General features: G+C 40.0%; 3 protein-coding genes across 6 annotated transcripts in view; 1 reads left to right on the top strand and 2 right to left on the bottom strand.

Moving 5' to 3' along the window:
• The window catches only part of LPIN2 (lipin 2), a 43,857-nt gene extending 35,608 nt beyond the window's left edge, over positions 1 to 8,249 (bottom strand). Inside the window, exon 1 of one of the 2 annotated variants that reach the window (XM_035317179.1) lies at positions 8,169 to 8,249. The gene's annotated coding sequence lies outside the window, so the exon portion shown is untranslated. Of the gene's footprint in view, positions 1 to 7,716; positions 7,822 to 8,168 lie in introns of those variants that run through there. The other variant, XM_035317180.1, reaches the window with a different exon arrangement.
• A 9,888-nt stretch (positions 8,250 to 18,137) lies between these two features.
• On the bottom strand, positions 18,138 to 90,412 carry MYOM1 (myomesin 1). Of its 2 annotated transcripts, XM_035318810.1 has the most exons (38): positions 90,254 to 90,412; positions 86,377 to 86,886; positions 78,022 to 78,159; positions 72,862 to 73,072; positions 71,058 to 71,215; positions 67,483 to 67,575; positions 66,512 to 66,600; positions 66,295 to 66,357; positions 64,591 to 64,755; positions 63,873 to 64,034; positions 60,264 to 60,405; positions 57,441 to 57,640; positions 55,984 to 56,040; positions 55,507 to 55,631; positions 53,820 to 54,003; positions 52,613 to 52,787; positions 50,696 to 50,817; positions 49,488 to 49,754; positions 47,588 to 47,784; positions 46,256 to 46,382; positions 45,344 to 45,528; positions 44,221 to 44,335; positions 38,250 to 38,406; positions 37,093 to 37,199; positions 36,930 to 36,974; positions 33,391 to 33,527; positions 32,239 to 32,383; positions 31,564 to 31,623; positions 31,236 to 31,303; positions 29,973 to 30,086; positions 29,222 to 29,309; positions 28,450 to 28,488; positions 28,251 to 28,356; positions 26,474 to 26,637; positions 25,241 to 25,277; positions 24,904 to 24,926; positions 23,235 to 23,290; positions 18,138 to 19,127 (listed from the first exon to the last, which is right to left on the bottom strand). In XM_035318810.1, exons 2-38 carry the CDS (start codon positions 86,802 to 86,804, stop codon positions 18,846 to 18,848), a joined length of 5,031 nt encoding a protein of 1,676 aa, XP_035174701.1. In that variant the 5' UTR covers positions 86,805 to 86,886; positions 90,254 to 90,412; the 3' UTR covers positions 18,138 to 18,845. The 2 variants fall into 2 exon arrangements, with proteins under 2 accessions (XP_035174701.1, XP_035174702.1); XM_035318811.1 differs by lacking the exon at positions 49,488 to 49,754.
• An 18,117-nt stretch (positions 90,413 to 108,529) lies between these two features.
• Positions 108,530 to 113,520, top strand: part of LOC118162289 (myosin regulatory light chain 2, smooth muscle minor isoform) — a 9,699-nt gene continuing 4,708 nt past the window's right edge. The window contains exons 1-3 of one of the 2 annotated variants that reach the window (XM_035318369.1): positions 108,530 to 108,688; positions 112,647 to 112,844; positions 113,083 to 113,244. In XM_035318369.1, coding sequence (XP_035174260.1) covers positions 108,544 to 108,688; positions 112,647 to 112,844; positions 113,083 to 113,244 — 505 coding nt within the window. In that variant the 5' untranslated portion in view covers positions 108,530 to 108,543. Of the gene's footprint in view, positions 108,689 to 110,939; positions 111,064 to 112,646; positions 112,845 to 113,082; positions 113,245 to 113,520 lie in introns of those variants that run through there. The other variant, XM_035318371.1, reaches the window with a different exon arrangement.

Consider the following 113,520-nt stretch of genomic DNA (forward strand, 5'->3'; position numbering starts at 1 on the left):
GGAAACATTCCTACTTTATTAAAACAGAATTGTTAAAGCAGTGTAACTTGGATGTGTGGACAACACATACAAGCTTGCTGTATACTCCATGACTAAGAAAAAGATTTTATTTTTGTTCTGAGGAATTCTGAAGTGTCATTACTTCTCTAAATCATACCCTGGCTAGGTGATGTAACTAAGGAAGAGAAGGACAAGGAAAAAATTCTGTCCCTGTGACGGGAGACACATTGCTGGGCACTATTAATGTTCCCCCAACATCAACATGTTCTTTCCTGACCTTAAACACTTAAATCTTCTCCCACCCCTCAACCCCCATGTTGTTACCTTGTCTCTGCTACAGAAAACTGTGTAGGACTACTTGAATTACAAGCTCAAAGACCATCTCAGATGCTACTACCATCTGCACTCTCTCCTCTATGTTTTTTTAAATTGAAGTGTTAAACTCTGATGCAGGGACAATGAATAACTATATTGCATGCAACCAAATTGCTTCTGCATTTCTAAAAGAATTCAAGAACTACACCCAAGGGCAAAATTAAATCAGACTTGATGATATACTCGTGCATTGATTGGTAGGATCGCTGCATCTGCAGTAAGGTTGCAATAAGCTGCTCCCTTCTCTGGGACCTTTTCTACATACTGAACAAGCTCACATTTAATGGGGCTTCAGAGGAAAGATTACTGGTTTTGTTAGCAGATCTGACGAGGGTTCTCACAGGATATTAGGAATTACTAGGATACACTCAATTTTCATCTGCTTGTTCATCACTCCTTTAACACGTGTTCCATTAAAATAAATTAAGAAACACGTTTATGAGCAGAACAAAAGCCAGCTTTCTAAGACAGTGCTTCTCTTCAAGCACTTTTGACTTTGGACACACAAAAACCAAAGCTATTTTGTTATATCTGTTTTATTTTAGAACTGTTCAGTATTTCAAATTAGCATTAATTTTCTTCAAAGCTTTTAGAAGTGTTTTAGAAAACAGCTTTTCCAGAATGTAGATCACACTGCAGTCACAGGTAGTAAGGTAAGGCTTAGGTAATAAGCTCTGCGTGTTTAGGAAGCCTCCCTGTCTTTTATTTCACAATATTAATAAGTTAAATTAAATGTAATTCCCTCTGAGTAAGTTTGTTTTTAACTACAATGTCATTTACTTACAACTCATACCAGCAAATTAGCTTCGGTTTTGAAAAGCAAATAGAGAAAATTTGGAAAGCATTAGAAGCAGTATTTGTCATGCAGCCATAAACCAGCTCTTTGCTATGGGGTAGATTTTGCTGTGTTTTAGCCTCAGAAAGCACATGAGTTTTTTAATGAGACTCAAGCCAGTGAATATTGCTGACAAAGATCAGTCAGCACACTATATTCTTTTTCTTCCCTTCTCTTTGTGGATCTCCACATCTTACCCCCATTGCTCATTTGTGCTGATGCAGGCTTTTTTTTCCACCTATGCAATGGAAAACTAAATCCAGGAGATTAAGAGTTAAAACCACAGATTTTAATTAATTTTTTTTTTTTTTGAAAGTTAAAACTTCATCGTGTAGTTTCCCAACATTATTATTTACCTCAAAGAGGTATATTCAAAACATTTCTTCCATATGCTACATTGACTTATCCCAGGTGATCATTCCAAAACAAACAAGAAGTCTGATTGCCAGTGAAAGTTACATCTCAGTGATTTCACTGCACTGTACAGGAACTGTAGAAGCAGCAAGGCCAGAACACAGCTCCAGGACTTTTCCCCAGCTCTCCTCAGTACATGTTGTTCTAAGGTCTAGAGAGAAGGAAGCAAGCAGAAATCCTGCTGGCAGGAGCTTCTGAGAACACAATCACAAGTCACTCACAGATCTGGGGAAATTTGCTGAGACAAGCGATTGAGACAAATGTATCCTTCTCTGAGAAATCATTATACATACAGCAAGTACAGGACAACCTGTCTTTGCCCATGTTCCATGTCTCCATCCTGTCCCCAAATCCTTCTACTTACCACTAGCCAAGTCTTAAGCACCACAGCTCTTATCCTCACACCTCATCCTGAAATTGAAAAAGGTCCTTTCTTCCTAAGGCCCAACTCCGAATCCTAAATTCCAGCCCACTTTATTTTAATGCACTGGTAGTGCTTTGGCTATAGGGTGCAAATGAAGTGGAAGAGTTCCCAATTCTCTTGTAGATACTACAAAAATCAGACTGTGACTGAGAACGCTTTCCTGAGCCTGAGATCTCGACTACAGCACTGCACTGAAGAATGCTTACCAAACCTGGATATTAAGCTCTGCTCATTCCTGCTTAAGGTAAAATACGTTCAGTGCACCATCGTTGTTACTTTTAACTGCAAAAGTCTATCCATTCTCATTATGGACTTTTAAACCTAATATAAAGACTAATAACTGTGCCAAATGAAAATATATTTGCACATGAATTACAAAAGACATACTGAATGAAGACCATCTGCCTTTGGCCCCTTCTGAAAGAGATTTTTTCCTAGAGAAAACAGCTAGAGATTTTCCTCTAGGGGAAAGATATTACCTAGTTTCAATTCTAGTAAAAAATTAAAATACCTGCTACAGTTTTCCATATGAAGGCTAAATGTGCCTAGCATATAGTGAGAATGATATTTTCCACTTTGGTGATTTTTATTGTGAATAAAAGTCAAGTTCTGGTAAAAATGCCAGAAAAATAAAAGGCAATGTTACCTGATTTACCCAAAATTCCCAGCTGTCCAAAAAATAAATATTAAAATAATGAAAAAAAAAACCACTTATCACAATAATAGGATGGAACAAGAATCCAAGGAGTTAACAGATTGCAAAGAAATACCAGTGATACAAAAGCAATAAGCAATGCACTGTCCCCTAACCCAGTGATTAAAAATGAATAAAATCAAAATGTCTAGTTTTCCATCTGGAATGCAAGATAGCAAACTCAGTTTCTGCAGGATCTCCTGGCAGTTAGGCATTCAAAGGAGATGATTCGTCAGTGCAGTTTATATATTTTTTTGATCTCAGGAAAAAAAAAAAAAGCAGCAAGAAAGAAAATCCACTTTGCATAGGCATGTCCCTTTTGTAATGTGTCACCACTTATATCTGAATGACTTACTATGAATCATCTGATTCCAGTATTATGGCATCTTTCCTTCGTTAACCTGAGCCCTGTCTTCAATTTTCTTAAATTAACTTTTTTTTTTTTTTTTCTGTTTACAGAGGAACTTCAGAGGAAGAACAAAAAATACTTCAAGAGCCCACAAAGCAAGTTTTATTGATGAAATGATCAGTTCAACCAAGAACTTGTTACATTCACAAAAAAAGCGATGTATGTGAAGACATAAGCTTCTTTCAATGTACTGAAAATAAATAAATGGCTAATGCAGACTGCACCTTTTCAAAATCTGCACGGGCATATCGCACCCAAGCGTCTGCCTTGCTTGGCAATTTATTTCCAGCAGTGCAGACCGTTCCACCGCCGCATCATCCTTGGTCACACTTATCTCTAGATACATGCCACAGTAACCAAAATGTCTGAATCTCATTTTGCATGACACAAGAGAAGCAGCCAGATGAAGCTTTTCCTAAGTGTTTCTAGAAAGCACTAGGCATTTTCCCTATGAGCAACCCCTTACCTGTCTACTTTTTCCACCGCCCAAGAAGTCTCTCCATACACTGATCTGCCTCAGGTGTATTTACACTTCCCTCCAACCTTCCCTATCTCAAAATCAAAGCATGTGTATTTAAGCAAGAAAAACATCCTATCTATTAATGGTAAATTATTTAGTTACCTTTAGGATGGATACATGAGTGTAAGATCTGAGACTAGCACATATCTTTTGGTTGACAAGAGCAAACAGAAATATACTTATTCTGAGAAACAAATACATGAAATACCCAAGAAGTTAGAAACATAGTATATATAAACAAGAAGCCTTTTTTTATTTGCTAAGCTCTCCATAGCCTTGCTTGAATAGATACACTCATATCAAAATACATGCAATCTGCATACAAGACTTTGCTATTTTATTAGAAAAAATAGGTTAAAATCCCCCCCACGGCACAGCATGAGATGTTGGGAAGGGGAAAATTCAATATAGCTGAGCAAAGCAGCATATGCTTACTCGTTCACCAAACACAACCTACCAGCATTATTAAATTTTAATGAACAGAGATCACACACCTGTCTGAAGGATACTTCTCTTCACCCTTAGCATATAACAGCAAGCTTGTACCATATATACAAGGTATGACAAGCCTGTAAAGCAGCCCTCCAGATTCCTTGTTTCTGTTAACATGCATGCTTCATTTGAGGAATAAATAGCTTCAAGACTTTTTTCAAAAAATCACTATATTTAGTGTTCTGTGAACTAAAATTCTATAGTTAACCAAGTGAGAGAGAATTTCTTCCATCTGTAATGGCATCTCAGCTACAGTTTATTATTCAAAGCTCTTTCTTGCAAGAACTTTACAAAGAGTCCTCTACATGCATCCTTTAAAAGGCCTGTCATAGTTACATCAAGTCAAAAAACCTGTATTTCCTGAGGAGACAGTTACGCAGTTGAAGAGGACTAGTAAGTCTAAAGACATGGCCTACGACTGGTTTAGCACGTGTTCACTTCAGCCACAGTGACCAACACAGAAATGCCACATGGTACAGTGGAGACTTTTCTATTATCAATGTATTTGGATTTCTGGTATTGAACTTCAGCATTTTGGATAAAGAAATGGACTAATTGCTCTGTTAAAATTCTTATCTGTTCATTCAATGAACAGATTCATTACTGCAAAGCCAAAAGACACTGATAACAACAAGATACTTAACAAGGGCAAGCTAGCATACTTTACTTTGAAATTCCCTTGAAACATAAACACAAGAAAACATTAAATTCCTATTTAAAAAAAAAAAAAAAGTTAAACCTCCAAAAGCATGGGTAATCTCTGTCCTCCAATGTCTTTACATTCAGGCCTAACTTGGCACGACAGCTGTGTCTCAAACTAGCCTGGTAACACCAACAGAAACGCAAGCCCTGAAGTTACGATATACCTGAATGCTTGTGACAAAGGAGAGAGGGCAGCTAGGCAGCGTAAAAGCTCGTTTTAAAGGAAAACATTCTTTGCAGCAGCAGCGTTTTTCTATGCTTGAAGTAGATAATCTTATTTATAATTCTTTAAACTCTGCTTACCTACAGAGGTATTTACAGAAATAACACTTCTGTGTTACTGCAGAGCTTTAAGATATACATTTAGTGACTTGTTAGATAGAGTAGTTCAGTTGGAAGGGACCTGCAGAGATCACAGGGCAGCTTGTGTTGGAAGGGGCTTTAAAGATCACCTGGTTCCAGCCCCCTTGCCATGGGCAGGGATGCTGCTCACTAGATCAGGTTCATCCAGCCCTGCCTTGAACACCTCCAGGGATGGGGGCCATCAGCCAGTCCAACTGCCTGACCTCTCAGGGCCAACCAAAAGTTGAAAAGCATATTGATGAAAGCATGGTCCAAATGCCTCTCTAACACTAACAGGCATGGGGCACCAACCACCTCACTAGGAAGCCTGTTCCAGTGTCTGACCGCCCCTATGGTAACTAAATGTTACCAGTCTGAACCTCCCTGGGCACAGCTCTGTGCTGTTCCTGTGCATCCTGACATCGGTTACCAGGAGCAGAGACCCTCCTATGCATTTCCCCTCCGGGGGAAGTTGCAGAAAGCAGTGAGACCAAAAGTCCATGGATGTACTTCTGATCAGCACTGCAAGATCTAAAAGTCATTGGACACAGCATGCGACTTTGTTCCATTCTTACAATTTGACTGGTATTGCAGGAACACATCTAAAGCATGTATTTTAGAGTGACATATGATCACAAACGTACCACTCACTGGTTTGTAGTGAAAGCTTTTTCACTGTGGATATATTTAACTTGCAGCACCAGATCTCACACCAGAAGCTATCCTTTCATCTCTTTCAGACAGTTACACATCAGGTGTTTCCAATTCATGATATAAACAGTGATTAGAAGTTATTCCATGCAGAAGCCACATCTATTTTACTAAAAGCAGAAATAGCAGTGTTCTAATTCAGCTCAGATACTCGATGCTCATGCAGAGAGACGTTGAAGAACTGACTCCCTGGTCTCCTACATGTTGCAACCTTGCACTTAACTTTTAAAAAAATGAAAAAGAAGAGAATTCTGGAGTCTTAGATATGTAAGCATCAACGAGGGGAAAAAACAATACCAAATGCAACTAATTTAATCTTTAGCTTTTATCAAAGTTCCCAGTGTGACCTGTAACAAAAATAAAGCTTTTCAGCTTTATCTGAGCTAGATGGCAATTTCTCAGAGACGGAGACATAAAAAAGCATGTAGCACAAAGAATGGCTCCTGTGTGCAGCCTCTGGGCTTCAGGTACATAAGGAGGTGTCAAGTGCAAAAAGCACAGCTTACATTTCCCCATAACTGATCATGGCCTTACACAAGTGGAAAGAAATGCTGCAGGTAGGGAAAAGGGCAAAGTTCTCTGCACTGCAATACAAGAACACTTCAGACGTATGTTTGCCTAGTACAGAATAACAAACAAGTAACTTAATTTTCTATCAATCCAAAACATTAAGTTCTGAGAATAAGACAAGTTCAAACACGTTTTTTTTTATAGGTAATTGAAAAAAAAATCAAATATTTTGATAACTGAAAAGTTAGGCTATGAGCTTAACGATTAATACTGTAATTGCTTACTACAGCCTTTCAGCACTACCTATTCTTACTGTAGTATGAATATTGCCACATAATGGAGCATTTCAAGCTCCCCAACATCCTGAGTTTATTTAGAAACTTCTTAACATTAGCTTCTCAGTTCTGTTATTCTACGATATAACAGTGATGTTTTTAAAGGACATCTCACCAAACATTTGCTTAGTCCAATACAACACTATTTCCTTGGTTTTTTTTTTGCTTGTTTGTTTGTTTGTTTTTTCTTTCTAAGAGATAGTAGAATTGTTTACATTCCTGTATGTTCTGGGATGCAAAAAGCCTAGAGCAGGGGCTAGGAGAGAACTGACAGCTGTGGCTGGAGCTAGCTGCCTAGCATGCATACAGGCCATGGTCATGTACATACATACATGTGTGTGGGATTGCCATGTCCACACTTCCAGTGACACAAAGTGAAGTCATACAGGGACTTAGGATTTTTTTTCATTTTAACTAATGAATACTTGTACATCCTTGAAACACATATAAACCCACTCATTTTCCCTCTTAGAACCATAGAATCATCAAGGTAGGAAAAGACCTACAAGACCATCTGGTCCAACCACCCCCCTACCACCAATGTCACCACTAAACCATGTCCCCAAGCACCACGTCCAACCTTTCCTTGAACACCCCCAGGGATGGTGACTCCACCACCTCCCTGGGCAACCCGTCCCAGTGCCTGACTGCTCCTTCTGAGAAGAAATGTCTCCTCATTTCCAACCTGAACCTCCCGTGGCACAACTTGAGGTCATTCCCTCTAGTCCTATCACTGGTCATCTGTGAGAAGAGGCTGACCCCCAGCTCCCCACAACTCCCTTTCCAACCTATTTTTCAAACATTAAGTGCTCAGCATTCAAAATTGGAGAGAGATTGGTGGGAGGGGGACGGTTGGACCAGGTATCTTGGAGGTCTTCTCCAGCCTCACTGATTCTATGACCTGTAGGACTGCCTGTCATCTTCCTCCGCTCTGACATGATCCTAAATAATGCTGTTACGGGCTAACAAATCCTTTCTCACGGCAGATTTGGAAAACCGTTCCCGAAAGATTAGACACCGATACATCAGAGACCTACATCCATCGCATCGGGCGTTCGGATGACAACGCACTACGCTTAGGCAGCGCATCGCCTCGCTCAGCGACAAGCCGCCGCTGCCTCCAGCACGTACCCAGCCGCCCCTTCACGAGAGGAAGGAGCTCGGCCCCCACACAATAACCGCGAGGGGCACCGGGCTGAAACTCGAGCGCGCACACAAAGCCGGCAGCCTACTTCCAGCCGTTAAAACTTCACCCGCCCCTCCGCCAGAAGCGACGGACGGGAAAATTAAATTTAAAATAAATAAATAAATAAAAGGGGTGGGGGACGGGGACGGGGGACAGAACGCCCCCCACCTCCCCCCGCGTCCCCTCAGCGCCTCACGTTCCCCCTCCCTCAACGCTTACCTCAACGGGGCCGGCGGCGGACGGCACCGGAGGAGGAGGAGGAGGAAGGACAAGGGGATGGAAGCGGCGCCGGGCGGCGGTTGAGGCGGTTGGCGCAGCGCGTGCACGCTCGCGCGCGTGCTCGCTCGCTCGCTCTGCTGTGGCGAAGCGGGCGGGCTTGCCGGGGGGGGGGGGGGGGGGTAGCGAGCGCGCGCGCCACCTCAGCGGCGCGGCCCCGCCTCACCGCGGGGTCACGTGACCGCACGGGGGTGGGAGGGGCCGGCGGCGGTTGAGCGGTGGCAGTTGCCCCAGCGCTGGGCGGAGGGGCTGCGCCGCCATGTTGCGTGCCCTGACGGGCGGGCGTTGTAACGGGCAGAGTCCTTAACTCGGCGTGCCCCAGAGCCTCTCGTCCCTCACACCCGTTCCTCAGGCTGTTTTACCGCCGTGTCCCGCTGCTGGCCCCTCGTGACGGGGGTTTCACGAGAAACACGGCTTTTGAGGGGGGTGCTGGTAGCTTCGCGCATTTCCCGCAGCATCCCTCTGTGGAAAGGCGGCGTGGTACCCGGGGTGGGCTGCAGGTGGCTTGTGTAGTTACTCAGGGCAGCACAAGATTGCCAAACCCGAACGTGTCCAGCAGGCCAGGTGTGTATTTCAGGTCCGCAGCTGCTTGGCCCATTTATTTTGTCATTTGCGCTGCCATTCAGTGAAGTTGCCTTGATTAGGTATTACTGATTCCAAGTATTGCCCCAGGGCCCGGTTGGTACTGATACATGTACTAAAACAGGATGATCTCACCCCAAACTGTACTAAAACAGGATAATCTCACCCCAAACAATCTGCAGTACAAGAGAAGAGAGAAGTAGCAGGGTTAGAAATAAAGCTCAGGTCTTCCAAATATGATTTTAGTGTTACCACTATCCATCGCTGCCTCTTTATTTTGGTGTACTTTTTTTTTGTTTACCAGTGACTTTTTCATCTGTCGGTTTGTTGATAAGATTTTTGCTTTGCTCCCACTGTGGTGTTGGAGCCATTCCGTGCTCTCACCTATGTTCTGTATGGCCGTCACATAAGAAAACAGGCTGATTAACAAACCGTTCAGTGCAGCTGACAGAGCCTCCTCAAAAATCTTTTGTACCAGTCCTACAAACAGATAAGAAGGTCCTCTTATTCATCTGGGCCTCCTGGTGCAAGCTGTGTATAAAATTACAGAGAGTTTGCTTATTTGCAAATAATATGTTTAAATCCCGTTGAGCATGGAACTGAAATGTCTATGCCCGCAATACATGCGGTGTGTTGGAAGAGGACACAAACACTGAATTACAGGGATAGAGTGACAATATATTATATATAGATATGTAAAAAGAACAAAAGGTCGGATTTCACACCTGTCCATTTTGATTATGTTGTAAATTCAGAGTCAGCTTTGGAACGCTTTCTAGGGCGCTGGGTATGAGGCCGCAACACAGATTAATGGAGCAATTTTCCACCCTTCAGTGCAAGCATGTTTCAGCTGCAGCAGTTTTCTAAAGATGCCTCCCATTTTATAATGGAGTCATAATAACCTAGCCATTGTAGCATAACATCTGCCACAAACACATAGTCTGTGCTTCAGCTAAAAAGGCAAAGCATTCATAATAGGGCATTTCCCTTCTTTACTGTGTTCCTTATTTGGCACGCTAGTTCCTCAGTTTCTGAGGGTAACTGCATCAGAAGTTGCTCAAACAACATAATCATTTGTGTTTCCATGATCTTATCTTTGCTGGTTATAACAGCAAGTGATTTCTCAGTTGAGGGGGGTTCTCCTTTCCAGCACCAGCCAGGACAGTTTGCAGGGAGATAAGGGGCTAAATTTATCATACGTCCTCAAATATCAAATTTAAGCTAGATCCTATTATAAAATTAAGCCTAATCCAAAAGCAGGCTCGCTTCTTAGCTGACAGAAAAATCTTAACTTGAAAAGGGGTAACAAATTGGTAAGTCATGCTTTTGTATTTCAGACCTGGATAAGGAGCTTCTGATTAAAGGGGTATTCATTCGAAAACACAATGTTTTCCCCTTAGGTAATCTCTTCCATTCCAGAATCATCTCCAGACAACCAGAAGTTCTAAAGTAGACAGCCTATTTTCCTTTTCTGTTCTCTACTCTTTTGCACTTAAACACAGAAAATTAAAATCAAGCTGTAAAGGTGGCTTTCATTTTCTGCAGCTGTATTAAGTGAGTTTTGTTTCTGTTCTGGGTGCATGGGGCTACACACGTACTGGTGTAGACAGGATCTCTCTGTATCTGTGTGTGATTTGCAATCCTCGTTGAACCATAACTCACCGGTAGTTAAACCAGGGCCTCCAGGCCATGACAGACACGCCACCTCATTTATGCTTATTTTGCCATTTCACCACAAACGTTGCTGTTATTTTTCCCCATCAGGGCTCTACCAGCCACCTGAGCCACCAGAATATTTAATCACACCACTAGTCCCACCGTAGCTGATGGGATTGTTTGCTGGTTTGGCATATTTGGCTCAGTCAGCACACTCAGATCAGGTCTCACGTGAGCAACATTTCTCCATTCTTTGCCAATCATTGGCAGGTGTTTCATAAACCATCTTCTGATACGGACATGATGGAAATCCTTATCTGTGCTAAAATCACAGCCTGATTAAGTAGGAGTTTGTATTCTACTACTGTTAGTGTGAGTGATGGAGTAGTAAATGGAACTGACTGTAGCAGATAGGATGGGTGGTAGGAGATGAAGGTTGGGGAAAGAGAAGTGGAAATATGTTGCATTTGAAAATGTGCAGAAGGAGAAAGATTACAGGAAAGACATCCTGCAAAATGAAATAGGAAGTGAGATGAGGAGAAAAGTCAGCAGAATGCAGTTGCAGATGAATCTGGTGTTTTCCTTCCTCTCCTTGCTATCAGTCTCTTCCCCTCACTGTCTCTCTCACCTTCATCTCCAGAAGCCCTTGTGGAACAGAGCTGCTCTAATATTTTTTCCTTTACAGCTTTTGTTGCCCTTTTCCCTGGCCAACGTTTTGCTTCAGTTCTTAAAACTTACTGTCCTTTTAGCAACACTGAAAAACTTGCTGCGTGGAAAGATTGGTTTCAGGTGTCCAGTCTGTGCAAGTGCAGTTTAAATGAAATATTGCTCATGCATTCCCTTTATTTCCAAAGATACAGAGCGGAGGTCCACCCTAGACTACTAAGTTTAAGGATGATCTCACTTGGCAGTTAGCTGCCTCAAATATTACTGCTTTATATATTAACAAAATATGGTTTATCAGTCTCAGGCCCCTGACAGATCTTCCGCAATAACTGGCAACAAATCCAGAAATAATTCTCAGAAGAACTCAGGGACACATGGAATCACAATGCCTTCACTCCAGTGCTACACAAAGCCTGTTTTTCACATCTTCTTTAATCTTTAAAATACATACTTTATAATTTTGGAAGGCGATTAGATAATACAGCTTATATACAACACTACCACACTTAAATACAGTTGTTATAATGCAGAAATATGAATTTATTATATAATTCTCAATTGGTATATAAAGGGTATTGCAGTATATTCCAGTATTCCAGTGTGTTCCAGAGTGCTGGAATGGAATACACAGGTGACAATACTTGATCCAGAAGTGGGACTTCAGTTAAATATTGCAGCCAGTGTCTGATTTTAAATAAAGTCAAATGGTTCTGTGTGTTTGATAGGCAATTCTGTTGCTTAAGAAATAATTTGCATTCTATTGGTGTGTAAGGGACAGAGATTATGAAAGAGTATGATAATTATGAAACAATTTTCATAATTATCAAGCAGAGTAGAATGAAAATTTTACACTTAGGTTGCAAGAAAAAATCATCAAGTATATATTCAACAATTCTGTTAATATTTAATACTAATATTTAATTAATACTAATATTAATACCAATGTTTTGTTTACATTTGTGAACATCTACAGCTTAAATAATAAACATGAAGATTTTAATGTGTTTTTGTTTGTTTGTTTGTTTTTAACCTTTGCAATGTTTATTTATGCATTTCAATTACCACACATAACAACACTATCTTTCTGGCTAGAAAATAGTTTCCAATAGGACAATATTGCTGCATTTCCAGCTTTTTGAAGAACCATCCAAATTAAAAAAAAAATCAAACCACGCTCATCCATTTTTATTTAGAGTAAAAAAAATAAAATTAAATTAATTGAAATATCAGGAGAATTCTGATTTTTTATTTCAACAAAAATCTAAGATCTTATTCTGCTAAAATGATAGCAAATCTCCACCATTGGCTTCACAGGGTGTAAAGTGGGCTTCAATATCTGAGGTTTGGGACTCTTGAGTGTTCTTCCAAGTTCTGGCTTGTTTTCCATTAAAACACATGAAAAAAGCCCTGGCATTTTGCAGGAATTGGATCAGGCTCTGAGTGGTAGAATCTGTTCTATTTATAACTTACACACTGCCATTGAGAGAGAGACAGACTTTCAACCCAAAAGAACTGTAAGACGTGATGGATTTTTAGCAAGGTAAATCAGGTTGAAATAATAACCACGGCAAAGAGAGTTAAGAGTCGTGTGAAACAACCTGCAGCTGTGAAACATTTTGAAAGGCCAGACTGTAACTCTCTGGCAGAGTAATGCAATCACACATCTGTAGATATTTATTAATTTCTGTAACAATTGCATGAGCACCTACATGCACTAAGGTTCTCATTTAAAACATCTCCTAGGCTGGAAATGCTCCTTCCTGTATGAGACCTACACTTGGGTAGTTTCCTGCTGTGCTCCAGTTTTCTGCTAATTTAAACTATGATATACAGATAAAGAACAAGATGCAATGTAATACCGAGTCAAGCTCTGTGTCAAACAGTAGCTAAGTCTAGTAGGATGATTTTAATTGTACTGTATATTAAGTTTCTACTACTTTTTCGGGGGGGTTGGGGGTAGCAGTCAATATTTAAGCCAATGTAAGATTCTCTGTTTTTTTCACACTAACAATTCTATGAAGGTGGATTAGAAATTGATATTTCTCATGCTTTCAGCATATTCACTTTTGTCATAGATCTAACACCCCAGAAGTATCACCAGGGTTTAGTAACCTTTCATCAGTAATACATCTGGAGAAAGCCAATATAATATGACGGAGCCTTCCAAGAACTGGAATCAATAAGAATATTTTCCTAGTAATTAAAATATTTTTATTTCTTGTGCTTAATAATTTCTGGTTACTTACAAGTTGAATTCAGCTTGTATATTACGAAAGGAAATTCTGACTTTTGCTTTATTGGTCTGTCTTTCAGCTTGAACTCTGCTTCCACAAACAGGTTGCATTTTCTTACCTCCTTACTATATAAATACATGAATGAATGCAGTAATGACTTAAAGCAGAGATTCTTGGCTTATATGTACCCATGCACAAAGGCCGCATGGGCTATATATACGTAGGCTTAAATGTAGCTGAACTCCTGTGGTTCTTAGGAAGCCAAGTGGGCCTGATCCCAGTGAGGGGAAGAAGAGGTAGTTAACTGGTTTGGTGTTGGGCTGAGTCGCTGAGGGGAAGGAGGACGGTGGGTCCAGCAGGCTTTGGAAGCAGAAATATGATTGCAGTAGCAAAAATGGTGTAGAGAAATGAGCATTTGGGGCAGTTGATGCTTTATGGGTTAGTGCTATATCCACAGTACCTCACCGAGGCTGGGAGGGAATTAAGGAAGTAGAAAGGATGGGAAAGCAGTCACGTGAATCTCGGTGGTAAGAAATACCAAACATCATCCATCTGATGAAAGACGTGTGGATGAGAGAAACCTGCACTGAATGAAAACCTACCTGTGGTCTCCCTGTGGCCGTAGGAGATGGTTCTGCCTCTGGAGATCTTCCCCTGTGGCTTCAGTGGTCACGGTGAAAAGTGCAGCCCACGTGGCATTAAAAGAACCATACATACAGTTTCTTTGAGAAAGTAAATGGGGCCTGCCTCAAGCTATGTTGGCCTAGGAGTATTAACAGATGCACAAAACTGATATTGACATTCTTTTACAGGGTAGCATAGTCAGTTATTTACTGGACAGGATTCATTCTAACAACCTCTGTTTATCACGGACATTTTCTAGCAATTAGAATCACCTTGCCAGTACATGGGTCATTATCAAGGTACTTTGAAAGGTCTGCAAACAACTGCTCTGATACTGAGACCTAAGTGCATGCCTACTGTGCATTTAAAGTTATGAGGTATCACAAATCATATAAAAATAAACCCACAAACTTTGGTGTTAAAGTACTATGGCTAGCCAACCACCCATGAAATCTCAGCTAAAACGTATTAGTACATAGTAAGATCACAGCAAGATCATACTCTTCATTCAAGAACATTGGATTTAACTCGAGGCTTTTTTTTTTTTTTTTTTTTTTTTTTCCCAGTGGTTTCTTTCCATGTTTCCAGGCTTTCTGGGGGCTAAGGAACCGTTTCTGCTGCTGCAGCCTTTTCTTCAGTCTTCTTTGCTGTGTGCTGGTTGCTCTTTGTATCCTTTTTTTTTTCCACTGTGGGGATTCCTTTTGGGTCAGGTGTCTCTTCTGTGGCAGTAATTTCATCTACATGTGGCTTAATAAAATCTGATTTAGGAGAAGTAATAAAATTTCCTTTGTATTTACTACAGTTGGCAACATGGAGGAATGCAGAGTTAGATTTTCGTTTAGCAATGGTTATGACCTTACTACGTTCTTTTCCTCTTCTTATACCCATTTAAAGAGATTCAGTATCACAAACGCTACTACTTTTCACAGAGACAAAAACAAGCCCAAATATTTATGATCTCTAATTAAATAAATTAAGGGATAGAACCTGCAAAACATTTACACGCACTAATAATTGTTTCTTACTTAAGTCATCTCATTTACACAACTGCTCAGAAATGTCCAAGTTACCCCTAGCAGCACGGCAAGAGAGGAAAGAAACACAGTTAATTCCTTCTTCTTGCCTTAGGAACCAAAACAGGAGAAATAAGATTATGAAATGGTCTGTCAGCAATGAGATAACATTTTTACAAACATTTTGTTTGTACAAATGTATACAAAAAATACTTGGGCAAAAGCATATAAAATATATGTTCTGATAATGTTGGAATTTAAGCCTAATTTGGAGCTAAAATGCCCTACATGGGGGAAATGCAGTTGCGAAGAATAAATTAATGTCCAACTAGCAATTATATAAAAAAGAGTCTAAACAGAAAAAATCTGTAATATACAAAAATGCTGAATCACCAGAGAGCCTTTCATTTTCCACCATTTCTCTAGACTGGATGGAAATATGGTTGCTTATAATTCCAACTTTAACATTCAATATGGACATAAAACGAAGAGAGAATAGTTCATTGATCTCAAATAGCTATACGGTCAGAGTTTTCTAAAACACTTTGGCATTTACCTGGCTTATTTTTTTTCAAGTGTCAAATGTCTAGCTGACAAAAATAACTCCATCTGTATATGTATATATGCTTAGGAAGTACTTCCTCTGCATTCAGCAATTGGGCAGTAATATTATGGCTTAAAAAACTCTTATCAGTCAGGTGAGCCAAGGTGAGAACGGGTAGCTCAGTGGGATGGGGACTTAAATCTCACTGAGGTTTAACCTGGCAATTCGTACTTTGCATTTCTTGCCAGCTGAGAGCATACATACAGTAAGCTTGTTTCTTTGGAACCTCTGGGGTGATGATCTGTAGAGACAATTATCTGCATAATGTTCAAATTTTTTTTCCATTGGAGCAGCTGTCATAAAGGTGAAAGCACTCTTACCTTTCTTCTCCCCTTCCTTATGCTGTTTGCTTGCTGTAGTTGCTTTTTTCTTTTCAGATAGAGTTACGTTATTTTGACTTTGTCCTTGGACGCTAGCAGCATGCTTAGCCATGTCAGTCTGGCCTGACACAGAAATCACAATCACCTGAAGCAAAGCAAGAACAAAAAATGCACCAGCGAGAAATGGGGACTGAGTCCCCAGCAGCAATATGTTGAGAAACAACTGCTCCTTGAATTTTCAGGGCACATACATCTTCTGAACCAAAGAGAACCAGAATCCTGGTTATTATCTGGGAGATCACCCACTGCTTGTATTCTCTTGCAGTTCTGCCAAATGGATGGAGGCAGGGGGACAGATTTTTGAAGATGCAATAGTAGAAATAAGCTGCTGCCAAAATGCAATTATTATTTAAATTATGCTAAGTAATAAACATCAGTTATCAGGACTTGCAAGGAAGCAAGTTAGATTCTTGTTTGCACTTGAGAAGATGGACAAGACATGTAATGTTGTTGCTTTTACATAGCGTGATGTTCTGGGACCAGGATGGAATGGCCTGCTTATCATCCCTGGACTGTCTTCATATTATACTAAGAGAAATTATCAAATAATTTGACATTTCTTCTCTGAACTCAGAAAGCTTGCAGTATCTCAAATTACAGATATTCTGATGATATTTTGATGATATCTATTCAAATTACAGATATCCTGATGATATTTTGAAATATAATAATTAAGTCATTTTACTTTGTCTGAAACAGCGGTGTAACTAAATAGTCAGTTGTTTTTGTTTTGGTTTGGTTTGGTTTTAACTGAAATTGTGATTAATTGCTGTCCATAATTACACACTTAAAATTGCAATAATCCCATTAAATATTTGAGTTTGAAATATTTTAGTAGGTAAGGCTGTGTGATGACTGAACACATTTACCGTTTATGTGAGATGCTGAAAACACGGTAGCTTTATGTAATTTCATGTTAAAAATAACTGATGTGAAAACCATTCTGGAAGAAAAAAGATGTATACCAGATAAACCTAACATGTCCCAGTGGTACTTTTCATGGATAACATTAAGCACATGCTAAAATGCTTTGATATGTTATAAATCTGAATTAAATCTGGATATATTTTTTTGAATTATTAAGATTGTTATTAGTTTCTATACTCTAATTTTTTTGAAGTAGACAAAGACCTTTAAACACAATGCCAGCAAACCAGCACTTAATTCTCCGTGTACTAGACATTAAGAATTCCCTCATGCACCCACTTGGCCTTTAACATTAGCTGTAGCTGACAGTAAGCCTCAGATGGCAAGGATTTAAGTCAGCATTAGCTGCACAGCACTTACTAACGTATTCCTCACAGAAATACCAGTACTGCAGCAAAATGAGTGCCTGGGAAACAGCACTACTTCTGCAGTCACCATAGTTAAAAATGATGAGGAAGTATGTAAAGGATTCACGCAGATCATCCTTACAAAGAACACTGAAAATATATACAGTTGTTCTTTAGATTTTGATGTGAACAGTGCTGTTGTGAGATCAGTTCTGAAAAGAATTATTAATATGGCATAATATCATATCATTTATATGTCCAACAGGATGGAAATATATATGCATTCTGTTGCTATCCCTCAGCTAATAATCAGTGACATTGTTGTAAAATGGCTGACAAGGAGTTTTTAATCTATAGACGTGTGTTCAGGATCTGGACAAATGGTTCTGAAATATTTTTGGATCTGGATGAAAGGTTCTTAAATATTTTTGTCTGAAAAAAAAAAAAAAAAAATTTTTTTTTTTTTTTTTCTCAGTTCCAGTAAAGATTATTTCTGTACCCACAAAGGATCTTGAAGAAATATGTTATTTCTGATCTCCAGTGTTAAACGTGGATGAAATTAACTAAGGTCTCAGTTTAACAATGTACTTACCTACCACCCTTCAATCAAAATTCATGATCAGGCCCTTTGAACTGCATGAGACTAGTCCTGTGCCTGACCTGGCAAAAATACCTCTTTGAGTTGAGATGTGATGCAGCGAAGGTCTGAGCAGAAAAACGTGAACTGATACCATCAGGGATTTTGTAGTGACAAGTAAAGTGAAGATTAACATGGATCTAAAGGAAAGCTAGAGGTAAATAAAGTGGTGAAAAGGTTAAAATATGTGAACAACCAGGAGAGCTGTGATCAGTAAAACATGACACAGTGAAACAAACTCGTGACAGAATGAAAGAAGTGAATCCCATTTATTTGTGAACATAGAGGAGAGTTCATTCATATTTTAGGACACATGCAGACAGCAGTAGTATTCTAGCCTCCGAAGTCTTAATTTTCATTTATATTACAGTACTTTTACCCCAACTGGGCAGATTAAACAATATTTATGGATGTAAATTACACCCATATTAAGGCCTCTCTAAAGTAACACAGCAATACAAAGGGGCCTTAATGTAGACGAAAACCAGCACTAACTTCTCCAAGGTTTGAATTCTCTAACACATTCCATCTATGCTACTTTACCAAAGTTGGAACAAATCTAAACTGCAGCTGAGAAATGCCTTGATCTTTTTTTATCTTTCCATCTGCCTCATCAGTTGCCTCCACTCAAATCCTTTTTCACCCTCCTCATTTGTGTTGTATGGTCAAGTGCCCCAGGAAGAGGGTCAAATTGCAGACCGGTGCTTACAGCCAGCATGCATTTGGCCTGGGTGAGAGGACGGCACAACTAGGTTCTGTGAAGTTAGCAGTGAGAAACACTTAGGAGATGCACTATTTTCCCAGGCACAATTAAGGGCATTAGAAACACAAGTGAAGTGAATGGAAAAATTCAAGGCTACCTGCTAAAACAGAAAGCCATTTACACACACACATTATGTCAGCATTGTCATCCAAAATCTCCCCCATATTTCTGTTTCCTAGTCTGAAATTCACACTTTGCTTTTCTTATCTTCTTTCTTATTTTCTTGCTCTTCCTCTGGTATGAACACACTTACAGTGACATCACTGGTCTCTGTGCCGTACTTGTTCTTCACCACGAGGCTGTACTTCCCAGAGTCGAGTGTGGACACAGCAGAAATGGTGAAGCTGACGTTCTTTCCAGATTCAAATTTCAGGATGCAGTTAGCATCTGATACAAATGATTTTTCATTCTTCAGCCACGAGACCTCTGGGGTAGGATCTCCCCAGACAGTGCAAGACAGATTGAGTGCCTACAGAAAAAGAATGAAATGATTATATGTAAGAGTCAATAAATACTTGCTGTGTTTTCTGATGCGCAATTCTCCAAATGTTCCACCTCCTCCCATTTAGCTTCCTGCTTTTAGGAAATGGATACATATCATCATCAGTGATCAATAGTTTTTGTCACAGTTTTCTGTATCATAAAGAAAAAGAAGTAACTCAGTTAATTCAAAAGCTCCATTACGAACTTTTCAATATTTTATAGACCTTCTTCTCTGCTCTAATAATGATTACTGGGATTTTCTCCATGCATAATGTTTAATATAAAACCAGATATCACCTGCATTTTTGTGGTAGACCCGAAATATGAATTTGAGGACCTGTCCTCAAATGGATTTTTTCAGGTTGAGCTCACTATGTATTTGCCACAGAAGTAAAGAAAGCCTGTCTTCCTTTTGGAAATAATGACTGAGGGCAAACTGTCCCTGGAATATTTTGTTTAATTTAGGATCTTTTTAAACCATGCCCTGACAGCTCTTTCAACAACCTTAATTTGTTTTATGCACTCCTATAAAGCTATTTTTAACTGAAATCAAAACAGACTTTGCTGTTTCTTTGGTGCTCATGAAAGTATTTCCCTTTGATGTTGGTGAGCTTCCTAAGTCCCAACAGACTGAAGGAAGCATCTTCATTATCAGAGAGTCAGTTGTTGGAGAGATCCCTAGCCATTGAATAGGCTCTGCAGGCTGCAAGTCCAAGGTGCATACAATGTTCAGGTCTCTTTTTGTCGTTGTTGTCAACTGAGACATATGTGTTACATATGGACTCACGGGATGCTGTTATCCCTTCCAAAGGAATTGATTTATGTCTAAGTACTAAACAGTACATTGCTCCAAACTGAAAATGTTACTCAGAGGAGAATCTAACTTTTTCTCTAGCAAAATTTGAAAAATGTACTACAGAGAAAATGGTCTTCAGTGGTACATAAGGAATGGGCAAGGTTCTACTTGACTGAAATCAAGTTTCTCTTCCATTTTTTAAAGGCTTTTGATAAAAATACATCAAAAATAGAGACAACTGAGGAGGATCACATTTTGACCCTACATGTTGTTATAACAAAAAAGCACTGTGAGAAATCAGTTTTAACAAGCTACCTTCCCTTCACTGCTCTGCTTTTTATATGGATGGTGGAAGATGGGACAGAATAGACACCCAGACAGCTATTGAAATGAGCAGACAGAAAAGAAAAAAAATACCTCTATTAAAACAATATTTTTGTACCTCTGAGAACAAAATCACATAAATCCCAAATCCTAAAAAACAAAATGAAAACAAAAGGGAGGGTGAAGTTTCTCCCCCCCACCACTAACGCATATATCTTGGTACTGAAGGAAAGACACATACACATGGGTGTGGGGTGGTGAAAGCCTGGTGGAAATGGCCTCTATCTGATTTCCTGCAGCACCTACAGTTGATGACAACTTGGGGATTATGAATGCCTTCTCCTGTAGCCCACTGGTAAGAATGTGGTTTTGACCATATCAGTTCGTCTTTTCAAAAAGATGGGGAAAACAACTGGTTTTACATTTCCCCCTTTTCCTTAACACTCTCAGTGCAAACATGTCCTCAGCCTCTGCTTGACTTTTCTGCCTTTCACTGCAGATTTTCATGAGTTTTTATTATTATAAGTGGGAGAGAAAAATGTGTCATTGTATTTCAAGTATTGCCATTCCACCTGCACATACTCACATTTATGGGTAGTTTGGACTAAGATGCCAGGGTGTGAATTAAAGCATCTAAGTTATGGAACATGTTTCCTTCTTCCAGCATGCCTATGAGGGCAACAATCCCTGGCAGAAGGGGAGAACAGGGAGCTGGTGGGCAGGAGGATGTAACATGTTGCTTCTAGGTCTGAAAATGCCTGTCTGTCAGGATCCAAAGTCTCCTTTTAAAAATAACCCCCCTTACTTTTGTTAAAACAGCTACTTAGGTTAAATTGGCCATCTGTACACAAAACTTATGCTAGTTTTGTCTGCTAATTCCTCCCTAATATGAATTGACACTTAGCCTTTTCCAATTATAACCCAATGCTGAAGAGCTTTTATGTCTGTCAGTGGAAGCCTCTTAGGCCATCTGTGGCACTGTTTGATTAACACTGGGTAAGCGCTGGCTCACGTATTCCCACACATAGCCCTCAGCTCCTGTAAAAAGCCAGTAAATAGCATCCCAATTGCAGTGTTAAGTTTAAATTTGAGATAGGCATATGCTTGGACGTTCAATCTCAGGATACCAATCTGATCATATAACTCTCCAATTATGGCTGCACTTGTATTCAGAACCCAGACTTGCAATTGCCAGTCCTCTACGACCTCATTTACTCTGTCTCAAAACCCTTGCTGATTGTGCAATTTGCATGGATTACACACCAGGTACAGAAAACTGCCTTCCCCCTCTCTCCAGCATATATGTGAGCAGTAGGCAGATGAGCCAACAACACCCAAACACGCAGTGCTTTCCCTGAACACTCTCTGCCCTACTCTGTTTCTCAAAAAGATCATCTACAGAGTCCAGAAACGTAAGGTCAACAATTTTTGTCTCGAGTTCTGGGAGTTTTCCAGTCGCTTATTCAAACACCATGAATGTCCTTGCTGTCAAGGACAATGCGTGTCTGGGTAAGATTTTGCAACTCATTTTTTTTACAAACTGCTTTTGTTGTAAACTACACAATTTGCTTTAGTGAGCTTATACTCAACTTCAACTCTCTTTTGTCAGAAAGCATAAAACTGATAATAATCACCCAAATTTATCCCCTGCCAAAGCTATACGAGAATCTCATCTTCAAGCACAAAAGATATTCTCTGAAATTCTGCAAATTCATTCTATTTCTTTCTGTCCTCTGCCTACAGTTTCAATACTTGTATGAATGCTGCTTATTTTTACATCGTTCCATGAGCCGCTAAATCCTCTAATGAAAAGTTTAATCAAATGTTATTCTGTTTTATAATGTCAAGATGCTTAATTTTCCCTGAACTGCTGCAGCCCACTATCTGGTGGCTATGCTATGTCTTGCACTGTTAAGCAATTCAAGCTTTTAGATTTTTAACGCTTCTGCTCAGCTTATAATCAAGTACCTCTAACCCAGCTGACCCACTACCAGAAAAAAATGGAAATATCCAGAAGCTGTCTTACTGTAGTTATCATGTTACAGGTTTTCAACTACATTCATATGCCTCATTTCAGTGTTCGCCCACACTTTGAAAAGGAAGTGGCTTGTGGCCGACCAGAGGGTGGTGAAGAGCAGATGATTTTGGTCTCAGTGCTACTTTGCTGCAACTTGGAGAAGCAGAGTGCCAGGACAAGGTTACAAGATTATGAACTGACTTCCTGGGATGTCTGTCCCGTGCTTGAGCAGCGACATAGCTGTGTTCCCCTGTGACTGCCTTACAATAATCTTTTAGCCATACTCTGCTAATATAATCCGATGTAATACCAGTGACTTCCTCTGACTTCCTTCCTGCTTACCCCAATGAAATACAGAAAATTTTCTCCTTTGGTCTGAAAGAGAATTGAGTTAGAAAGGTTTACTACTCTCAGCCTGTTTAAAAGGCAGCTTTGACAGATCTGACTATCAGTTAACTCCAAAAGATACAGAGAATGGATAGCTATCCTAAAAAAAAAAAAATAAAAAATAAAAAAAAAAAGGAATCAAAATCTTCCTTGGTGCTGTGTTACAATAAATAAATAAATAAATAGAAAGTTAGATTGATAGGTTGATAAATGTAACAGTGAAACCTGTGCATGAATTTTTAAAGAGCTGGTTACATAAGGAAGTTTAGCCTCAGCTCACATTGATTGTCATCTCACTTTTATCTAATGCTTAAGAAAAGACAGTGCCCTAAATAAATAAACCCATCTGTGCAAGACCACTGCATTATGTACAGAAGACAGGGAATGAATAAATAATGTGGCAGATTTTAAAGTTGGAATCTTTTTTTTAAAAAAAAAAAACTTTTTTTTTTTTTTAAAAAAAAACTTTTTTTTTTTTTTTTTAAAAAAAAGAGGTGAATATTTTGCTATCATTGAAAGGCATTCAAGCTGTTCAGCTGTGGTGTAAAGCTTTGGTGAATTCACTGTACCTTGCCTTCCTGGATGGTGACAACATCGGGCAAACCTCCAAGCACCCGTGCACGGTCTGAAAAGAAATTAACATAATTTTCTTTAGTCTCTCAAAATCAACTGTGTCCCAGATTCTGTTTCCCCTCTAGTTCTTTCCTCTTATCTTATTTATGTACAACTTGTCTCTGATATCTGCGCTAGGACAGAATTACTCAGCATTCTTAGCAGAGCATTTGGACTTTAGAAACGTTTGATTCACAGCAAAAGAAGTGTTAACAGCTGGCATCAGTCACTTACTGGAGGGAATTGAAGTCCATGTGCTGTGTCCTGCAGATTTAGCCACTGATTCGGTGTTGCTTGTGTTTGCACACACAAAATATTTGAATTTTTGAGATCTGGTGCTCTAAATTTTTAGTGTCATAAACTAGAAACATGCTTCTGATAAGAAATGAATGGCAGCTAAGAAAGTGCTGGAGATTTGGTTTTGATCTAAAAACAATGACAGGCTTCGGTCTTGGCGACAGCAGTGAAATGCCATCATCCCTTTCTGTGCATCTGGACGGAAACAAGGTCAGTGTCTGCGCTACAGGTAAAGCTCAAAGTCCCATAGGAATCTTACATAAAAACAAATAAGCTGATCACATGCGGGCTTTGAGGCACTTATTCTGGAACATGGATTTTGTTAGTTTTAAGTCTTGGAGGATCCTGGCAGAGGAAGTGATTATTGAGCATGTTGTCCTCTAATATACCCTGTAAAATATATACTCTGGAGTAAATGGCAACTCGATGAGGTCAGGAGCATGACTACATTGTCTGTGCCAGCCCTCTATGAATCATGCAGAGTCAGAAATGAATTGCCCAGGGCAGGGCTGTTCCTGGTCCTTTCCTGCCATCTCAGCTGGAACTAGCAGGGATTGCTGTACATAGCCCAAACCCTTTCCATTAGGAGTCTGTGTCCAGTGAGGAGGTAGCTCAGATTCCTCTACACATTTTTCTCCACCAACTTTTCACACTCTGGTTATGCCCTAGTTTCTATGCAGGTATGAAAGTCATCTGCACTGGGAGAATTTTTGTGCTACATTTCTCCATGGATTTTTCTGTAAATAGGATGAACATTGAGTTTAATAATCCAAGTTGAATTCTGATGATTTATTCCTTAAGTAATTGTTACATACTTTGTTTTAATCATTCTGTTGACATTGATACAAATGCAAAAGTATCAGGAAATTCAGGGATCTGTCATAAAGTTATGCAAAAGTTTCTGCTGCTTCTTACCCACCTCTGTTTGTAATTCAGACCCACTTAACATTTTAGATAGTTCAAAACTAGCTGAGTTATTTCCTCCATCTTAGAAAACAGAGTGACTTTTGGGTAGAAAACATGCATGAGAGATCTCAACAAAGAAGATCTCAACGTTGAATTTCAGAGAAAGCTACCTAGTGGTGGGAACAGGAGCTTATTCTGGAAAAGTCCACGTAACCCCTTCTTAAATTGTCATTAGCAGCAATGTGCAAAATGTTAAATCATGCTCCTTGCTTCCCTTGGTGTAAGGTCAACTAGTTTTAGGGTGCGCACAGGTATGTACACATGCATACATGCCCTCTCTCTCCCAACACACAACTTTCCTGTATAGGAAGAGAACCTTCATAAACAGCTTATTGCAATTACTGTCAAAGAAGGCCCACTTACTTTTCTCTGCAATCGCAGCTTGCCTGGAGTTGAAAGAAACAAAAAGAAAGTCCAATTTTATTTAAGGTTTACTTAGAGTGATGGAAAAATAGCTTGTCTTTTAAATTGCCTTAATCAGTTAAAGAAAATGCCTCTTGTCATTTGGCAATACTGCTTTTTCTTCATTACCTAACTGTTACATAAGAGTTATACCAAAGCAGTCACATGCAAAACTCCTACAGGCTTCTGCAGGACTAGGATTTGTTTCATAGGATATTTTTAGCTCTAGCACAAAACAAACAAATACCATTATTATTTTATGGGTGCCATTGGTGTATTTGGCTTGCATAATACTTACTTTAGTCTCTGGAACTCAGCAAAGGCTTCATCAAATGCTTTGTAAAGAGAAAAGTTGATTTTAAAGGTAGATTCAAAGATAGGCCACCACAAGTGTTTTTTTAAAATGCAGAACTTATTTAAAATGTAGACATCATTAAAGAAATACTCATGTATGGATACATGATGTGGTGCTGTATAAGCCCTAAAATGCTGAATGGTTCAACTAATAAAGGCAGTCTTGTACATGGTAAGTATTATATGTACGTATGCATGCATAAACACAATTCTTTTTTCTACTAAAGGTCAAAAATTCACACAGAGTGATAGGAGAATGATTGGCTGAAATTACCTCACAAAACAGAGGAGGAAACCCAAAATATACCACATTAAAGTCATCCAAACTTTTTTTGATCACAACCCCCTATTAGTAATACAATGTTGAGTACCCTCCATATGTGTATATGCAATTCTTTATAAATTATACACACGTGCTACTGAAGTTCTTGTGTTTGTTTTTTCCTGCACCCCAGCGGATTGTCCTGTGTACCCCAATTTGCAGACCACTCGCTTATGATACAAGAGAGTTATTTTTCCTAAGTGCTTTTCACACTTTTTCTCAAAAAATGAGGATAGAGTAAAGAAGGAGCAACCCAGAGATGATTGTAAGGTTATCATCCTTACACAGATCTTACAGGCCCAAAGCAAAGCTTTAGGGATGAGAAATGCTCGGGATGGAAAGCAGAAACTCAGAAGTAGTTGATCTGCTCCCTAGGTTCTGAAAGCTCTCTCAGAGTAAGAGCTTCCATCAGTCAATTGAATTAATTTTAGCTGTTCCTGTAACATTCCTTCAGTGTGCTGATGAAAGGGACCAGTCTTGACATCTCTGAAAAATAAGGAGCCCTATTATATCCATCAAAGAAATACAGTAGGAAAGTAACAGAACAAACTTGTCCCTCACTTCCTCCTCTGAATATTATTACTTGGAAGGGAGAGATACAGAAGGCATTCAGTGCTACATCTTGTGTCTAAAATTGCCAATCAATGCCAGCCACCCAAGGGTTTTGTAAGATAACTCAGAAACTGGGCTGACATCTCCATAGGCAACTCCAGGGCAAACTGCAAGCTGACATTTGGAATGGGAAAAATTAACCTGATACCCAAATAGTATCAGATTGATCCTGCTAGAGATGCTCCTTCCCTACCACAGTGTCATACCCATGTGCAGGTGACATTAACAGCATGAATGACCTACCTTGTCCAGAAAGATCCACTGTCTTTTTGTGTGCAGTTTTACCATCAAAGAGTTCCATGGTGTATTTGCCTTTGTCTTGAGGAGTTGGCTCATTGATCTGCAGCCAGATCTGCTCCCCGGTGACACCAGTCTTCACTCTGTCTGTAAACCTAATCTGGGTGTCACTGAAAAATACAAAGCAATGTCACCCTTTCATTTTTACTGGAATATAAACAGGATTTGTTCCTGTTGCATCACTCAGAACACCTGCAGTTACTAAATGACTTCCAAGGTCCTATGGTATGCCATCACATTTTGAAGCTTTTGAAGTCAAATCATTGCTAAACTGTAGTCCAAAGGGACAGACTTGTTACGACAGTCTTCTTCTGTTCAATTTCTAGCTCTCCTCAAAGCTTGCACGAAGATTATGAACTTGAGTCATAGAACTGTTATACAGATTTAAGACCCAGATGTCTGATGGGTAATACCTCAAATGTTCCTGTTCTCTCTTTAGCTCCAGTTTATTTTTGCTTGAGCAAATCAAAACTATATAGGGCTGTACCTGCAGAAGAACACTTTTGTTACAAATGTTTTTTGCCTAGTTTGAAAGTTTTCTCATGTTATGTTATGCTTTTGCTTTTACAGCTAAATCTATTTTGACACAAATACACCTCCCACAAAAAGTAGAAATTTTCAGCTTCTTAGCTAAGCAGTTAATTGCTCTGGAAGAGGCAGAAGATATTTGTCAAATAAGATGCTCATTTTCTTTTTATCTTTCAACTGATAGCTTTGAATATGCTAGAGGGTCAAAGAGCAATTTGATGTGCTTGATGAATTTTCACTACTCAAAATTAAATAGAGAAAAGAGAGAGACAAGAAAGAAGGGTAGAAAAAGAGAGAAAATGAAGGGAGAGAGAAAAAATCCAGGACAATTCATATTCACTTCTAGTTTTGTAATGCTTGGGACTCCTGGTTTTACCAGATCAAAATGTATGCCAGGAAAGAGGAAGACCTCAAACTGCTACCGTATACACAGGAAGTGAAACAGCAAGAACATTAATAATAGATTCAAAATAAACTAAGTTGTTTACTTTTCTGAGTTTTACAGTACAGTCTGTTTATGCTGACTGAAAATTCAAAGCTGTCTCATGGACTTGGATACACAACTCTCATTAATTTTATAGGGAGCTGGGTATTCAAGTTCTTTGTAAGAGTCTCAGTTCTCCTGTCTGTCCCTGTTAGGCTCTTAGTGCTCACAGGAGGGCCTGTCTGGATTTTACTGCTTCAGGCACATGTTGAATCAATCTTGCTTTGCCTCCAAAACATGAACCCATGCATGAAGAGGATGTGCCCGTTTGCTCCAGTTTCTGTGAATTATGGCTCCTAGACAAGCAGGCCTCCAGGCTAGGTATCTCCTAACCAGATATGCTGGCCTCTAACATAGCTTGTCAGTGCCATAGATCATACTCGTGTTGCTCCTCAAAACCAGTTCAGAGGAAGATGCCGATCCCATTCGGGAGGTGGGAAGCCCTCTGAAGCAACACAGCCCTGACAACAGCACATGGCATGGGACTATCAGTCTCACAGGAAAACAGCAGGAAGGACCCGCACCACCAAGACCTAACTCTCCTACTGGTTCCTCGTTGGTGCAATTCACTGAAACTAACTCACGTGAGAGAAGGACTCATGAGAGATGATGAAAAGACAGCTGTGCCCAGTCTGTCTCATATATCCAGGTTCTTTCTGAGTCTACAAAAAACAAACCACACTAACATTTGCAAAGCTTTTGCATACTTACTTGTGCACCCAGCCTACTCTCAGATCCTCCACATAATAGGTGACGAAGGAGTACAGTCTGATACCCTCAGCTGTGCTCTGGATTTTCAGGTCTGTTGCAGATAAAGCTGCAAGAAGACCACATGTTTTTGTGCAGCCATGCAAGCATTCATTGAGTGTCACAATGAGTCATTCATCTCAGAAGAGAATTAAAAGCTTACCAATCCTTCTGCATACTTCATTCATCAGATCTGCAAAAGCTGTGGAAACAAAATCCATAGACTAAACTCAGTGTCTGCATCTCAAGCACAGACAATCAAAGGCCAAGAACTGATTCTGAAATATTCTCCCCAGTAGGGTCCAAAAATAAATCAGACCTCCCTTTAAAAGTGTATTAGAAAGCTAATGCCAAAATGTAGCCTGTTATTCCACAGTTTCCAGGCTTTAACCTTGATGAATACTGCTGCAGCTGAACTGAACTATATTCTCTTTCTTACCCTGTAAATGACCATATTCAGTTGGAATGCTAACCCATCCACGTACATCGCAATGGATATGATTTTTTCCTCACTTGCTTGGAAACTTAACTGTAACTGAAATTTTAAAAACACAGTGGTCTTAAGGAATGGAAAAGCCTCTAAATATAGTAAGGACAAAACATTTTAAAAAGTGAGATCTTTTAAAATTATCTAGCTCTGTAATTTCTTTCTATAATTGCAGACTTAAACTACCACTGAGCCCCTGAGGAAATGTGTTATCATTTTGCTCAGCATCAATCATCACATTCTCGCAAAATTATACAAGATCCTCATGCAGTGAGGCATATTCAAATACAGCTTGTGCTAAACAATCTCTGCTTTTCTAATGAGATTATCTTATATGCAGGAGGAACAAAACCACAGGAAGGAGATGTATGCAGATGTCTTTATTGCCTCGATCTTGCTTGCAGGATGTAGGCTGCATGGCTTAGAGCATGCAGAAAGGGGCTCTGACCTGTGTCCGTAAGCTTTAGCTCACTGGTGTCCTTTCCTCTGTCGTCCTTCAGTATGACTTCATAAGTGCCAGTGTCTTTCTTAGAAAACTGTAAAACCAGTATTCAGTACAGTTACTGTAGAAAAATCCAGATTTTGTGTCCCAGCCCGGCCTCATCCTGTCCCCATCCCTGTCCCCCAGGAGGTGCCCAATGCCCAGGGCTGGAGCTGCCCTGGTGCCCCCCGTGACCAGCTCCTGGCTGGGATGGTGGGTCAGGGCCTGGCTGGGAGGTCCTGCCCTGACGGCCCCCACAGGACCTGACATTTCTGCCCTTTCTCAGCCAGAGGAATGGAAAGCAAAGAGATTTAGTGGTTAATGCAGGTCACACCCTGTGTCTGCAGCAGAGCTGGGTAGGAACTGCAGGTCTCAAGTGCGTCTCTTGGGTGACTTTGAGAGGGCAGTCCTCTGGAAGCCCAAGTGACAAGCACTTCCCAAGTGCAAGTCACAACAGAGATGTGGTCTCACTTTGTTGGTAACTGACATGCAAAGGAAGTGACACGCTTACTATCTCTACTGTGATCACTTCCTGAAAATTTGAGTGAGCAGTTATAGATAGAACTTTATTTCAGCTAAAACACAGACGCCTCATGAGTTTTTCCATTTTTAAAACCCACTTCCTATTTTGATTGTTCTGTTGAAATATCAGATCATATCTTTCACCTGAATTCATAACACTGACTTCAGATTATGGCTAGCAAAGACAGTCACTCACCTCTGATATCAGCAGAGTGCACACACCATCTTTAAAGTCGTGTTCTTCATCTACCATTATCTCCCTGTCATCTTTGTACCATACAATGTGTGTTTCCTTCTTAATATTAGCCACCTAAAATGGATGGAAACCAGATTGCAATTATTCTCTACGTTTGGCCAGATGAACCTAGCATTGCATGGATTAGCCTGCTTATATGCCTAGGTTGGCATACAAGGACAGCAAGCTTTACAACATGTTTACAGTGAATTACAAGGATGCTGTTGGAGGCCTCCTTGTTAAAATGAAGGATGCAAGAGAGAAAATGGAAGGGATGAAGCGAGAAAGAAAAGTACTATCAACAGCTTTGGGCAGCCCAGGGATCTAGTGAATCCTGCTCAGAGGATTTCTACACACAGAAACAGGCCCAAAATCAGACAGTCACTGAGCTCACAAAGATCCATCATTCCTATTAAGGTCCATTTTTCTGAATGGGTGGGTGGAGGGCAGACCTGAAGAAAAATGTTTAAGCTATTTTCCAAGGTGTTTTGTCTGAAAACAAAAACAAAAAAACCACCACCACCAAAAAAAAACAAACAAACAAACAAAACCAGCAAGAGCACAGGATGATTTGTTTTACCTCTGCTTGTGATAATGGGGACACACAGAGGACTGAACAATAGCCCCAGCTCATTGCAGAGAGGTGACTGACCAGAGAGCTGTCAGGGGATAACAACTTTATGGCCCAGAGGCAGACACTCTTTATCCCTTCAGAACAAATGTTACCTTCCTCCTACCCTACTCCTGTGCCAGTCTCTATCTTAAATGCCTGAATTAGGAAGCTGTACAGGCACATCTAACAAGTCCCTGAATACCAGTGGCGATACACAAGCAGCATGTAACAAAGAGTCCCCTTCTTGACAGATTTTTTGCAGAAGGCCTCTCTTTCTATTTCCAGCACAGTAACCAACACATTGCTGTTTGTTCAGATACTGCAAAGAAAGCAGAGTTTATTAATCATACTGCATGAGGGAAATCCATTTGTTTTTCACCATCATCTTTTCCTTCATCGATTTTTGAGCTGCTTTTTGCTGGACAGGAAGGAGTTTTGCCTAAGTCTCCAACTATCTACAATCACGCCAGCATGATTAGCCTTTGCTTTGAATCTCATTATGCAGTTGGGAATACAAAACCATAGACTGCCTTTAGTCCTTTTCCTCTCTCAGCATCTAAGCAGCAGTAGGACAAAGTGCTTCTTTGAAAATTGCACTCCTTGCCCCTTACCTTACATTTCAACATCACGTTACAGTCATCGGTAACTTCCCATCCCAGCTTATCCACAAAATGAGGACCTGTTTGAAATTACAGATATTCTTCTTTAAAAAATGACATAAGTGGTATTCATGATGCAAAAACAAAGGCAAATGTGTTTTTCTTGTCAATAATACTGTTATATTTTAAAGTGTTTATTTTGCCCTTTTCTCCTTCAAAAGGCAAGCAGCTACACAACAGAATAAAAACATCTATTTTAATTTAGCATACATTAATATAAACTAATTCTCATACTTAACAGACTAACACGTGTGATTCTTATGAATATTCTTATTATCACCTTGTTTTCTGTGCCACTCTTTCCTCTGGAATTCTGCTTCATCCTGCAGCTTCTTGAATACTAGAAATTAAAACAGCAACATATATGAGGTTAAACGATGTGCTATTTGTGCAGTACTGTAACAGGCACAGCGCTGTCCCTTGGAGGCCAATAAGAACCCTGTGATATGGTCAAATTTTCTCTCAGCAACTTAATACTGAACATTTCCAAGGGTCAGAAGCTGATTACAGCTAACCCAACTTCCCAAGCTGCTTGCAGCCACCAGGGGTTTAACACATCACTCTGAAGAAGCATAATTCCCCATCATGCAACCGCTTTCCACTCCCAGGAGGAAGGCAAACAGGAGCAGCAGCAGAACTGGCAAGCAGTGGCAATGCAAAGAGGTGCAGATGTGTGTTCCTGGCTGAACAAGCATTTTACAAGGGGAATTTTCATTGCATCTGTAGAAAAGCAAACCGTGATAGCCTCCAATATTTTACATTTCTATAGCATTTCCCTTTCCTCTGGGCACTTAAAAATTATCAGTTCACACACGTGGTCTGTTTTATCTGAGGCAGGCAAGTGCTGTGACATGAACATTTATTAGAACTACATTGGGAAAACAGTAGAAAGTGAAGATGACAACCAACCCCAATGTAATTTTTCTAGCCTTCTGCACAGTATAGATTAGCTTACCATCACCAATGAGCACCAGACTGGACTGATTGGTTGCTTTTCCATCCTGCAGCTGGAAAGTGTAAGTCCCTTCATCCTTGTCCTCAAGTTTATCCATAATCATTTCAACAAGGCCAGTCTTCTGATCCACCTTCATTTTATATTTCTTCAGGAATGGAAAGTAAAGCAACAATTAACAGATATCAGAATCAGAGAATATTTGGCAAACATTGCTTCATATCTTTAGGTGAAATTCTGTTTCCTTTGGTCAGAATCCCACTATTTCTAGCTCCTGCTCTAAACATGTAACCAAATAAATAAATCTGACAAGGATGAAAGCATGTGAAAATCCTGTTCTATGGCAAGTGTTGTGTTCTTTTTCATTATTAAGGTTTAGATTCGCACATCTTCAGAACATTATCACCTTTGAGACAATATTTATATAAATTTTTGTGTAGAATGAGTCATCATAGAATAGCCTGAGTTGGAAGGGACCAACAAGGATCATCGAGTCCAACTCCTGGGTCCCCAAAGGACCACTCAAAAATCAGACCACACTTCTGAGAGCATTGTCCAAACCCTCTTGAACTCCAGCAGGCTCAGTGCCATGACCACTTCCCTGGGGAGTCTAGAGAAGCTCTATCCCTGCCTTCTAACTGCTATCAGTATTGCAACAAAAGCATGATGCATCCTGTCTTCATAAGTAACAAGCTCTGCTACTGGAAACAACCACTTGGGAATTTTCCCTTGGTGTACTAAATTCCTCCAAACAGCATAGTGGTGTGTGAAGTGACCACAAGGGCCATAGATAAGCCATAGATAAAAGACATGGGATGAATCAGGGCAACTGCAGTGACTCCTTGAAGACCACAGGAGTTACTTACCTGTGACTACCTCACTGCAGGAACTCTTATGGTCTCTATTAGTTAGCAGACCATGTGGTACTCACCAAGGTGGCAGGAAGTCATTTAATTCCACTGTATAAACTGCATCCACTAGAATTCAACTGGAGCTGAAAACTATGCACAAAGTCTTCCTAGTGATGTTTTCGATGACATATGTTATTTCTGACAAAATTGCACTAGCACGGAACACTAGTTGGAAGCATATTGGAGACATTAATACTCATTGGTTATAAACATGCAAACATCTGTAAGCAATGAAAAGCCTTACCTCTCCATTAAAAATCTCCTTATCATTAAATACAAAGTTGGCCTTTGCATTGCCAGACAGTTTTTCTGCTTGCAACCAGAACCTCACTTCTCCTTTTTCCAAAATTTCCACTGCCAGCTCAGAGACAAGTGGAACAGCTACAAATAAGAAAGACAAGAATGAAGCATATACTTTGCCTGTGCCCCAACAACTATTTTGTTCTGTAAAAGCCACGTCTTTCTTTCAGGTAATGTATGCAAGGTGACTAGCTTATGACAGCTCTTCATATAGTTGGAGTACTTCTCCACCCACATATACACAGGGTGACAAGCAAGATTGAATCATTTGATCTTTCTATCACTAGGTCTGAACAGAGCAGAAACGCTGATGATTTGAGTTATGCTGGGGCTCCTCCATTCTCATACAAGGCTAAAGGTAAACTGTAAGCATCTCTGCAGCATGATGTGAGCCTGTATAGGACAGACACATCTTTAATGAGTCGCTTAACAATGTTATTGTAAGGCAGGGAATTGACTCAGTGGAAAAAAAACAACAACAACCAAGCACAAAGGCAGATCAGAAAGTCAGCTGGTGAATTGCAGGTTGGGAGACTTTTATGAGTACTTTGATCTTTGCTGAGTGGAATCTTTATCTCCAGAATACACAAAGTAACACAACATACCCTAAATCTCCCCAGTACATTTTGTTTACATAAGAATAATGGAAACCCCCACATATAGAACAATTCCTTGTCTAAGCAGGAAAAAAAATCCTGTAAAGAGTACTCTACTGTTGCTAACTGTAGGGTTTTTTAACTTTTCCTTGTTCTTTTTAGTAAAAGTCCTCAGTGTGCCTTCACTTTAACTTCTTGTTAAGAGATTTTAATCAGCAATGTTAAATACAGGCATTAAGACTCTGATATTTGGGCTCTTTTTTTTTTTTTTTTTTTTTTTTTCATTTCCATCATTTCAGTTGTCTTAGTGTATGCTCAAGTTTCCAAAACCTCATGCTCTTAGCAGCATGTATGCTATATATGAACTCTGCCCCAACCTCCACTTTCACAGCCATGTAAAGTCTGCATTGCAAGGGTGTAACTGAGGAGAGCATACAAACACATTGCAAAATGCTTGATTATGTGGTGTGGTGATGGGTGTCAACCTACACCTTCTCCCAGACAAATCACAGGACAGGGTTGTTTATTTAACTTCATGTGTGAAAAGCCTAGCTGCAGCAGGAGAAGACTGGGGCTGGGGTAGTTTTCTGGCATCTCACATCTTCCTGTTTTCACCACCCTAAACAAACAGGGTGCCTTCTGGAGCAGAGCTGCCATTCCACCCTGCTGTCAAGCCCAGGAAGTGGCCACATGTGAGGTCTCCCTGTGTCTTCCTTTCATATGGGAACCCCTTCTGTGCACCTATACTTTTCCATACTCATGTACATTTTCGTGGTACAGAACATATCTTTGGTGAAAATAAAGCTTCTGGGAAGTGAGGCAACAGTCCCAGGGAAAAAAAAAAAAAAAAAGGAGAGAGAGAAAAAGAGAGTGAGAGAGAATTATGAAAAAGACATGCTTAACCTGGGAGAGAAAATAAATGGTTAAAAAGGAGTTGTGGGGGAAAGCGGTACCAAAAGGGACCAGGTTACGAGTGTGCCCCAGCAGTGGAAATGGTACTTGTGAAGCTTCCTTCCCTCCTGCATTGCTTGTGAGAAACAAAAGGAATCTTGGATGCTGCATGATTTCTCAGAACAAAACCCCTGAAATGTTACAGGAGTCTCAGAAGCAACAGGATGAGGGTGAGAATAGATATCAGGCTGCACTGCTTTTGTTTCACTGTCAGCTCCATGGCAATGTTAAACTCCCAGTTGATTTGCATGTAATTAACTATTAATATCTTAGTCTAAAATGGGAGAGAGGAAAATATCTCAGAAACAGTTCAAGAAGAGGCTGAAAGGATGTAAAAGATTTATGTTTTGGGAAAAGGCCATTCACTCCGCAGTCCAAAGGAATCAGAGAGATCCATGTAACAGTATTCCAGAAGCAAAAGACTTATTAAAAAAAAATCCATTTTACTAAACACCAACTGACAGTGACTTCAGGGATTTTCCAGCCATCATGCTTCCAAGGTTTTAGATCTTATTTGATTTGTATAGCATCACAAATTACCATGTGCAACTAGACTGAAGTTAGACAATCTGTGGGGTATTTTTGTTTGTTTTGTTTTGAGAGTCTACAGGGCCTAGGATGGCCAAAGCAAGAAAAGCAGGTTTCTCCTTGAAACATTACAATACATTCTGCAGTGATATCTTTTTTTTTATTATTATTATTTTTTGTCTGTTTTTCCATGAAGTTCATGCATAGCTGGGAGCAAACTGACACCCAAGTACATGTTAAAAACCCAACCCCCCAGTCTGTGTCCTGAGGAACTTATTTTGTGACATTAGCTGTTAACACAGAGTGTGGAAGAGCACTCAGTGGAGAAGGGCTGGGGCGAGTGACAGCAGTAAGGGGTTGTGATGACTAACGCTCGCTGTGAAGACCTGATTAAGAGGAAACGTCTGGGAGGAGCAGGAGTAAAGAAGGGGGTGCTTGGGCTGTCATTAGGCTGTCAAAAGGTGGTACGATATGTTGGGAAGAGCAGAGCTGATATGGAAAAGGCAGAGAGGGAAACGAGAAAGAGAGATGATGTGGGCAGAAAGACAGGCAATGTCTGCAGCCGAGCTTTGACTGTCCTGGGAGGCACAATGTGGGCTGAGCTGGCAGAGGTGCCAGCAGCACACGCACAAAGCTGAAGATATTAAAACACAGGCAAGAAGAGTAGTGTCTGGAAGAAAGCACAAGAGATGGTAGTGGCAGAAGATAAGACAAGGCTTAGATCTCGTCACCTTGTGTGTAATAGGATTCTTTCTACAATTCAATTTATTATGTTCTTCAATTATTCAAGTCACATTCCACTGAAAATAACAGGGCTGTACTACTGCCAGGATATCGTAATGGTATAAGAGCTCTGTGGACTTAACAAAAATATCCTTCCAAGCAAAAAGAAAGCTCTTGTTATAAAGTATTACAAAAAGAAGAGGGAGGGAATGAACTTCATCTGAAAAATTCTGTGTATACATATATATATGTCATTACAGCTGAATTTACTACAGTTGCTTGTTCTCTTAGCCTTACTTTTAACTTCTGCTAACTTCAGCTGGGGTAAAGTTAGAGGGGCAGAGAATTTTCAAATCAGCTTAGGCATTATGAGTAAGTAAAGAAAACTGCATGGCAGAAGAAATAAAGCCATTGGGATACTTATTTTCAATCTAATATAGAGACTTAGTATATGCTTAGACCAGCAGCCTGCAAAAGAAGAGGAAGAACAAGAGCAATACACAAACGTACTGAGAGGGAAGAAAAAAAAAAAAAAAAAAAAAAAAAGAATCTTAGATTTTCAGTTCAAAACCACTTTCACTTGAAATTACTGTAGCAGTTTCACAATCTGATGCTGTCAGGAGCTTTGTGATACATACCCGTGAGCATGCAAATCTCTCCCTACAGACATGCTTGATTCACTTACTTGGGAATTTGTGTTCATGGCTCAGAGCAAGTAGACGTTTCATTTCTGCAAAAGACATGAAACAAGATAGGCGTGCATACCTTATGGATATGAGAGACACAGCAGCAGGAAAAAACAGAAGTGAAAGCAAAACAGACATGCTTAATAGACAGTGTGTGTCTACCTTCTTCATCAATTGTGTAGCTTGATGAAACTCCATCAGTGTCTGTAACAACACAAGAGTAAATTCCCAAGTCATCTTCTCCAAGATCCTTAAAGGTTGCTTTTGACCTTTAGAAAAAAAGAAACATTTTGATAAAAAGGTGAGATCAATCTGAACCAAGCTCCCTCTTATAACACCAGATAAAAATAAACTTATTTAAGCTTTTGCTCTGACTAAGAGGCAAATACAGGGGTCCTGACCAAAATAAACCAGGGTGAGCCCTACCACGTGTGGTACAAATGGAGATGGCACAGCCAGTACAAGTGGACTAAGAGGATTCAGTTACTAAAACAAAGAGTGAAGGGACATCCAGGAGCATCCATGAGACCGTAAAAGTTGACCAATGGCCTCTGCTGCACGACCTCTGCACAACCTGCATAACCTCTCCAGGAAGCTGCCTAAGCTCTCAGGTAGTGCCACCAGTACTGGAGCTAGCCAAAGCTAGCTCACACGTGCTTTAAAGCATTTGTCAGGTCTTGGGTGAGTGTGGAAGGATACTGTAAGTGCAGGCTGATTCAATTTTCATATGCAATACCAAGAGTGGTATGAGCCACCCTTTCTTCCCATATGGTTTCTATAGCTGTAAGAGCATATGGCTTCATAGGCTCCACCTGTGCATTTGCTATTTCTTCCTTTCTGAAAAATGCCTGAAGAAACATATTAGGCTTGTGGAACATTGTGGAAGTTATCAAACCAGGCTATGGTGAGGTGATCAAAACAGAGGCCTCCTCAGAAGATTGTGAGAGTGCTACATGGTAAAAGCATCTTGCAAGCAGACAAATAATTTTAGCTTTTGGACTTTTACAGTGACAGCAATAGGAATAATAATCACCTGTCCTGATTGGCAGGTTATAAGAGGACAGAGCACCAATTTTCTCACCCTATGCCTAAATGTAACTTAATTGCTTAATCAGGAGGCCTGACTCATTCTGTGCAAACTACAATTGCCCAATGGTCTGCACAGGGACTTGCTGGAGAACAACATACTCATCCAGAGCCTTTTAGGAATAAAGGCAGATACAATTCTTACTGAGGCCATACATCTAGAAAGGATCAATTTCTGTGACTAGCCTAGGTTTATCAAACATGGGATGACTGTTACTGCTGAGGGCTCTTACTTTCCGCCTTTGGTATCAATGTCCAGTCGAGAGTCATCCTCAATTGGTTCATAATTCTTGGACCAAACAAACTTAGAGTTTGGAGACATCTGATCACATTCAAAGTTCAAGGAAATTACTCCATTGTCATCCACATCGACCACCACTTCCTTAGTTCCTGAAAGATCAGAACAAGGCAATTCCACTTTCTTAAGAGATACCAGCAAACAAATGTATATAGATATAATTCATAGTGTGGATTAGGAATATCCTTGCCATTTTCTTGAGTGGCACATAAATTGCTGAAAACATTGGCATCCTCAGTCCTTGATTCATGATTAGAATTTCGTTCTAGGCCATAAAATTAACGAACAGATTAAAGAGTATCATAAATCAATTGATTCATTTGAACATGTCTAAGCACACATGAGATTTATGGTATTTGCTCTGGAAAAACCTAAAGGGGGAAAAGAGGGGGAGGAAGCAAGTCTCTAAATCCACTAAATGCTTGAAATATTAAATAGCAATATTTTTCCAGCTAAGGGGTAGTCAGTGCTTTCATTATGTAGTATGAATTTCTCATTCCTTAGTCAAATAAGAGCTCTAAAGGGAATACCGGGTACAAGTGCAGATGTTTGAAAAGATGCAGGAGGCAAAAGAGGAAACAACCGAGCCGCCCAAGCAGCGCTCATTTGTGCAACCGAGGCACATTTTCAGAGACTCTGGGTTCACTCCAGGAGGTTGGTTTAATTGCTATGCTTGGCATCTGGCCCTGCCACCGTCTGCAGCGTTAATCCTGGGCCCACAAAGGGAGTGAATATTGGCAATTAGCGGCTAAGTCGCCCACCCTGTTTTGCCAGTACCTGCAGTTCTTGAGCTGGATAAGGTGACCCAGTTTGTCTTTACCAGGCCCTGAGAGCAAGGCCCAGGTCAGGAACATGAATGTACCTCCTGCCTGCTCCCTTGCACACTGGTGAAGCCAAGGGAATTTCATCTGGGCATCTTGTCATCTGTGGCGTTAATTTTCTTTTCAACAGCTTGTCTGAGAATACCACAGAGAACTGAGATGTGCTGGAGGACATCCAGCTTCCTCCTCTGAACAGCTCTGAGCTTGGTCGTACATCTGAATGGGGCACTCGTGGTATATTACTCAGCCTAAGACAATTTCAGGCTGCCCAGAATGCTAATGACATACTTTCTCCACAACATATTGTATCTTAAAGACAAGAACCCTACTCCTGACATTGAAATTAAGAGCTTTGTTTTCAGCATAATTCTTAATGAGCCTCAAGCATGCAAGGAGACTTCTGCATTTCGTCACCCTAGTATTATACATGTCCTGTCCAGCACTGTGAGTAGCTCCTGTAATGACAATTGGTGTACGTGCAGCCTTCTTATTCTTTATAATTTGCCATAACTGTTTAATGAAAGATTAGATTAATATTCCTGACTTGGTCCTATTATTTACCAGCCCTCACAGGAATGAAGCACAATGAGTACCAAGAGGTGATTTGGTCTACAAATATTTTTCTAGGCAGCTGCACATTTTTCAAATATGTTATAATGTAATTTATTATATGTAAATTCATCACTTTATATTTCATTAGTACTTAGTTTCCTGTAGATCATTAGCACATGAATCTTTGGATGGCAGCTTATGCAATGTGCAAAGAATCACAGCCAGAAGGTCCCTACAAAGGGCAACCTCTTTTATATTTGTTTTGAAGCATTGACTTTATGATAACAATGCATAGCATATATCTCCAGAAGTGATGATGTTTTTTTCTTCTCATATTTATGTGGAAGTAAGAAAAAAAAAATATTTTTGAACTACTGAGCAGAGGGCTCCACCTGTCCTACAATGTGAAACCAAAGAGGCTGCTCCAAAAATAGCAGTCTAATTTCCCTTCTCTGGATAGCTTGGTGGTTTCTACAGAGCATCCAAAGTCACTCTTAAAGTTATCATAAGAAATAAAATACTTAAATGGCAGAACAAATACTGATTATCTCCATTGATCTGAGGGTTTCATTGCACTGAAAGAAAAGAAATAACATTAAGATAAAGCAGACAGCTTCAAAACGCTAGTGTTACTGGCATCATCTTGTCTACAAAAAAAAAAAAAAAAAAAGTTGAATGCCACATTGTTTCATTAATTTGGCCTTAAAACTTTCAAAACACTGCCCAAAGCCTCTCTTCTCAAGGTGGACATTGCCTATTGGGTAGCTGAAGGGATTTTGATGGATAAATGGGTGTGTGATTAAAGAGAAACAGTTGATGTGGGCTGTGGCAGCCATAGGCTTAAATTTTTAGGTCTGCTACGGCTTCAGTCATAGCAGCACCTAAGGTAGTGTCAGAAAAAACAGCTAACCTATTTTACACTTAGTGTGTTCCTGATTCTGTTGTGAGAGGCCAGCTGAGCCTTGCAGATGTAACTAAGAGCAGGTTGCTCTGGCAGAAACAGCCCTCAAGTGCATGGTCTTATAGCAAGGATTCACAGAAATGTGCAGGAGCCCTCCTGTAAAAAGGCTCCTTTCACAAAATCCCACAGTGAAGCTCTTCAGGTGAGGGTGAAGGTCAGATCCCATAGTCTGACCCCCAGTGCAGATCATAATCCTGTGGCAAGCCCTCCTGAAGTGACTGATGCAGGATCAGAAGCTAACTTCACTTTGCACCAAACTGCACAAGGACTAAGGGCAAACCCAGAAATTAATGGGGAAGAGTTGCAGTCCGCTCTTGAACTTCCCCTGCCTCCTGTGAGATCCAAACGCACCAAAGTGATTTTGTCTAAAGACAAAGTTACAGCTCAAAACCAGCCTGGTGTTATATGTATTTATTTATTTTAATGTGTATGGGCTTTTCATTTAGTTTAAAGAGATAACTGTAAAAATTGAATATGGTTTTCAAACAGAAGATGGATGCAAAAGTATTGCACCATTATATTAACGTATGTTACTGGATAAAGAAAATTGCTACCACTCGTATTAAAACAAATATTTTCATTCAGGATGTTATTTACTTACATTCTTTGGTTAGACAGCTCAGTCTCCTGGTGATTTTAGACATTTGCCAAAAGCAACATTCCAGCCACATTCCAGCAGGAATTGTCTACAGAGACCTGACAATATTTTGTCTCCATCTAAGATGTTAATAAAAGCAGCATTCATTGGGCAACACCAAATGATTTGTGGCAGTTTTTTAGAACGGTGTGATTGTTCTTGGGATTTGTGTGGTTTGAGTGAGAAAGCTGAAAGCCTACCCAAGTGACTGCTTTCTGAAATATTTTTTAATAAGCCTTTTGTTCCTTCTTAACACTTTTAAGAAGCTTAGTTTGGTGAATACTGTATCTGCAGACCTCAGCTCAAAATATGGGTCAACCAGATTTGTATAAGCAAATCATTTTCAGCTTCCCTGAGATTTCACTGGCCAAACTCTGACTTTCTTGTGATCCCTCTGAACACCAGCCTGGCTTGCAAAAGGGCCACAGTCCTCACAGTCCTGAGATGCATCTCCTTCTCTAATGGTGAGGTCTGCAAACCAAATGATCTGCTCACATTGCTTACATTTATATTCCCAGGTTGGGCATGGTTCTCATTGGAAGGAACGTCAAAATTGCTGTGCTGCTTATTTTTATTATTATTATTATTATTATTATTCATGCTTATCATCTTTGCAAGAGTTTACATTCCTGCATTTTTTGAATTCATGACCAATCCTTTACTTTACTTAGTACACTTGAAGGCTATTATCATAAGAAGTATTTCTCAGAAGTCTGACACATAGGTATTAACTTTAAAGGAAAATGGATTAGTAAAACCAAAAGTTTAACACTAATATTAGCCTGACGTTTGTTTTAAGAGTGGTTGTTGTTGCAGTATCTAAGCTGTTTTCAAGAACAAGCTCCTTAGTCCTGCCTTGCTCCATTTGCAGGTGATGGAAATCAGCCTAGTGCTTCACTGGTTTGTAGATCTAAAATTAGTGTTACTGTATTTTTGAAAGAAAAAAGAAGATGCAGCGGCTGTGAGAGATGAAGCTGAGGGATGGACAGCAGATGAGCAGAGGGACTAGCCATCCTGCATGCCCTGTTATTTGGATATTGCTGTCGATATGGTAGGAGTTACTCTGTGGTGCCCTCTTTCATCTCATCTGGTACAGCAGAGCACCACAGAGTTCCCAGACTCCTGATTTTGCCGTTATTCCTCCCAGACATCTCACGGCCTGTTTCCCAAGCCTCCAGTCTTTAGGCCTCCCAGCTCCGTACTCCTCCTGCTTCAATCTGTGACCATTCTCAGGCTGCTGATCTTCTCATCAGAGAGCAATCCACATCTCCACTTCCACCACACCTTCCTCCTAGTCTGGCCCAAACCTATTCTCAGCTAAGTGTTCTTAGACCTTCCACAGTTCATGCCTTGCTCTCCTGCCCCAAGCCCTTTTTGCCCACATGGTTTATCCTCTTGTCTCCGTACCACAATCTTGCCCCCTCTCAATCTGCCATCCACTACTTCCAGCCTCTTCTTCCCATCCCACCTTCACTAAGTCACTCCAGTCTTCCCATTCCAAGTTTTTCAGTTCTTTTATACCCCCAGCTTCAAACCTCCTTTTTCAGGCTTTCTTGGCTCACTGGGAGCTAATTCAAGGCTTCGTAGTGTTTTTGATTTCCTGGGCAGAAGAACCAGGCATTTATGAGAGCTGGTTCAGTGCTACTGCAGGGATGGGAGTGGTAAAAATGGACCTGGGAGGCAGAGCCAGGGGAAGGATGCTGGGAAAATGCTTTTGAGGGAGCCAGGGTGGGAATGGGAACTGGTTCTCACCAGAGGCACCTGCTCAGCCCCTTCAAGTTGACACCATTCCACATAAACCCCAACTATTTCTCCAGGCTATCAACTCAATAGCCAGGGCTCAGGTGTAGGCAGCCGCCTGCCCAGGTCATCACCTCCTTGGCTTGTGCCAGCTGTCATGGTCCCTGCATTGCTGCTTGTGCTCCCTGCTCCCCTGCCTCCTTTCCTGTGCCCTTAGGGCTCTGAGAAACCTTCCCAGGTGGGATGAGGCACGGGAGTCTGCCAGCAGAGGAAAGGAACTTGTCTGAGGAAAAACAGAGGTATGGTGGGTCCAGCCCCTCCACTTCTAACATAGTCTATGGATGAGTAGGCCACAGAGCTTTAAAATTGCCTTGTTCTAGGGTTTGTTTATTTTTAATTTTGCATCTGAAGTTCCATCTCTTATGAAGAGACAAAAATCTGTTACTCGGTAACCTTCTGACCACAAACGAGGACAAAGAAAGGAAGGCTCTCAGAGACACATGCCCATGCTTGTGTTTCCTGTTAGGGAACTGGTGACAAAAAGCTGGTCACCCAACTCACCCATGATACCTATCTGTTGTAATAAAGCTCAGGGGGTTTCTGAAGTTCCAGGTACAGAGATTCTGTCACTGTACCAGTTCCTGTTTTTCTTCTGGCATTATAGATGTGCTAGTGCAGTAACAAGGATGACTCCAGCGAACAGTTGCACTTGAATTCTTCCTAAAGATGGTCTCCAAAATGACTTGACTAAGTTTTTAAAACCTTTACGTTAAATGCCAAGGGAAAATAGTAATTTCTTTTAACCTTTCCTCAGGCACATTGCATAAATTAAAGAAAAGAGAGAGATAAACAACTGATTTACTATAGGAAGGGCAAAACCTACACCTGCACATTTTTTTTGGTTGGGCTGATTTTAGTGCATCTTTTCTTGCTATATACAAATATTACAACTTTATTGTACTTTTATATTCCTGAACAGGTAGTTGCGGTAAGAAAATATGTTCTGACCTTAAAATACATCTGGAAAAAAAAAAAAAAAAAAAAGGAAGATATGACCCTCAACTTGTTTCCTGCATAGTAAAAATGTTTGACTTGAGGGGGGTCAAATTGTTCGCATACAGCCTGTGTGCAAACATATCACACAAACAGGAACCTCTCTAAATGCAACGAAGAAGAGGAAGCATTTCTAGCAAACCTGGTCGTGTCTCAGCTACGACAGGATCAGTGGTATCCGATGGTTTCCCAACACCAGCCTGGTTTGTTGCCCGCACACGGAACACATAGCTCACACCTTCTGTTAGGCCACCAATCTGCAGGAAGCAAACACACGTGCATGGTTTATTACAAAACACTGATTTCCATTTCACATTTCTTACAGTTCTAGTCTGAATGCTTGACAATTTTATTTCCTTTCTTTTTTGTTTTGCTCTTTTTCTAGTTGACAGGTATTTCTTCCTCATTTTTTTTCTCAGATTGAGTGGCATGACTAATCTGTTTGTTTTGCTCTTTCCTTGTATGCATAGCTAACATTTAGCCAGTGTCATAACTGTCATTGATTTATTTATAAAAGGAGCATTGTTGTATTATTATTGGAACAGGATGTTTTTAACTCATGTCCGCTGACCTCTGGAACAGGACAGTCTTACTGCAGGTAAATTCTGGCTCTTAAAAACAAAATTATCAGGGTAAAATGTCCCAGTCACGCCCATCTAGAATCAGAAAGGCACTTAACCCTATGCTTCTACACTTTGTAGTGACTTGAGCAATCTTAATAATATTCTAACACCTGCAAATGCTCCTTTAAAACATGTAATGTCTTCTAAATGTTCTGAAAAGCACAAAAGTAGTGAAGCCACTTCAGATACATCTCTGGAATTGAGATACAGCTGATCCCTTATTTAGAAGTCATTCCACAAAATGATATAGTGGAAAAAGCTTGGGCTTTACTTGCCATGAAATGTGTAGAGAGAGTACTTTGTGTTAGACAGAATCACTTGCCACTTTATCACAAAATCTCTTTTCATGTCATATGTTCTGTGTAGTGATGCCTACCTTACCCTTTAGGCAAGCAAATGCTAGGGATGTCTCCTGTATTATAAGAGTGATAAGTAGTTTTAGGAGTGTTTCCTTTTGCTTTTAGGCTTCTCATACCATATCCTCTTGTAAGTCACCACCATGTCTGACTACACATTCATTATACATGTGTATCCTAGTGTTTCATTAAATGGAACCATGATCAATGTAAGATGATGCTATTTATGACTGAATTCCTCAAGACTCTACTGTTATACTTGTATTTGAATCTTAAACTATTTTACCTTCAAGAATTTCTTTTGAAGTGGCTTCTCATTGACACTTCTCCAATGTTCCTCCTTTGCTTCAGTTTCCTTCATGTCAATGTAATAACCAGCTATAGGACTACGACCAGTATAAACTGGTTCCTTCCACAGTAACACTAAAGAGTCCTTCCTGACTTCTGTGTATGTGACATCATGAGGTGGCCCTGAAAGGTAAGAGTGAAAATTGGAGTTGTGTTATCAAAAGAAAGCCCAAAGGGACTAATGCGTAAGTCTTCAAAAACCAAAACCAGACTCCGCATTGCACACCCATACCTGACACAACAGGTGCAGTTCCATTGTCAGATCTGGACCAGATATGAATATGACCTATACCTAATAAAAAGACTAGCCCCAAAAACAATCCAAATTTTTGAGATTTGGTATCTTGATCAAATATCCATGAACAAACAGAAATGACAAATAATCTCTAAAGTCGGGGAAATAAGTTAATTATTAAGCTGACATGCTGCTTCAAGGACTGTTCTAAAGTCCACTGAAGTCAATGGAGATTGTTTTCATTAATTTCAATGAGTGTTAAAAGGTTAGAGATCTGGCCTTGAAGCAATATGTTTACACACAGGTTACAGGACTTCATTCTTCTCTGCCTTGTCCCTTAGACAGGTGTTTATGTCTACCATTTAAACTAGGAAGACACAGTACAGAACCCAAGCAGGAAATGTAAAGAAAATACAAGCTGCTTGTAAATTGCTCCTGGTTACATGGGGATTATTTAATGCCTAAGTGCAAGTGCATTAAAAAAAAGTGATGGAGATTTAGGCCCGGGTATGAACTTCAGAGCCCATTGACTCCCATGGAACTGAAGAGATTGAGAATTTGTCCAAGAGCACCTTGTGGCTGGCAGTAACCTCAACACCCCACTCAGGATCCTACCAGGTACAGCAATGGTCCATTCTTCACATTTGAAGGGCTGACTGGGTAGGGAGGGTGTCCCAACCCCAGCCAGGTTTGCTGCAGCCACCTGGAACTGGTACACCATGTTTTCCTTCAGGTTTTGTATCTGCAGAACCAATAAAATGGTACTTATTAACTTTGGTTTTAGGAGAAAGTCACAATGACGATTATTCAGCATATGAGCATGCTTTTAATTGCCTGAAGAGATGAAAGCTTTATTGACATCGTACATAAGGGGATAACTCTCCTGCCTTTCCTTTTTTGTTGGTAGAATGTCCATGAGTGTTCTTAGCATGCTCAAACTCTAAAACCCTGTTCCTATTGAAGACATTTTGGTTGTCAGGGAGGGAGCAGGGTATTGCTCAACAGGTATACTAATGTCTTGTGATACAGAGCAAGTTCACTTCAGGCAAGGGTTGTCCTTGCAGCAGGGTGAAACCCAGTCCTGGCATTACTTTACAATTGTAAAGCAGCTCAGCTAGGTTGTAGCTAGCAATGTACCTCTAAATTGGGTCAAGAACTAATCACGAAAGCCAGCTGGCACAGAGCTGGTTCCACCCCCACTAAGCACTGGGGTAGGTCCACCAAGCCCAGTAGGAATGCCACTTGTTGTGAGGGCCTGACTTACAAAAATTTAGGCTATGTCCAGAGGAATGAATTCATAGATGACAGTTGGTGCCAGAATAACAGATAAGTTTGCAAACAATTTTGCTGAGAAGTTTAACAAAATTATTTAAATTTTATCATCCATATGCTTCTCTATTCTTTACTGAGTTACTTGTTAAACAAGAGGATTCATGCAATAAGGTTAACAATGTGGACATTGCACTAAACGTATACATAGAATTTCTGTGAACAGACAATTTTTATCACCTTGAACAAACACTAACAAGAAAGCTAGTAGAACGATAAGAGTATTTCACTGCACTATGGAATTTCTGTAGTACAAGAAGCTACAGCTTCCATAACACATTAACTATCCTACATAAAACCCCTGCTTTAATACCATCTGTTAGTTTTCTGAGGTCACTATTACTAGTGTAATAATGTCCATTATTTGTGTACCACGTTTCAAGCAAAGACTCTTAAAAACCTTAGAGTAAATAAAACAAATAGTTTAATATGATTCTTAATATACTTAAGGTATGTTTACATGAGAAGACACAACAGAAATATGTACCATGTAAAAGTACATATGTAAAAGCCTCTGAACAGTAATCTGCGCATTGAATCATAATTCATCTTAATCTTTGAGATCTCTTTTGGAAATGTTGTTCACATCCCCAGCCACAGCAGAAGTTGACCTCTTACCCTGTATGCCCTCTCACTGATGGCCTTAATGTTGGCCTCCATCCATTTCCCAGGGACGCCACCAATCACTTCACGATAGTTCACGTAGTAGCCGGTAATTTCAGTTCCACCGGTGACTTTGGGTTGTTTCCATCCTAGTGCCATCGAGTCACGAACACTCTCAAGTACCGTGATGTCATAAGGTGGAGATGGAGCAGCTGTTTCAACATAAACAATGCATAAGTAGAAAGTAATGTTTCAACAGGCAGACAGGTATTTGGTTACCATATTCAGGTGGCCCCCATCGTGCATTTCCAGGTTAGGAGAATATTTGCATGGTTGGGGGAAGTTTCGCTGAAATGAGAAATGCAGAATAAAAGCTTCCATAAACCAAATGTAAAAACCCAAAATGCATGGAAATTAATTTTCAAAATCATTTTTTTTTTTTTTTTGAGAAGCAAGCTGATACATAGTGAAAGAATGTGTTGCAATTGCAGCTCTGATGTAAGTGATGAGGAATTGCTTTAAAACCGTGAAAAATGAGGAACTAAAACTAACATTACAAGAAAAGTTAAAAGTTGGAGATGCAATGATTTGTTTTCTTTTGCTGAAAGTGAACCTTTTTTCACATACATAATATTTATTGTAGCTCATTTGTTTAATAGGCTCACATTCTTCACTTCACAGAATGTAGCTTATCTGTTTTATTTTCGTCATTAAATTTACACACTGTGCAAATTTTATCATTGCACCCTTCATGTCATCTTACCTTAATGAAAGGAAGCATGATCACAGGCACTGTAGACTGACCAGAAATGGAACATGTCTGTTACTGGAACTTACTTTCGAAAATTTGCAGCATTATCCTCTTTTTTTTTTCTTTCTTTTTATTTATTTATTTATTTATTTATTTATTTTAATACTTTTTAAAAATACAGAAATCATTAACTTCATCCCAACCCATTTTCTTATAATGCTTTCTCTATATCTATTGGGGTAATATTTGCCCACACTCAGTGTATCACATACCAGTTAAGAGCACTGTTTGTGACATTCAGGTTCTAATTTTGATGGAAATCCTTCATCACATATGTTTCCCTTTGTCTTTGGTGTTTTATCATAGAGTCAGCTAGCCCCAGGTGCCCGTAGTTTGTTGGCTACAAGCTTTTTGGATCTCACTTCATAAATCTCCCATGGCATGGGAGGTGAACTAAATTAGTTCACTGGCCAGGTACCAGGACTTAAATGAAACTCAAGCTCCATATTTCTTAGGCATGATGGGTGTTTAGGCGTTGACAACATAAAATGTGATTTTGTCCATGTGTCTTCGACTTAATAGGTATACCTCATTATGTATTTCCATCAGTCAGAAATACAACACAACGATCATTAGCACTGCATCTCAGAGGCTAAGCTGTAGCTTAGGTATAAATCCCCAAAGGATCTTCATGTACCTTAGCACAACATAGATTTTCATGCTTACCATCATAACCAGATTTTGTTTCCTTCATACACACATAACCCAGAGACTAGTTAAGAAGACTCCTAACAGAGAACAAATTATGGATGTGATATAGAAATCATACAGTATTGGATACATTAATATGTACTCAGACAAGCTATTAAATTAGTAAATGGGTATATATGTTTCACTTTCAATAGCTACTAAGTTTGTGAAGCGGTCTCTGATAACATTACATGCATAATGACCTTAATGGAGAGTCGAGAACATAATTAATAGGTCTGCTGGAAGATGCATCACTGGAGAGAATGTTCATTTGCGGCGTGGATGAGCACAAGTTGCAACCATTCAAAGTGGATATACCAGACCTGTGAAAGCTATTTATTTATTAACTCTCACCTACATCTTTCTTCTTTGTCACTTTTTCCAGTGTCAAAGGATCCCCGGGTCGAGACTTACTTGCCTGCTTAGCAGCAACCTTTTGTGGTGCAGATGTGACAGCGTCCTTAACCATTTCTCTCATGTTATTTTCTCCTGTACTGCCCAGTTTGTCAGAGCTACTGGGTAGCGGGTCTCTATTAAATTTAGCATTGCATTTTAGCAAAGCATCTGTGTCAAATATAGGCTGGGAGGACTCATGCATGCCTTCCCAGCTGGTAGTGCAGTCTGTTAGTCCGCCAGCTTTACCACTCAGTTCAGGACACACACCATGAAGCAGTCCTCCCCCTATAATTGCCAGAAAACAGCAAAGACATTTTTAATAAGAATACATTATTTTTTCTTCATTTACTCAACAGAGTGAAGAAATGCAAACAGTGAACAATACAGCCAATATGACAAATCATGGTTTTTATGGACAAAAAGCTAAGCACAGACTCACAGAAATTTGAAATGCATAGCTCTCAAACTCCTCACAAATTATGTTCTTCTAATAATGTCTAATTTTAAGAGCAGAAGAAAAATGAAAAGTTAATGGTAGTCTTCACTTGCTATAATTATTTTAGTATTAGATCTTCCAAGTCATATTTTGATCCTTTTAACATGATCTCACAAAATTGCCTGGGGCCATATCTCTCTGCTCTATGGCTGAGAATTATGCAATTTCAATACAAATGAGAGTGAGAATGTTGCAGACACACAATTTGTTCTAGTCCAATGATCTCATTAATCCTTATGGATTAGTTCAGGCAGTGGCAAACAGAAATAACTCATTAACAAAGGGAGAACACACAGGGTTATAGAAGGTTTGCAAAAAGCATACTACATTTTTTATTAGGTTTAGGTGTGGAAAAGCACGTTTCTCAGGAGTTGCCTGTATATGGGATGGTGTGCGTTAGAGGTGATAAATACCGCATTATAGGATCAGAATGACATTCCTTTTTCCAGGATGACTATGAAGTGAACTTCGCAGTGATCTGCAGTGGTTCACAAGAAACACCTGGAGAGGACTGAATGGTGAAGGTGAATTGTCTACTAGAGTGCAGTAACAGTGAAAGTGTGACTGTGAGGCAGTAGATAGACTCTATAGAGAAAGCATTATTTGTGGACAGCATTGTAAACCAAAACAATCAATTACAAATAAACGCTGAGAACATCTTTACTTTTAAGATGTATATTATATATATATATATATTTACCATTGAACAGAGTAATGGGAAATAACTTACCAATGGCTGCTTGCACCTCTATAGGCTCTGAATCCTGGGAAAATTCACTGAGTCCAGCTGCATTAACAGCTCTGACTCTGAAAATGTACTTCTCGCCATTGGTGAGCCCATGGCAAATGAATCTAAAGCAAACCAATGAAGAAATACTTAGAGAGTATTATGAAGAAAATAAAAATTTTATGGGGAATGGAGAAGTATTTCTGCTGTAAAACTTATTGTGCTTTCTGAAAACTGAGGATAAAAAATGAACCTGGCAACTTATGTGAAGGTCAGAGAATGCAGAATGTATCTAAGCACCTCATTCACACAAATAGGATAATGTTTAAATTCATGTCTCTTTAGATACATCCCTTTTTACCAATACTCTTGCCTGCCTAAGACTATACAAGTTCTTCTGTTACCAAAGGGCCTACCTATCTTACCTATCTTACTTTTGCTGATGTATAAAATCCATACTTCTTAATGGAAACAATACAAAAATCTTCAGAGACAAGATAATTTATATTTGCATGTGGGATAGCTTCATGACGTAAGTAAAAGACAGCTGTAGCACAAGTTTCCATCCTATCATTCACTTCCAATCAGAAGGGAAAAACTTTAGCATTCACAGATATTACAGGGCATTCTATAAGAGCTAAAAAAAAGTATCCAAATATTTATTGCACTTCTTGGTTCTACAATCTAAGTCAGACAAACTCTTGTACTATAATATTTTTTTCTGTTGTCTTACATAATGATAGCATAAAAAAACATGTTTTTGTTTTGTTTTTCTGGCACCCACCATGAAAAAAAAAAAAAAAAAAACACATAATGTCCCAAGACAGAAAATGTTTAGTTTGGAAAAAAATGTGTTTTGGAAGTTTCAAGTTTTTACTCTAAAAATACATTTATTTTTTCAATATTTATTTTAAGTGTATTTTACTTCACATTCTTTTATTTCACCCTTCTTCATAATTTTATATTCTGCACTTACAGTGCTGGCATCTTGCAATGATGACCAGCAGCAAAAATAGTGTGGGACATAAAATATATTCCAAAAATCAAAATTTTACTAGGGGGGAAAATTAAAACCTGAATCAAAATTTTCAGAACAGAATTTTCACTACCCATTCTACCAGACTTTTCCAAAGCATTTGCTTTCATCTGGATTTGTGAAGAAAACAATGCAGAACATCAAAATGTACTGTAGCAAGTAATCTTTGAGCTGCTACATCTAATGCTTTGAGACTGACTCAGCCAGAAAACCAACAGTTAACAGACAGCCCGTTCTTGTCTGTATCTTATATTATATTGTATAGAATATAAACGCAGTGGTAGGAACCTAAACAGTGCAGTTACATAGCAAGATACAGTAATTCAAAACAATATTTTTATTTCCAAGGTGAATAAAGACCACGTTTTATATTCTGGAATAAGCACATAGAATAAAACTTCACCAACACTTACATGAAACACTATATGAAAGTAAATAATATTCATAGAATCATAGACTCAATTAAGTTGGAGGAGACCTCTAAGATCCTACCACCACATGCAGCTTAAGAGCGTTCATTAATATCTTGATAATTGCAAATGAAAGAGTAGTTAGAAAGTAATATTGCTAGCATGCTATAATCCACATTGCCTCCTGACATGCTAGATATACAGTCCCATAAATGTTTACAGCAGTCTTCCAAATGAAGGACTTTGCTTCCAAACATTATGCAGTTTAGTTTTCCATATTTGTAAGTTCACTCATTCCTCACTGTACTGTTTTTCATCAAGCTGATAGATTGTACAATAGCTAGAACTAGTGAGTTGTTTCTCTGGGTGGTTGGAAATCACATAAATCCAAGCAATCAATCAATCAAAAACAAACAAGCAAACAAAACCCCCCAAAAACAGTGATGACAGTCTCCATGCTTTCAAATCCATTACCTTGTGCCTTTCACTGGATTGTTGTTGCATGGTTCCCAATGACCAGATCCAACCACACTTGATTCAATGTAGTACCCAACCAGCTCCTTGGCATCTGGGGGTTCTGTCCAAGTGACAACAACGGAGGTGTCGGTATTCCTAGTTGGCATAATACGGCCAGGAGGTTTGGGGATATCTGTGGGAGAGAAACAGAAATAAATTAATGACCAACCAGTCAAATTTAGCAAATAAAAAAATGACATTCTGTTCTTGACTGTATTAGCGCAACTAACACTCTTTTAACCCCCCTAAAATCTGCTGCGATCTCAAGCAAGTAATCTAGTACAACATGACAGGATCAATAGGTTCAAGCTTTTGGTGATGAGGTTCCTCACGTCTCCATTGTCTACAGTTCAGGGCATTTCCTTCAGATTAAATTTAGGTTATTTCTCTGTGCTGAACATCTGCACCAGAGATGTCATCTGGAGCTTTCTAAAAGGGAAAAAGAGTCAGGTGCCCTTTGAAGGATTCTGTACAACTCACAGAAGTCAGAAACCAATGCCCCTATTAAATAGCAAAATGCATCTTAAGTAGTTTCTGAAGAGAGCTGTTTTACTCTTCTTCTTAAGGAATTGTAGTTCATGTGTGTCAAACTGTTCTGTGAGCTGAACCAGTATGAGGTAAACAGAGATGACCTGGGACTCAAATCTGCATTGCTGTTCTGAAAAAAAAATGCTCATGCAGACAAAGCTGCTATGTAGCTAGTAGACAAGCTACTAATGCTTTACTGTGGTGAACATCTGGGATTTTCTTCCACTAGAAATAGTTTCTGCATCCATATAAGTATTTAAATCTTCACTTTTGTTTGATTTGGCAAACAAGGAAGGTTAAACTCTGCTAATGTCTGGGCTTATTTTCAATAAAGACTCTAAGTAAAACAGAACAGTTTTGTCCTTTCTTAAGTTTTCATTTTCTTCCATTGTTTGAGTCTTTACAGTTCTTGGCATTATTATTTGCAGCTTAATTCCTTTGGTTTCTATCTGCCATTTGACTATATGTTAGAGGTTCAATGACCCAATTCAAAATTATCCTAACTAAAGGGAATATATCACTGACTTCTCTTCATATTTGATTTAGCAGCTGGACAGCTATCTTCAAGCAAAATAATTACATCATAAACTGAAAAGATGTCATGAAGGTAACTTAATACTTATGACCCCACACTTACCAAGTTTGTCGTCCACCACAGTGGCTTCAGTTGCTTCTGAAGGCTCGCCAATCCCAGCTGAATTGCAACAGCGAACCCAGAAGCAGTAGGATTTGCCTTCAGCCAAATCAAAAACTGCAAAGCGAGGAGACTTCACAGGGATCTCAGTGTTCACCCTTTGCCACTCCTCAGTGCCAGCAACGCACTGCAAACAAAGAAAAAACTTTTGCAACGAAACTCTCTGAACAATGAGAATTTAACCTGACAAGGCTTTCTACATGGACCACCAAATGCACATCTGACATGGAAAACAATGAGTCATGTTCCTGGTTTCGGCCATTCCACAGAATAAGGTGTATTTCAGAGCTTATGAATCTGCCAGATGTCCACCTACTCCAGAAATCACACATACAAGCTTACTGCTTTTAATATATCAAAGATAAACACTTTTCCACAGCAAGGAAGTGATGTTGCTATCAACTGTATTCAGTTCTGTATCTTACCCTATAGACCACCCTCAAAAGAAGTTCTGTAGTCATTCAACATCATCCAGAGAACAAAACTCTAATATTACCACATTGCTTCTAGATGCCATTGTGCCACTCCTGAGAATGTTTTTGGGAGACTTCCAGAATTAATCAGAATTAATTAATCTGACTTCCATTTTCCAGGGGAAAAAAAAATAAAAAAGCATGTGCATTTTATTTGTGAATTGTTTTTATTTCTGTTGCTAGAAGCTCTACATACCATGGTCACTTGTACTGCTAATATTAACAATTAACATTTGCCTTACGTTAAAGATAATTTCAAATAATAGGTCCTGTTTCTGAGGGATTTCAAATTCTCAGGAGAACATTATCTCAATACGTGACATTAATGTGCGGTACTCAGCATGCAATAGGTTATCAAAAAGCTTTCTTATATGGAAACTCAAAATTCATATATTCATCCTCTCTGAGACTGTTGCTAAGTGAAACTCATTTATTTAGACTAGATTTCATAAGAGAGATGAAAAACACATAATGGGAAGATATTTATATCTCCCATGATGACAGCTCTAGAGTGATAGGGAAAAGCACAGATAAAAAGTTAGTGGGAACCATGAGATACTAGTGAAATGGTGGTGATGAAGATCTTTCTAGGCTATCAGCCATGTGAAAAACAGCTCAGAAAAGCAGGACATTGAAATTAAACATGTTTCTGTTCTAGAAAAAGAAAAATTGTCACCTTTGTTGAGTTGGTGAAGCAAATGGAAAGTTAATGCAGACAATAAATATGAAAAGGCATCTGGAGAAGAAAGTGCTGATGCCAAGAAACTCTCTCACAGAATGCCTCCATCCAAAATGTTAACAGTCTGTCCCACAAGACAAGCTTCATTTATACAAATGATATATATACAGCTCTGATTTTGCACTGTGCTTAGAGTGGGTTTGCCAGGCTACCTACCCTATGGCCAGTCAATGACACAGTTCATGAAAGGCTATTACAGTGTGTGACACATTCTACATCCATTTTCATAACTATCATCTGTCTTTTCCTCCTACTTTATCTTAGTCTATACCAACAATTATGTCAATGAACTTCTGGTTCTAGCCTGAGTTTGAAAGTGGAAATGAAATTCCAGAAAAGCCAGCAAAGCCAGAAAAGCCAGCAAAGAAAATGTTAAAGTGGATTGCCACAACGTGATTCTGATTTTCTCTGCTTTTACCTTTTCCACAAAGTACATGATACCCTCATGGCCCCGCTGTCCAGGAGGTTTCCAGCTAAGCACAACATAGTTCTTTGTGGCTTCAATAACCTGGAGGTCTGTAGGTGGACCAGGAACAACACCCTCTGAAGTACAGGGGAGAAGAGTAGGAAATGGAAATGAGTATGAATTCCTTCATATTTGTATCAGAATCTGTGCTGTGATTATAGGACAGGTATTAACATATCTTGGCACCTGATATTTTTAGAAAACATAGTATTTAAATTAATCTATATACTGGTTTTAAATGTCCTTGTTTTAATGTTAAACGTGTTTATTTATTAAGTCCTGAATAACGAAACTTAAAGCTGGAGTTGTTCAAGGTTGAGTGACTCTTGAGAACAACGAACTCTGGGTGTGTGCCAAAGTCCACTGAACTCAATGGAAGTTTTTCTAGTTACTCAGCCAGACTTCTGTAGGTAAAAGGGCTGTGTTTACCTGCAGGTTCTTCCTCAGTGACAATAATCTGTCCTGTCCAGGGAGCGGAAGGGTGACCTAAAACAGATGTCATAGAGAGGATGGAAATGAGAACTTTCAGGAACTTTTGAAATATTGAGCAAACTGACTCCTTTGTGGTTCACAACTAACATTTGCAAGATTCACATGAGCTCAGTTCTTGGTGACTGCTGTGACTGTTACTCATGTAAGGATAGTCAAACCTAGTTTAAAGTAGTTCTGCAATCAATATATCAAGAAAAAATTAATAAACAGTGGCATATATTCCTTGCTGAAATTTCTCTGAAGTCACTTAAGCAACAAGCAGAGGTATTTAGCTCACTCAGTTAATTGTTTTTAGAGAATTGACTTCATTTTCCACACTCCGTTCATTTGGTTTACAAGCTCACTCATTAAAGAAAGAGGCAAGGCTGCTCTTCATCTTTTTTTAACTCACTTTCCCTCACATTTCCAGCTTTCAGAACAAGGGTCACAGTCACAGACAGAAATTGCTCAGCCTGACTGCACACACCAACTTGATATGCTTTGGGTGGCTCTCTCAGTGCCTTTGCATTATCATATTATCGCAATTACATAGCTCAATGCTGTCAGCCAGGTCAATGCATTTTCAGAGATAATTTTTGCAACTGCTGTTCTCCACCTCCATGTGCTTCACCTTACATTGGCTTATTTGTTTTGGAAATTAGAGTAGAGATGGAGCAGATGAGGAGAAAAGTGGATCATGAGGGAGAAAAGGAGATGCAACAGGCCACCAAAATCAGACTCCCTCTCCTGAGACAGCTTCCACACTCCCAGATTTCAGGTTTCACCTGTGCGACCACAGTATTTCCTAGTAGTGTCAAACCTGGCCATTTTAACTAGTAAAACTTCAGAGATGAGTAGAAATACCTGGATTTCAGGCATGTGGTTTTGGGATGTGGGTAGAGAAGGGGATTTTGAAGCAAACTTTTAGTTAAACTCCTCACCAAGGCCTTTGTGCCTAGGACATCGCCATGCTACAGGAAAAATACCCTCGACTTGTAAAAAGTTAACTGTTAAGCAAAGAGCTTGGGATCAATAATCTGTTGGGCTGCCCTGATATTTTGCTGATGTTATTGCAAGACTTTGGTCATCCCATGAGCACAGAATCAGCCGCCCTTGCCTGTGGTACAGAGAGACACTATTCACAGGATCCACTCAGCTATTTTGCTGGTGGAACAAAAGCAAGTCTCTTCAGGCAATTTACTCTCCTGTGCCTTTTCCCTGCTTTCTGCAAGTCAGGAGTGCAGCACTGTAGCCAGCAAAGCCATTCAAGCTGTTGGAGTGCTTTGTGCAAAGAGCACTGAGATGAATCCTTCTTGGCAAACGTCGTCTCCAAAGAATATTTTGTTTTTGCATTGCTCCCTCTAGTGGGATTTTGAAGGTTGCCTTTCAGGCAAGCTGCAAAAACCATGTCTTACTTCTAAGCCTGGCTCTGTCAGCAGGATCCAGGGCAGCCACGGGCTCGGACACCCGGGACGGTAGGCTAATGCCGGCTTTGTTTACCGCTCGGACTCGGAAGATGTAGGAGCGGCCCTCAATCAGACCAGTAACAGGAAAACGGGCGAACTTCACGGGAGTCTCATTGCACTGGGTCCAGTGGGTTGTGCCAACCTCACACCTGAAAAACACAAATGGCAGGAAGGAGTAGTGCTGGGAAGGGGAAAATGCAGACTCCGGGCACCGAGACCTTTACAGTTTCAGCATCTGCTCATGTTCATTGCCTGAAGCAAGCCAGCTTCCCCAGCACTGGTGTCTGCTGGTGACACCAAAACAGCTGCAGGATCAGGGGTCAGGGCCAAAGTGCCACCTGGGTATGCACTGAATCCCCTGCAGCTGTGCTCCGTCTTTCCCGAACTAGGGAGGGGACACAGACAGAACTCACTCCACTGTTCAACGCTTCAAAGTATGCTCTGGGAGGCTTGGGGAGTGTCAGCTTCAGCATAATTGAAGGGACATGAGATATGTGTATCCTTGGCAGTTGCCAGGAGCAAAGCTCATCCTGCATGCACAGTGCCCTACTGTACAGCCAGCAAAATAGCAGGCTTCACGGTGCGTGGAAGCCTCCGTTCAGATTTAATCTGTGACCAACCCAGAGCACAGAGAGCTGTGAATATGACTGAAGTCAGAAACCCAGCTTCAAATTTGAAGAATCTGAAGCCCTGCTTCAGATGCTGCTGTGGTTGCAAATGTTGCAATGACAAGACCCAGTGGGGTGGTGCTCATCCCACTGCTAAGCCTCGCACCTGGCGAGATACAGGTGTTTTTTTTGGCAGAAAGATGAGAACCAGCAGCATGGAGAGAAACAACTCCTGCTCAGGGAGCCAGCAGGAGCCATCACCCCAGGAGCCCTTGTAGGTGGCTTCCCAGCATTCAGCCACATGGTCAGCAGGAAAAGGAACCAGCATATCAGGAGGGGCTTTTTATTGCTGCTGAATTTTTATTGATACCTGCTGAAGTAAATGTTAGGGGGAATCTGAGATTTCTCAGTACATGCAAACTTCTGTTTTCTGGCAAGTGTTGCCTTCTTGCTCAGGGTGGTTTTGTGGTCCAGGTTTCTGCTCGGGATGAAGGATGCCCTAGTTTTAGCTTTAGCACAGACTGTTCCTGCTGCTTTAGGTAGCTTGCTCATGCTGCAATGGCTAGCCTGGCTGAATATTTGAGTGTCTAAATACTTTCCCTGCAATCAAACGCTACCAAAGATGTGCAAATGTATACTCTTTAATGGATTTCTCCTCTGCAAGGCTCTGTGAGGAAGCTGAGTGCTTTCAACACTATTTTCTCAGTAACAGATCCACAGACAGAATTTGCAATTTGCCAGAGGGCAGCGGGGAACATTTCTAAAAGCCCTGAGATTAGTATCCAACCACATCTTCTGGAATCCTATGCTAGAAAGATACCGATTTAATTAGGTGGACCTGGGTGTGTGCTGCAGCTCAAACAACCCAAACGAAGTTGTTTGGTATTGCAGAAATAAAGAGACTGCCTTGCCCCACAGGGCCCACAAAAGGACATGCAGCTGTGGCTGCAGGGCTGAAAGGCAACACTGCGAGGTGGAAAGTAACCTTGGCCACGTGGGGAAATATGCACCACAGACCATGCTTGTATCCATGTATTACCACGACAGAAAATGGGCATTTTCTGCTGGGCAGTTTATACCAAAGCATGGCAGTTGACTTATGGTGATGTGCTGGAGAACAGTAACAGCTTTGAGTTCAGGAGCAAATGCAGGATGAAGGAGGTGAATATGAGAAAAAGCAAAATGCCCTTTGTCTTGCAGTCGTTCTCAGTGCTAACATCCCTCAATAGCCTAGTTCTAAAATGAGATACTATTTTTCAGAGTCTAGTCCCATCTTTTGTTTAGGATTTTGCACAGCATGATTACAGCAGCAACTGACACTCCTGCATTATCAAACCAGCAAACTTACATGTGGATTGAACTGATGTTCAATATTTGATTGTACTAATGTTAGATTTTTTCTCACAAAACAATCTCTTCTTTTTATATATATATAGAGATAGTCTAATATAGCAACACATTTAAGAAGTATACATTTTATATATATGCATATATATATTTACATGCACCTGAGTAAGCCCACAGGAACTCCATGTCACTAATGATGTATCCTATTACTGCAATTCAAACAAATATTACCAGCTCTGAAAAATTCATTGTAAGTCTCAAAATACTAACTGAATTTCTTAAACCTAAAGCTTCTGGAATCCTGTCACTGTGTGACATATTCAGTTTTCATGTTTTTAGAAATTATTTCCAATTCTTATCATTGAATTGAAAAACACGTAAATGCAATTTGCTTGTGAACAAGAAAGCTTGAAAAACAACAGCACATAAAGAAATCCAACTCCCTTTGAAATAATATTTTGCTTTCTGGAACATGGTAACTATTTGGAAACAGGAGGGAGAGTTCTGATCTTGAAGGAGCTGACCCTGTGAGGTACAAACACTATAAAATCCTGAGGCCTTTTGAGCCTCACAAGAATCAGTGAGGGCTCAGCAGTGTCTTGCAGAATCATTTCTGTGTATTTAAACAAACCAGGGCATAATTATTTCCATGAAAGTTAGACCAGGCCCAGCCAATCTAAGACAAAAAGTCATTTTTTTTCTGGCCAGCATGAAGAATGAAAATAGCAATAACCACTTTATCTCAGTCATTTAAATGTGCTTTTAGGTTTTTGAGTTAGAATGCACAGCAGTTTTCCACATCGGTGTGCTTGCTGACCTGTCAATGAAGTATCCAAGGATGGGGTTTCCTCTATCAACAGCCGGCTGCTTCCAGGAAACAATGACATAATCTTTGTTGGCATCTAAGCACTGCACATCCAGTGGTGCGCCAGGGGCTCCTGGGATTTCAGCATCAGCATCTGTGAGGATGGAGACACACATTTCCTAATGTGAACAGCGGTTCTTTCTCAATTAATCTTTAAGGACCAAACTCTGTTCTTTCTCAGCCAAAAAGTTATACTCCTGGCTTCAAAAATCATTTGCTTTTATATTGGTGATGTTGTTCCAGGTTTTGGTTTTCGCAACATTTACAAATGCTTAACGTGTTACAGCATAATGTAAATATAACAGATTTAGGCATTTTAAATAAATATTAGTATCGTGAATTCTGATGAGGTAGCTGCCAGGGACACAGCTGAAGTGAAAGCTTGGCAGACTCTTTATTTACCTCTTATTTTACTTAGATAAGGCTGACATTTTGCCTTGCAGCTGGGCAATAGCTCAATCAAAAGGATTCAATTACTGGATACACAGCACTGCAGTCTAAAAGAAACACATTTCACTTTTGTGATTTCTGCCACATACTTCTAATGCTGATGGGGGAAATATTGCTACATACGACTCTCCCACCAGATCTCATCTGACCCCACAGTGAGAGCTGTGAGGCAAAACTTCTTCTATTCAAATCCTTTTTTTTTTTTTCTTTTTTTAGCTTTTTTTTTTTTTTTTTGGTTTGTTTGTTTGTTTTGTTTTCTACAAGGTCAGCCTCTGGAATGATCAACTTTGTTAAACTACTGTTTGCTGGACATGCAGCCACAGGACAAAGACCTCTGCTGAAGAAAATACCAGTCTGAACAGTGTTCTGTTTTTAAAATGAATTAAATGTCTTATCTTCACACATAGTTCTTCATTGTTTGGTTTGGGTTAGATATGAGCTGAAAAGGTATCAAAACATTTTGAAGATTAATTATATCACACATTTTGGAATATAACCTTTATAAGGATGAGCATATTGTTCCTTTCAAGTGCTTATCATAAATATGAAATTATTGGTGTCAAAGGTTCCTTGAATAACATCATATTCTGGGCAAATTTTATCTAAAGCTTTTAAAACACAACGCACAGCGCTGGGCACTGGAGAATTACACTGTTTACACAGTCAGAGTTCAAATTGTGAGATGGAGCGATTTTCTTGAAGGGAAAAATAACCCTTGCAAGAAGATTATATAGAAGACTTTCAAAGAAGAGAGATTGTTTCTCTGCAGAACAGCATCAGTTTGTACAATTACAGATAGCACTTTCAGGCCCTATTGTGAGCTACTACTAAAGAAGACCTGACTTAAGACAAGAAAGTTGTACATACCTGAAAAAAAAAAAAAAAAAAAAAAACAATGTTTTGCTAACAAATATTATTCTTGCATTCTATCTGAAACCCAGACTTTTTAAAATATTTGGTGTTTCAGGGCATTATAAGATTTTGTATTACAATGTACGTCATTTCCCATTTTTATGCTTTTGTCTTTCAGAAAAAAATGCCTTAAAAGAGTATTTAATATTCTTCATTAAATAAAATTTTATTCTTAAAAAAAAAAAAAAAAAAAAAAAAAAAGAAAAAAAATCACTTTACGCTGTATCTTCCCTTTTAGACACGATAGCATCACATGGAAGCTTTGAAGCTGTGCCAAAGTTACCGAGTGCAGGCTTTAACTACAGCTAACTAGATAGAGTTTTTGAAACTATAATGTACAGGGTAAGCAATCCATTTAACACAGCAAAATAATAACAACACTAAGGGTAAAGACAAGATATCTTCAATGTCCTGCCTATGAAAGGTTTTATTGCCTGTATCTCCTGCTTGACAGGACATGAGACACCACAGTTTCTTTCCAAGACAGACTGGGAAATAGCTGAGACAATCAGCATTGCTCATCAGCCTCAGTGGGGCTAGGATTTCATCCTTGACGACTTGCTGACAAATGCTGACCTGTAGCCATGGTAGAAGAGTAACCCCTTCTCTCTAAGCCTGTCTAAAGAGCTGATGTTATGAGCCTGAATGGCACCCCGCTCATTTCCAGCAATACACAGGGATATTTCTACATGTGACACAGGACAGCTACTTGTGCTTAAGCAGCTATCTAAGAGTTTGGAGTAAGCTGGCCACAAATTAGGAGAAGCAGTGAGGAACACACTAGCCAAAAGAGACCATGGGGTACATTTAAGCAGAATGTAATTAACTTAATTTGAATTTGGCAAGCTCACCAGTCGGCTAGTAAGATACTCTTGTGAAAGGGGTAGCTGGTTCACTGTCAGGTCACAGCTGCCTTGCTAGAAGTGCTAGAAGACGTAACAGGAACAAGAGCGATCATTGATTTATATGGCAGCTCAGTTTAAAACAACTCAAGAAAAACAAGTCCTAATTCTCCTTGCTGCTTGGTCACAGATGCACATTTCAGTAGACTCCTTCTTCAGGTGATGAAAACATCTACTTCAGTCATATTTTCTGAACAGACTGTTATCTCACACAGCTTTGCTACAGTTGGGAAAGCAATGACGCTCCAAGCATATTCTCAGAGCCAAACATTTCCAAAGCCTTTTGAATTAGCATTACATGCTTCAGCTGCTTTTAGCAGCTGGGACAGATATAGAATCAGCACGTAACCTGATAGTCATGGCTCTTTTTAAAGAAATATTTGCTCTAATAGAAATTCAAGGAAGTTTTTAATGGTACAAGCAAACAACACCCAGAGAAACAACATTTGAATTCTGTTCTTAAATTATGGTGTTGGGTTTGCTGTTTTATGTTACAGAATCACTGGAGAGCCCAGAACTGGAGCCAGCACTCCAGATGTGTCTTACCTGTGCTGATTAGAAAGGAAGGCTCACCTCCCTGCACCTGCCAGTGACCCTCTTCCTAACGCAGCCCAGGATGTCCCTAACTTTTGCCACAAGGACACGTTGCTGGCTCTTCACCCTGTATTCCCCTAGATCCTCATGGCCTTCTCTGCAAAGCTGCTTTCCAGCCAGTCAGCCCCCAGCACGTACTGGTGCATGAGGTTATTCTTCCCCAGGTGCAGATCTTTTTGTTTCCCTTCTATTGTATTTTTTCTTTTTTGTATTGTGCATTAGAGAGAACCCCTCAAATGGTGCAGAAAAAATCTTGGTCTAAACAGTGTGGTTTAGCTATCATGAATTAGTTACAAAAATACATTTTTAAGTTGCTTTATAGAGTTTTCCTTTTTATGTTTTACATTTGGTGCTGTTCACAGGCTGAAACTGAGAAAGAGTTGGGAATTTACATCAATAACCTAAATTTCTTCCTTGGAATGCCAGTGTGGTTTAGAAGGTTTCTAACATGTGACTCCAAAGCATATATGTGAGGTATGCATTCAATTTTTCCAAAGATAAAAATTGGAAGCTACAATGCTAGAATATATTAATATGAAGTATTAACATAAATTAATTTAATTCATTTTATATAAAAATTACTATATTATATATAAAAATATATATATATTTATTGGACAAAAACACCTAAAAGAGAGACTGATTTTGCCAGCAGGTTTCCCTCATTTCTACAATGAGTATGGTTCATAAACCAATATCCTACCTCGAACGAAGACATAACCACTGTACTCTTCATAGTATTCTCCCATCACCACACGTAGAGTGTAAAGACCTTCGTCTTCCTTGTTTGCATGAGTCAGCGTTAATGAAGCTCGCTCCCCAGTCCAGTGCATCTGGACCCATTTAGATGGTGTAATAAGAACACCTAGAAATTAGAGAATTTCATGACAAGAACTAGGTAAAAACATTAAAGGAATGCAATAAGAATGCAGTGAATTGTTTGAAATAGATTGAAAATACACAAGAGACTATTCCCAGTGTAATATTTTCTATTTTCAAAGACAATCGTAAATTACAGCTAATTCTTCTTCATGTCAGTGTTGTCTTCATTTTCAAGGTTTAAATTCAGAAAAGAACAGCTTTTTGTCAGCTGTTGCACTACAGCTTTGTGTAACTACTTTTTAAATGTAATATATAGGAAAAGCTATGTGGGCTATGTAGATGGGCCACGGAGATGTTAGGGCCACGGAGATGTTAGAACCTTTAGTATTTAAATTTGTTTAAGAAACTTAAAAGACATATTCATAGCCTTTCATCTGTTTTCTAACTGTGGTTTCAGTTCAGAATGCTAAATTTTGAAAAAAAAAAAATGAATAAAAAGAGGAAATATTACTGCTTAGAAAGCCGAGAAATGTTGACCAGATCATGTCATTCACATATGCTGAAAGAAATAAAGATCTACATCAATGAGTGTAGCTCACCATTTCTGTACCATTCGATGTCTGGTTTGAAGCGCTTGATATCAGGACTGATGACAACTGTGCAGCCCAGACTCATCGTCTCTCCTTCCCTCCCAAAGGCTACATCAAACTTGTCAACGAAGCTGATTTCAAACCTGGAAGCATATCCATGCGGGGTAACACCAACTGTATACGGGGGAAAAAAAATGGCTGTTTACCTTTTCTTTCATTTTGAGATAAGAGTAGTTAGCAAAAGTACTCGATAATTATAAATACAAGCTCCGGTAAATTTAGAGGTATAAATAGAAACAACATGTATTCAATAATTGTATTCAGAAGTAATTACAGAGTCACACAATGCAAGCACTTACTATCACCAGGAATCAATTATTTCTCTATTCATATAACCCTAGTTCATTTTGTCAGGGAAAGGCTCCTTCAGAATTTCATTCCAGAATTTTCAAAGTTTCAGACTGAGTGTTTTATCATTTTATTATCATGTATATCAATTAAACATTCTTCTATTTATGACTAGTGATTTGTTCAGGTCAAGCTGATCTTTACCTTATATTTCCCTTTTCTTTCTCTGTTTAACTCCTTGTTCCATCTCAGGGCAGCCATGTTCACTCAGCATTCATTTTTAAAGCCTAAGTCTTTTTGAGGGAAGTTCTCCACTCCTTCAGGCATTCATGCAGCCTGTATGTGTTCCTGAATTTACCTTACCTGATACTATGATATTACCTGAATGATGCAGTATTCGAGACAGAATATGTATGTGCTTTACACCTGTACTGCACCTACCTGGCACAGGTGCTTCTATCACTCTTTTGAAAACAGCTCAGCTGATAAAAGCTATTGTCCTATACTGGTAGCTCACAGTCTTCCTGTGTTCAATGCATATATACAGATAGTCATCTTTGTTTTCCATCACCGAATGATAGATCCCAAATGACATGGAAAACTTATGACCTTTCATTTTGTAATAGTGTGTAATCTTATTTCTGTAATTTCAGAGCTTCAGTACATAAATGACGTCATATGCCTTTGCAGCATATCCCTCAACCTATCTGTACTGCTAAAATAAAAGAAATGTCTATGTGTCTCATCTGTCAAGCCTTCCATGCACAGGGTGCCTAGGGTACTCAGCACTCATTATATGCTAGTGGATTTTCTTAACATTCCTGATCAGGGAAGTATCCATGCACTGTTGTAAATCACTTCAGAATGTGAGGTTCTCACGTAAAACAAACTATGATTTTTATCTTGATACAGCCAACGTATTCAGATTTGCTTCTGACAATTTGATTTTTTTCTGTGCCTTCTTGCACCACATGAAATCACATAACAGCAGACAAGAACTATTAAGTCAGCCAGTCTACTGAAGCACATGCACCCTCTAGCTTTTTTCCAGGATATGTTTTACATATTGCAAGAGATGAAGTGTCTCTCTCTTTGACAATTTTATTTCATGTTCAAGACCAATATTAAATGATGATTCTTGTATAAGCAAGTAGCCATACACCTAGAGGGTGATGACATTGTCTTCTGCAGGTTAAGCTAACACTATCTGAAATTGGAGAGTTCAGTGCCTTGGAAAGATGACCAGCTTTGCACTTTTTTTAAAAATAATAATAATAATAATGTTACAAAATATTCTGCTTAGTCACTTGTCATCATGTCACAACTTTAAATGGATGTGTGAAACAAACATATATTGCAACTTACGGCTCAGGGGCATGGAAACAGTCCCTGCATGCAAAAGACTTGCATCAAGTTCTCCTTTGTACCCTAGATGCACACACAGAAAAAGAGCAAGTCCAGTCACTATCGCCAAGAGGTAAAAGGCCTCAGAGTCACAGAAATGAAATTGGTAACATGCATTTTATATATATATATTTAAAAAAAAAAAAAAAAAAAAAAAGGAAATATTTTGCAAACCTACTCTTTACCACAAGGGAAGCATAAGCTGAAATTTCTCCTTTAACATTCATAGCAGATGCCCGGTACTGAGCAGTGTCATCAAAATCACACCTAAAATTAGAGAAATTGTTAGGTAGGGCACCCATTACTCTTTGGCATACCCGATCCTAAAAAAAAAAAAAAAAACTCAGAAATCAGGGTAAAATCTATAAAGAAATAAAACTGTGGGAGATACACAGGATGCTGGACTGGTTGTAGCCATTAAGCTTTTCTCAATATTAAAAATCCATGTTTGAAAAAAAAGTCTATTTTCAAAAATTGCATGCAGATTTAAAATTGACAGTACAGCAGAAGTAGGAAAAAAATGTTTGATAATATTTATTTCTAATTTACTTTCTCCTATGAAGAGATGCCTAATGTGGAAACTGTCGAAATGGTACTTTGTCAAAACTAGATTGTTGTTGAAGGTTGAATTAGCTGTTTACATCTCAGTATTTCAGTGTTTTTTGACAAAATTTGACCTCAAAAATTTCCCAGTTGGAGGATGAATGCTGTTAAAGATTTTTTTGTGTGTGTGTGTGTGTATAAGTGAGGACTCCTCCATTCTGTTCCTTGTTTCAGTAAGAATCAGGACCTTGCTATATTGAAAAAATTAATTCAAAGTTAATTCAAATGTTGTTACCCTGAACTAGATATTTCTCATTTTTAACTGTACTCATGAAGGACACAAATGAAAAAATAGTCACAAGTGTTCAACATGTTTCTGAGTCAACCATAAATAAAATCATAATAAAGATAAATTACTCAAGTATAACCTCTGCTGAGGAAAACCAGAGCTGCTTCAACATTTAGTAGATAGCATACATCTCATCTGTACAAACTTGATATCTCTTATCTTTATATTCCCAAGAGATATGTTCATGCTTTACAGGCCTCAGTCTACAGTAACATTTCAGATTAAGTTATTTGTTAAATTATTTAATATTCCCTTACGTGCTAATCTCCAGTGAATGCAGCCCATATCGGTTTTCGATGGTATACTTGCCAGGGTGAGTTTGTACATTGATGGGAACGTTGTTTTTGTACCTGTGGAAGAGCGAAGAAACAATACATCACAAATGGAAGCATATAATTATATATTTTTAAAGGTCAAATGCTTGGTGTTTGAAAAATAAAATCAATTTTTGTATATTTCTCCTAGATAAAATATAGTGTATCTTGGGAAGGCTTTGTATATCTTTGGAAGCTTGACTTCTCTCTTTCTTTCTCTTTCCTGCCCCAGGTGAATTTTATTTTCTAGTTAAAGGAAAAATAGTCTTGAACGTGATGAAAATAAGCTTATATTACTATGAACTTCAAGTTGCTACTTGTTAAGGAATGGAAGATTCACATGAGCAAAGTTTCATGGTTTTCTGAATGGCAAATGATAAAAACTTTGTAGCATCCTTACCTACTTCGGTAAGGTATTGTTTTGGTTTGCATTTTTTATGTAATTTTAAAACCTGCATATTCACAAAAATGCCATGTAGGAAATAATCTTTATTTTTATTTTTACTTACATAATTAAGTTGGTGAAAACCACAAAGCAGATAGGGTTAGTCTGGTAAAAAATTGTCTTGATCACAAAGTACATTGCAGTGAGGTATCTGGCCAAAGCTGTGTTACCAAAAAGTTTTTACAAGTGCATACTAAGAGCATTATCCTCAACAGTGGGAGTCAGGCAGGAAATTTCACTGTTCAAAATTCCCAGTAAGTGATTTGAAGGAATGAACCAGTACTGATCAGTAGTGAGCTGGGACTGCTGACTGCAGAACTGAAATGAATATTTACATGAGACTTGCAGAGGGACAATTTAGTGGTAGGTTCTTCCTCACCAATCATTGCTTAAACGGTCACTCATTCTGGAGAATACATGGTGTAACTGCATAGATGTTCAGGTGAATCCTGTCTTGAGTGAGCAGTATGGAACAAGCTGGCAATAGGAGTCTAATAAAATCAGATACTGAATTGTATTCAGTACTTCCAGGTTTGATTTGAGGTCTATAAAGAAGAAGTGTTCCATAAGACAGTGCAATGCTTTAGTATAGCTTTCCCTGTACTGTGTATATAAAGGAAGTGGAAATGTAAATGGTGATAGATAAAAATATCTTCATCTCACACTTTGATGTAGCCCAAACAAACCTTTCTCTACGTAAATCATAACAGATACCCAGCCAAAGGGGTTTGCTTCTTCATTTCTGAATTTAAAAATCAGTTTCCCTCCCAGTTACCAATCTGGAAAGGGAATTGGTCTGTTGACAGTGGTGTGCCCCACTTCACCAAAAGAGTCAGTAATATCCAGTTTTATTTTTAACAAGAATATTAGGAGTTTGCTATATATCAGGACTGAGCTGTATCTGCAATAAATCTGAACACTGCCTTTCAGCACATTTAGTATTATACAATAACATATATTTCCCTGACTACAAATATTTGGACACAGTAACACACTGGGATTTGTCCAAGTGCCAAAGTGGGCAAGGATCATAAACCTTAATGCTTTTCATCCCAATCTTCCTCTCAGTAAAATGTCCACGGAAAGAGACTTGATACAGGACAGTACTCTCTATTCTGGGCTTCAGACATTTGCAGATCTTCTTGAACTCATTACAGATCTACTACATTATCCTGACCTACAGCATGGGTCCACTAAGAGTAAATCCATTCACCACCGCTCTTCACCTCATCTGCACAATGGCATCCCCCGTCTGGCAACATCTGGGCATCTTTATATTCCGTATACTGTGTCAAATAGCTTAGAAAATAGAATAATGCTACTTGCTCCCAGTGTTTTCCAGGGCATATGAAATCCTGTGGAACAGGACTTGACTCTTTGATCTCTAATTTTCCTCCAAAAGGCTGGGCATCCCTTGGATCCTGTTGGTAGCAAAGGCATTTCATGGCATGCAGTGCTGTGCAGAAACAAGTTTTAAGTGAGTCAAGCCAGCACTGAGACTTCTTTTGTCTTCATTATCAGGTTATTAAACAATAATTGATTCAGTTTTCACTTATTTATATTAATCTATGGCAAGAATAGAGCTCACGTTAGAAAGACCACTTTGTTATTTCTGGAAACGCAAATTCCAGAAGAGCCAAGTCATTAGTTAATGTTGGACTGCAACCTCCCACTGTCATTATGCACTGATAGTTTATGCTTTCTGCTACTGGTTTCAAATGTCCTGGGTTTTCCATATGCTTTTTCCAAGGGAGTCAGGACAGCTGCATCACATGGCAAGATTTTCTCTACAGAAAGTCCACAAAGCTTTATAATTTATCATGTGCAGCATGAACAGGTCTTCATTGCTTATACAAAGAATGACTGTTTGGAATACACAACTGACATTTAGTTAGAAATGCCGAATGAAAGCTGACAGATCCAGGTCAGAACTATTCCCTAATTCTGAGCAAAGACACCGGCTGAAATGGCTGTGAATTCATCTTTTCCATTAGTAGCCTGTGGCAAATAGAAATCCCTTTGGAATTCAAATGTACTGTAAAATAATGCATTAACTTCCACCATCCACATTTAGCAAGTAGATGAAAGGCTGGTTCACAGTGAAAGCAAAATCAAATAACTGAAGTCTTGGTTTGAGTACATCAGGTTTTGCGGAGTAGAAGTAAAATAAAAAATATGAGTATTACGTCATGGTATAATGGATATTGGGTCCACCAATAGAATATCCATAGAACTCATTGCTAATTAATCCTTAATGCTGAACAAAGGCTTCTTTTTTTTCATGTTGTATACACATTCATACATTCTATATAAACATTCTATAAGAATCTCTTAAATTAAAAAGTGAGTATCAAAACTCATTTTGTTTGAAAAAATTATTACCTATTATCTTAACAACTTGACTGTGTTTGTATAGCATGAAAGAGTTAAGAAAGATCAGCATAATAGATAGTGAGACTGTAAAGCTTCACAAGTCACTGTTAATTAAGCTAAATTAAATTCCAGTCAGGTTAAACTTTAATTCAAGTCAAATCAGACCTTCAGCTTTGACTAAGAGTATATTTTGACGTTCTTACAATAATGACTTGGTCCAAAGACCATGTATATCAAAAGCCTCCAACAGACTCCAAAGATTTCGGAAGATTTGGATGATCCTAGATCTACCTGCAGCCTTTGATTTCAAATAATTGTGATATGTCCTTAATGAACGTCCTGCATCTTGAGATATCAGTTTTATGGATATTCAGTAGTATAGCTGCTCAGCAGCCACGCAGGTAGTTCTTGTTAATGCTTTTGGTTAATGGCATTTGTAGACTACACAGAAGTACTTGGAAAACATTCTCTTAAGGATAATACTGAAGATCTATGTATTTGTACTGTTGTTACACAAATTATTTGGCCTTTTAGTTTTGCTTTGGTTCTGTGCAGTGACTTGAAATGTGTTTGCTATAAAAAGGGTGTCCTCTGTACCTATATTTTTACCTATCTTGTATTTTTACTGAAAAAAAATCCACATTCACTGAGGTGAGTTTAGACATTGTTTAAGCAGTGACTTTCAGTGATAGAAACTTACCATGTAACACGGGGTTCTGGCCAGCCAGCCACCGTACAGTGAAATTTGACATTTTGCTTTTCCCAGACAGTGTGAGAACGAGGCTTAATAATAAACTCAGGAGGATGTAAAAGTTTGTCTTGATTCAGCTTTTTGTGGAATGCCTGAGTATCTTCTAGCTGGAAAAGAAACAATTCATCATAAACTTCTGCACTTATAAGTGCAAACTATTGATTCTCAAAAGCATTTTTGTATTTTTTAAAAGCAGTAAAAAAAGTATGGAAATTTCATTCTAAAATCTGGATAGGCACATTTAATGCATTTATCTCACTTGTACATGAAAAACAATGTTTTCATCTTCAAGAAATCTCCTTCCAAAATAGCTAGATTTGGTTTTCCCAATTTTCTCCTCTTAAAATTATCCCAGGTAAAATAATTTTCTACATTTAAGTTTGGGTTTTTGTGTACGTGGTGAATGGTGAAATAGGCCTGAAACTTAGATGTCTTCTGTACTCTTCTAATGTAAAATCGTGTATGCCTACAGCATCTCTGACAGATGTGCTCTCAAACCTTTCCTGCTGAGGGGAATCTTTCATCCTCCAGGGTAACTGTTTCAACTGCTTGACTATTCACAGAGCTGGAAAAAAAAGTTATTAATATACTACAAATCTTGCTTTCTGCAAATTAAACATTTTGCCCTAACTTTCATGTATATGGAGAATTACAGCTCCCTGTATTAAGGCTATTAAAAAAGGCAGCTTTTATAATCCTCTCAATCTTTAATGAAATGTGCAATACCGATATTACCTACATTTGTTGTTTCTCACTTCTGAATATGTTCTACTTGTCCTCAACATTCATTAAATGCTAACTACTCATTATCAGGGGTCCAACAGTTTCCAACACAATTAAATTATTGCCTCCTATGTTTTAATAAAAATACTTTGTTAACACATGCTAGAAGGACATTTGTTTTTATACAACGGAATCCTGATTTTTACTGACATTTTATTATAACTGTTATAACTTCCAGATCCTTCGGTACCTCTACCTAGCCAGGCATTCCCCACTTTACACTTCTGTGTGTAGTAATTTCCATTTGTTATCAAATTTCACCTTCACTATTTCTCAATTATTTTGCATTTTTAACCTTGTCCTTCAAAGTGTTTACACCCCTTCCAACCTCATCTCATGAGGATATTTTAGATTTATATGGCCAATTCTTCTGCTCAGAACATTAATAAATCAGCTAAACAAAACAGATTTTCATTTGATATATTCTCCCAGTCTGGTCATAACATATTTATAAGTACCCTCCGAATATTATTTTTTAACAATTTGCACAACTATACCTAAGCTACACAAAATAGTTCCAGATGCTTTGGCAATTGCCTCCCTTATTTGCACACTGTGATTAAAACCCGGGGTTAAACACTTTGGACAAGCTTGTTCCCAGGACATAAAATGCCAGATTTACCCCATCACTTTCTTATCTGTTACCTAGAGGCTGCCTCTTGGTTCAGGTTAAGGGTGCTGTACCATTCAAATAGGTGTGGGCACAACAAAAAGATAATTCTCCTTCTCCCTCTGTCTCTCCCAGCATTACTGCAGAGTTCCTGGTGCCTCTTTTCTTACCCACCTGACACCAAGATAAGAAGACTTTAATCACTGAAAACACATTAATTGCAAATACTTTGGTCTTTACTGACATTATTGAGATTGCCCATGGTGTAAATCAGGGCTCTGATGTGCGAGGCACTTGACAAACACCAAACAAAGAAGATGCATGTTGTTTACAGCTTTGTGTTCATTTCTGCTCTTTTACCGTTTTCTTCAGGGCCACACGTTCAGCAGACTCCCGGATTGCTACTTTCCTTGATTTTTTCTCATGACGTTCCTCTTCAGAAGTTGACTTGGCCACTTTGCTGACACTAACTCCTTCACCGGTTGCAAAAAGGTTCCTCCTGGCAACATATGCAGCACTCTCTTTAATTCTTTCTTCTTCTGTGTCTGTGATCCCACTGACGCTCACTTCACTGAAAGAAGGTTTAAAAAGTAGAATGCTATTGGAAAATGCTGAGAACATATTCCACTTATATTTTCTATCAAGTTAGCCAACCACAGTGGATGTAAAATGTCCAACAGCCTTTCATAGCACATTTCTGCTTTGAGGCTTATTGCCTCTGTAACCATCTCATGTATTTAAAGCAGAAACTTCACTGTCTGAAGTTGTAGCCATTTTCAGTGTCTCTCTGTATAATCACATCACATACACTTTCCATGTGACAACTATCCTGCTGTGGTCCTGTATCTCGATTGCTATAGCAATGAGTGTCAAGCACACCCACAGATCTGACAGGCTTAAGTATCAGTTAGAGCATTTGTAGCAACAATACCAAAGGGACAGGGGATAACTGCAGGTGTATTTTGCTGCATTTTGTATATATTTGGTATATTTGTGATTTATACAAAAACAGAACATCACTGCGTATCACAAAAGGTCTCTTTGTTAAGAAAAAATTCAGTCCTTCAATGTGTGATTGATCTTCCATGTGTTTTCATAGAATCATAGAACAGCTTGGGACCTTAAAGATCATCTAGTTCCAATCCCCCTGTCATAGGCAGGGATGCCACCCACTAAATTGGGTAGGCCAAAGACCCATCCAGCTTGGCCTTGAACACCTTAGGGCATCCACAACCTCTCTGGGCAGCCTGTTCCAGTGCCTCACTACACTTACAGTAAATAATCTCCTCCTAATGTCTAATCTAATTCTATCTTCTTTTAGTTTAAGACCGTTCCCCCTTGTCCTGTCATTATCTACCTGAGTAAAGAGTCTTTCTCCATCCTTTTTAAAAGCCCCCCTTAAGAATAGTAAAGCTGCAATGAGGTCTCCCCAGAGCTTTCTCTTCTTCAGGCTGAACATCCCCAGCTCTCTCAGCCTTCATAGGAGAGATGCTCCAGCCCTCTGATCATCCTCCTCGCCCTCCTCTGGACCTGGCTCTAACAGGTCCATTTCCCTCTTGTGCTGGGGGCCCCAGACCTAGATGCAGGACTCCAAGTAGGGCCTCAAGTAGCCCAGGATGCAGTTGGCCTTCAATACTAAACAGCACCAGTCCCGGGACAGACCCCAGAGGGACACCACTCGTCACCTGCCTCCACCTGGACATGGAGCCATTGACCACCAGTCTCTGGCTGCAGCCTTCAGCCAATTCCTTATCCACTGAATGCGCCACCCTTCAAACTCATTCCTCTCCGATCTGGAGATCAGGATGTCATGTGGGACCGTGTCAAAGGTCTCACAGAAGTCCTTTCTTCACAAAGATAGTCTTCACAAAAAATAAAATAAAATAAAATAAAATAAAATAAAATAAAATAAAATAAAATAAGGATTTCCTTGAGGTATCTCCTTCAGGATTTCTACAAAACAGGATGCAAAGTGGTACTCTCAATGGATTCTATCCCATCTTGAGAGGCATATGTGGAAGCACCAGTGCAGTCATATTGTTTTGGCACTGTCAGGACATTATAGCTCCTATAGAAGTGCATACACAATGAGAATTCCTTGACGTAATTAGAAGCATTGATATCCTTTTGCTGAGTTTAGTTACTAGATTAACATTAGATGGTATAATGAAAAGGGGCTCTGAGTAAGTACTAGTTAAGTGTCATCTTGCAAACACTATAGAGAAAGTAACCTCTTATTTCCAGAATGCACTCAAACACAACCTCATTGTTTTATCACAAAACGCTTACTACTGCTACAAATCAAAATATTTTTCTCTGTTTTCTCTAAGATTGCTAATATTATGCATTTGATAGAACACCTCATCACTCAGGAAAATATGGATTCAAGCCCATAACTAACTATCCAACTACTAATCTTTGGAGTATGATGTCAATTCAGTGAGATGCAAGATGATGCAAATGGTGAAATATGATGTAAACATAATTACTCATAAAAATTCCTCAAAAGGCTAAAAATTTACTTAAAAGCTTCGAGCTTTGGCTTCCCTCATGTTCAAACTCTGCCTTGAACTTTCTGAGTCTCAGGCTGCTTTAATAGGATGATCCTTATATGTATCACTGGGATGATACCCTTCACTTGGGCATATCAAGCTCCCCACTCAAATATATTCTATGCTTCAGAGATATGACAGAAGTTTCTAAAGACAACTTTGAAAACTCAGTTCAATGCATATGAATGTAGTTATCTGCATTCAGTTTAAATGAATCAGTGGCATTTTCTTTCAAAGGCAAGCTGATATTATTTTCTCCGTGATTAGAGTAGTTAAGATCTCAGCAACTTCAGAATATGGACCCAATCCTCAAGGCATAAAGCATCATCCGGGAGCTGATGAATATCCTCAGTTTAATACAGGACTCAGCCTAACTGTCTGCAGCAATGGTCCCTAGATGCTTTTGATCAACAGTATGAAATATTTAGATTTGTTAATAATTTTTTTCCTGTTATAATCTTCTCAGATCAAAGAGAAACATGACCCCTGAAATGATGAATGTATCAGAAGCAGCACAGAGTACCATTTAAGACTTGATTCTGCAGCCAAGTCTCAGGGGCTTCAATAGGAAATACTTCTCAAACAGAAACAAGAGGATCAACCTCCAAATGTCACACATAATTATTTACAAAGTATCTGCCATCTGCAGTCCTTTGGCTTAGACTTATTAGTGGATGCAGTGTCCCATGAGCCATATCCAGTATCTTTAACACCTATGGTGTTAAATCTAGGTACAGATATTTTGTTATCTGGAATATTGGCTGGCTCTCCCTAATTTTATCTTGCAAGGATTAGGCTAGGTGCTTATGGGGAAGAGTTATGAGCTGAATAATCTGAGTGAAAAAAGTTTATACAGCAGAATCCAGAAAAAAGTTTATACAGCAGAAAAGTTTATACAGCACCCCAGGAAAGGGTGACACTGTGCTGAAGGTCGTCCAGCAGCACAGGCAACAGCTCCGATGGACACATAGAGATGACCTTTATAAATAACTATTCCTTGTAAAAACCATCTGCCTATGGGAAGCCGCACATCAGTTTCACAGGGGGAATTTGGGAATGACATCTAACATGCACATGGTTCGATAGGCTTCAGCTGTTATCTTTCAAACAAAAATAAATATCTGACAGGAATGTGGCATGCAACTTCTGCAGCCTTGGCATGCACTCATGAATGTGATGCCAACAGAAAAAAAGACTAAAACAGGCACCCTGAAATGTTTCATGCCATGTTGAGTTGGGCACCCTAACAATTACCATATGCCTTTTTTAATACTTTTAAACTAATTACAAAAGATCTGTTTGGGTCATTTCAGTGGCACAAAAGCACAGAAAACTTGCTGAGTTGCCATGTGCAAAAAGTGACTCTGATACCAACAACAGTAAGAAGACGAAGAATATTGACTGTGATGTAAAAATCTGTCAGTATCCTTCAGTGTGATATCCCAAAGCATCACACAGACACAACTCAATGATGTTACACACCATCACACTGAATTAGATATTACAGTATTCACTGAACAAAAAACTGAAAAGAAAAAAAAAAGGGGGACGTGATTTGGTGAGATCACAGGATCCTGTATAAAATCTAAGATACTCATCCAGGAGTACTAGCCATCAGTTGAGATTCCCAGCTATTGACCAACGTTATAAATTTTACTTTTGTAGACTCTAGGCACAATAAAAAGGGAGCATATTTGTGTTTAAGGGCATGGGAGACAGATCGCAGAAACACTGGGTAAAGCACATAGGTAGCAAGAAACCTTGAAAATATGTTACTGCAAGCTTTGCGTGAGACATATTTATGTAATTTCTATCCCAGAAGATATAGCTGGAACTCCAAAGAAATCCTTTAAAAATGCAACAGTGTGTGCTTCTGAAGGTCAGTGGGGTCAAAGAGCAGTGAATCTGACACATAAATCTATAAGGAGGGAGTAAATATTATTCCAGGATAGTGGAAGGGAAGGAATAAAAACCAAAACTGCTGGTCTCATCACAAAAGCAGAATGCTCAGAAGGCAAAAGCAATGATGTCTCCCACTGACAGGTTGGAACTTGGTCTCACATGAAGACACAAGTGACATTGTTTCCTGAGTGCTGACCAAGCAGCAGGCACAAGTGCACTGACTCCCAAAAACAGCTTAGACGTGTCCCATGAAAAATGTGTGTGGCAGAAGAAAGCCAAGTTGGAGAAAGGTTTCTCTTCAGCTGCAGGTGGGCAAGAAATTTTTTTCCTGGGCTCCCATCATAAGACTGCTTTCCACACCACACCCTGGTATGGATCAACCTGAACAAATGGCTACACCTGACCTGTCGCAGACTCCTAATAAAATCATTGTGCCACATCCAGAAAAGGGCAAGAGAGCCTCCTTGCTTGTGTGGCTTCTGGCTTCCACACAAAGTTCACATTCAGCTTTACTGAGGACAGTGCTGCAGTAAAACATATTACATCAGTAGTAACCATGCAATAAATACCACCAACACGTGAGATCAGTATGAATCATGACGGATTTGAAAAATTACTTGGTTTTGTTCCAGGTTTTCCCTGTGCCAGGTCAAAACATTTGCACATTGGTTCATTGTTTCTATGGTTAATGTGTGGTAGGGGACATTGGATTACAAGCCTTTAAACCACAAGAGTAAGCTAAATAATGTGGACAACATGTTTATCCAGTTCCCAGTAAGCAGTGTTATAATTATATCATAGTTTCATAGAAAGTGGCCCTGGTGACGTGCTTGAAACAAAGACCAGACACCTGGATTCATTTGTCCTGGTTCTGGATGACTGACCTCCATGACGGACTTTCTGCCAGTCAGTTAACTTCTCTTTGTCTTTTTATCACTCACGTGAAGTGCAAACAATCACCTTGAGATCCAGGAGTGTAAAAAAAGATTAATGGATTTGTTTGTTTGTTTGTTTAATTAGTTAATAAAATGTCAGAGGGCACCAAAGAAAAGGAAAATGGACATACCGTCCTGTGAATATAGGCACTGAGTAGTCTATGGCTTCATTTTCTTTGTCCTCAGATATCAAATGCTGTTTTGCTCTCTTTGCTTTGGGACTCATCTTATAGGATTGATCTTCAATCATTAAATTGTAATCTTTCAGTCTGCAATAAAAATTATATTGTTAAATTCAGGGGAAAAAAACTGTTAAGAAACACTATTAAAGTACTGCACATTTTTGCTCTCTGGTGAGAAAGAAAATATTGTCTTTAATAACCACGGCTTCAGAGTTATTAAACACATAACTAAATGCACTTTTGACAAAGGGACCATTACAAATATAATACTGATGCCCCTTGATATTAAATGTAAATACAGAGAATAAACAATATACCTGCACAGTTCATTGCTTGGTTTGAGACCTGGAGAGTTTATATACGTAGTTTTGGTAGGTCTTGAAGTCACTGAGACCACCAAGTAATTCTGGAGATCATGTCTGAACTGGTGACCTCTACTTTCCCAAAATTTATAGTTCCCAAATTATCTGGTCCCCAAACAAAATATTGTCAGTGGGCAAATATATTCACAGTCACGATACTTTAAAGTCTTTTTAGAGAAATTATATGGCAGTGAATTGTCCAGTAACTGCTGTTTCCATTCCCACTGGTCTCCCACACCATCCCGAACTATTGAAAGCGCAGAGCTGAGTGAAGTAATGTCATTTCACATTGCCCAGATACGTGGAGAGTGAGTGGGAAGAAAGAAAAGTAAACCAAAAGAAAGGCTTCTGGGAAAGCTGGGAAAGACTCCCCAGCTAGTGGGGAGGATTTCTGATGCATATAAAGCATATCTGAGGCAGTCGTATTTGAGTTTATATTGAACATGGTTACAAATCGTATTAACAGAACTCCAAATACCTCCCTCCTTCTCTCCAAATGCAATACTCCGTCCCTAGCTGCCAGATGTATATCTTAGAGATGGAATATTCTCATTAGCTGTCAGACTTTTGCAAATCCCTGAACTGCCTATTCATCACTGTCTCAGCATTTTCAAGGGAAATCATAGGTGAACCTGCTTTTGGACTGGAGCTTTTTTTGCATGGCATGAGACAGAGGAGCAGAATTAAGGCCACTATTTCTCAGCAAGGCTCCTGAGCACCTGCACCACTCTCACAGGGCTAACCTGCTCCCAGTCCCCTGGGTAAGGCTGGTAGTCTAATAACCAAATCTCATCCTAGCACTGGGCCCCTGAGAATGTAAAGAATGTAGAACATAAAATTGAAGATAAACTCTTCACTGCCACAGAGAGCTGAGGAGGGACTCCAAAGGAGGCAGACACAGCTCTAGGGACAGAAATCTAGGCAGAAAACACTTGGGAACAGCCCAGGCCAAAGGTTGCCCCCCTCCTGGGTTTGGCAATTATATGGTACAACCACTATGGCTAACCACGAATGCATGGAGTCAACTCAAATAAATGGTGAGAAAAAGGAAAGCCAAAGTATTATTATTATTATTGTTATTGTTATTGAAATGAACTGTGATCTGTAAGGAGCTGCAGTCCTTTACTTATCAGGTGACTTTTCTTCTTATCCTATTTTAAGATGGGGCAAACCTGGAATTGTGAATCTGCCATCAGATTGCCTGGAGGCTTTAGGCTAAACCCTTTAGGAGACCACTTGGCTCTTGATCATTTCTAGACTGAGAAAGATCACATTATCTTTTGGACTTCAGTTTAAATGTCAAGAATTTTTGATTTTCATTAAAGTAGATGAAATATAGTGAAAATCTCAGCTCAGGTGTTTTCAGAGTTGTTAAATCCAAACTTGCTCATTTGTGCCTAAAGCAGAATTTGGCTGCAGTCTGGTTTTCAGTTCAGGTCTAGATTCTGCACCTATATAGGGAATTACCAGGCAGCATGCATAGCAGTTCCCATCACCTTCTGCCAGTTCTTTTGTGGATGTCTCCTCTGCATGTTTTTTCTTTCTTATGCTCTTTTTTGTTGGTTGGTTGGTTTGTTTGTTTTTAATCAAACATTGCAAGTGACTGAAGCTGAATAACTCATCTTCATTTTTTTTCTGCCTACTACAGCTGGCATTAATTAAAATAGCCCCCAAATCCTTCAGATTAATGCCAGGGATCTCCATCACAACCTAAGAAACTGGGGTGGCATTAGGACTTTCTTGGAGGTATGATGAATAGGATAAAAATACCATACATGAACAGTAGATTCCCAGTAACTCCAGAGTTTTCTAAGCTGCATGTCTCTTGATCAAGGCATCTTTCACTGCAGACATTTGATTATTTTCTGGATTACTACTCCTGGGTCCTTCATATTATTGCATGCTTTGGCTGGCATAGTGAACAGTCCTCATGTGTATGTGCTCAGGACCAGAAAAGCACCTTTCTAGATTTTTTTTTCCTTTCTTCTTTTTCAGCTTGAAGGGACAGCTGCAGTGGGAGTCTTTGTGTTGTCTTCTAAGAACAAGGGCTGCCTCCAGGTACCTTGTGGTGGTACAGGCCGCTATGAAAGGCACAGGTGATAGCTGCAAACTGAATAACAGATCCACGTTGGTCCTGCAGTTGTCTGCTGGACTCAGGCTCTCTGACACCAACCAATTTACTTCAGTTGCTGCTCTTCCAACAACTTGATCTGGACTAAGCAAGATCCCTGTGAGCAGTGTTACACTGAGTAATGTCAAGGGTGCTTTTAGGCCAGTTTTCTACTCCAACAATAGTCAAGAACAGATTTTTTTTAAAAAAAAGTTCATATAGAGAAATACTTTCCCTGATAAACCTTTTTGGTTTCAAGCAAAGATCCGGGGATGTCCTGAGTGAGAGGCTGAAATCATTGCTGTAGCAATATATGTAAATGGCACTTTTTTTGAACCTGTTTTAAATTGTGACATTATATATATGTATATATACATATATTTGCTGCTTACCTACTTCTCCATGTGAAGAATAGTGGAAAAAATGTTCCTTGTTCATTCTCTGCAGATCTTTCACAATTTTATACATTGATGTTACATGCTCAGGTTTACCACCTTCCCAAGGTAACAGCCCCAATACCTACACCTTCTCTAGGTGTCCTCCCACTACTGTTCTTGATGATCTCTGATCCTTTCCTGGTTGCTTCTTGGGATGGGATGGTAGGAACTGCAGCTGGTATTTCAGCTACAAGCATACCTTGGATTAACACACTGACAGAATATGCTGTTTTGTTCTCACTTTCTCCCACAGCTGTTCCTAAGTTTCTAATTGGTTTGTGTCCACATCAGAGAACCCAGCTGGTGTTTTCAGAGGAGTATCCAGAGTAACTCCAAAATCTTTCAGAACTAGAGTGCATAAACCAAAAGCTGAGATGAATAAATTTGAAGTGGTACAAAATGTTCCTCCTTTCCAAACCCTCCTTATGTTAGCATCTATTCAGGGTGAGCTGTATGGAGCCTAGTGGAAATGCTTATTCAAATGGCCTCTTTGCATGTGAAAACAAGTTGGTCATTACTTCTACCATGAGGTTTGATTCTCTGTTTTCCTTCCTTGTTATTACTGTTTCTTCTTGTGCGATAAAAAACCAAACCCTGCCATACAACCATTATTTAGGTAACCTAAGGGAGGACTCCGCTTTCTTGAACCAGATTCTAAAATCTTGCCCTTTATTTTAAAGTGTTCCAACCTTTTACCTGATATGTGGAACAGAATCTCCCCAGAGGAGAAGGAGCAGGATGTCAGTGCTCTCTAGTTTCGCAGGGAGGAACAGTACCATGACCTTTTAACAGCTTTCAGCCTCATTTGATCTGCCCAGCTAGCATACGTATATTTTTTTCCAGGTCAGATGCTATCTGTACTGCTTTATCAAGGTTGGTGACCCAAACTTAGTGTCCTCATTTCTTGATAAGTTTTCAGCATGTTAAAATATCAATGCCAACATTTTCTTAGTCTTAGAGTCACTGAATTTATGGAATGAATTGGGAGCTGGATGATTGTAAATGCTAAAGGCACAGGTATTGTCCTGCACAGCCTCTATCAGTGCTCCCTCTAGCCCACCAGAGGAACTAAATACAACATTGTAGAGGGCCCGTGAAACTCACAAACAGAGGTTTTGTTTTGATGTCCTACTCCCATATATATTCTCATATCTTCAAGATATGAATATACTTCAGTATGTTGGCACTGCCCTTGTTTCTGCATCTGAAGGGACAGGTTTCCCACCCTGCACAAAATGATCCTGAGCCCAGTGGAGGTAGAAATGTTTCCTAGGAGTGGGCCACAATACCCTATTTCACAGTTATTTGACGCCAGCATGAAAAGACATTTGTAAGCTCATTTACACCATTAGAAAATCACGCATCTTGTCCTTAGAGTTCTTCTTTAAATGACTCTCTCTCACTTAATTCCACCAGCAGAAAGGGATGCATGTGGTATACACCATAGCTGCAGCAGAGGAGGAGCTCCATTCAAGAGGAATTTCTCAAGGTGTAGTTCCAGAGGGGGCTGGAAAAAAAGGCTTTTCACAAGAAAGCTCTTTAAAAACAGCTACTAAAGTTGTGAAGCACTCTTTGGTGACTAAATTCATTTTAAGTTGCTGACAGATTTGTCATGGGCTCAAGCAATATTGCTGGCACTAATCATGCTGTTCCCTCACACAGCTTCCACAAGTTTTTTTAAAGGGGAATTGTTTCCACATGGCAAGTTGCATTAAATCAATTTCCATGCTTGGCTGTGATGTTTGGAAGCCTTCTCCTTAACCCTCACCTATAATAAACCAAAGGATGAACAGTGCCAGCAGGGAGGTCAAGATCATGGTCTTCTCATGTTTCTTAAAGTGTAGTATTTATTCAGCCCTATCCTGTTCCCAGTTACATTATTGCTCAGAAGAGCATTCACTCTTACTATCTGGCACTTCCATTAATTGAAAGTTAATAAGATGCCTCTCCTGTTTGCTAATTATGCTATGTCTTCTTTGCTACTTCTCCTGACCTGGAAATAAATGTAAATACCCGAGCCACAGCAATAACTTGTATTTTCTCTGTAAGCAAGCCTCTGGCCCATTTGGTGGCAGATAACCGCTCTGTGACACAACTGTCTTTGCTTGGGATTATCTGAGGCTCTCAGCCAGGAAAATTACACATGGAAAAGCAATGGAAGTTTGAACAAAGAGCTTCCAAATAAATAAAGAAAGAAAAATGAAGATGAAGAGGTAAGGGACTTAATCCAGCACTCCAGCTTGACAGCTACAAGATTTGTCAGACCTGACTCAAAGCTTCTCAGAAGCACATGGAGAAGCTGTGGAAGAAGGCTGGTGCCTGGCTCTGCTGTGGTAGTGCATGGCAGAACTACACAGGAGGCGCACAAACCCCACCAGCACACCCCTGCAGGACAGAGAGAGCTGCCAGCAGGCAGCTGAGCCTGGAGGCCCATCAGGATCCATGGGGTAGCAGCAGGCCTCACTCCTCCTGGCTCAGTGCAGGGCTGGCGGTGGTCCCACGGGCTGATGGAGAGGTCTTGGTATGAAGTGGCAGCCTCTGCATGATGAGACTTGCTTTCTTTTATGAGCCCAGGATTTTACAGCTTTGGCAAGTGGTAACTGACAGAGCTGAAAGCCTTCGCACTTGCTCTTAGTTTTGCCAGCTTTCATTTCTCTCCTCTTTTTCAAGCCGTCATGGGTTTGAAGAAAGCTTGAAATGCAAGGAACAGGCAGCCCGTCTCCAAATGGAGCCTTTTTTGTCACTACATCTCCTTCAAGCTGTGCATGCTCTGGGCATGTTTTCCACTCAAGCGAGGCTCCAACATCAGAGAACTGGGATCAAGTCAAGGTCTTGCAGGTTACCCAGCCCCGAGCCCTTCACCACTGCCTTCCTGTGATAAATTCCTCACATTGCACTACCTGCATATCAATGTTGCCTCTTTATGGACACTAATTTCTGTAAAGCAGCTACAGAAAAGGATGACATTCACATTTTGCAGGAATAGTAAAGTTTAGCAGAAGGTAATTCAGATAAGAATAAGAGGTGGCTTGAATATAAGCTCAGTATTTGAGTGGTATATTTTTCCTCTTGGGCTTAGCAAGGTTTATCCTCAAAACCATATATCCACAAAGCTATTAAACATAAATGTAGAGTTGACACTAAAATACAGTGATATGCAATAATCAACTGTCATTTAAACAATTTTATCTGATTTTGGATTTGTGTGCACATTCAGCTTTCAGGCAACCACCGGTGCTCCAGGTCACCTAGATGCAGCATTCTGATTCAAGGCCTGTTCTACTTTTTGAAATTTAAAAGTGTTTCAAGACACTTTAATTTTTCCTGTTACACCATTTCTTTCGTAATGATGAAATCAGAATGTCTTTGATTTGCCCCATTTCTTTTAGTAACACTTTTTGTCTCCTCATTATCCCTTGAAGTGTTTTGGGCTTTCAGGGGAAGATAGAATGAACTTTGGAAGAATTACTTTAAATTGGCACCACAATTAGCAATATAGTCATGGTATTCTTCTACTTGTACCCCCTGCAAATTGCACCAAAATGGCCATTAAGCAGTTGCTTCAGAAACCAAATAAAAACCAATGTTGAGGACATATTAACCATTAAATTATGTTAAATGTTGCCATTCAGAACCGTATTTTCCCGTATATTAAATTTCGTGCAAGAAAGATTCAAATTGGTTGGTCTAATCTCCCAAGTCCTTGTCTCCCATAGCAGCACTGAGTCTCTCCAATACAAAGACAGGATCACAGAGAGACATTGCAGCTGAGACATTCTTATCTCTGGTTGCCAGGATACTATGAGGTCTGTTGGCAACTCTTGTACTACAGAGTAGCTTGCAAATAGCACCAAATATACTGTTTCAAAACAAAAGCTATTATTATTATTATTATTATTAAAACATGTAGGAAATCTAGAAGTGTTTTAAGCTCTTTCCCAATATAATTTCACTACATTAAACAATTCATTTTCCTTTAGTATTGCTTTGCTGACATTAGAGTTCTTGGTGAAAAGACACGTGTTTCAGAAGAAACATCTGACACACCTGTGTCACTGAAGTGGTGGTAGATGAGGCTAGGCAGCAATTATATTTACAAGTATTTTTTTGTAACTTCAAGCAACGTTCCCGTTTATCAAAATATTCAAAGTTTTCTGTGAGAATAGGGAGGCTTTGGGTTAGGGTTAGCAGCAACACACAGGCACAGCTGTGCCACTACAGTGCAGGAACAATTTGGGAAACTTTCCCCTACCTTATTCTCTCTAGAAACATAGCCCTCAGTCCCACCATCTCCAATCTGCTTAATCAGCAGGTTACAAATGAGTCACTTTTGCTACTCCATTCAGTGATTAATTATTTACACAATGGAAATGGTTTCAACAGGAAAAACAGGATATAATATAGCCCAAAATAGTCAGGCACTCCAGTTATTCATTTGGGCTCTAATTGCCTGAGGTTCAAATTCATGAACAAACTCTGGCAAATAGACATGACCCTGAATTTCCTGAAAGCCAAGTGAAGGCTGCAATCACAAGGCATTATTTACTATGGTACAGGTAGTCTTTCCGTCAGTGGTTTTGGCCAGGATTCCATCTTTATCCAAAATCCCTGGAGGCCAGTTAGTTTTCAGAATTCAAGTTTTCTGGTGAACAAGCCTTGATTGGTTCTGCTAGTAATACTCTACATTTTATATTAATATAATGTAGAGAAGATGTTTTGGTCTATAATTTGTTTATTATTTCCTTCACTGCTAACAACTGATCTAATCTTACTTTAATGCTCCACTAATTTCTGTTAATTTCTGAGATACATTAAAATAACGTGAGGCTATGGTATGTAAAACATTCTGCTAATGTATTGATTGAGCAATATTTACTTTCTTAAACAACAAAAAAATATCATGGCAGCTTACCATAGCTGCTCTTCTATTGCAAGATGAACACTTCATGGTACTCTTTGAAAATAGTATGCCTCAACCTATTTTCAGAGTGAAATGTTCTTGAATTTCTTGAATCAGTCAGCACAAAAATGAAACATTTATTCCAAGAAATAATTATTTAATGATATATGGGCATGTCAGCTCAAACTTAGGAGAACAGCTCCCCCAAGTTCTTTTACTGCTCCAATGTGGCCAAATAAGAGCCAGCCCCAACCCAAAACCTATCTCAACATTGCAGATTAGCTTCAGCCCTCCTAGTATGGAGAAACAATTTGGGTGGCTCATGTCCAGCCAGTTTGGAGAATGAATATACAACTCATATCTGTCATCGTTCAGCCACATCAACATTGTCAGTGCTGAAGAACTGGAGAGTTTTACCATTGATTTCAATAAGAGATGGTTAGACATTTTTGTTCTGGAATATTGTTTCAAAGGTACATGTACTTTTTGCCTTACCCAAGACTGTAGGCTTCAGATCCCAGCCGGTAAGCTGCAGCCAGCTTGTTGATTGATTCAGATCCATGAGTATAGGCAGCTGAGCTCTTGCTGAGAGCTTCAGAGTCAAGACTATAGGCAGCAGATCTTTTACTTTGTGCAGCAGAGTGATCATAGGCTGTAGATCCATAGCTGTAGGCTGCTGACTCAAGGTCATAGGCTGAAGAGCCACGGCTGTATGCTGCTGAAGACTCAAGGCTGAAGTCTGCTGCAGAGGCATGGCGATAGGCTGCAGAGCCCCTAGCATAAGCTGTAGATCCTTGAGCATAGACAGCAGATTTGCTTTTTGTTTCCTTTTGGTACTGGCTTACAGCTGACTGCAGTGCTTTATGGCGATATGCACGGTCATAATGGTCGTGGTGTCTTTGATAGAATGGTAAAGACATCATGAGTGCCTTTTAATTTTTTATTTTTTATTTATTTATTTTTTTTTTTGCCGCACTCTTCTGAATGTAGATATAACAGGACTGTCTGAAAAAGATCAAACATAAAGGCTAACATCAAAGAAACTTCAGAGCTAATATACAATTAGTAAAGAACAAACTAACATGAAACTTAAAGCTTTAAAAATTAAATGTAATAAATTTAGGGCTATCATTTATGATGTTTCTTAGACTTTAAGGTAGGCTCATATTTAAGTTTCAGGAAGTGCATACGTCATTCATTGGGAACAGAAAACTTTGCACTACTGTGTCTGATCATTTGTAGTTATCTCCCTTTTCTTACTGCAAATTGTTAAAGTTTCATGCATTCATCTTTTCCAGTTATTACTGCCAGCTAATGAAATTTTGTGTTCAGCTTCTTCAGAGATACTGTAAATAATTTTGTTAAATTAAAATTGACAGAATAAATTATTAAGTTATTTTAAAAGGCATGAGAGATTTCAATAAGGTTATTCAGTACTTTATGAGATAAATATATATGAATATTTCATTCACTTTTGTAATCCAATTTTCAAATTCAATTTAATTTATGGGTTAAGATTTTAATACTCAATTAAAAGCAGTAAGATTGAGAAGGATGACACTTTTTCTCTGTAAACATGCATTACATTGATCATTTTGTGTGTGATAACAGAGATTCATTTGAAGGGGCTTATCATAGTTTTACAGTTTCATAAGGAATACAGTCTCTACACAAAAATGAAAATAATATAATGTTCAGTCTGAATGGCCTATCTAAGTTTTACTTTGCACAATCATTAATAGATTATCTGGCAGTTTTTCATAGTACGAAATTTGATCAGGAGAGAGGTAGTTCCCCTCTCAAAATGGGATGAGGGTTGAGTGCAGAAAGGATTTCCCTTTGTTTTTTCAGCTGGCAATCCAATCTTGTTTTGTTTTGCTGTTATTATTAAAACTGACGTTTTCTTCTCTGGCATGCAAAGTTGCCTCTACCAATCAATCCCTCATGATAACATTTCTTTTTCTAATCATTGGTCATTAGGCTTACAACGTGCCTAGGATTGTCCCTGAAGAGGTACATGATTATGAATAGAAATGAGCTACGGTGGGAGAATGTTGAGAAAAAAATTGAAGATCCAAAACCACGAGAGGTGTTTGCTATTGTTTTTTTATATCAGTCACAACAACAGGGAAGTTGTTGTGCTTCTGGTTTTGTTCATGTTAATGAAACTACTTCTCTGATGATTTTATATAAAATACACTTACAAATCTGGAATGTAATCTTGATTCCATGAAAATCAGTGCTTTTTTCACTGGTCTTTATGCTTTCAATATTTCAGTCTTTGGCTTTTTCTTTAGTATTTGTTCTGATAGCAAGTCAACAAATTGCAAACTATTCTCTCTGGTCACTGCTCAGGTACTCTAATGGACTAAGGCTAATTATGAAGAAAAAAAAAGTTTCAATGTATTTTTATTTCAGGGCTCACTCGAGGTCTGGGAACTGCTCTTTGCATGATAACAAAAGTGATCACTCACTAGCAGAAATTCAACAATAAAGTAAGAAAGTCATTCAGAAGTCTTTAAGTACGTAAAAGAAATTGATATCATGACCATAGTGAAACCAGTTTAACTTCCAGGAAACCAGTTTGTCCATTTACTTTATTTCTACCTGAGAAAGGAAGGAAAGAGGTTCCTTGTTAACTTCCTTATTTCTCCTTCTGGCTGTTTTTGTATGTTTGTGTGTGTGTGTGTAAGTCTAATTAACACAACTATTCTGTTTACTATCTTTATTTCTAATACGTATCAATATTTTATTTATTTATTTATTTCACTTTGTTGACTTTGGAGATTTCTTCTTCATTTTTCTTCATTACTTTTTCTCCCAGCTCCGCAGAGCTAGTTTAGGGTTTGCAAGCCACTGTGATTTTTGTTGAGCAAAGTTAAGGTGTACAGATGAGTCATGTTTTACAGGCTGAAAGGGAAAGAGCGTGACAGCATCCCGTGTTCCTTTTGTAGAGTACTACAGTTGCCTCCCTTAATCTTCACCAGCTTTATTTGCAGCATTAGTGCAAATGGTGGTTACAACAGCCACAACGCGAACACTCATTCAGTCCTATTGCTCAGGGATTTCCACAGCTCTCCAGGATTCAAATTAAGGAAGGTGACCCAAAAGTATAAAGCACTTTATGTATTGTCCATTAAAGAGTTAACTGAGACATTTCTATGTATGTTTTATCAGAGAGAAAGAACAAGCTTAACCATTTAAGTCAGTATATGTAAAATGTGTTAAAGGCAACTTTTCCAGACTCAAAAGCTGTGGGCCTCACTATCCTCAGGAGTAAGAGGAGGAGTGTATGTTAGGAGTAAGAACTAAGTAAGGCAAGCTGAACAAGAAGTCATCTCTCCTGGTTCAAATCAAAGGCCAACTCTTACTTATGTAATGTAAGAGGAAACTCCTTTTATAGGTGTTTTATCACCCTATGAGTTATATTTTGTTTTCCCTCTGAAACATCAAGCATTACTCACAGGTTAAGGGTCAGTTAGTTACACCAGTCTGACCGGTAGTGCTATGTTTTGGGGGATGACAAGAAATTCTGAACCTTACAAGGATTTTACTCCAACTTGGGGCTGGTTATCTGTCTGACTCCCATCTCTGGAGTTTTATAAAATCCATATTACCTGCACCTCCTTAGTTTGAGTCCATTCATTAGCCCCTTTTATTATGAGGGTAAAAATCCCTCTCAGTATCTGTGTAGGATTTCACAACTGTATAGCCTGGCCTAAAAATATAGTGGCCATAGCTAGATGAATATGCAGATTTGGGATCTATATGTTAGCAGCTGTTGAAATGAATTTTCAGAATGGCATCTGAGCAAACAGGCAGTTCTGTACTTGTCTCTAGGTTGTAAATGCACTTTAAAGGAAGTGATATTATTAGCATTGCCTCTTGCACTATTTACTATCCGTGTCATTCTTTGAAGATCTACTTCATCAATTAAAATAGTGAAATAGAAAAAAAATACAGAAACACATAAGCTTACAAAAATTGTAAGATTTCCTTCAGTTCAGTCAATGGTACTTCATCTGCTTTACAAATCATGAGACATCCTATGCAACTAGAAAATATTTAAATTATTTACACATTCTCTAATCCCAAAGGAAGTAGCACAAGAAATTCCTCCTGTATCTCAGTAACCCATGCTTTGTTTGAGAGTACGATAAGAATGTGCTGGGACGGTTGAGTTGCTAAGCGAACCTCGCACTACACTTTGTTTCACAGCTGAGCCTTTAGAGTTCTTCAGCTCCCATCTACAACTCCCTCAAATAACTGTTGAGCTGAGAAGATTAAAGGGAGCTACTATCAACTCGGCAGAACAGACTCTAATTAAAAATAGTTGAACACATTCAATCTTCCATCATAAAGGAACACTTACCGGGGCCCAGAAGAACAACGGCAATTGGAATAGCTCTGAAATGGATGAGCAACAGAAAAACACAGCAGCTATGAATGCAGCAAAGGGAGAGGTAGTCAGGACCAGGGGTAGGGACTGGACTTGAAGGTCCAGAACAAAAATAATGCCTGCAGTCAGTGGAATGTCAGAGCCCCAGTCCAGACCTTTTATGGCCAGGAGGGTGATAAATATAGCAGCAAAGAGCGAGAGAGACAGAGACAGATACCGATACCCTGTGCTATCTCTGTGCAAACACATGATGACAGCAGTGGCAGACGGAGCGTTCTCCCTTTTAAATATCTTCCATAAAAACAGCATAAAATCAGCATGCCAATTTAAAATTATTTATAGATTTTTTTCCTTAGTTAAATCAGATTTAGGAAACCAAACAATATGTCATGTCATGAACCAGAAAGTAGGAAATATCAGTCTCTATATCGACCTTTGCCATGGTACAAGACTATTAATGTTTTATGGATTCTTTTAATTTTTTGTACCATGCCACAGTGCATGTAACAGACAGTTCACAGCTTAATGATAGACAACCTATTGAAGTAAATAGCAGCAAAACTCTATAAAGCCATATGACACGTTACAGTTCAATAAAAATATACTTTCCTTGCTCTGTTGACAAGATGTTACATTTTTATCTTCTTATTTAAATAAAATACTAAATTAAGAACATGACCTCATGAGGCATTTAAGTAGATATAACCAATGCAGTTCTAAGACCCAACTTTTTGTTTCTGAATTAAATAGTACTATCTTTAGGGATAATTAAATGGGCTTGTCTTCTTTTACTTTGGTCACAACATTTTGGCACAGAAATGCACATGACCCAATGTAATGGCTAAATTTTACATGAGAACAATTTTTGTCATCTGGAATAGGGTTTAATATGTGGAACTATGCTGTGACTTCATTGCAAATAAATATTTTGCTCTGCACAGTACATTTAACTTTCAGTACAAATGGTAATTCCACTTTATCTTGCACATTTGCATTGGCAGGAATGTTAACCCTAAGTTCTGCTGTAGCCACTTCCACCACACCTACCATGCAACACAGATGAAAACTTTCCAGATCTTCCTTTTCTGCTGTGGTCTGTTACATGGAACCAGAGGCAGAAGGTCTGGATGAGACCTGCTGTTCCAGGCTTTTCTGAACAATGGCTCACTGGTATCCTCTTCCTCACCTCACCTGCCTTGAATCCACCTGAAACCTGTTTGTTTACCTCACTAACTAGTTATTCCCTTGGCAGCTGCTACCTCCTGCCTTGTGCAGTGCCATGGAGTAAGTTCACACACTTCTTCATCTTCTGCATGCGAGCTGCTCACCTACATCAACCATAATGGCTTTCGGTCTTTGCTCCTAAGCCTAAGAAGGTATGGCCAGCAAAGAAACTTGTACAGCCATACGAACTGTGTCTTGGCTCAGGCAACTGGCTGGATGAAGAACTGGAACTGTAATATAACCTCTTCTTCCCCAGGTTTCTGCGCCAATGGCACTGATCTACAGAGTTTGGGCTATAATATATACTTTTAATTAGAGAAGGTGAGGGATTTAGTGAATGGACTCCTGTATTGTGTTACAGACTCCACACCTTCACAGCAGGTCATTTACAAAGGCATATTAAAAGACTTAATGACATGTTAATTTCTTTTGAAATTTTCAGAGAGAAATTAAACCTATTAAGCATCTTGGTTCTTTCCTCTCATTGCAATAGAATTTGTATAGATCACAGGTGGGATGTGAAAATCTAAATAATATTTTCAGTGTTTTTCCAGGTATAATAGCATTACCAAGTGCCATTTTTTAGATTCTGTGCAGATTTTATGTATTATATAAATAAAATCGAGATAGAGTATGGCAGCAAAATCTTTTAGGTTCTTTAAATACTTTGGCACTTAAATTTACACACTTTTATCTGTCTATAAAATGAGATAATATCCACAGCTAATTTTAAACCACTTAACTCCCATTTGGATATCGAAGTGTGTGTTTCAAACCACTTGGAGCTCTGTAAATCTAAGAATCCCCGCAGCACTGTGTATCCACATCTATTTAGTCACATTGGTCCTAGGAGAGAGACTCCAGAAACTGTAGTTCAGTCTTCGACTAATTAGAATCACATAGTGCCAGGGACCTGTTTGCTTTTCTGAATGGGAAAGCTGGGGGATAAATTTAGAACTTGACAAAGCAGAAAAAATAGTTTTCTAGGCTGTTTGTCTGATTAAGTTTTAAGAGTTACGGCACCCTGTAGCTGTGGGCACTAGTAGAATTCCACAGCATCCAAATCCATCTCTTTCAAAAGGGAAGGGTCCTAAATAAAACTACCAAAACATTTTTTGGAAGGCAGAGATTTTGAGCATGTGTATTGTCTTCTGGAATTTATTTTCAAACTTGGGTCCAATTTTCTGAATGGATTCCCAAAAAAAGAGACATTTTTCTCCACAAAAAATATAATAATAATAATAATAATAAACACTTTGGGAAGAAGATGTGTTATTCTCCTTCATTATACCTTAATTAATGGTCTTCATAATGCACTGAGGACAAGGGAGATCCATATGCCCTTAATCTTCCGCCATGAGGTCTTAATCTCCAACTAAAGTCAGTCTCTGTTTCATTTTTTTATTTTTATTTTTATTTTTATTATTATTTATTTTGTGTGTGTGTGTTGACCTGGTGCTCTTGTTTCTCAGTCCATGCTGTAGGACAAGTTTCCTACATTTAAAGCAAGCCCGGGTATGGAGACTCAACTAAAGGGAATTGCAACAGCTAAAGATACTTCAAAGACTGGAAAACGTGAATTTGCTAGATAAGATTAGTCCAGTAGCTAGTAGCAGATAGTTCAGGAAAATATGCAAGAAACCACACAGTGGAGAGTTTTGCAGTTTTCCTTCCAAGAGGATGTTTCCCCTTAGCATTTGTGGTTTATCAGATATCTTATAATCTTATAACTCTGGGGGGACTTGGTATGTCAGGTTGGTAGCTGTTCCTGATGATCTTGAAGATCTTTTCCAACCTAAGTTGCTTAATGAAGTCCTGTAGTTTAAAAAAAGTTAAGATTTGGAATACCTGTCCACGGCTTAGAGTAAAACTTCTGAATTTGGTAATAATGCTAATCCTAAGGTGAGAGTATAACTTTTACTGGCTCTCTGAAAATCGATTTGAATTTGGTTATTTAATAAGCTGTCAAAAGTTACTAGTTCCCATCTGTGTTTTTCTCGCTATAGCTTGTTCCTGGCTGCCTACCAGAAGCTGTCAATGTCCTATTAGCACGTACATGCCTGTTCCTCTGAAATCCTCCAGCAAGACACGGCAGCCAGGTGACAGCAGTCTTCCCCCAAAGTGTTTGGAAAGGAGCAGAGAACCACAGTCTTATTTCATCATTTCTCACAACTGGGATTCAGAACTCAGCATTTGGTAACTGAAACAAGCCATAAGATCAACCACCAACAGTGACCCAACAGGAATCCTAATCTAGCAAAAGCAACTCTTCCAAGTCATTTAGTTGTACCAAATTTCCAATGTACTCTCCCCAAATACTGTGCTTGTGATGAAAAATAATTACTTTTGGATGTTTTACCTATACATCTCTGCACTATTCCCAGCACCTGAACCTGCAGTAATGTTCAGTGAGAGACACGCACTGTATGGACAACAGACGTATCCAAACCCCACTGTCTGCTGTGGCTCCCAAGGGAAAGGTTCCATGAATTCACTGAAAAATAATAACAATAATAACAATAATAACAATAATAATTTCTGTCACTGGAGGTGATGGAATTAAGAGGGGGTGCCAAAAGGAGCCTCTAGGAAAGGAGGGCTTCAGCTCTCCTCCCCTGCCTTCACCAGCAGCTGGTTTAGAAAACAGAACATTTCTTTTTCCTGATAACAGCTGTCACAAAGTGTAGATTTATCCAAGGCAGATTTAACTGGCTACATACAGCACCAGTGATGGTGTAGCACTGGCAACACAATGCTCAGCAAAAGACCTTTTTACCTGCTATTTACTCAGCTAATCAGTTTGGGGCGAGTATTTCAGTCAGCCCTGATCTCTGTGCTGCTGCAGGTGTACAGCCAGCAGAAATGAACTAGTTAGCCTAAAGCACTCGCAGATATATCTCTAGGTGACAGCCATGTGGACATATCCTTAACTATTTCTTCAGTGCAAGAATGGAAGGACATCAAGACTCTATTACACCCCAGATGATGCTACACAATGAGGCATATTGCAACTGCACATGATGAAAACAGCAAAAAAGATTACTTACCGAGCACAAAGAGTGCAGCTATTAAGTGAAGACTGTGCTTATACAGAATTACCTCTGTCCCCTTTATCTGACTGCACGTTTATTCTTCCTATCACAGCACATCCATGTTATTTAGGTCTGCTGCTCCCTCCTTCTTCTTGGGCTGTTCTTAAAATCCCCACTCTTGTTTATTTTTCATCTCCACATTTTGACCTCAAAGCACCATTCTACATGCTCGTGCGGCTGGTTGCAAATTGAAGCAAACTATTTAACCATGATATTTGGCGCACATTATTTGTTCCTAGAAATTCATATAAAAAGCTATCCATCTACATGCTGTCAAACAGGCAGATGGTATCCCAGGGGCTCAATTTCTGAAACCTTAAATAAGGTCTTAAAAGGCTGAGATATATGATGATACGGCACAAACAAGTTACATACCAGCCATTTTTGTTGTGCAAACACAGGCTGCAGCACTGCTGAATGCACAGCCTGGCTCATTTTGTGTACTCAGCTTCTCATCTACAGTATTTTTCATTCAGTCATCTTAAAGAGATGTTGAAAACAAATAGTTGTTCAATTGGGATAAAAATCTTTCTGTTAAAATCTATGCACTGTTGCACACCAGCTATTTTGACTCTCTTCCGCTCTTTGTCACTGCTGAATCTTTGTGTTGAAATGTATGAAGATTTTATATGTTTTTGCAATTTGACAGGCATATTTAATACAAATTTATTCAGACTACACAAATTGTTAAGGATAAATATTCTCTCACTCTTTCTTCCCCCTAACTCTAATGGTGATTACTATTGCCTTGCATAAATCACAGCATGGCTGTAGGAGCTGGAGAAATATAAGATTCAGGCTTCCTGTGTGAAGCCAGGTGTCAGAAATATTCCATACGCTGATGTGTTTTCAAAAGAAGCACCATTTTATATTTAAGATAATGTATCTCACATCTCCCAGTTGTTTTATGTTTTAAATATTGCTTCATTTAACTTTTATTAGTGATCCTGGATTTTTCATTGCTTCTTACTTCCTATGTCAAAACTTTTCCAGATATTATCTGTCCTGGCTGTATCAGCTTAACTGGAATTCCCTGTATATTTTAAATCGGATAGCTTTGCATTTGAAGAGTTTGTTTTGTTTTGTTTTGTTTTTTACTTATTTTATAATTTTTTAAGTATTTTTTTTTCTGAATACTGGGATATAAATATTTTTTCCCTACAGAAAATCCAGCATGAAAAATACATGTATAAATTACTTTTATATTAAATCTTTTTTTTTTTTTAATTTATTTTAAAGAGTCTTTTCTTCAAAAACATCAAAGATCAGTCTAGCAGACAAAGAAAACAATTTCATGTGGATCCTAAAAGAGAACCCAGCTGCAACATAATGGTTTGAGACAGGAAAAACTGATACTCTTCGTGCCTGTGGGTCCTGTTCTTGCAGCCACCAGCTTTTCCAAAGTACTAAGTAAACACGGGTTGGAGGAACCCTGCTGGCAGCTCCCACGGATGAGTAGCTCTGCTTTGTCTTGTTGGTAGGCTGAAGCAAAACCATTCTGAGCAGCGGATTAAAAATAATAATAATAATAATAAAAACAATAAAAAATAGACCCTTGAGGATGTGATTAACTTCCTGATGTTTCCTGGTTTCTGAAAAAAACAAGCTCACCTAGTGACTGTGGAAACCCTCCCCACCCAACTTGCTGGCCCACTTGGTAATTCAGCACTGCTCCCATTACCAAGCCATAGGAATTTGGGAAAATTTCCCAGTCTGTAACCATCACTCCAGCACGTTACCCACCGTATTACAATTCATCAGCATAATCAAAACACTTTGGTTCATATTTCTTCTCTCTTAATAGAGGTTTTTGCTTTGTTATCCTGTGTTCTTCCCTTATTCCTTTTTTCTCTTTTTCCTCTTTCCTTTGAGTATTTTGCTCTTCACGGGATCTTAGTATTGCACTACTGCACAAAACACTGATTTCTAAATCTTTCCCTGCATCATAGGCGATTGCTATTTAAAACAATACACCACCAGCAGCACAATTTCTAATTCTAGCTCTGCTTCAGTTGTGGTTTTCAATCACACTTGCCTCTAATAAGTCTGAACTGTTTGCAGTGTAAGACCAGTCTTTTAAGTTAATCTGACTAGTTTGCATGTCTGAACTACCTAAGAGTGTGAATAAGAGTGGTTATTACTTTTTTTTTGGACTGCATTTACATGCTTGGAACAATATTAAACTGCCAAGAAAGTCATCGCTTGTCTTAAACAGAGAAAACCTCTCTTGGAAAAAATTAAACCTATTTAGAAGTGAAGGACTGCAGAAATTGGTCATATTTTTTAGTACAATAGAATCACTGGTACTAGACAGATGACAAGTGTCCCATCACTTTTGCATACAATAAAGTACATCCAAATGGCAACTTCAATCTACATTGAGAAATGCAGGATCACAAAGTAATTCATGTTGGAAGGGACCTGGGAGGTCTCTTGTTGAACCAAAGCAGTGCCAGCTGCGAGGTTGTCCAGGGCTTTGTTGAGCTGGGTCTTGAAAACCTCCAGCGGTGGTGACTGCACGACCTCCATGCACAGCCTGTCCTTGTCCCTGGCTCTTCTGACAGCTGAGACACAGGAGCAGCATCCCTAGGTGTTAGCTGACTCTATCTTTGGCTAACGAAATGGGCAATTTCCTTGAATATAGAAGTTTGGCCTGGCTGCTCGTGCCAGATGGGAGGTTTTTCGTAAAAGGTAAAAATTGACAACTGGGCTGCCTCTGGGTACACAGAGCTCTGGGAAGGGTTACAGCTGCACCCCTACTAGGCTGTCATGAGGGCTCACAGAGCTACAAATGTTGAATATCAGCAAGCATGTGATGTCCAGAAACACAGACAGGTCTTCAGCTGCAGGTCCAGATGGAGGACGTGGACATTAGAAAGCAGCAGTGACCATTCCACAGGCTCTGAAAGAGCTCAATACTAATCCAAAGAAGCTGGAGTGGTTTCAGGAGCTTAATGACCCACAGGAAGGAAGCTTCATGCTGGATGATGCCAAGGGAAGGCCACTGATAATGGTCATTAATGCTAGGGAGAAGCAAATCTGTATTTACCTGATTTATCATTGGAAGCACAGATACAGCAAGCTGGGAGAAGACAGGGCTGTGGTCATGATAGACATTTTGAATTTGAATCTGCTCACTAAAATTGCTGAATAAGATTAATTTTCAGAGTACTGCATCTCCAAATTGTGTGTATAATTAATAGATCAGTATTCTGAATGTACGCTAGAACTAGCTAATCAAGCCCACATTTTTTACCATAGCTCAGTGAAAACTGCTGACAGCAATATTGATACAATCTTTAGCAAACATAGCGATGCCATATTTGTTTTTCAGTTTTTCTTTCCAAGTATCAGATACAAGGATAACATTATTTCACTGAAAATAACTTTGCAGTAATGAGCAAAGAGAAACCAACTGTTCAGAGCCATTTAGTTTCAGTCCTTTCTCAGCCCAGATCCTTACACCAAGCTTGCAATGTCTTGGAATTAAAGTCATCTTACCTATGAGAAGAAATTACCTGGAAATGACACCTCTTAAGAATCACAAAACGCTTCAGGGAAGACAGACTATACCTTAGTGTGCTATTATTTGAGATGTAGTATTCAGGATGTTTGTGAGTGCTGCTCACCGGGTGAACTGCACGTACACATAATTAACAGCCAGCTTTTAATAATGTTGGAACTGAAGTAAATGGGGAACTGGCCTAGGTCAAATTTTCAAACCTTAAAATCCTTCTACATTAACTGGTTTTGTAACTTTTCCTTTCTTCTGTCTCTGCTTTGCCTGTATACAGTGCAAAAAATGAGGTGTTTCCAAAGCACATAGAATCATAGAATCATAGAATATCCTGAGTTGGAAGGGACCCTTAAGGATCATCAAGTCCAACTCTTGACACCGCACAGGTCTACCCAAAAGTTCAGACCATGTGACTAAGTGCACAGTCCAATCTCTTCTTAAATTCAGACAGGCTCGGTGCAGTGACAACTTCCCTGGGGAGCCTGTTCCAGTGTGCAACCACCCTCTCTGTGAAGAACCCCCTCCTGATGTCAAGCCTAAATTTCCCCTGCCTCAGCTTAACCCCGTTCCCGCGGGTCCTGTCACTGGTGTTAATGGAGAAAAGGTCTCCTGTCTCTCGACACCCCCTTACGAGGAAGTTGTAGACTGTGATGAGGTCTCCTCTCAGCCTCCTCTTCTCCAGGCTGAACAGGCCCAGTGACCTCAGCCGTTCTTCGTACGTCTTCCCCTCCAGGCCTATCACCATCTTCGTAGCCCTCCTCTGGACACTCTCCAACAGTTTCATGTCCTTTTTATACTGTGGTGCCCAGAACTGCACACAGTACTTGAGGTGAGGCCGCACCAGCGCAGAGTAGAGCGGGACAATCACCTCCCTTGACCTACTAGCGATGCCGTGCTTGATGCACCCCAGGATACGATTGGCCCTCCTGGCTGCCAGGGCACACTGCTGGCTCATATTCAACTTGCTGTCTACCACGACCCCCAGATCCCTCTCTTCTAGGCTGCTCTCCAGCGTCTCATCGCCCAGTCTGTACGTGCAGCCAGGGTTTCCCCGTCCCAGGTGCAGGACCCGGCACTTGCTCTTATTGAACTTCATACGGTTGGTGAACTGTTTGGCATTTAAAGCTTTCAAGTCACAAACACTTTCCTACTGCCGAGCTACTTCTTTTGGAAAGGGTTTTTCTGCTAGCTTGTTCAATGGAGCAGGTCTGTCCCCACTCAGTGCTGATGTTTTACCCTCGCTGGCCAAGGCAGCTGTTGCAATTATCTGCAACAACTGGAAGCCTGGGAACCTCCTTGCGCTGCATGGGTTTCTCCTGCTCAGCTAGTGCATTTTTCCCTTCTTGACCAAAAAAAAAAAAAAAAAAAAAAAAAAAAAAGTCCTTGATTCTATTGTCCTCATGCACTTCTTTTGCATTAGCTGTGTCAAGTTCGAGAAGCTGGAGAGATACCAGCATTGTGATTTTTGTGAGTCCCGGAATGGTTCTGATGAATGTGTTATAAAAATCTTTACCTGAATACGCTCTTACTGATTGATCTTTCTGTTGCTGGAAATGGGGCAGAAAAGTCTCTTTTGCCCAAGTGCTTTCTCCTTTTGAACTGCTTATAATAACCGTTCCTCCAGCACACATATCCTGTGAATTAAAAGAGGCCGGATGAGTAATTTGCTTCCAGAGAACTGCACACAGAGGGCTGTGTCTTTTGTCGATAGGCATGCCCAGTGCACGGCCCTAAAATGCCTGCTCACATAGCTGCAACACAATCTCCTCGTCAGCAGAGATGCCCCTCTGCGTGGCCTGCTAGGCTGCTAACTCCAGCAGATACGATTCCTAATCTTTATACCTCTCCTAAGAAAAACAATGGAGGGGAGATAGGCTCTCGAATTATTATCTCAATACGTGGGCACTCTTTAGCTGAATTAGGAACACCCTTACAGATATAAGCATAATCTTTGTAGGAATAATTAGAACAGTGAGACAGACCCACAGCACTCGAGGTTATTAGATAAAGTTAGAAGAATGTGGGGTCTGGTTTTGTTCATATGATCCACTGTTTTATAAAGCTGATGCCAACCCCCGGGCTGAATGTGTGCAGCAGGAAATATAGGGTGTATCTTTGATTGCTATTTATAGCCGCATGGAAAATCAGCGAGGAAGCGTTTTTCCACTCAATGTGTTTTATTTTCTATGAGATGGTCCAAACTGGAGCCCATCTGTTGACCATTCATCACCTACTGCCACTCCTTTGAAGCTCAGCCACAGTTACTGTATTTGCTTTTGCAGAAAGAAAAGAAAAGAAAAAAAAAAAAAAAAAAAAAAAAAAAAAAAAAAAAAGATTTCTTTTATTTAGACGTCACTTCAGTTCTGGCCAAAGGCCAAAGAAAATTAAAGCTAGCTGCATGGAGAGATCAAACTGAATAGTTCAAGGCTATTTTCATATTCTGTGGTTTTAGGAATTAAAGTTTGGGGTTGCTTAACTTGCAGAGGCTGCACTTCTTGAAAGTTTCAGTTTCTGATGGGATTTTGTAAAAGATCTTTGCAATTAATCCACACCAGGGGAAAAATGGCAATATTTTGGGACCAGAAGCATACTGTCCTTAAAGATTTTTGCCATTATTTTCTTGTATTTAGATATATTTCATGAAGAAGCAGTTTTCATCAAGCCTTACAGAGGCACCTTGGAATTTCTTTATTTACCATTATCTCTGCAGGTCTGAAAGTGTCATTAAAATAAAATACACGACAAATATTTTTTCAGCTAATATCAAATTTCTCTGATTTTGCATAAAGAAAAATGTCAGTTTATTAAGCACACCACAGCATTTTACATTTTCCACAAAAAGAAAAAAAAAAAAAAGGGCAAAAAACGCTGCCTAAAATCCTGTGTTTGAGGTTTCTCCGTGGAGGGGTGTGTGCTGTGATCGCAGGCAGACAGCTGAATCCTCAGCTGTGGGCTGCAAGCACTGGCTATGTCCAAGAATAGCCCTGCAAAAGATATTAGTGCCTTCCCAATTCAGGGCGGATTTTCTGCTACCCTCCTGCATCTGCTTAAAATTTCACTCGTCCGTAATTGTCCTCCGGGGACCGTTCTGGTGGCTGCCAGGGGAGACGTGGAGGAAATGTTCCCTCCCCTAACGCTAGCGGGGACTCGCAGCTGCGTGATGACTGCTGGAGGGTTCCTAGCAGCTCATGATCCGTCCCAGAAATGCCTGGTGGAGCAATTCAGCTTTTTGCTGCTGGGTTGTTAATGAAGAGGGGAGCGTGTCTGCGTGCTAGCACGGCTTAAGTGAGCAGCATCTGGTCTCCTGAACCCACTGCCTGTCCTAGCAAGGCAGCATCTCTCCAGGAGCAGTGGGAAAACCAGCCTGCCTGGTCTTTCAGCAAGGGAGCAGAGCTCCTTGTTCCTTCTTGTAGCTGCTCCACGCCGTGCAGTGAGGGCTGGGCAAGCAGAGTCTGCTGGGAAGAGCTGGGCAAGGCTTCAAAACTTCCAAAGGGGAAAATAGGAACTTGTCCTGTTTTATTCCTCAAAATGGTTACAGGGGGAGGAAAAAGGGAGAAAAAAAGGATTTCATTACATCTGTCAGATACCCCCAGGAAGCCTTTTTGGGGGAACACAGTCATGGAACATCATAGAACGTCAGCTGTTCTGCAATACCACAGCAGCATCGAACAGCCCAGGTCAGCAGGAAGCTCAGAAAACCATCAGGTCCAACCTTTCATGCACAAAGGAGCCCAGCTGAGATCATCTAGCACCCTGCCCAAGCACTTCTTGAAAACCTCCAGGGACAGGGACTCCACCACCTCCCTGGGGAGGTTGTTCCAGTGATTGATTTTTCTCACTGTAAAAAATATATATATTTCTTATATCAAGATGAAACCTCCCTTGCAACTTTTAGCCCTTGTCCCTTATCCTGTCTGTGTGGCTCCTTATGAAGAGAGAGCTCCCATCCTCTTTGAAACCACCCTTTAAGTATCTGAGTACTGTGATGAGGTCCCCCTTAGTCTTATCTCCAGGGTGGAAAGACCCAAATCCTTCAGGGTTTCCTCACAGGGAAGTTCTTCAGCCCTTCAGTCACCTTTATGGCACTCCTTTGGACCCTCTCCAGTCTGTCTGCACCTTTTTTGAATTGTGGGGACCAGAACTGGACACGGCACTCCACGTGCAGCCCGACAAGCACTGAGCACAGTGGCATGATCACGTTTCTATCAGCTGCTAAAGCCCCTGGGGCTGCAGCCCTGGATCTGATTTGCCTTCGTTGCTGCAGAGGTGCTCACGTTCAGAGACATGAGACACAGGAGTATTTTCTCATTTGAGTTTCTAGAGCCAACACAAAACAATTTTCTCGATTCCACCCACCATTTGCAATCAGCTCCCGTTCACCCTTGTCACCCCGGAGCCGTGGTGCACTGTGTCAGGTTACGGTTTGGGGTGGGGTGTTTGGAGAACGATTGTGCTTTCCCTTATCCCCACCTTCAGCTGGAGCAGTCAGGTCACGTTACAGGTGCCATGTCACCTTCTCATTTGGCTTCTGGTCTCGGGGCCGCATTCATGCGTAAAATGGCCAGAGACCTAATGCTTTGTGTTGTAAAGCGAGATTTCCTTTGGAAAGGCACAAAAGCTGGCTCTCTCAGCAAGGGCTTTTGAGATGTTCTTCTAGCTCATCAGTGGAAGAATCGTATTTCCTTCAATACCCGGCTACAGGAAGCCCAGTGTCCTGGACACGGGCAGAATATCCAGATAATGCTCAGTGGGATAGGCTTACAAACAGGAAAATTTTAAAATATTTGGGTTTAAAAGCATTTATGTCTTCCATCCGTTTTTCACTGAGTCTTCCAGGAATGTTTGTTATCTAACCCGGACCCAAAATTGACAGAAGTGTAGCTCGCTGGCAACACCTGACATGGGCAGCCTGTTCTGTCTGACCAGGGCTTTTTTAGTGCAGTGCCACTGCGAGCACCGTGGCTGTGAAGGCAATGCCAGCTTAAGCAGCAAGGAGCCATCGTGGATCCTGTGTGAACAGACTGTGTTACTTTTCCTGAGCTACACAAGGAAGAGAAGCAGATATTCCTAACCCTAACACCAACATTCACGTGTTCTTTTGGGATATTGAGGTAGACTTGAACTAGCAAGCTTGAAATAGCATGGCTACAAAAAGAAGGTGAACCCAGAGCGTTGTGAAGCAGGGTTTAGTTTGCGGTGTTTGTTTGCTCATTTTTTTTTCATTGTGGTTTGTTCGTTTGCTCAGTGCTGTCCATGTGTTCATTTCATCAATGCTTGGTGAAAACGGTTCATAAACTACGACTTCTCCATTGGCTTTCAGGTTTGAATGAACCTCACCCCAGATCTCATTTTTTCCAGTACTTGGCTTACTCTAGACCATCTGTTTTCATATACCTTCCAAGCACTTGGATGTTTTATTCAACCCAGATTTATTCAAAGTTTCCTTCTGGCTTGTTCTAAATTCAGTCCAGGCTCACAGGAGGATTTGCAAACCTTGTTCATGTTGTAGGCTAGCTCTGGTGCATCACGCTCCTGCAAGCGCCCCTGCTGAAAACAATTAGTCTAATTTTGCTAAACAAGTAGAAAATCTATTTACCATAAATGTTGTTAATTGCTATGATGTTGCTGCTGTTACTGCACTTGTCACTTTGATTGCAGTACCATAAAAGAAAATGCTTTCCATCCCAGAAGAAAAATAAAAAATACTGAGCTGTTTGTAAAGCGAACACACACTGATTCACCCAGGCTGTACTGAAACCAGAGAAACTGCTCAATGTTTCATCACAGGTGAAAACATGATGTCACGGTTTGCATCGTGTTAATAGCTATGAAAACCAAGCTCTTGGGGAAGTTTCTGATGTATTTAAGGCTTGGAGACCTCCTTAGGTTTCTTACTAAGAAGTAATTAAACGCAGTGAAGCAGAGCGAAGAGGCCCTACTGTAGTAAAGCAGGATTCCCACTGTGTAAAACATCCAGCAGTTTCTCCTGAGAGGGAAGATGCCTGTCCCAGCCATTTTAAGGACTCAGAAGCATCCCAAGGGTCATCTCCAGGAGCCCAATGCCCATGAAAGGTCTCTTCCACTTTCCTTCCTGGACCACGAGAGCGTGTAGCCCACCAATTTAATTTGACAACATCCCTCCCCGTGTGTCACGCAGCTCGCCCCGCCCGTCTCCGGGCTTTCTGACCAAATTACGAGCTCCCCTTGCTGGCTGCAGCCGGAATCGGCCGCAAGGGGTCCGCAAGGAGGGCAAGAGCCCTGCTGGGAGGACCTGCTGCTCCCCATCGGCTGGGCCGGGGTGATGCTTTTGGACTTGCACGACACAAACGTGCGTGATACTGAGCCTGAGCCACATCTCAAGGTCTGAATTATAAGTCACGGTGAGCCCACAGCGTGAAGGCAGGCAAGCACGGAGCTCCTCAGGGGGGTTCTTGCACGACGGTGGGAAGCGAACGGCCAGGAGCAGGTCCTCTGAGCCCAGGTGGTTGGTGTGCGCCGTGTTTGGTACACAGCAAGTTGTCACAGAGCAGAATGGGCCTAGAGGATAGATGGACTGGTATTCCCTGTACTTCCAGTTACCCGCAGCTCACAGTACGCAGCTTGACTCCTAAGGTTCAACACTAGAACCAGGTTTTGTCCCCAGCCAGAAGGACAAATCTCATTGACATGTAATGGAAAAGACAAAGTGAGAAAGAGTTGCATTTGAAAGATTAAGAAGAAACAAGTGTTAAAGAGTCAGTCAAAGTAAAAATGTTCCTGTAGTATTGATCATGGCTGGAAAAATATTAATGCACATAGAAGTCTCTGGGGAGAACAAGAAAGATAAATATAAGAGCTGATGTCATGCAGCGGACCATAAACAAGCATCACTGTATTATCAACCATTATTTTGTAGTTACTTCTGTTCAGCAATACCAGAGGACTAACTCACTACATAGACACAGCTGTTCAGCATGGACAGCCCACATAAATGCTCTTTTTTAACACGTCAGACACTTTGGCCGTTTCTCTTTCTTTTCTGCGCTATTGTTCATGGCCTCATGTTGTCTGAGAACAGTGGCTCGGGTCCAGCAGCGCTTTTTGTTTGGTTTGTTCTCAAGTATCTTGACGTCATCTCCCATTTTCAAAACGTTTCTTCATTTCAGCTGTGGAACAGTAGCTCTCATGTCCCACAAGAGCAGGACATCTGATTGAGTTGTGCAAGAAATAAGCAGACAACAAGGATAAAGCAATTCAGCTGGCACAAAGCACGCAGCAGTGCAAACAGCAGTGCCTGAGACTTCTCCTCATTATTATGAGGATGCAAGATGCACATTGATGGCTGAAATTTGTAACAGGTCGGAGCGTATGCCTTCTTTCCCAACTGTCAGTATTGGTGACTTCCAGAACAGAACAATAGTCCAGCTTCCTTGATTTATTTTCCTTCTGTGTAGCAATAGTCTAACAACACGACTGTCTACGTAACTGTAAAAGACTGTATTCTCCTGACCTATGCTGCAAATGTATTATGCTATTTCTTGAATTAACTAATTTGGCAATTGTTTTGTTTCTAGACAAACAAAGAGGAATGCATTTGAAAAGCATTAGATGAACTGGTAAATGCTTAGAGCAAGTAAATCATCTGCTTCAGGAGGGTGCTCAGCTTTTGTTTCTTTGAATGCCCTGGATCCCTCTGAATTATTTTTATTTTTATGAAGCATGAGCTTCATTAAAGTATGTTTCTCCCAGTAGAATGCATCCTTGACACACGGATACAGAGGTGTGACATTCTGGCCCTTTTCTTCCACACGGCCAGGATTTTGCTTGTTGAAAACTCATTTTGATAAATTGATGGAATTTATTTTAGACTGTCATTGCCAGCCTGGCATGCAGTATGACCATTTCCATGCAGGGGAACAGTATTGCCTGCACACGGAATATACCAATTTATATGGAAAGTAAGGCGTTATTCAATGTGAGAAGTTCCCAGAGTGTATAAAAAGCAGCAGTAGAGATCCTTGTAACAGTGGAGCATGAAAAGACAAGGCAGATGCAAAACGTGATGATATCAGTGAACAAGCAAGTCTAGGAAGCCAGACCTTTACCCAAAAAACACCATAGAAGCTCCCAAGCACTGCCCAAGAGAGCCTCCCACCCAGATGCCCCATTAATAATGTATTTACTGCATGCAGTGAGACTATTCACTTACACGGAGGTGACACTAACCCAGACGGAATAGCTTAAGTGTAGCATATACTCAAGACTTAAGTTTATAAGCAGCCTTGGAAAACTCTCTGTTAGGGACATCTGGCCCCTAACAAAGTAGTAGGTCTGTCACTTTTTGGGAAAATTTTAAAGTTACCAAATTGTCCAGAAGCTCATACGACTTTTGGAAGTATGTAGGCTTCTAAATCCCACTGAAGGTAGACTCCTAAACTTATTGAGAGACATTTTACATTCCTGGCTGCATCTTTAGCCTTTATGCATCACTGGTTGTCTAACCTACCTGTGCTTCTGTTTCATCATCTGTAAAGTGGAACCTGTCATGTTTTTATACAGTCTGAAAAAGTTTAATGAGAGCTAATGAGAAAAATGTTACAAACAAATCATGTATTTGTTTATAACTGGTTAAATAGTGTTTGTGGAAACAGTATTGCTCTTCCTGAGTCGACAGTACTGTCATCTGTATTTCTTAAAGATGCCTGGGATCCAGTGAACCTCTAAATTCCACCCTACTTTCTAAAATAGAAGATTACACACATTACGAAAAGGACTCTTCTTTCAGAAGTCTTCTGAAAGGTCAATGGCAATGATGTAAGCTTGGCTATGACAATTTCAAGTATAGGCTAAAGTCCTCTGTGGCCAGCCCATTACATATTGCTCATTGTGTTAATATTTAATATGAGTACTACACAGTGTAAGCACTACTCATATCCAGGCACTTTAGACATAGAAACAGGTATGAAGACTTATTCTGATAGGTTTTCCTACGTATTCATTATACACATTTTAGCCTTTGATTGTTCATTTATTCTTACGTTTTTCATTATTCATGAGGTAAGCTAAAACATTATTGGATAAAAATACAGTCTCTAATATAGATCAATGTTCCAATTACTAAATTACATGTTAATTTTCCTGCTGATGCCAGCAGGAGAAGTATCCAACTCTAGAAACATAAAAAATGAAGATTAAAAAATGTAGTTGAGAGTGGAGAACAATTAACATGAGGAACAACATGTGTCTGGGTCACAAGCAGAAGGGTTGTCTCAACTTTAATAGATAAAACACAAATTTTGGGGGGGTAGGAAGTGGGTAATGGCTCAGTTTGCACCGCCGCAGAAAGGGGTGTGCTTGGAGGAAAGCTTTGCCATTTAAATACGGATGAGCCCTTCCACCCTCAGCAGCTAACAGATGAAACGCTGACATGGGTGATGAGCTCCCCATGTCCAGAAGTCACTGGCAGGCCAAATTACATACAGATGACAAAACGGCCTAACCTCTTCCTCTTATAAACCGGGCTAATATGTGATCTTACTCATCGTCTCTGATAAAACGAGCAATTAACAAGCGTTAAAAGCAATCTTGCGGACACACCAGCTCCTCTGGTTGTTACAACAGCGCATTTCCTGAGGAGGCGGGGCAGTACGATAGACGTACGTAGGTACCTATATAGTACAGCTGTGTGCAGCGTCGGTTACCAGCTGCACTACACCGAATATTGAAGAGAATGTTGAACTTTCCTGTCAGGAAATAACAACAGTTGAGCTTTATGATGCTTTTGAGGCAATTTCAACCCTTATTCATGAAAAAGCCTCGTGGAAATGAGGTAGTGATAGTCAGGAAATGTAATTTTGCGGCAGCTGTGGTGCAGTGGAGGATGGAAAAGGAGGACGTGTTGACGGTTGGAGGTTAGATGAGGTACCACGGTAGGGATGGGGGTGGCTGGCGTGGCTGGCTCAGTGAGATTAATTAAAATCATTAACCGTGCGTTTCAGTGTTTGCACGTGAAGTAGAGTGAAGTTTTCCTGAGGCCGTGTTTATACGCTAAGCACCAGGTACCGCTCCGGCCGCCATCTTCCACCGGGGGGCGCCGCCCGGGGCCGGGCCCGCCCCGACCGTTGGGCGCGGCAGGGGGCGTGGCCTGGAGGGCTGATGTGCCGCGCCCCGCCCCTCGCGCAGGAAACTCCCGCCGTTGCCTTACAAGGGCAGGCGCTGCCTGGAATGCGGTGAGCGCACCGGGCTGCACCAAAAGTGAGGTGAGCGGGGGGGGAGCCCTGAGAAAGGGCGCGTGTCCCGCACAGGACCACTGATAAGGGCAGGGAGAGGCCGAAAGGAAGAGTGATTAATCGGTCAGAGCCAGCGTTCTGTCAGCTGGGCTCGGTTCGCGGCGCGTACCGTCAGAAGCGATGAGCCGCGTGGCCTTCCCCCCCCCAAGGCTTTCTGCCAGAATGGTCTCGCCCACGCTTCCCTTCCCGTGCGCTGGTTGGGCGGCGGCCGCGCTCTGCCCGGAAGTGCCGCTGCTGCCGCTGCTGCCGTTGGTGCCGTTGCTGCTGCCCCGTCTCCGTGTCGCCGCCGGGGCTCCGTCGACGCCCGGTCAGTAGGGGGTTGGGGGGGGAGTACTCTTTTCAGCCCGAACTTATTGTATTTCAATTCTAATAGTGTAATTAAAAAATAATAATTGATCTGCTGGATTTCTCAAGTTAAATCCTGTTCTCTCGGGCCCAGCGCTCAAAGGGTTGTGGTAAATGGGGCCACATCAGGCTGGCGGATGGTCACTAGCGGGGTCCCCCAAGGCTCCGTTTTAGGGCCAGTCCTCTTCAATATCTTTATGAGCGATTTGGATGTGGGACTACAAGGTGTTTTGAGCAAATTTGCCAGTAACGCTAAACTTGGAGGAGTTGTGGACTCGGGTGAGGGTGGAAAGGCCTTGCAGAGGGATCTGGACGGGTTGGAGAGCTGGGTGATCACCAACAGCATGAAGTTTAACAAGAGCAAGTGCCGGGTCCTGCACCTGGGACGGGGCAGCCCTGGCTGTACGTACAGACTGGGCGATGAGATGCTGGAGAGCAGCCCCGCAGAGAGGGATCTGGGAGTCGTGGTTGACAGCAAGTTGAATATGAGCCAGCAGTGTGCCCTGGCAGCCAGGAGGGCCAATCGTATCCTGGGGTGCATCAGGCACGGCATCACTAGTAAGGCAAGGGAAGTGATTGTCCTGCTCTGCTCTGCGCTGGTGCGGCCTCACCTTGAGTACTGTGTGCAGTTCTGGGCACCACAGTACAAAGAGGATATTCAACTGTTGGAGAGTGTCCAGAGGAGGTCTATGAAGATGGTGAAGGGCCTAGAGAGGAAGATGTATGAGGAGTGGCTGAGGTCACTGGGCCTGTTCAGCCTGGAGAAGAGGAGGCTGAGGGGAGACCTCACTGTGGCCTACAGCTTCCTTGCAAGGGGGAGTGGAGGGGCAGGCACTGATCTATTCTCCTTAATCACCAGTGATAGCTCCCATGGGAATGGTGTCAAGCTGAGGCAGGGGACATTCAGGCTGGACGTCAGGAGGAGGTTCTTCACTGAGAGGGTGGTCGCACACTGGAACAGGCTCCCCAGGGAAGTAGTCACTGCACCAAGCCTGTCTGAATTTAAGAAGAGATTGGACTGTGCACTTAGTCACATGGTCTAAAATTTTGGGTAGACCTGTGTGGTGCCAGGAGTTGGACTCAATGATCCTTATGGATCCTTTCCAACTTGGGGTATTCTATGATTCTCTCCAGAATTAGTGAGTCCTGTACTTGACTTGCGTGCAGCTAGTTCTTGCTCACTGCCGTTCACTGCTGTATGCACCATGATAACTTATGTATATAAACACTTGGTTTTTTTCCATCATAAATTGATCTCTTTGGCTGGCTGGATTGGTGTTCTTGTGTGTGTTTGTTTGTTTTTGTTTTGTTTTGTTTTTTCTGAGTGTGTTCCAATTTATCACCCCCATTCTAATGCAGTTTTCCAGAGTGCAGCTCTATCCACCTCAGGCACAGCTGCACCAAGGCTGTGCTGAAAGGCAGTACGGCCTTGCGAAATGTTTCTCTCTATCCATGCTGACGCTCAAGAAGTCTGAGTGCCTTCTGTGCTCTGTGTGGCTGCTTCCCAAAGCTGGTTTAGAGAAACTTTAGAAAGCAACCATGCAAGCATAGCTACTCTTCGGTTTGCATTTTTTCTCTCTTGTAGTATGATACTCTGATGTAGCAATCTTTCAAACAGAGTTAAGAACAAAGGGCTCTCTTCCCACCACGCATAGCTGCAGTCAGCAGCAGTCTGCTTCTGTTACCCTTGGTTAGGTTTGAACTGTGTGCGAGGGAACTGGAGGTAGCAGCTCCCAGGCCTTGTGGGATCACTGTCCTATGCTGCATCCAAAGGAAACTTTTTTGGCTTTACTTTGAATAGCCAATATCCTTCAAGCTATGAGCTATTCCAGTGAACAATTATTAGCGGGTATTATTTGGCCCTATTTTGAGCAGTGGAACTCTTAATCAGCAATTCAGAGTTCAACAGGTTTCTACTGAGGTAAGAAAAAGACCAAAGTCACGCGCAATTCCTGACTGCAGCCTGAAAGCCAACTCCCGTTCTGTCGGCTGCCTTCATGGGTTCCTGGGTGTCAGGAGTTCAGGTTTGTTTGCTGAAGTGTTGTTGGAGGCCAGAGGTTTCAGATAGCTTGTGGTCAGTGAATGTAATGACGAGAACTTCAGCGTTGCCGAATGATGCACAGTTGCATTTCGGAGGCTATTTTTAGTTCAGGACATAATGGCTCGGTTTATACGTCAGACAAACATTGTATATGAACATAAGCTATAAAAGCGTGGAATTAGCAGAGGAGGTCAGTAACGCTGCTTGTGGACGTGTGGAGAAGGACCTAACTATGGAGTATCCTTTCATGATCCAGTTGCTTGGTACAGCGTGCCACGTATCTGACACAAAGCAAGGTAAAATGCCCTTCCTTTAATTAAAAACAAAAGAAAGGTAACTGCCTTCTGCCTGTGTATTACATTGGTCATCTAAGGGAGCAACTCTGCTTATTTTACTTTCTTTACGGATGAATCCAAGTGGGTGACTTGAGTCTTGATTTTCAGGAGCCTAACAGGAAATACAGTAACTTGCAGGCAAACTGTTGTGAAGCCACTAGACCTGTGACTCTAAGAAGAATTGCATTTCTGAAAAGATAATTGAAAAAATGAAGTTAGGAAATTAATCCTTGGAGATCTACAGTCAGTTTCAGAATGTTGGCATTCTTGTGACGACAAGTAAAGCTTCAAGTCCTCCTCTTTTGGGGCGCTTATTGCAAATGCTTAATGTAAAACCCAAAACCAAGGACAGAAGGAATCTGATTTGGGTAATGCCTGGTTAGGCATAATCAAGGATTAGAGCAGCATGGATGATTTGCATTAAATAAAAATAAGGCCTAGATGTTTACAGGACTTCTAGAAATCATGGTAAACAAGTCCTACTGTATGCTGAGGTCTTTGCGTTTGCATGTCAGTGCATCAGATTTTCATATTTGTACCATTGGCAATAGTCAAATGCTAAATTTGTCTTCCCAACTAAACAGAAGCCACTAGCTTGAAAGTCTCCCTTATACCCAGATTAATGTTATCACATGTGAACTGCCGCTTGTTAGCATTTGACAGCTCAAGGGAAACAATCAAATGTATATATATGTGTTATGAAAAACTATGTAAAGATTCTATGAAAATAGTAGTTCTACAATCTATAGATCGTTCTTTTTAAGTTATCAACTTCTAAGAACACTTCTATGACTCTAAATCATTTACAAAAAAAGAGTGCTGCCATTTGCATATGTATTCTGGTAATAGTTCAGCTGTGTAAGAGAATAGCAATGCAGTGCTTTTGGCCCAAGAGTCAGTTTCCACTTTGCAACATGCAATCCCCTAGTTGACTTTGAAAGAACTCCAGTAGGACTGGTTTGGCCGATCTCTGTCTCCTAGCACCCCAACCCAGCTCTGTTCTAAAACCTTCACAAATACATGAGGCTCCCATCAGGGTCAGCTCCTTGAACAGCAGCTACTTCAGCGTTGTTATTCAGAGGTTAAAATACGTATTTTTTGCCTCCGAAATGTTATCAAGCAGTAAGCTAAAGTTTATTTAACAGCTAAATACCTTACAGGTTGGCATACCATGTCCTTCTACACGCCACTGCCTCCTGATCTACTAAACAGATTGTCTTAATTTGTGGAAGAGGCAGTTGGGGTTCTGGATCAGAAATACATGTGCTAGGAGAGCTTCACTTCAGGAGCTCTGATTTGTTTTGTTTTTATAATGTAGCATGCCGTTGACCTTCAGCACTATCTGAATCATGGAGGAGATTACGCTTAGTAGCCAGTTAAGTCTGGATAAAAGAAAGCATAGATAGCATGAGACATGAAAGTAGCTCTGTATGTTGTGTTTGACTATAACGTGGAATTTGATAATCTTTTATCCATCTCTCCCCCTAAGTACTTGTGATTTATTTTAATAAGTCTAAATTTTGGATATGTTTCTGTTTTCGTAGAGCCAACTGCCAACATGTCTAGCAAAAGGGCAAAGACGAAGACCACCAAGAAGCGCCCTCAGCGCGCCACTTCCAATGTGTTTGCGATGTTTGATCAGTCGCAGATTCAGGAATTCAAGGAGGCCTTCAACATGATTGATCAGAACAGGGATGGCTTCATTGACAAGGAGGACCTGCATGACATGCTTGCCTCCCTTGGTAATGTTGGGGCAGGGGGTGAATTCTGCTGCTTATCTATTGAGCTAATAAGTCTCCCATGTATAAATCAAGTAACAAAACATCTGCTAACTCATTGCATTGGGCTCTGGGATCTGTTACCATGACTTTTGACTGTTAATAAATGTGATGAAATTATATTAACAAATTACAGAGTGTCATTTTTCATATGTCTGATATTTTATTGAAGTTTTTTAAGGTATGTTTATGATCTCTGTAGGAAAGAATCCAACAGATGAATACCTAGATGCCATGATGAATGAGGCTCCGGGACCCATAAACTTCACGATGTTCCTCACAATGTTTGGTGAGAAGTTAAATGGCACCGATCCGGAAGATGTAATCAGGAATGCTTTTGCTTGCTTTGACGAAGAAGCAACAGGTATGTGGGTAAAATAACAGTGTATGTGTATTGCTCTTATTTTTGTAACCATAAATAATTCTATTCGTGGAAGTAGTGATGAATGTTAACTCCGAAAATTCTGATTTCTGCAAGATAAAAATTATGCTGTATTTCATCAGCAGCTGAAAATAGCGTGTGTTTAAAAAAAATGAAAAATTTAATGCCAGACTTCTAGCTCTTCATTTGTTTTTTCAAGGCAGGAGAAGAGAACAAGATACTGACTGGGAGCCATGGTCTTATTTTTTTCCTAACTTT

Source organism: Oxyura jamaicensis, chromosome 2 (genome assembly GCF_011077185.1).
Source record: "Oxyura jamaicensis isolate SHBP4307 breed ruddy duck chromosome 2, BPBGC_Ojam_1.0, whole genome shotgun sequence".
In the NCBI taxonomy this organism is placed as follows: Eukaryota; Metazoa; Chordata; class Aves; order Anseriformes; family Anatidae; genus Oxyura; species Oxyura jamaicensis.

Bases quoted from the DNA above. Each gene is read 5' to 3' on its own strand.
- MYOM1 (XM_035318810.1), bottom strand. From the start codon at position 86,804: ATGATGTCTTTACCATTCTATCAAAGACACCACGACCATTATGACCGT. The intron at 73,073-78,021 runs GTATGTCCATTT...ACCTTCTTTCAG, and splicing joins GTGCCTATATTCACAGGACG to TGAAGTGAGCGTCAGTGGGA. The intron at 36,975-37,092 runs GTAGACACACAC...TGTCTTTTGCAG, and splicing joins CTACACAATTGATGAAGAAG to AAATGAAACGTCTACTTGCT.